Raw genomic sequence first — 118,010 nt, forward strand, 5'->3', positions numbered from 1 at the left:
CCAACACTGACACTGTACCCTATCTTCTTGCTTGACTTGTTCACGGTGTTCGAGCCTACAAACAAAATCTTTTGCTCGCAAAAATGATTGGACCAAGTTTTCCTTTTTCCATAGAAAAGAATTTCTTCTCCACTAGTGATGTGATCATATGATTAGACTTCGATTTATCATTAACTTCCACACCCTATTGTTTATGATCACAAATACCCCTCATGGGTTCAATCGGAGGGTTAAATGTCTATCATGAGGAGATTCTTCCCTTGCCATAAATGATCAGAGGTGACAATTGTACAACCAGTCTTAGCAAGATCCAAGCATAATTCACAACCGAGACTAGAAGAAGCGTTAGTCACCATCACTGCGACACCATGGCTTTAAATACATCTGACCGTCATCCGTCATTTCTTTGATTCTTCCTTTGTTAAAGTTTTAATTAGAGAAGTAACTTTGTATAGTACTCCAGAGGTTGGCCTGTTGTAGACTCAATATATGCCAGATGAACTCCGAAGCATCGATAGGGTAGTGGTTTCTTCAATCTCAGCCATCTCCTCCTCAACCGTGTCATCAAAAGCTTTTGTTAAAACAGAAACAATCAAAAACGAGAATGCAGAATGGAATTTTATCCCATTCCAAAACGAGGTCCGTTCTTGAGAACATTCCAAGATTCGTTCTAACAAGAATGTATAACAAACTGGGTTCTTGGTGTTCCTGAACACATGCTAAAAATGCATACCAAACACAACCTGCGTTTCCTATCACCCATGGTGAAGAGAAAAAACCTCTTAATCCACAAGATAATGATCCTTAGAATGGACTAAGAGGATAATTTAAATAAGGGGCAGAAATTAATGATGGCATTCATTATTCAATCAAATCACCTTGAAAGAAAAATATTCTCTCTTCACCTGGGTGGCTTAAAACTTCCTCCCTCGGAACCGGATCCTCTGTAGAGCAGCAGGGCCGTCCAGTGTTCCCCAGGCACGCAGCCCCAAACACCGCTCATGTGTTGGGCTGCATGCCCATGGCAGCAGGGCTGTCCGATGTGCCCCGAAAGCCCTGCCTCACCACAGAGGAGCCCTATCCCCCTCCCTCAGCTAAAATCCTTTTTTCTTTTCTTAAACCAACTCCGCCTCCCTACCTTCCCCTTCCCTTTCCTTGTAACTAGACTCAACCTTATGTTACAATGAAGCACAGATATCTAGATCGAACAAGTATTTAATTGCAATTTCAAGAACCTCCTGAAAACAATAACATCAAAATCTGAATCTGTAGTGAAATTTCGTATCTATTAGGCTCCAAACATAATTATCAAGGCTCCTAGGCCACCCAAGGCATTAGAGGGGGCCTAGATGCAAAGTGACACCAACAAGGCAACCAAAGTGCCTCGACGCCTAGGCCACGGCTTGACAACTACTCAGATCCAACATGTTTTATGCTCTACATAGGAAGTTATGCCTGAAGAAAACAGCAAGTGCTGATGGCAAATTTTGAAAATATTACCATGGGGGGGGGAGGAGAAAAGGCAAAACTGGATATCAAGTGATGGGATCATCTTACAATATTGGCAAGAAATTCACATTCTTACATAGGCAGTAGAAATGCGCTACAAACAGCACAAACATTTCATCCTGTGCTATCTGCAATGCCTCAGCATGTTATATACATGGGATTGGCGGCACCGAGAGGCTCTCCCAATTCCTGGAGAGATTTTCCTGAACTCTGAGTTGATACTTGATAGTGATTCCTTAATCATTTGCTAGGACTGACGCAGAGTTCCACGTTCCAAGAGTTCTGACAAAACGCTCCTCATCTTCTCAAGGGAAATGGGTTTCAGTAGCACACCTTTCATGCCAACTCTGAAACAGTTATCCTTTGTGGCCCTATCAGTATTCCCAGTAAGTGCCACAATCAGTGGCCTCTCATGACGTTTCGTGATCCTTTCATTTATTCGCATTGCAACTTCATAACCACTTGTCCCATGCATGCCAAGATCCATGAACACCACATTGTATTCAGGAGAAACAACCCGCAAACACTCGTCAGTGGAGCTTGTGACTGTAACATCACATCCGAGGTGCATGAGAAGGCCCTTCGTCACCATCCTGCTAACCCTGCATCACCACAAAGTAAAGAATTCCATCACCACTTGTATATGCTACAATACAAGGCTCCTGTTACAAACACAGATCATTCCACAAGATGACAGTATCTGCAGAATCAATTTGTGCATACCATCTGGATAAAAGATCTGCATGCTTTTGATTTATGATCTATAGAACTTTCAAGAATGCTTAGTCCTTTGGCTCCATGCTTGAAGCAGGAGGTTTAAAACCCCAAAAAGAAAGCACCCCTCTTCAAAGAAAGGTACCCTCATTGCAGTGCAAAAAAACTCAGAGTGAAGCTATTTCTGCGATGATGGCAGGCTGCTCTTTGGTCATTCTGACTGCTGGATTACAGGGTATTTTCTAGATTGGGGAATCAGTCAAATTAGTGGGCCCATAACAACCATTTGGCCTTCCATACACTGGACTTTTACCTTTATTTGAGCCGCCCGATTTTATTCAGAAAAAGAAAAACTTTTTCCACCATCTTTGAAACATATATCTTGGCACACAGGAAAGACTGTTTTGAAACTTTAGCACATGAGTAGGGGTTAATTACACTGCTTGTCCTCAGTTTGTGTGTCACATAGCTGCCATTTGGCAGAAAAAGCCACCACTGGAAGAATTGTTTCTGTTACTACTACTGGCAGAAACCTAAACATAAAACTTAATGCCAGTGGGGAATCTTCAAATAATTATAGCAGTCAAACCATTGCGAATGCTGGTTGGTTCTCCTCTAATTGACAAACAAAACAGAAATTTTGAAAGTAAATTAAACCAAGTCATCATTCTTAATCCACCATAAGAGATTGGTGAACTAAGAATAAATGAAACTAGTGAGTATTTTATGGGGGTCGGGTGTAGGGGAGGAAGGTGTGAACGAATATCTTATCAAAATCATCATATCGCACGGTAACAGAAACTGCAAGATAAGATGTAAGGGCAGACATGTTTCCTCTGTACTAGGAATTGGACATGAACGTCAAGGGAAACCCAAATAGGTGAAAAAATGATATGCCTTAAAAATCTATTAAACAGCATAATGAACACAAGTTAAAGCAACTTCACAGTGCACACAAATCAGAGTTAAAAGAACACTTTTGGATGACTCCAAAACATAAATTTGCATCAACTGTAGCTGCCATACTGACCCATTGTCATCTAAAATGAGAACTTTGAGTCCTGGAAAATTTGCTTGCACACGATTCAGAGGTACAACACGGTGGTCTGGCTCATTTGAACGCCCTGCGATTCCAAGTTTTACAATGAATGAAGCAGTACAACCCTTGCCAAGACCTTCACTTTCAATCCATATATGCCCCTCCATGAGGTTTACAAATCTGCTTGTGTAATATGAAAAAGAATAAAATAAAATAAAAAGAAAAAATGATGAAAACATTCTGGACAAATTACCAGAAGCTATTACCAGATAAGTGTATTAATGAAAAACATTGCAATGCCAACTTAATGCTAGAGACTTCTGTAAATAGTGATAGTGATCTCTTTTAAGAATCACCGAATTATCCAGAATACAAGTTAAAGCTGCAAGGCAAGGGAATCAACAAATAACAAACCTCTTACAAATTGCAAGCCCAAGTCCAGAGCCATCAGAATTTCTATTTGCTACTGATTGATTTTGTGCAAATTTGTTAAATAATTTTGGAATTTCTTGGGGGTTAATTCCTAACCCTGAATCTTTTACCTGCATGATTAAGATAGTATCTATATGATCAACTTCATCACTCAAGGAGTAGAAATTGTATGTAAGAATTTAAATGTGTGCACAAACATTATCAACCCACCTGTACTCGCAAATAAAAGTGACTATCACTTGGTACTGGGAAAAAGTCAGGTGCTCGAGCATCTAGTAAAGGTTCTGATTTGGCAATACCAGCAGCAATTGAAATACTGCCCTCTTTTGAGAACTTTACAGCATTACCAACAATATTTAAAATGGTTTGCATAAGACGTTTTTCATCACCAATGGCATACTCTGGCAAATCCAAAGCAAATGATATTGACACTGATAACTTCTTAACAGATGCAATGGGCTTGATCAATTGAACAACCTGCATTGACAAACAGGCATGATACCATATCAAACAAAATTCACCAGCAATTGCAACTGAACAACCTATTCTAACTAAATATCCACAAGGCATAGTCATCTTTTACCAAACAATATTACCAAGGATCATAAAACCTACCTCCTTGAATACTGCATGAAGGTTGAATGTCACAAGGTCAAGTTCAAGACTTCCATCTTCAAGCCTTGAAAGATCTAAAACGTCATTAATGAGTGTTGCTAACAGGCTACTGCTCTTTAGGATTGTTTCTACCATCAGGCGTTGTTCCGGTTTAAGTTCAGTTTCCTGTAGCAAGGAAGAAAGTGCAATGATTGCATGCATTGGTGTTCTCATCTCATGGTTCATAACTGCCAGGAAATCATTGCGAGCACGAATGGCTGTTTCAGCCTCTCTCCTTGCCAAATCCAGTGCTACATTTTGCTCCATAAGCAGATCCCTTGCTCTCATAGATTCTTCTAGAATTGCAGCATGAGAAAGGGCAACAGCCACCTGGACCCACAAGTTTAATAGTAATTATTGTATGAATAAACACCTTTCAACCTGGCGGCCAATTAAGAAACAAAGTACTATCCATTGCAATTAAAGGGAAGCCAACGAAAACTTGGTTTACATGGAGCACAACATAGATGAGCCATCCACAAACGGCATAGATGTCCATCATTAACAGACCTAAAACTTGACATAAAATTTTGCAGTTTTAACAAATATCATATTCTAACCCCCCCCCCCCAAAAAAAAATATATATATATATATAAATGAAATTTGGTTTAGGATTATTCCAATATTTATAAAAGATTAGTATAGTATTTGTGAAATTCAACATATGTAGATTTTCAAAGAAAATTTCAACATATTTAGTCAGTATATAGGAATCAAGTTGGAGTCCCAGCAATCACAAGTTAGATTGGAGCCATCAGGAATTATTTATTCCCTTTCTCATCAGTTCTCCCATTTGTATTAAAGTCTAAGAGCATATCTGAGAAAAAAAATCAAACATGACTGACACTGTTTTAGAAGTTAAAATGAAGTTAACTCTGTTACTCAATAAGTCATAGAGCGTTCAATAGAAGCAGCAGTAATCTATAGCACTATTTCAAATTAAGAAGAATTTTAGGAGGGGAAAAATTAAAAGGCAAAACAAAAGAGAAACTTCTGCAAAAAAATCAAGACTTGTATTTCCAGTCACATTCAATTTTGGGGAGCCCCAGACCTCAAGATTGTTTTTATCATCTATGGAAGAAAAGCTAACCACAAAAGATTGTTGTCTGGATAATAATTTATTTTAGGAATCAAGAGATATCCCCGGCGCACAGAAAAATACTAAATAGTGATATCAATCAAACGAGCAAACCATAGATTAAGAAATACTTAACATTTTAAATTACTCCCTACTCCTAATGAATTTGAAACCTCAGTTCAAGAATAGGGATAAATTGTCCATATAATAGCTCTTACACTTCAAAGACCATCCTGAGACAAGACTAGCACTTAATATTTGAAAAGACTGTACCTATAGTATCTGAGCATTGAGCAAATAGAACAGCATACCATGATAAAAAATAAAAAAAAAGTTCTTAGCAATCAGATTTTGGTACACAAAGCAAACTGCCTCAGTGAAACATAGAATTGCAAATATTCAGCTAAAAAGTGAAAGCACTACAGAAAAAAAGACACAGAGCATGATCAATATATGAAAGACAACTCAGATGTAATTTTTGGCATCAATGCATTTAATTGACTAACATGAGTGCACATAAAGGAAAGGGAACATTACAATGCAATTTTAAAATCTTCAATTCTACTGGTAAATCACAAAAGATGGAGGAATCAATTCAAACCTGATCAGCAACCACTTGCACAAGTTCCAACTCGTGCCCGCGCCAATGCCTTGCACTGTCCGAGGGAAGCATCAAAACCATCAATGCATATCGTTTTGTGGAAAGCTCTGGCCAATCATAAATTTGGAAATTTGACAGGTGTAAAAGTGGAACACGAACAGCAACCACCTCCCCAGGCATATATTTTTCAGCAATATGACGAAGTCTTGCCACAGGGGAATTTGGTGGTATTTTTACTGCGCGGTCACTACTAAAAACTTGATTAATCACAGGAAGATGAATAGGTACTGTAAATCCAACAGGGTTTTGGTGGCGTAAAGTGTATGAAAGTTGAAGCTCCAAACCAGTACGGGTAGGCATCCATAATGCACACTCCTCCAGTGCCAATGTTCTACCCAACTCAATGAGAGTTGTTTTCAGAATAGTATGCCTATCGAGAGTGCTTCTAATCTCATGAGTAAGCATTCTAACATGCCTGCCTGTTTCTTCTTGTGTACGAATCAGGCCCATCTCACGATCAAGTTGTGCAGCCTTATTTTTCAAAAACAACTCCCTTGTTTTCACACTCAATAAGTCGGGAATAATGTGCACAAGCATAAGGGCCGTTACACAAGAAACAAAAGCAGTCAAAACTTTTGCCGTGGTTATTACAACTTCCACAGTCCTTGAATGTGTACTGAAAGTCCATAAGTTAATAAGGTGTGTCGCACCACAGAGAACTATAAAAGCCCCAAATTGCACAAGCACCCATCTATAAGGGAAAAGTGCAGATTTCTTTACGAAGTAGATAAGCTCAAGGGGAATAGAAAAATAAGCAAGTGCAATGAAGAAGTCTGAAATGTACTGGTATTTCATCAATAGTTCATCAGCTGGCCATTGTGGCTCAATGCAGTTGCAAGACTCCATCTTAAGAACCACCTAACCTAAACCACAACCTCCTTTCAAGAATTATAGAGACCTGCACAAATAAGAGAGGAGATTTGTAAATAGATATCAATTGCTTGCTGCAATAAATAAATACAAAATGAAACTAAAAATGACCAAGGAGGAAAAAGTATAGTTGCTACAATAGACTGATCTCAGACAGAGGCCAAGTAGGACAATGGAAATAATTCAGATGGAAAATTATCTTGCCTGGTTGAGTAAGTTAGACCAACAAAACTAAACAGTAATTCTTCTTTCAATACTAGATAACTTTTGGGAGGGCCTTCTTCCAAAATTGCCGCACATCCAAGTGCCACTGATCTATGATTTGTAAAGCAACTTTCCCCCTCTCACTAGGCCACCCATGTCATGTCCACCATCAGTTGACACTTGATTGGGAAAATCTGTGTCTCTTGTATAACCATACTCAACTTGTAACATGTTTTAATAGATTTCCCAACTTTCAAGTTGAAGTTCCCTTTATGTTGTTTCTTTCATATGTTTTTCTTGTGTTTCTTTACAAACAAATGTTGTAACATGCCTATCTATATTGAGTTTTCCTTACCACTGACTTGCTTTTCAACCTAGATAATATAAATTAAGACAAAGAAAACAAAGTTCCCTCCATACTCAAAACCAAACAGCCTTTTAACTTTTTTGAAACTTGGAATGTTCTTCAATAAGTCAAATACATATAATATACTGCAGTCTCCATTCTGGATTTCAAGAGGTTGTGTCAAACACGGAATCTGTATCCATGTCTCATGTCTCTAAGAATAGGAAACTCTCTTATTTCCAACCCCCCCCCCACCAAACCCATGGAGCTATGCCCTTTTTTCAGATGGAATAAAGGACAATTTCTATTCAATAAAAAATATTATCACACAGCATAGGTGGGTCTGGGTTGCCACTGACTACAAGCAGGCCTGCAGCAACTAGAACAGCAATATACTTAGAGACATACTAAGAATTAAGTACGTTCAGCACCTACCCTAAGGCCACAATTCAGTAAACCAGAAAGGTTCTGCCAATTTTGGTGGATATCCAAAAACATGATGCCGATTGCCGGATGGGTTACGAACATATGTTTATACTCCCTTCCAATTATATACATTCCCCCCTCCCCCCAACACCCAAACCGAATTGTGGTTCTTTAAAATAAACCTCGACCAGCCACTTGTTGGCAGAAAGGCTATCAAAATACCACACCAGGTAGAAGCTGTTTACCCTATTTTGCATTTCCATAATTCTCATTGAACTTGTTATCAAGTACAATAGTTCTATCCTGCATTAGACACTTAATGATGAATTACAGTCTACATGTCCAAGTCCTGGCACATCGAAACCTATCCAGGTGAAAGTATTGGCCACAGTCTAAGCATTAATTCATGAGAGCAGCTAAATACATATGACAGAATACTAGAGAACTTTGATATTCGATGGTGATAGCTTGAACAGTCAGTAGTTCAGAATAACTGTTCAGTGCCCGCTTTGAGCTGCAACTCATACAAGAGGAAGACCAGCAGATCAATAGTTCATGCTGGTAAGAATGCAACTATGGTTTTATGTGCTCTTCAATGAGGAAAGAAAGAAAGAAAATGAAAATTACTCTCCAAGCCAACTGACACATAGAATTAACCAAAATGAAGAGTCTGGTTCAATTAGAAAGTCCGAATTTTGAAAAAGTAACAATCAACTAATGGTATGTCAATCCCAAAAAAAAAGCTTAAAGAAGGGGGAAAAAATCTCCTATTTATGGAGAAAACATTTGTGAAGGAAAACAAGAACAACTATACATACAATGAATGGCTATTCATAGCAAATCCCACCCCAAACCATCAAATGCTTTTCCACCCTTGCTTCCCTCACTTCCGAACTGAAGCAATAACTATTAATGAACTTAAAATAACTCTAACCCAGTTCCTAAGATCTTCTTAAAACCCTAGAAATCCAATAAGCTACCAAGCAAAAGCACTAGAAAGCTCTCTGGAATCTCCGCAGGTCAAAATGAAAATCCTTGCAGAAAAAAAAAAAAAAATCAAAAACTGAATTACTAACTCACCTGAATCTCCTGGTTCCGGTTCTGATCAAACAGGTCGATGATCAGAACCAGCTCTTGCTAGCTAACCACCATTCCCGTGAATCGCGACAACCTCTTCACCAAATTTATTTTTTTTCATAGAATATCACATATATGGGGAAAAGAATCAATCAAAACTCATCTACATTACTTTTGCTCTGAAAGAGGGCTTTTTAAATCAGGAAAAAGCGAAGATTTTTAATTTGCACTGGGGCCAGGCCTCTGGGTGCATGTACCGGCTTCCCCAAACAGAAGACTGATAGTGATAGCCGTGGGACCCACCGTCGTCCTTACTGTACAAAAGTACAAAACTTCACTTGTGGGTGCCCAAAAAAAATCTTATCACGAACCCTCTCCCATGAGGGTGAGCTCGTGGGGATAGTGGACCCGGCTCACCTGCCCCTTGCATGGTTCTTATCCGACATCTGTTATGTAAATTGACATAAATGCCCTTATCTTGCATAGCTGTCAAGCACACATTGTATGTGCAGCATAGAGCTGAGGTCGGAGATCGGTCTTCGCCGATTCCAGTTTAGTTGAAATCAGTCAAAAATGGTTCAGAAATCGACCGAAATCAACCTGAACTCAAATCGTTCCTGGAATTGACAGATTCGGATTGACACTTGACAGTAATTCGGATTAGGCTGAACCCGATATCGATTCTATCGATTCGAGGGAAAAAGGTCACAGAGGGGAGCAGTTCTCTATCGGGGTGCCTAGGGAAATTTTTTTCCTATACGGTTCCTGATCGGTGCGGTTCCCTAGTTCCTTTCAAAAGAGGAGGGTGGACCCCATTTGGGCAGACTTTTTGGTCAGATGCCTCGGGTGAGTTCTACCCCCTCTTATGAGAGGAACTAGGGAACTGCACCGGTCAGGGAACCGTAGACAATAATTGTCCAGAGGCCATCATGTGCGACAGTCAATGAGAGTGCACTGGCATTTCGGGCCGGGGCGATAATTTTGCCCCCCATTGTGTCTAGGCATGGTTGGCGCCCCACAAAGAACATTTTCCCTATTTATATTTTGATGGATCGTTATTAGGGAAAAGTTTTCATACATGGTCGTGTAAACCGTGTATGTGAGAGACTGGGAGTTTCAAGACATTAATTAATGGGTGAGGATTTATGACTTTTTCAACTTATTGTGAGAGACTCTTTCACGTACATAGTTTACACAAGTCGTGTATGAAAACTTTACCCTTATTATTATTACAAAGGTTTGTTATTATTTCAATGTCACAAAACATCCATTGTACCACGTGAAGAGATGATATGTCTATTTTGACAATTGAATAAAGAGAGCATGATCTAGATTAGAAACCTGTCAAATTCCAGAGTATAATTCAATCAAACATCCCTTTTTTGTATTTGCACATATCTTCTATATGTTCATGCATATGTACAAATTACACTAGAGTTTTTTTTTTTTTAATTTGAATTGCCTATCCCACTCGTCTAGGGAGAATGCATAGTAATGCCAAGAGTACCAGCACACATGTATGGACATGCACAGAATGTGTCAATACAAAAAGGGTTATTTGATTAAGAATACTATAAAATTTGATATGTGGCTAATCTAGATCATGCCTGCTCTATCCAACAATTGAAATAGACATACCAGTTGGCAAAATATATTCTTTGTGACATTTGGAAAAATGACAAACTAACCTTTGTGACAATAATAATTCACCTTAATAAAAATAGTAATATTTAGTAGATATTTTTAAATACTTTTTCATATGTAATGTATCTATTTCTTGTGTTTTATGGAGATGAGACCCAGATATGAAGGTGAGCACTTTGTGATTGGGTTTGGGATACGGCAGGTTATTTCCCCCCCCCCCCCCCACCTTTCATTTTTCAAGTTATTTTTCTAATAAAATTTTAGGGGTTGCCCCGGGTCCTCGATAATATTCAGGTACAAAAATAAAAAATAAATGTATTTGTTTATACATTATGAATTAATTGAGTTATTTTTAGCTTATTTACCTAGGAAAAAAAATTATCCTTAAGCATTTTTTTAGCAAAAAGTTTAATTCTTAAAAAAAATTTGTGATTGACTATGCTTTTATATAAATTTATGTCATTTAAAAAAAAAAAGGTTTTTGTCTGTACCATGAAAAATGATTTGATAAACTTTTAGCTTTAATTAATGTTTTCATAAAAGTTTATAATTATGATGGGATAGGGTTCCCTCTGGCACCATAATACTAATTCTGGCGAAGGAGGAGGCTCCCCAAATTGAATCGTCAAATAGGGGCTATTTAGGACATTTCACTATTTAATGCGAACAACAAGATGTGAGAGGGCATGCAAAAGTGATCCACACAGTCACACACTATCAATGTACGGAGACTTTTCCCCAATTATGATATACTGTGTAATTATCAGTGTTGGTTTAATAGTTCTTTAACTTTATTTAGTAATTAATTGTGAAACTACTTTCTTGCTTAATATATAATGATTAGATGAGGTTGTAGTGTAGAAGAGATACAAGTAGACACTTGGATGGATTTACCCAGCCCAATTGAGCTCACAAAACTCAAACCTAATCAAGTTAAAAGGTGGGTTGAATTGGGCTAATCCGTCAAATGTACATCTATAAAGGATGAGGGTATGGAAAATAATGATGTAATTAAGGATTATAATACAATTAAGATTCATGGTCCATATGCAAAGCCAAAAACCAATATTATAACCACTATTTTGAAATATTTAATAATGTCTATAGATATAGTAGATGGTCATTCATTGTTAATATAAAACGGAAAGTAATTTATTTGTTATGTTATTTTTTAATGTGTATGCTTATCTTTCCCATTAGGGTTATCAATGAATATATAATTACTTTGTTGGTCTCGCTTCAGTTCATGATTAAAGAGCTATCTAACCCATATTATAATGTCTATTTATTTTTTTTAATTAAAATGTCTACTTATAACTTATGGAGTGCAATTCGTAGTTTTATACGAGTTGTAAACGAAAGTCTAATTTTTTTCATAACAAATAATCCATGTGCAAGACACATGACTTAATATGTTGTATTAAGAAAATACGAGAGCGGGGTTCGACATGCCATTACCCAAAGTCACACCCTTCAATAGTTACTACATTGCTATGTAGGTGGGATTAAAATTTTGTGTATTGATGAACCCCTGGGTACTCTGGTCATATGTCAAGTATCAATTTAATCCAAATTTGTTTAGTGGTAAAATAATATATTGAAAAAGCTAGGAACTGCACAATGGGTGCATCATGCATGGACATGGATAGGAGAGTAAGCCCTAAATATATGAGGTTCATTGAATATTATAATGAAACCTGACATGTTGTCAATAGACACTATTTTCTAAATATCCAACTGTTATAATTTTCAAATCACTTTTCCATGTGGTGTTTTACTTATGGATGAGGGCACGTTGGAATATTTCTCCCATTAAATATAATAAGGACATGTACTTATGGTGCATTTTCATGAGTTAGTTCCTATGATAGAGCCATCCAATTGGAATCTTTTGATATGATTTTTTTTTTGGTAAACAATTGTTTCATATGAATGAACAAGGGTTAAAGGCTACTTGAGGATGAGATGTGACAATTTGTGAAGAATTCAGCAAAATTTATCTTGGCAAAAATTGGGCTAAATACGAATCAGTTTGAATATTCATGAGAATAAAAACAAAGTTATACGTGTTTTTAGGTTCCAAAAATAATATGTGAAATGAATAATTCAGCGTAAAAATTAAAAAAATCCAAAAGAGCCATACAGTGCACCTAATAATTAAAGAGATAAAAATTCAGTCAAAAAAATTATAATCTTTTATATAATCCTAAGCAAATTATTATTGTCACAATGATTTGTTATTTTTTCAAATGTTACAAGACTTTTACTCAACAAAGCAATAAAAATTAAACATATAATATTTTTTTAGAGACACTGATTGCAAGAGAGAGAGATAATTCATTTGAACACTGCATTTCTATTTGTATAGAAGTGAAGCACATCTTCTGAACAGACATATTTGTCCATTTTGTATTTAAACCGTTAGATCGATTGTCACACGATCTAACGATCCAAATTAAATAGAGATGAAGTTGTTCATAACAGTCACATCATATCAAACGTGACTATAGGATTTTTTAATCCAATGGATCTGATCACGTTAAAAATAAACGTATCAGATCAGATCGCTTGCATCGCGATGCAAGCGTGCGTACGCATCTACTGCCCACGTCATGCATGCGCGCTCAGACGGCTATGTCGTCCTCGCATATACATCGTAAAATGTCTCCCTTTTCTGGTTTAACTTAAGAGATAAATAAGATAATGTAATAAATACCATTTATAACTATTGTAGTTTTCCAATGCGGGACTAAAGCACTTTACCAAAATCATATAACATTTAATTAATCTCTCATCTTATTACAATCTATTTAACACCTATTACAGTGGCCATTTCATTATACTTATGCCAAGCTTTTAATATTTTGAATAATCAATTTATGACTTTGACCGTATCTCTTTTTTTTTTTATGCGATATTCTCAGGGTCACAGTGAGTTGTTAACATACTTATGTTAACCATATAAACCATACTATAATTATGATAATGATATCATTGTACGATACATCAATTTTTCATTGCCAATTGTCTATTCTATATGACAAAAAAAGGAGCCTTGTTGTAAGTTCCAATGAAGGTAACTGTAGTATGATAGGTAATAGGCTCACTGTAAATCAATTATAGTTTACTCCAATCAATATCTTTTTTTTTAAGTACGCATATAAAATCAAATCTCAACCTTTCTTTTACCAAATTATTCCGGAATCAGAATTTGCTAACTATGAGTCCTGGTCAATATCATAGTTATTTCTAAAATATCTCATAGGTAGGGACCATTGATTTTGATAGCAACAGCCTATCATCGACAACTAACCTACTATAACTAAGTAAATGTGGTAACCTTTTTAAAACCAACCCAAAGAAGCCATCAAGTCCAACTAAGTATGGGTTTTTTTTTGGGTAAATTATATATAACCCTCTGGTTTTTAAACGAAACTCAGATCACCCGCCCCCTGATTTTTGAAAAAACTCAAATCAACCCTTGACTTAGACCCCAATATATATATATATTTTAATGCAAATATTTATTTTTTTGAATGTGAAAATTGCATTATACGTTGTTATTGAATAATGATTAATATATATATATATATATATTAATGCAAATATTGTTTGTTTTGAATGTGAAAATTGCATTATATGTTGTTATTGAATAATGATTAATGTATCATGATTGGTGAAAAAGCTGTAAACTTTTTCATATCCTACCTACCATCTAATGATATTATACTTTAGGAGAACATTTTCTCATCCTCTCACAAATGATGTTTGGAGAACTCTTTTAAGGGAGAATGTTTTATATGCCGCAGCGTAGGCTGTGCCGAGGCACATGGGCCTGCCTCTCAGGGGGGCAGGGTGGTCATTGCACGCACCCCCATAAGCCTAGGTGCAGCCTACGTTGCAACACAGAGAACAACGCCTGCTCTTTTAATTATATCTCCTTCTCCTTGAAAGCTAAAAGCTTATTACGTTCAACATCCCAAAAAAAGAAAAAAAAACTTAGTGTATTTTGTAATGTTTATACAAGTGCAAAGAAATAAGAAACAAAAACAACCACATAATATGCGACTTATGTAATTTGTAATTTGGCTTCTAGAATTATGGAGTACAAAAACAATAATTTATCAACAAAGTAGTTTAAAAGAAACCTCAAATGATTTCCATGTCTATAATTTATGGTTTGAATAAAAGGTTATTTGATATTTTATCCAATTTACAATTATCTAGATCCATTGATATATTTGTTGCAGTGACAATTCGATCAATGACTATCACCATATCAACCGCGATCGTCTACGACACATTTGCCCGTAGCGGCCTATGTGGTGTAGACTGAGTCGCACGTGCAATGATTGCCTTACCCTCGCTCGGGCAAGGCGTTTGGGCAGGGGTAAGGCGGTCTTTGCATGCGCGGCCCAGTATGTGCCGCACAGGCCGCTATGGGCAGTGCGCCGTAAAGGGTCTGGATCCGTTTATGAAACAACTTTACTACCTTTCAAGGTTTGGATCGTGTCAGTTGATAGAGGTGTTGTACAATTTATGTTATTGCAAGTAGATCATCAACTGGGTTTGGTTGCAACAAACCATTTGTTTCCTTATTTAGTTATTGCCAATGAAGCCAACAACAACAACAAATACAGTCTTATCCCAACTTAATGGGGTCTGCTACATGGATCCAAACAAAACAAAGAAGGAAAAAGGGAGGTCTAAATAAAGAAGGCGGGCTAAGATGAGAAATGCAAAAATAGAAAATAACAAATGAAAGATGGAAAGTAAAAAAAAATAAAAAATTGGAAGATTTAAGTAAGAGGAACTAGTCACAACCCAGTATGTCAAGAGAATCTCAATTAAATGGGGTCTGCTACATGGATCCTTGTCCTCTAATAGACTTTATCCGAGGTCAAACTTGATACAAGACCTAGGCTATACAAGTCTTTCCTCACAACTTCATTTGTGGTTATTTTAGACCTTCCCCTAGATTTTTGAACCTTTCAAGATTATATCACTCTTCTTTACAGGGGCGTGATATGATATCGGTTGAAGGGGTTATGAAACTCATTCAATCTTACGTGAGACAAATAGGAGGACCCTTTTTTTTCCAGTATTTGTTGATTCACACTTTAACCAGATAATCTAAACTCGATTTCGCATCCGTCGCTGAGGCTTGCTGGGGTTGGGCTTTCCCCATAGGCCATACCAACCAAGCCCACGCGTTAGCTCGGCTTCCTCCATAGGCCATACCAAGCCCCTGCAGTGTAAATATACGAAACAAATAAAGAGGAGAGGAAAAGAAAACAAGAAACAAAGAAATTCTCCGAAAATCTATTCCTCTCCGAGTCTTGATTAATCTTCATCTGCTTCGTTGTTCCTCTTTTTCCTTGTTGATCTCTCATATCTAATAAAAAGCAATTACGATGCGCTTCTGATTGATTGATGTCTCAGTCTCACTACAACAAGAAGCGCCCGAACTGTAATAGCAGCAGCAGCAACAACGGCGGCGGCGGTGATTGTGGTGGCCATTTATCAACCATGAAGAAAGCCAAGTCGCAGCATCTGACTTGCTCTCTCGAGAAGAACGTCCTTCATCTGCAACAGAAGCCGAATCAGAATCAGAATCATTTCATCAACGAAATCGATGATTCACCGATGATTGTTGATGAGGATCTCAAGGCTGATGCTTCCGATGTCCCTCCCATGGCTCTTGGTGTCGGCTGTAGCGGTACCCCTACCGGTGTTGCTGCCAATTTATCCAGAAAGAAGGCCACGCCGCCTCAACCTGCAAAGAAACTCGTTATCAAGCTCGTCAAAGGTACGCCATTAAAATTTCACTTTCAGCTTCTCAGGGTTAATTTTTTTGTAAAGGTTTCTTCTTTCTTACTTTGTCTATCTGAAAAAGGAAAAAAAAAAATGTTTGTTTTGCATCTTGGAGAACCATTGTACTTTGCTCGCTTGGGTATTTGCATAATCTTGTGGTAAGAAATTAAGAATCAGGGTAGATGATTATGGTTAGACTGGAGGGGTGGAGCTAAGAATTGATTGGGTACTTGCATCTGACCTTCTTCTTTTGTTCTTTGTTGCTTTTCCCTTTTTTTTTTTTTTGCCGGGGGGGGGGGGGGAGGAGGGAATAAGCAACTAGAATTTTCATTCACAATCAATGTAAGCCTAGGATTTTGAGCATTCGGGAATTCGGGGCTTTTATTGGTTAATGTCCCTCGGCTCTGTAGACCATATTTTCACTTTATATCAGGTCTTCAGTTTTTTCATAATACCACTGATTAAATGGTCAGGGAAGCATACGGGTCATATCAGGAATCTACTGAATGCTCTATTTCTACAGTTGGTACGCTGGAACTGAGAAATTCTATATCACTCAGCCTCAATGCAGTTTAAAAGCTGATAGGGGTGGTCTAATGGAACTTTCATTACATTCTTACCAGCAAAGAGGAAGGGGCAGAGAATGTGAATCAGTTATTTTGGTTTTAGAGTTTTCCAGTATCATGAATTTCTTCATATGTATGTCCATTCGCTGGTAGCAATCATCTTCTTGGTTCTGCCTGCCTCAGACATTTGTTAGTTGTTATCCGTTTGTGATGGGCACGACCATTTGAGAAGTGATTTTCCCTCTAAACTCATCAAAGAAGGTTCAAACAATAAGTATCCTTCTACTCTAAATCCTACATTTTATGTCGAGTACTTATTGTCACATGCACGGTTTCTTCATTTTTTTTGGGGGGGGGGGTTGTTGTTGTGGACCTCTAGGTTCCTATTAGTCACTCATGGAGAATGATTCTACTCCTCAAACTAGCCAAGTGATAATGAAGCAGGTCCAGCTTCCATGTTGAATATGATACCCATAATGAACCCTATACTCATATTACAAAGTGCATTTCAAACGTTATTAGGTGCTGTTTACCAAAATAATATTTATGGTTCGAGTATAATAATAATTTGGCATTTAAGGTTGTATTATAATCTTAACAATGTATTATGATATGGTGCTACATTAGTGAGAAGTGTTATCTCTTTTGGGTTGTTGAATTAGATTATATAGTGTAATTTTTTTATTCAATTAGAAGGAAAATATCTGAGACCATGTGGATGATGATATGAATGCCTATGGTAATAGTTTCGACCAGAAGTGTAGAAGTTGGAAGAGATTATAAATTATGTTTATGATTAATGGATATTTGTAGGTAGGATCAACACTGTTAATCTAGTTTTAAATGAGGAACTACTAAAGAATTCTAGGTTCTTCAAACAAAACAGAATCTTGAATACTGATTTGAATTCAAAAACAGTTTCCAACCCTAGATTTCAAGATGTGTTTTGACATATAAAGAGAGTTTGGGGCTTGTGCCAAGTATGACCTCAGATAGAGCCTATTAAAGGGCAAGGATCCACGCTGTTGACACCAGGTAGCTGAGATTTTCCTGATTTTCTGGGCTTGCCTCTTTCCTCTTACTCTCATTTTTCATTTTTCCATCTATCACTTTTCTTATCTCATTTCTTCTTTTTTAGTCGTCATTCCTCTGTTTTCCCTACTTTGTTTTGTAAGGATCCACGTAGCCGACCCCATTTAGTTGGGATAAGGCTGAGTTGTTGTCGTAATAATCTGAGATCAGCAAACATATTTTGACACCTGATAAGGAAGGCCAATTATATTTTTCAATAGAAGAAATTGATATGACAAATTAAAAAAAAAAAAAAAGGGAATGGAAGAGAAAAGAGGAAAATCAAATACCATTTACTGTGAGCTTTTGCTCAAGTTTGGACCATAAATCCTTAGGACAGAAGTGACCATTTGATGTATGAGAGCAAGGAATAGTTTGCATGATTACAAGCCCAACTCAGTACCATTAGGGTACGCATATTAGAAAGTTTTAGAAAGAGGATGAAAACCCATATTTGGAAACGCGTTGTGGAGAATTGAAGAAGAAAAGAGAAGAGGACAAGGTACTGTTTCCCATGCATGATGATGGGCCTTGTCCATCAAGCCTCAATAGTAGAGAACCATTCTCTAAATCATAAACCATATCATAAACAGACTCAAATATCTGAATTGCATGCATATTGGTAGGCTATAATGTTGTCTTCCCATTTCTTGATGTTGGCGACATCAGTAGCTGTAGTGGGCTGAAACTCCTCATAAAAATACAACTCCTGCCACAGAGAATGTAACTCGGAATAATACTGTGACAGAGTCAACTCCTTTTGTTTCAGTTTATGAACCTTCTCGCAGAGTTCGAAAACCTGAGCATCATTCCCAACCTGGGAGTAAGTGTCTTGGGCAGCCTTCCATATCTTAGCAGCAGAATCCAATAGAAGGTTGCCTCGAGAAATCTGGGGCTGCATAGAATTAATAAGAAATGCCATAACCAGGGAATTTTCATACTCCATTTATCAACAGCCGAACCTGCAGTAGTAGGCCTCTTGGTATCTCCAGTAAGGTACCCGTAACAACCACGGGATTTGATAGATAGGCAGTAAGAACGGGACCACATCATATAATTAGTACCGTCGAGCTTGATAAAACACAGTAGGAAGGATGGAAAATTTCCCGGAGGCAAGCCTTCCATCCCAGTGGATGCAGTAGAGATATCAGAGGTGTTTGGCATGGTGATAGCCACGAGAGAGAACCAAAAGAAAAAATAACAGCGCCTGATATAGTTCCCGGAGAAAATCGACTTTTAGGGTATGGACCCTATAAAACCAATGAAGCAGGGGTTGGTCCCTGGGAAGAAGTAGCAAAGTAGGTTTGTACCTGAGTGGAATCGACAAGTAGTGATGGTCTTGTGATGAAACAAAAAATCAATGAGATATCCTGGGTCAAAATCGAGAAGTAGGGTTTCTCCCTAGAAAAACCGGTAACAAGGTTGGCCCTGAAAAACTGATAATCAGCCGTGATGAAGAAAAAGCAGGGATTGGCCCTGAAAAACCCACATACATGTTTGCCCTATAGATCGAGAAAAGAAAGCACAAGAGAAACTTGTGAAAAATTGGTCAAACCTCTCAAATCATGGGCAAAATCTTGTGTAGATCTAGATCTTGAGAGGCATCTTCAAGAGGAGAGAAAAGGCTCTCGGTGGACTAGGAGAGAACCACCTGTTGGATATGTATGTCCATCAAACCCGGTTCATTCCAGTTCAATCCGGTTTGTTATTTATTGAACCTTTTATACATTTTGGTTTAATATGATCACATGCAATATAAACTTTTTGAGCAATGTATGTCCTTAAGTTATACTTAAAATTGGTAGTCACGACTAGGGTTTGGGCTAGACACCCTTATCATATGGTCTTCGCATTGGGTATGCCTATACATGTTGATGTCAGGGTACGAATGCGAGTACACGCATGGGTGTGTATTGGCGAAGAATTTTATTTTGTCGATTCCCTTGTGTATTACTGCCAGATGTAGGTTTGGGATAGACATGCGTCACCGAGACCCAGTACCTGAGAGGGCCTTGTCACTGCATGATGTGAACGTATTCTTTGGTTCATCAATGACTGCGGTTCAAGAGAACTAAAGCTGGTGTTCTGGGAATGTGCAAACATTGTGTGAGTGAAAGAGTCACTCAACATGGTCTCCACTGCTCGATTGAGGAACATCAAGGGGAGTTAGTCTATGGATGGTCGGATAAGAAACATGATCTTGTACCGTTTCGAAAATGTTTTGCAAAACTTACTTTCACATAAAATGATATATTATATTTGATTAAATTATTTAATCGTGTCTTGCGGATTTCGATCACGTACATAGACGCTCTGATATGGACATGTACTATGGAATGGGGTTTGGCAGTACTTGCGTACATGCCATAGATTCCATAACGATGATGTTGATTAGTGGAGGGTTGGTGCATAATGGTTTATTATTATACAAGGGTATTCTGGGATTTGCTAATTAATATTTAATTTTATTTAATTTTAAATGGGTATGATGCAATTAATTAAAGCCCATTAAAGATTTAATTAATTAATTATTTTATTTCACTTTTTGATTCTGCGCCTTCACTAATTAGAAGCCTATTAGCAAAGCCCAATAGTGTTTTAAGTCAAACAAGAGGAGAGAGAGTGTCAGACTCTCACAAGGAATGATGGAGGGGCTCTCATCTATATAAACTCACAAGGGGAGGGGGGGAGGGGGACGACCAGCATAGCTTGGTCGAATTTTCCCTCCCCCTCTTGGAATTCATCTCTCTCCTCTCTCTTTTCCCTTGCTCCCTTGCTCCCTTGCTCTCTTGAGTGGTGAAGCATGTTAGGGTTTTGAAAAACCCTAGTTTTGGCTGGATTGGATCTAGTTCTTGGAGAAGAAATTCTGGTTTGGCTTGGAGATCTTCTATTGCATCAAGGAGATTCAAGTTAGGGTTTTCTTGAAGTGCTCGTTAGAAGAAGGACCATTATCTAGAGGAGGAGCAACACTTGAGGCTCTACAAATTAGCAGATCTTGATGTATTTTATCATTCATTAAGGTTTTAATGATTTGGTATTCATGGGATGCGAAAGAAAACCCGAATTGATTTCTTTCCGCTGCGCATTCGGTTATGGGATTGTTCCCTCTTTCAATGGGATGGAAAAGAGATGATTTCTTCTTTTTTTGTGAAACCCTAATTTTATTGGGACAAGAAAAGAGAAGGGTTTGACAAAAAAATTTGTACCAAACCCCATAATTCTTCTTATTGGTTTCCCATGGTCAACCATGGAGATGATCCCATGGCTTCCCAACTCCACCGAGAGCAAGGAGAAGGATGGTGGTGGTGGGAGATGCAAGCTGAGATGAGAGAGACTCGATTTTTGGTGGTGGAGGCGCAGAAATCGAGAAAGGGAGAGAGAGAGAGTTGCGGTTAGGGTTTCAGATCAGATCTTCTGCTCTGATACCATGTTGGTTTGGTGAATATGACTTGTGTCTAATGGGACACAAGCCAGCTTTATTTATAATATGGAGGAGAACAATCTAGAACGAGTACAAGACAAAATACCCCTATATGACAATTCTACCCTTGTACCCATATTACAACAGAGAGGATAGGACAGAGACAAGAAAAAGTTGACATGGGGCAGAAGTGTAGCCATGGCAAATTTGGTACTGGAAAATATGGCATGGAATATGTTTGGGTTTGATTGGTTTTAACTTTTAAGAGGTAGCCGTAGGTTTAAAATTTTAGGGAACATATAAAATTTCATATAGTTATATATATTAATACATACATTAATACAGTTGCACATATAACTAAGAAAAAATTCATGTAATATGGATAATTTTGTTTTTTAATACATGTTCCAAATGTCAGGCATAGAACATGAATACTTTTCTGTACCTTTTGATCTGAAACAAAAGATGATAGGTTTTTTATTCCCCTGGGTATAAATTTGTATGCAAAATTGAAGGTTTGCTTGATGGCCCGAGTATATGCCACCTTGAACTAGCAGCTCCCTTGGCACTCAAACCTTGTGTTGCCCACATTATCATCTATCAGTGTGGTAACTGTCAGCTTCAGAGATCAAAGCTTTCACAAAAAATTCAAGTTTGGCAATTCTAGGGCAACTTCAGTTCAACCATTGAAGATACACGGGTAAAAACCCCAGCATGGTGGACCATATAATGGAGATAGGACCTGAAACTTGACACTTGGCTGATCCAAGGAGGAACTATCCATCTAATGGTTGGTGTTGCTGGATAGATCCTCCAGTAGTGGTCTTTTCCCCATATATTAATGCATATATCATTATTTTGCATACATAACTATAGAAAAACTGTAATATTCATATAATACAGAAAGTATGTGGAGATTTTCTCATCTGGTCAAACATATGTGACATCTTAGCTTTTTGGCCAATGTCTCCTTCCATTGGAAACCTAGGTCTGATAACTCCTTGTTTAAACAGGCTGTTGTCAGTATGCGTATGGTGGTTGGGGATAGCTACCCTCTATAATTGTGGTGGGTCTAATCTGGTTGCCATCTTGATTTGAGTGACATCTCACGCACGCGCATGTACGCATGCACCCGCACGCCCCCCCCCCCCCCCACATACACACAACTAATCCTATTTCCCAATAAATGGGATTGCTACATGGATCCTTTTTCAAGCTATACTCATTATAGTCCTAAGCTATACATGTGTTTCCCCATCACTTCTCCTAGAGTCATTTTAGGTCTACTAATGATTCTTTTAGCTCCTTCAATCTGAATCAAATCACCTCTCCTTACTGGAGCATTCAAAGGCCTCCGTTGCACATGTCCATTCCACCTCAAACAACTTTCTTTTAACTTATCCTGTATCAGAGCTACTATTAAATTAGTTTTTTCATTCCTTATTTTATCTTTTCTAGTTTTACCCCTCATCCATCTCAACATCCTCATTTCAGCTACACTAAGTTTGTTTATATGTTATTTGTTCACTGCTTAACATTCTGCTCCATACATTATTGCTGGTCGTATAACTTTCCTATAAAATTTTCCTCTTTAAGTTTTAAAGGAATATGTCGATGACACAACACTCTGTACATAATTGCAGCTCCTTATATATATAGAATGCTACCTGGTTGCGGGGCTCCTGCACCCAGACACAGGAGTGCACGAAAGTGCCGCCCTGCTCCCCATGAAATCAGAAATCATATCTATGTTGATGCCCCTTTGTGTGCTCTCACTGGGCCCGGCGCTGGTGCAGGTGCTACATGACCAGACAGCGGCCCTATGTATATATATTCTGTATTTTGTATTAGGGTTTTGGGGGTGGTTGTTAGACTGCTTCTTGTTGTATCCTATCTTTTCTTAATAAAATTTGTTATTTAGTTAAATAAAAGGGTAAAAAGTACGTCTTAGACGTGTTTTTCACACTTAGGCATATAATACAAATACTGTTCAGCCTCTTCGGATTTGAAATGAAAATGCATGTAACATATACAGCCAAAAGGGACTAAGGATTGATCAGGCCAGTAAAGAGGGATCCCCCTCCTACCCTCCAGGATGAGCATTCCCTTTTTCAGCTTATCCTTATGGACCTTACCTCTGTTGCATAAAGAAGGATCAGAGATGAGAATGTCTTCAATGAGGTCTGTTTTCTTCCCTTTTCTCTTGTATATCCCATAAGTTTCCCAAATTCCAACTCCTGGAGCTCGCATGCAATACCAAGCATGTGTGTGCAGAATGACAAACCATTTTAGTTTCCAATTCTGCAGGCCTAATTGTCAAGTCATAAGCATCCTGTACATTGGGTATATTATTAACCTCTTCTTTTGCTGCATCTTATTTGTTGACCCCTTATTCATAGCTGCGGAGAGCTATCCACGTCAGTTGATTTAAATTAATTGGTAATTATGATATAAATTGAATAAAAAAGTTCCTCTAGGTTCTCTATATCCTTTGCACTCTGAAGGACTTTAAGTTTCAGGTAATAATAGAATGTTGTTTGAAATGTTCTTAAGTGGCCTGACTTGTTCTTTATATTTTCTTTTGGTGCCATGAAGCTAAACCAATACTTCCTACCAATTTTGAGGAGGATACATGGACAATGTTGAAGTCAGCTATTAGTGCTATCTTTTTGAAGCAACCGAATCCTTGCGACTCTGAGAAGCTTTATCAGGTAGTTTGATGTCGACAAGCTGCAGTACAAGCAGTACAGGAGCAGGGATAAGACGAACCAGGTCCATACCTAGGCCCACGGTTCTTGAACTGGACTTTGGTTCAGGCCAGACCTAGCCCATGGTCTGGGTGTTTCCTGGTTCACCCAAAACCAGAATTGTGGGGTTACTTTCGTAGTACTACTATTTGTGGGCCTGGTTCTTCTTACTCCTGCGGCTGTACTGCTTGTGGTGCAGCTTGTCTGCATCTTAGTTTTCGTCTTATTATGTTGTTCTTGGATGTAATGTCATGCTGTTTCAACTCATGAACATGTAAATGATTCAATTATCTTGCCCATAGGCTGTTTATGAACTCTGCTTGCACAAGATGGGAGGAAATCTTTATCAACGAATTGAGAAGGAATGTGAAGCACACATTTCTGCAGCCCTACAATCATTGGTTGGCCAGAGCCCAGATCTGGTGGTTTTCTTGTCTCTTGTAGAGAAATGTTGGCAGGATCTTTGTGACCAGATGTTGATGATCCGTGGTATAGCCCTTTATCTTGACAGAACATATGTGAAACAAAACCCAAATGTGCGTTCTTTGTGGGATATGGGGTTGCAGTTGTTCCGCAAACATCTTTCCTTGTCTCCAGAAGTTGAGCACAAAACAGTCACTGGCCTTCTAAGATTGATTGAAAAGGAAAGGTATGTTTTGGTTCTTTTTAGACTCATGAGATTTACTTGCAATATGAGAAAGAAAACTCTGTTATAGTATAGAAACCATTTTTAGGGTTAATTTGGTCTTCAACCATCATAATGCAACCTTTTCTCAGCTGTGTTCTTTTTTTGTTTTTTTGAGGGGGGGGGTGTTGGGGTTCATGGTTTTAAATATTGGTATCAGATCATTTGCATTGTCTGATCTATATCAGTATTGGACGTAACCAAAGCATTCTCATACATGCAATGATCGGCTGCTCTATTTTGTGTGTGAAGCCTTTTCTCCTTGGATCAGCTAGTCCTTTTATGGATCTTCTGATGCAGAACCATCCTGATCGGATGACTGGCTCCAGTCCAAATTATGATACTGATCCTTAAATCCTTTGGTTGGCTACCTAAAAAGAGAGAAATTCCCGGACTTTGAAGATCCAAAGTCCATGGCGTATCAGCTGGTAATTTATTAATTTATTTAAGACTGGTTCCAGGCTTCTAACACCAAAGTTTGTAACAATTTTACATGCATTAAGTACATATTAACTAGTGGTCGATAATTCTTCTGTCAGCTTGGAAATTGGAAAATAAGGAGCAACATACTTCTGTACTGATGCCCAAGAGACATTTGTCTATGGTTTAGTTCTGCTCATGGCAACTAAGGCCAGTTTGTTTATTGTACAATATTTTTATTATATATTTTTTTGGAACTGGTCTCTTATATTATAATATTAATTACAATATAATACTACTAATAATAATGAGTTTGTGACATATGCCTTCTAAAGATATTACTAATTGTATGCACATGACTAGTGCCTCAGTGTTGGCACAGCATATGTTTTGACCTGACAACCTAAAAGGCTTTATAAACTCAGGGATTGTGATACACCTCTGTCTGGTGTGCCAAGCTACAGGGATGAACTTGATATGAAAGACGTAAAGTAAAATAAAATAAAATAAAATAATTATAGCTGTTGTGCTATCAGTCAAACAGGGAGGCGTACTTGGTTCACTCAAGTAAGGAGGCGTATGAGTTAGTTGAAGTTATGGCCTGGGGAAGATTAGTATTGGTGGTGGGGGAATGGATGGGTTATCCTGGTTTACATTTTGTAGGCATTGTCTGATCCCCTATAATTCAACCCCCTCCAAAAAAAGGTGGTACTTGGAAGGGTTTTTTCCCCCCTTTCTCCTTGAACATTCTTGGCTGAGGGTGTTCATATTGAATATAATTTGGGAATTAGGGTTTCGATTATGGAATATTGAGGAACTAGGTCGTTTAAATTTAGTTTGATTTCTCTCAGTGGGGTTGTTGGAAGCATAAGCGGCTGTGTATAGAAAGCTGGTATTTCCAGGAATGGTAGTGATGTTGAAGTGAAGGTATTGAGAGTTGGAAGAGATGAGGGTAGGGTCGATTTTGGAGGGATCCCAGAGAAACCAGAATCTGCCATTATGGTGATGGGAGAAGTTGGTAATGAGAGACCAGCCGGGAGCAATAGATGCAGCAATACAGAGAGCATTTGGTTCTTGAAACGGTTTTTAATCAGGAAGCAAAAAGTGGAACAAAAGAGCTTGATGCGTGAACGAATCTCAGCATGCTTTGAAGGGGAGTTGAGGCCCTTTGTATTCCTAATAAGGCCTTGGTTCATTGAGAACTGAGATAAGATGGCAGTGTAAGTCCATTGAGATGACAGAGGGTATTGAGACGAGACTCGAGAGAGGGATACACTACGGTGTCGACGCACGTAGGATCGGGTGAGGGAGGGGGAAGGAAGAAGGGTTGAAGAAGGGGGAATAAGCTGGGTGGAAGGGGAGGAGGCAGAATGGTCAAGGAGACCGGGTGAAGAAGATGAAGTGTGATGGGAGCCAAGAGGCGGGTCATGGGTCAAGGAGTTCATGACCGAGAGCATGGTGGACCGAGGTCTAGATGAGGAATGGTTCAAACCCGAGTTGGTTTGAGAGGTTAATAAGGGAGAAACGGGACCAGAACCAAGAGGGGTTGGTGGGCTTGGGGCAGAGGGCCCAACGAAGAGGGGGGAAGTTGGGAATCATGCGATTATTAGGCACATGAGTGAGGGAATTTGAAAAGTCGAGAGAAGATGAGGTGGGACCTAGGCGGAGAGAAGAAGGCGGAAGGGATAGAATAGAGGGGAGAGTTTTTAGAAGGGGGTTGACTTGGGGGGAGAAAGTGGAAGGGTCGGGAGTCAAGGGTAAAGGGGTAGAAGAAGATCTTCTCGCAAATGGCAGAGAAGAGGGGCAGATTTCAAGAGCAGGGGATCGCAATGGAGAGCGACGGCTCGAGGAACTGAGGGGAAACAGGGGATTGTGATCTAGGGAGCAGGGGACAACCTCGGGGGGAGCAACAGAGCCATCAACGTCAGGAGATTGCAGGCAGTCAAAGGGGTTGCAACTACTGGGTATTTTAGTGCCATGGACCATTGGAAGAGACCAATGGTTACTGGAGTGACCTATCGGGGAACCTAAGGCAGGCTTCTCTCGGATGCGATGTCGAGTGTGACAGCGAGTTTTGGGGCGGCTAAGAGATTTGGTGTTAGGTGAGTGGAAGGTTGCAATGGAGGAGGGTATCTGGTGGAGCGATGGGCTAGGGGTTTGGCACTGGTTGAAATGATGGAGGGAGGGCCAATGGAAAGAGGTTCATCAGGGAGAGCAACGACTTCATTCACAGTGGCGGTGGGGTTAGTCTGACAAAGGGTTGAGTCATGGCCAAAGGTTTTGCAGACTTGGCAGTGAGGCGGTGACCATTCGTAGGATATTTCTTGGATGTAGTGATCTTCAGTTTTGAAGACTTTAATGGAAGATGAGAGGGCTTCATTTGCAGAGACTTCTACACAAATACGGGCATAGGCAAGCCTGTCTTTCCTGCTGGTTTTGGCGTCGGAGTGGAGAGGAGTACCAAGAACCGATCCTACAAGAGTGAGACCTTCAGTGCACCAGTGATGGAGAGGGAGTCCAGGTAAAGAGACCCATAAAGGGATGGAGGTATGGTCAACTCTTTGAAGTTGAAAATGACAGGACCATTGTCGAAGGAAGATCGGCTTTTGACCAACCAGCCATAGACCTCCTCCTTATCCTAAATATCAGAGAACTTAAAGATAAAGAAACAATTTCCTAACAGGTATGTCTCTAGGGACCCTTGACTTTTCCATTGTTTGGTGAGGGAGAGTTTGACGATGTGGAATGGAAGTTTGCTTCCAATAAAGTGACCAATGGGGGATTTTTCCCAAAGAGATGTTTTGTCATTGAGCAGTCCAGAAGGGCATTGCGCTACCTTGGAACCCTCAACAATTAAGGGGGAGACGAAGTGCAGAGGTAGACCCTCTGAAGAGGGTAGAGGGGTTTGGCTAAAAAGAGAGTTCTATACGGGACAAGGAGAAGGAGAGAGGGCGGGGGGGGGGGGAGGGGAGCGAGAGGTAGTACGGGAGGGATAGGAACGCTTAGGTGGGTGGGAAGGAGAGGCCAGGCCAGAGGGGCCGGCCATGGAGGCCGGAGCAAACAGGGAAGGGTTAGAGACTTAGAGCAACAGGGAAGGTCTCCCTTTGGAATGATCTTCGCTCCATTGTTAGCCAAACCGGTTGATGCAGATTCATCACCGAAATAGGCTTGTTTTATTAGGAATAAGTCTGGGGTTAGTTTCCATACATGTTGGGCCTTTGATCCCATGGGTTTTCTATGTAATTAGTTTGGAATGCCTTGTCCCCCATGCCAGGTCATTCTTCTGGTAGAGGAGACAAGACTGTCTGGACTCCTTCCTCTTTTGGGCTCTTCAGCACCAAAGCAGCTTGGAACCATATCCATTTGCATGGCACTGTATCTCTATGGCATAATCTTGTATGGTTTAAACACCACATGCCTCGCCACAGTTTTACAGTTTTGCGAGCCTTCTCCAACTGCCGTCCAATGCAGTCATTTCTCGTCCACCACCAAATTGCTGGCTCTCTGTCTTGCTGCCTTTGCTTGAATCCCATGGAAACAATTGACCATCTCTTCTTTGCTTGCCCCCTCTCCTTGTCCATTTGGAAAGGGGTGCTAGCTAGATAGATGCTGGCCCCGCCCTAGACGGATTTTGCCCTTTCAAATAGAATGGATCTAGATGTACATGACTTTTGCCGGGTCATCTATTTGCAACACTGTGGGAAAGCTCGCCTTTGCTGCCAGCATCAACCAGATTTGGATGGAGCGCAATATCAGAAAGTGGTCTTCCTGACTGAGACCTCTTCAGCTTATTTGGGATTCCATTTCCTTTGACATCAAAAGCAAGCTAGCTTCGGTTGCATTTGTCGGGACACCGCAAGGAACAGGCATATTGTTGCTTCTTGGGGTCTCCCCTACTCTTTCTTACACCCCTTTTCCCCTTGAAGATGGGGGCTTTTCTTTGGTTTGTTGTATTTTATATTTTTTCTTCTTCCCCGTTGATCGGGGCCCCTTGTTCTTTCTCTCTTTGGTAATGAATTATTTATTCACCCAAAAAACAAAATTTTGTTTGATTATCTTAAAACTTATGGTGGGATTTTGTCATGTCCACAGTTGTGGAACTAGGTATTATGATGGAATTACCTCTCACAAATGTGGAGATGACAACTTCAACTTTCTACCATAGCTATTACAGTACCCTGTTTAGTCCAATTTTGTAAAGGCAAGATTCTATTGCTAATCCAAGAGAAACTTGGTAACTATTCTTACTTTTTTCTCCCCACCCCCTGTGAAAAAAAGAAGAAAAAAAACCTTTTGTCACCGAGGGAATACTGTATAAACTCCTAACTAAAAGTAAAACTCTAAAATCCCATCAAAAAAAAAAAATAAAAAAAATAAGAAAGTAAAACTTTAAAAAGACAGAAACAATGACATGAATAATCGTTTCTATTTACTGGTCATAAGTCTCCCAAAGCACATTTGACTTGTGAGACTTGGGTTCTTTAGAAAGATCGGCTACCTTTCTGATGAAATTGTGAACCACGTTAAGCCAAACGAGCAAGTGTTGAACTCTGAAACTAATGCTTAGGGAAAGTGATGTAAAGGCCAAAATGGGACTTGACCCCCCCTCTAGAAAAAAGCTTGGTAAATGAGACTGAAAAGAAACCCTTTTTTTTGTGTGTGAAAAGTTTTTGTACACCAGCGGGTGTAGACAACCGCCCCTCCCTTTTTTTTTTTTTTGCCCTTTTCAGATGGACTTGAAGCCAGCTTTGGAGCTAAATAGAATCAAAACCAATATATAGGCAACTTCTAGAAAGGTAGTAACTTAAATTTTGAGTTGAAATCATAACTAACTACCAAAAATGGTTGGATGATCATTGTGTTCCTTTTCCGTATCCAAGTTTTTCTGTTGGGCCCTTTGGTTCTGACTTGCATCATTGAGCCAATGTTTGAAGCATTAGTGAAAGAGCGTAGGGCGTACCCAATGCATGTGGCTCTCGCCACTGCGGGGTCTGGGGAGGGTCATAATGTATGCAGACTTACCCTGCTTTCACAGAGAGGCTGTTTCCAGACTTGAAAGAGAGTAGAAGCGCTGAAAATAGAAGAAAGTAGCAGACTGTACTTAGCTCTTACTCTGCTGGTGCCCGGTGATGCCTAGCACCTTAGGTCTAATTATTGTTCGTAGGTTAGGCATAACAATGTTGAAATTATGGAATCTGCTGGCTATAAAACCTATGCTGCCAAAACCTCATCTGGGCTAACAATGATAATTTTTTAGGTAATGGGATCGTGATTCAGTCCTTGCAACAGAATCAGAAACCTCAATAGACAGGATCGCAGGGAGGTGAGAACACAACTGAAGTCAGTTTAAGCATGGTTTGTTCCTTGTGATCAGCAACCAAACACCTTCAGGAATCCACCAACACAATAGCAAACTACCAACACAAATTAAGAACAAATAGGTGGATAAATTCAGGAAAAAAAATCGCAGGAACAAAGGAAAAGTAAGTAAGAGATAATAGGGAGATGACCAAGGATTCTTACCAAAGCTTAGGTTACCATCTCACTAGGCTCCACTGCATCTCACAGCTATTGGCATAAACCAGAAATTTCATTCAACATTTTTAAATTTCTCAAAATTCTTACAGGCAACCCTTTTATAGAGCGGTTTGGAGGGTTCTTGACTCTCATTGGGACTTTCTCCTATACTCTTTTACTATCTATTGAACTGCTCATTTTCAAGGACTTATACAACCATCAATGAACTGACTTACATTTTCAAGGACTTGCACAACCATCAATGAACCGACTTATTGACTGAAATAATATCTTCTAAGACTTTAGATAATAGTTGTAACTAACTAGATGATGCTTCTCAAATTCCACACGCATGCATAAATTTCTTTTGTCCCTTCTTTGACTAGACTCGGACTGGATTAATTAGGACTGGTTTTGGGTGAGATGTGAACCAGAAAAACATCTGATCTGGTTGGTTTGGCTTGAACCTTGAACCAACTGAACCTGGTTCAGTTAAACTAGAACAGGTTCATTCTTCATTCAAGGAACTGCAGGCTTAAGGTAGAGGCATGGTTCCTCCCTTCTTGCGATGATGGTACTGCTTGGAGTAGAACTTATCTACATCATTAGGTGTCTTATTTTAGCTCTTACTTTGCAGTGAACTGGTTAGGAGTTGATTTGCTTATATAAAAGGGTGTACCCAGTGCACAAGGTTCATGCCACTGCGGGTTCTGGAGGGGGTCATAATGTACGCAGCCTTACCCCGCTTTGCAGGGAGGCTGTTTCTTGGAGTTGATTTGCTTTTATATAGTGATAAATTTCTTGTGGACCATTGCTTGGTGTGATGTTTAGAGCTTGGTCTGCCAGTGTGAAGAGTGGGTTCGCGTCTGGGGCACTCACCTTGTGCAAAAATTTCATTGGTTTGTCCCAGTCCAACCCTCTTGCGAACCTGCAAAGGGGTCTTGCAATTGGTTTACAGTCTCTTTTTGTTAGTGATAATATCTTTGTAAGAAAATTCATCTTGTATAGTTGACTAGTTTATGCTGGTCATGTTCTTTCTATGATTCCTTAAAGTGATAGGATTTGAAAATTAGTCTTTTTGGCTTTGTTGATTGATTGCTTGCATGAACCTTAGTATTTTGGCATGTTTATGGCAGCTCTCTAAACGTGGTTGGATAAGCCATAACTTTATTGCTCAATCCCTCTGTGAATGGTTAATACTTTGAAAGTTGATTTCATCTTCTAATGTGCTGCATTCTTTGTTTGATCTATCAGATTAGGTGAAGCTATTGACAGGACGCTCCTAAACCATCTTTTGAAGATGTTTACTGCTCTAGGAATTTACTCAGAAAGCTTTGAAAAGCCATTTCTCGAGTGCACATCTGAATTTTATGCTTCTGAGGGTGTGAAGTACATGCAGCAATCAGATGTTCCGGATTACTTGAAGCATGTGGAGGTGCTTTATTTTGATTCTCCTCTGACTATATATGACTCTTGATTTAGTATTTCTCATTATAAGTTCCCAGATTTTGCACATTATCTTGCAATTGTCTCTGATTGTAAAGGCTCTAGTTGTTCTTGGACACCAAGTTGCACTATATGTTCTTAAGTTTGAAAGGATTGAGATTATACATTCTTGCAGTCAAGGTTGCATGAAGAACATGAAAGGTGCATGCTCTACTTAGACGCAAGTACAAGAAAGCCACTGGTGGCAACTGCAGAAAAGCAACTTCTTGAACGACATACTTCTGCAATTCTTGATAAGGTTTCGATCCTGAATTAACTTTCCGTTTTAAATGGTCCCCTGCTTTTCTGGTTCTTTCCATATATGATAAAACCTTTTTTGGTGAATGGATGTTGTTTTCTTATCTTGTCAGGGATTCACAATGTTAATGGATGGAAATCGAATTGATGACCTTCGGAGGATGTACACACTATTTTCAAGGGTCAATGCCCTTGAATTACTACGACAAGCCCTTAGTTCTTACATCCGGGGTGCTGGGCAGGGCATTGTTATTGATGAAGAGAAAGACAAAGATCTGGTTCCTTGTATTTTAGAGTTTAAGGCTTCTCTCGATACAATCTGGGAAGAAAGCTTCTCAAGGAACGAGTCATTTTCGAACACCATAAAGGATGCATTTGAGCATCTCATTAATCTCCGCCAGGTTGGTATGCATACTCTTTTTCATCCAGTAGTAGCAAAAGTAGTAAATGAAAAATAAGAAAGAACACAATTAAGTGGCAGTGAACTACTGAGAATGACTTTTTTTTAGTGAATAAATAATTCAATACTGAGAATGACTTAATTATATCTACAAAAGGAACTACGAAAGTGACATAATTATGTTGGTGAAGACTTGTTCCCAGACACATAAATAAGCTTCAAAGACTCATACTACCTAGAGCATCGTCAATATTACCGGAGATAATAGAGAAATTACCTTGTATTATACATTTATGCAAGAAGTCTTGTAAACAAGATTGAAACTTGAAATAAGGTACTGACTGCAGAATTTTGCTCTGGAGAACTGGGCTTCCTGGGAGTTGCTAATTTATGTTTAAATTGATACATATTTTTTAATGGGAGAGGGTTCTTTACACTGCCTGAGTGCAGTTTTGGGTGAATAAATGAACCTTCTTCGGAATCTGGCAAAAGTGGCAGGGGCTATTATGTCATAGCACCCCTTCACATGAACAGTGATAACTGTATGTGAGGGGGTGTGCAATTTCATTTTTGAGCTGGCATTGTACATAACCTTTTCCCTTTTTTAATTTATTTTATTAAATTGTTTTTCTATGTATGACTGCTGAAAAAAAATTTAATAGAAAGAAGAAAAGATTTTGATATACATTGTTGTGTGCCCTTCCTAACAGCTTGAGCTTTTGGGATAAATGGTTGTAACATGGTATCAGAGTCAGAAGGTCAGGTGTTCGATCCCTGGTATGTGCCAGGGGTTTATGTTGTGTGTTGTTGTGCCCCTATGCCTTATACCCTTGGTGCCACGTGATGGCACCATCATATGATGGTGTCACGTGTAGAGCTGTGTGTGTGTGTGGGCCTGCATGTAGGGGGTGTTCATAACTTCATATATATTGTTGAATTGTGGAAATCCTGAAAAACACAACTAAGATGAGACATAACTTCATATACATTGTTCTGTGCATGTAGTGCGTGTTGTGTGCCCTAATTTGACCAAGCTGAACTACCCTGTTCATAGCAGATCCTGGTTATTTGGCTTCTAGTTAGATCCCTTCTAATCTAGAACTACATTACCCATAGTTTAAAAACTCATCGAAATTTCGCTAATTTTGACATGTTTGAGACAAAACAGGAGGCAAAGCCCAGAATCAGCACTGTTTCTCCAAAATTTCACTCACTTCAGTCTAAAAAATGCGCTGTTTTGTCAAAATTTTGGCGGTTTACCCCCCGAAATGGCCAAGCAAAATTCATGGAAGCAATACACTGTTTCGGCGAATTTCGCTAATTTCTGTCTGACCGAAATGGCCTACCGAAATGAGATTTTGAACTATGGCCCTTCCTAACAGCTCGAGCTTTTGGGATAAGAGGTTGTAAAAGATATAAAAAAATTCTTGGAAGCAAAAAGCAGATCTAAGAGTTACCACAACCTGGAAATACTCTGCTTTTTGCTCTTGAGAATGGTGGCCTCTTAAGGTTTAGTGGCAGTGTTTTTTCTGAGAGAGAGATTTAAGATGTTAAACAGTGTACCGTGAGGCGGGAGTTTATGTTAAGTCGTGAGATAGTCTTGGAAAAGGGAACCATACGATAGTCTTGGAACTGGGAACCATATGTTAGAGTTTGGAAAGAGAAAGATGTCCCAATTGGTAATGCCACTGAAGAGTAGAAGACACACTAGAAGCAGTAGAAGCGACACTGATAAAATAGTAAAAATCATCCTTCTCACGCTCGCCACCAATCATCTTCCTTGTCTGGAAATCCTGAAAAACACAACTAGGATAAAAGGTGATTGAGCAATTTAATGATTTAGTCAGTTTACAACAACTAGGATAAAAGGTGATTGAACAATTTAATGATTTCTCACACCCTCTACCATACGATGGATTGATGGAAATTTGGCCCTTGGTGCGTGGCTGTCCCTGGGGAGGGCTGCTTCCCATCCAAAACAGTCTCTTTGACCATAGCAGCCTTCCATGTGGCTCAAGAAGGGTGGACCTGAAAGGCATTTATGTCATAGATTGAGATCTTTCCTTCTACAACAACAACAACAACAACAACAATTCAGCATAATCCCAACTAAATGGGGTAGACTACATGGATCCTTGCCCTCCAATTAGCTCTATTCGAGGTCATATTTGATACAAGGCCTAAGTTATGCATGTCTCGCCTCACCACTTCTCGTAGGGCCATTTTAGGTCTGCCCTTGTAATGTAGTCCTAGATTGGTAGGAGACCAACTAGGAGCCAATCAACCAGGATCTGTTATGAACAGGTGAATCAGCTAGGTCAAAATAGGGTTAGGGTTTGATGTATGGGTTATGTCAAGTTGATGTAGGGGAGTCTATCAGTTGAGGTCCTGAGATGTTTTGATGGATGGAAGTGTGTAAACTTGAATGGGCAGCAACTTAGGTTTAGGGTTTCGGGTTTTGGAAAAGAGAAAAAGAAGGGAATCTAGGGTTTAGAGTGGGAGGATGGAGCTAGGGTTTGGATCGAGGGCTATAGGGGTAGAGAGGGAAATTCGGTTTTGGTTTGGTGTAGTTTTGATGGTTGGATTGGTCTGTGCAGGTTTTAGGTTATGGGAAAATTAAAAAACAAAAGGGGGAATTTAGGGTTTTGGGCTGTGAAAGGATTAGAAGAAGAATTGTTGGGGTGGGGGATTATTCAAACTCATTGTTGTTGCAGAATTTCCTTGGCAGCAGCTTGTTTGATTGAGAAACTTGAATAAAAATTGAATCTTTAACTAGAACTTGAAGGAGATCTTCAAAGAACTTGAAGGAGAGCTTCAAAAGAACCACCCAGTCTTCACACCGTAAGGTGTCGATTGGATCAAACACCATTCCCACCAACGAACCACTTGGGCTTCCCACTGCAGGTGTCAATCGGATCAAATACCGATCCTACAAGCCTTGGTTAAACACAAGACAAAAATCTTCAATGGAGAAGAAGAGCAGCAAAAGCTTTTCATTAATATCAAAATTCGTGTTCAATACTTGCCCCCCCTTACAACCTTATATAAAAGACTCAAAATTAGACTCATACACTAAAAAGGGCCTTACCTAATCCTTAACCTATTAGGTAACTTAAACTGATTTGAAAACTGAAATAGACTCAAAACAAAGTCCTAATCCAGCTCAACTAAACACTTAAAAGAAAAACTACTAAAATCACTTAAATTGAACCACTGGTTCAAACCAGTTTTGGACTGATTCAATTTAAAACACTAAAACATGAAAATAAACTAAGAATAAAGACTTATCCTGTATGCAACCTAATTACCCATACTTTAGGTCCACCAAAGTGACCTATTACATAGAAAACCCATGGGATCAAAGGCCTAACATTTATATATCCCAACTTTAGACTTATTAGTTCCTTCCATCAAAGTCAAATCACTCCTCTATATTGGAGCATCCAAAGGCCTCGGTTGAACATGGCCATGGCACCTTAAACGACTTTCTCGTATCTTATCATGTATCGGAGCTACTCCCAAATTAGCTCTAATATGATCATTCCTTTCTTTTCCTTCCATCCTCATCTCCGCTACAATGAGTTTATCAACATAATGCTTAATTGCCCAACATTCTGAACCATACATCATAGCCAGTCGTATAATTGTCCTATAAAATTTTCCTTTAAGTTTTAAAGGAATACGTCGATCACACAACACTCCGGACACCTCTCCACTTCATCCATCTTATGTTAATTCTCTGTGAAACATCTTGCTTCTAGTAACAATTGTTCGGTTTATTTGATGGATATAAAAAGATCCACACGAATCAGGTTTTTTAAGGAACGTATCTAGAGATAATTGGATTTGGTTTGACAATGTGTGGTTGCTAAGCAAGGATCGGTTCTTTTAGCAAGGTACAAAATGTATAGTCGTATTCGATATGGTTCCACAAGATCTATTTTCGTAACTCCAACTTGACGTTAATCCCCGCTTTTGCCTCATCTACCAAAACAAAATTATCAGAAAAAAGCGTACACCAAGGAACCTCATCTTGAATGTCTCTGGTTAAATCATCCATGAATGCAAACAAATAAGGGCTTCAAGTTGATCCTTGATGTAACCCAATTGTAATTGGGAATTCACTACCTTGACTTATGGACCCCCCCCAGTTCTTACACTAGTTACTACACCATCATACATATCTGTAATTATGTCAACATATTTACTTGAAACTCTTCTCTTCTCTAGTACTTGCCAGATTAACTCTCTAGGGACTCTATCATAAGCTTTTTCTAGGTCAATAAAGACCATATGGATATCCTTCTTGCAATCTCTATCTTTCCATGAGTCTGCTAAAAATGTCAACACACATTTAATCAATAACATCCTAATTTAGCCCGTCTTACCTCATAAAAAGCGAATATAAAACAAAAGAAGTAAATAGCTTATGTCGTGGATCTTCTAGGCATAAAACCAAATTGGTTCTCCGTAATAGTAGTTTCTTGTTTCAGGTAGGTTTCAATAACCCTCTCCCATAATTTCATAGTATGTGAAGCTCTAAATATCACCTTTATTGTTTTAAATCAGAACCACAATGCTTCTCCTCCGTTCATCTTGCATTTTCCTTGTGGTCATAATCTTATTAAACAACTTGGCTAGACCACAATTCTTAAGCTTTTCCACACTTCTATTGAGACTTTATCTAGGCCTAGTGCTTTGCCTGCTTTTATCCTCCTTAAAGCTTCTTTACTTTAGACATCCTAATCTTTCATACATATCTACGACATCATGTGTCTTGATGGGTAATACAGTCTTCTGGAACTCTATTATTCGAATTGTCTTCTTTAGTAGGTTGAAGAAATAATCTTTCCATCTCTCCTTAATGTCCTCATCCCTTATTAGTACTTTACCATATTCACTTTGAATGCATCTAACATGGTCAAGATCTTTACTCTTCCTTGCCATTATTTTAACCATCTTATAAATAGCTTTTCCCCTTCCTTTGTGCTGAGATTGTCATAAATATTTTCATATTTCTTCGGCCTTGCTTTTCCCACAATCTTCTTAGCTTCATTCCTAGAAAATTTATACCTTTCTAGATCCTCTACATCCTTAGTCCTTTTCCATGTCTTAAAACTAGCTTTCTTAGTCTTAGTGGCTGCTTGAACCTCATCATCCCACCACCAAGTCTCTCTAGAGGAATGACGTTTTCCTTTTGATTCCCCTAGGACCATCTTTAGCAACCTTCTTAATACAAGTAGTCATTTCGTTCCACATCGTTTTAATGTCTCCCTCAAAGTCCCACTTTCCTGGTTTGACCACTTTATCAATAATTGATTTCAAGGTTTCTGCTTTTAAGCTCTACCACCTTATCCTAGGGCAAATAAGCTCACATTTCTTACAATTCTGCGTATTGAGGCACATATACATGACCACTAATCTATGTTGTGTGGTTAGGCTCTCCCTTGGTATAATTTTCCAGTCCGTACAATAGGGGTGTCAATTGGTCTGGTTCCTTAATGGTTCCAGCCCTAAGAGGTCAGGACCAAAACCGGGCCAATAAGCCAATTGGTTCCAAACTTGAGATCCAGGACCATTAACTAATGGGTGGGTCGGTTCAGGTTCCTAAACGGTTCCAAGCAGTCCAAATTTAAAAAAAAAAAAAATCTCTAACACATGCTATTTATATTCAATAATATTACACTAAGATATTAATTTTATTCACATGAGATATGCAACCCACTATCATTTTTTTCTTCTCAAATCACAGAACTAGTCCATATTACCTCTTGTTTTGTAATCAATTAATAAGTAGGAACACCACCACCCTCATAAGTTATGATTATTTTTAGGTATGTTCTTAAGTTAGCATTCCCAAATAGACCTTTAAATTAACAGCCAAATCTTTGGTAAAATAGCATATGAGACTAGTGGTACCAGTCAAAATAAAAGACTAAAAAAATAAAGGGTTTGACCTTAACTCTCATGACCTTAAGTCATAAGAATAATATAATATATAGGGTTAAAATGTGAATTTGTTTCGGTTCCAATGGTTCCTAATTGGTCTATCGGTTCTGGTACCGTTGGGAGACCAATAACTTAATTGGTAGATCCAGAACTAGACTAATAATTTATCGGTAGATCCAGGATCGGACCAATAAGCTATTGGGTGGGTTGGGTCGGGTCCGATTCTTGGTTCTGACCCAAAATTGACACCCTTACCTTACATAACAATCTATCAGATCTTCTAGTTAGGAAGAAATCTATTTGGCTACTACGATGCCCACTTTTGATGGTAACTAGATGCTCTCCTCTCTTTTCAAAGTCAGTGTTTACAATGGATAAATCATAAGCCATAGGAAAAATCTAAAACTGAGATCCCCTCCTCATTCCTCTCACCAAAACCAAATCCTCCATGTACACCTACGACCTCTCCTAACATGTCCATTCAAATCACCCTCTATAATAATCTTTTTTCCTTGACTTAACACCTTGCACTAATTCATCCATTCCCAAAATTGTAACTTACTACTTTCATCTAATCCTACTCGGGGTGCATAAGCACTAATTATATTGGAAACCTCTTTCTCCAACACAAGCTTGATGGGTATAATCCTATCTCCATCTTTTAACATCCACCACATCATTCCTTAAATATTTATCCACTACTATGCCCATTCCACTTCTATTACTTTTATCCCCCATATACCAAAGTTTTAAGTCGTCTAGAAAATCAAAACCTATTTACCTAGTAGCCATTCAAAACCATATTTTTTTAATTGCCTCGGGCCTTTAAAAAAATCCCACAGGAATTTCCTGTTTACTGACTGCGTTTGGATCTCAGACAACCAGAACCAGTAGCCTCTGCTGTACCTATAGCTGGTTTTAGCAGCAGAATTTAGTATAGTAGGCTCCTAGATATCTGCAACTGGTACTTGTCTCTTGCAACAAAACCAATTACTCTCTTTGCTCCCTGATAAAGTTTGTGAAATGATCTTGGCCAGGTAAAGGTGCTGGGACCATGAACGTTCCGGGTGAAGAGAATGTTTCAGAATCAATTGATGACCCTAAGGCCCTTCGTTTCCTTCCCCATTCATTTTGTATGTAGTTCACCCTTTAATCTGTCCTTGACCCCTGGAGAAGTATTTTAAAAAAAATTCCATCTTTTTTCGTTCGAACTGTTGAAGGGCTGTAGCTTGGTCTGATGGTAAAAAACTCAGGCAGCCATTAAGATGCAAGTTTGAGTCTTGAGGGTGTCCACTTTGTGCAAAAGTGCCAAAGGCTAGGACTGTTCTTGTGCACCACTCCTGGGACCTGCGAAATATTGACTTGCACTGGGTTGCAGCCGAGAATGATTTGAGTTGTTGCTTTCATCCTTCAGGAGTACTCCTTTGAACATGATGAAGTTTAATGTATTATTCTGAGGGATGAACCATTGAAAATGACTCATTCAACTTGCTTAAGATAATTCAAATGCCATGCCGTTTTAGATTTGCTGTTATTGTTTGGAATACCTTGGCAGTATATTGATCTTCATGATATACGATGTTGTTTAAAGTTTAAACAGAAATTTGATATTTCGTTTGGCAATAAGCTTGGTTTTCGTAGGATGTCTTGGAATGTTTCTGATCATGAGGCTTTTACTGCAATTAATTATTTCTTCCTTCCATTATTTCCCATTCATATTAATTTCTGTGTGCTTCTCAAATTTTAATAAACTTGAATTAAATGAAGCTGTGTTGCTTTTATTAGAATCGTCCTGCGGAGCTTATCGCAAAATTTCTGGATGAAAAGCTTCGTGCTGGTAATAAGGGTACATCGGAAGAGGAGCTGGAGAATATGCTTGACAAAGTCCTGGTTTTATTCAGATTTATACAAGTAAGTCATTCTGATACTAAATGAAACCAGGAAGCTTCTGCAGTCAGTAGGATTTTTTTTATTCTTTTATATTCTAATGAGGCTTTGCTGCTCCTTTTCTACTTTTTGTGTCAGTGCATCTCGTCAAAATATTATCCACTCTTGGATACTGATTGGCTTGTCTGACGTTTGACCTCCTTGTAATTAAGGGTAAAGATGTTTTTGAAGCATTCTATAAGAAGGATCTCGCGAAAAGGTTGCTTTTAGGAAAGACTGCCTCTATTGATGCAGAGAAATCAATGATTTCTAAGGTATAGACAGAATGCTGATTATTGATTATATTTTCTTATAGATTTTGTAGGATTGATGATCTTATGAGGAAGTTTTTGTTTATAATTTCAGCTGAAGACAGAATGTGGAAGCCAGTTTACAAATAAACTTGAAGGAATGTTTAAGGTAAGTAATTGTGTTGTTTTTTACTTCTTTTTTTGAGGAGTTGCAAGTAACTGCCACTTGAGCTATTTGTTGCAAAATTCGGGGTCTTTTGGTGCAGTTGATGGGATTTTCTTTTTGTGAGTATATTTAGAAGAGAAGACTTACTCTTTCGTGAAACCTATACTGTTCAAAAAATTATAGGTCACTGAAAGCTTGACAAAGAAGAAAAAAATCTTGGTTTACCTCTGCAGTTGGGAGCCTCATATATTGAATGCACCATTAACCCTTTCTTCAGCTTAATTTAGTATGCCTCAAGGTTTTGTTAATTGAAGCTCATGATGCATATGCATTACTGCAGTCAAGATCATATGAAGCAACCTGTTTCATTTGATGGGCACATTTGGCATATCATTCTCCTGTGTGGATAACACCTTGAAATTGTAAGGATTTACAGTCAGATATGGAGACGGGAAGACAGCTAAAGCTTGTATGGTTTTGCTACTTTTAGCTCCTAGACTTTTTTTATTTGATGATGTATTTAATCATTCTTTGTGGAATGTGAGACTCGGGTGAAGAGACAATTGTGTTGCATATCCATCTAGTGTAAATCAAAATTATGCAATTGCTGCTATCAGCAATGGTAGGCGATTCATAGAAATGTCAATGTTTAACACCAAAATTTCGGTCTGCTATTTCGTTTTGCCAATATTTTTGTCGAAACATTACTATGCTTTTACATTGAAAGCATAATTTCGGACAATGTAGGTTAAAATTTCGACCTATTTTGTTCATTTTGTTAATTTCGACAGAGAAGAGGGGGAAGCCTCATTTTTTTGTGTGGACATAATTAAAGATATGTATGATGGTGCGTGGTGACTAGTGTGAGAATCGTGGGAGGTCAAGGTAGTGATTTCCTCATTACAATTGAATTATACAAAGGATCAGGTTGGAGCCCTTAACTATTTGTGCTTATCATGGATGAATTTAATCAGGAACATTGAAGATGCGTTGCCTTGGTGTATGCTTTTTGTTGAAGATATTGTTTTGGTAGATGAGACAAAAGCAGGGAGTAATGGTAAGTTGGAGTTATGGAGGTCAACTTTGGAATCAAGAAGTTTTAAGATAAGTAGAACGAAGACGGAGTATATGGTGTGTAACTTTAGCTACACTAAAACGGATAACGAAATGGTGAAAATTGAGGAGAGAGAGACCGCGAAGTGATTATTTTAGATATCTGGGGTCAAATCATAAACACAGAAGGTGACATAGAGGATGATGTGTCACAGTGAATTAAAGTGGGATGGATGAAGTGCAAAGGTTTGTTTGGAGTGTTGTTTGATCGACATATCCCTTTAAAGCTTAAAGAAAAATTCTTTAGGACAGTTGTATGACCGGCTATGATCTATGGGGTTGAATGTTGGGCTGTTATGAAGTGTCATATAGATAAATTAAGTGTGGCAGGGATGAGGATGTTGCGATGAATGTGCGGCAAAACTAGGAAAGATAAAGTAAGGAATGACCATATTAGAGCTGATTGGGGAGTTGCCCCGATATAGGATAAGCTTCGTGAAAGTTGTTTGAGGTGGCATGGCCATGTTCAATGGAGGCCTTCGGATGCACTAGTATGGAGGAGTGATTTGATTCAGATTGAAGGATATAAAAGAGCTAGGGGCAGGCCTAAAATGACTCTAGGAGAAGTAGTGAGGAAATACATGCATAGTTTAGGCCTGGTCTCTAGTATGAGTGTTTGACATCAAATAGAGATGATTAGAGGGCATCCATGTAGCCGACCCCATTTGGTAGGATATTGCTGAGTTGTTGCTGATGTTGTCGTGCCCTTTTCTTTTACTATTATATTTATTATTTCGTCTTTGCAAGGATCCATGTGGCCGACCGCATCTAGTTGGGATAAGGCTGAGTTGTTGTTATTGATTGGGCCTATAAGCGATCCAAATCGGGTTTGTGAAACCCCAAATCGCATCAAGTATTTGGGGTTTTCGCTGGTCCACTTTGTCAATGAGTTAATGATATAAAATATTTCCATGAAGGGGTTGTGTTTTCGGTGGTGATTTTAACACAGCTTTTAGAACTTTATTTGAGTTAGTAGGCTCAAATGTGGAGAAAGTTGGAGAGAGCTTATGTGGGAATATTAATTCTTGTGAAGATGAGTGCTCGTTTTCATTTTAATGTCATTTTGCATAGGGCGGGCCTTGACGCAATGGTATAATTGCTCTAATGCAACCTAGTGGTCGTGGGTTCCAACTTTCAACAAGGAAACAACCTCTCCACAAAAAGTGGGGGTATGACTGCGTACATATGCCCCTCCGGCCTCCCCAGACCCTGCAGTATGGGGAGCCTTGTGCACTGGGTATGCTCTTTTTATGAGAAAGTGAGTTTTGGGTTCATGGACTTGTTCATGTGTGGGGTTTTGTTTTAGTTTAACATAACATTACCTTCTTATAAAGTAAAAGAAAAATGGTGATATTTCTGTTCTGTAATTGGGTGCCGTTTAAATCCGATAATTAACTATTTGTCCCTACCGATCTAGGTGAACAGGGAGGGTAAGGCCTCCATACCCTTATGGCTTTATCCTCCCCATTGAGCTAGTCAGCATGGTTCGAAAACTCATCTCGACCAAGTCAAGATTCTCGAGACCTCGAGATCTCAGCGAGACAGTGCTTTTTTTTTTGTGTGTGTTTTGAAATGAAATTCCGGTGAGCAAATGGCCTTAGTTGGCTCCGAAACTTTAAGGGAAGATTGTTTTAGGTTTAATAAACATATTTAATTCTTCGAAATTGAAAAAAAAAAAACCACCCAATTTGGTGTTTTGGATTTGCACCCTTGGTTGGCAGTAAAGGCCGAACCCTTAATGTAATATTGCTTATTCTACACATTGTTTGAATGATATGAGACATAATTGGCAAGTAAAACAAGTAAATTATGCAATAATGGATGAAGACACATAATAATGTGAAGTGTTTACTATGCATATTACATAGACACCCAACCCAAGGACAATGAATAATACAGAAGGCATAGACACCTTACTACCCTAGTCTTCCATGTTTCAACTCCCAAGTCCCAACAATACAATATTATGATTCTATGAGTACTGAGGAGGTCGAGATTCTCAAACTATTTGAGATTTCTCCGAGATTCTCGAAATATTCGAGATTTTTCCGAGATTCTCAAAATATTCGAAATTCCGGTCAAGTTATTTGAAACTGTGCATGTTATGTTTCTCGTATGTCATCTCGTCTCGAGGAGCTCGAGATATTCAAGATCTCGCTGAGATTTCGGCGAGTTTTTGAACTATGCTAGTCAGTACATCACCTTTACTAATTCAGAATCGATCTCGAACCAAGGAAGAATCAGTGGGAGATCAATCACAACAAAAGCGTAATATGGGTCAAACATAAATCGATAACAGAAATTTTTTTAACTCTCTCTCTCTCTCTCTTGCTCTCTTTTTTATTTTTTACTCATGAAACAAGAAAGGATATGACCAAGGCTTCGTCACCTGGCCTGCGGGAATGGAATCACCGCCATGCCCAACCTACCGAATCACCACAATAGGGTTTGATTGGAATCATCACCAATCAGGCTCTTTGAATAACCACCAAAAAGGCTTTAACTATATCACCGGAGTCCAAACTCCAAAGGGACAATATCACCACTGTACCAGCAAGGCTGAAGCTAAAACTCACTTTTTTTCCGATTGTTAGAGGATCTAAGCCGCTTCTCCTTTATTCATAACTTCTTAAGAACCAACAAAATAGGAAACCTCTAGTATGGTAGGAGGATCCCTTACAACTTAAGTGTTCCTTCAAAATAGAAACCTAGAACATTACAAAATAGAAACTATGGCTGCGTTGTGGCATATCTATCCAATCCTACAAAATAGAAAGTAAGAAGCCATAAAGTCAAACCCACAATCTCCATAGTAACTGGAATATCTTTAACTGAATATTCCCCACTCAAATCTCCTCTAGATCTTCTAGAATATCCTGCAAATCTCCTTTAAATCTTCTAGGATATCCTCCAAGTCTCCTCCCTATGATCTGCATTAGTTCTCCCTGGCTCAGAAAAAACTCGTCATCAAGTTTTGAGAAGTTGAGGAATCAGATCCGTATGATCAACCTTCAGTCGGAACTAGAACTCAGCAACCATCGACTTCGTCTGCCATTCCTCCATAGCTCTAATACCAAATAATGCAGAATCAATCTCGAACCAGGGAAGAACTAGTAGGAGATCAATCACAACATGATCGCAATATGAGACAAACATAAATCGATATCGGAAATGTTTTTCAACTCTATTTTTTTACATATGAAAGAAGAAACAAGAAAGGATATAACCAAGACTTCACCACATGGCCTGCGGAAATGGAATCTCCGCCATACCCAACCTACTAAATCACCACAGTAGGGTCTGATTGGAATCACCACCAATCAGGCTCTTGGGATCCCAACCAAGAAGGCTGGAACTGCATCCCCACTGTCCAAAAGGACAGCATTACCACTGCACCAACAAGGCTGAAGCCAAAGCTCACTTTTTTTTTTTCAATCGTTAGAGGATCTAAGCCCCTCCTCCTTTATTTATAACTTCATAGAAACTAACAAAATATGAAACCTCTAGTGTAGAAGGAGGATCCCTTACAATTTAAGTCTTCCTTCAAAATGGACACTATGGCTCCGTTGTGGCATATTTATCCAATCTTACAAAATAGAAAGTAAGAAGCCATAAAGTGAAAACCAGAATCCCCATAATAGCTGGAATATCTTTTAACAGAATATTCGTCACTAAAATCTCCTATAGATCTTCTATATTATCCTCCAAATTTCCACTAAATCTTCTAGAAAATCCTCCAAATCTCCTTCCTATGATCTGCATCATTTACCCTTACCCTTCCCACCCCTCTCTTTTTTCCAATATAAGAAATCTTATTTCTTACCTTCCAAACTAGGGTCGGGTAAGGCAGGTGAAAGGATACCCATTGCCAGCAAGACAATCCCTAGGGCTATGAGTCTGAAACTTTTGAGAGGATCTTGTAAGAATTAGTGCTACTATTAGGAGTTTAAATCTTTCAGTTCTTCTACTCTTTCGTCTTATTGATTGAGAGTGATGAATATGGATCCAGATTCATATAACTAGTGCAAATTTTCATCAGGTCTCTCTTTGATGTATCCCAGCTATGTCTAAAGATGTCGAGTGGAAGCCATCAGGGGTCAGAACTATCACCTTTGGAATCAGAGATTTCCTTTCTCATTTATTCTGCAAAAGGTCTCTCAAGTTGATGCTTTGATGATTAGAAATATAACCAAATTCGAGGCTCTACGGTCTATGGAATGGTTCTAGTGAAGATCTTCAAACCAATTTAGTAGAAGAAGCAATATTGTCTCTACTTCTAACATCATCTACAGATCGACAATTTGGATAAGGAATTTCTTTGTCTCCTATGGAACTACTGGGTGATGTTGGTGCCTTCTTTGCACCAATGAATATGGGACTTTTGCTTCCTGCAGATTTTATCGAAGAGAGAATCTTTTCAATAGTTTTTCATCATCTAAATCATTTTGACAGTTGGTTACTTGTAGTTGTCAGAAACTGAAAGAAGCAGAATCTTGGAAAGAATAAGAATCATTCGGTGAAGAAAAAAGATCATGCTTGTATTGTCGCCAATATGAAGTGGAGATGATGAAAATCCTAATTAGCAATTAAATTATCTAGCATGTTTTATCAGGTGTATAACTGTCCCATTACCATGGTAACTTCACCCAGAAGATCCTGGAATCAGGACAAGAGTTTCATATTAGCTATTTGCATAAAATTGTGTTTGCCACTGAATGTAGATGATGTCAACATTGTTGCACCCATTCTGGATGCATGGTGACTGCAGTGTAATGTTGATACTTTTGCAGGATATTGAATTATCCAAAGAGATTAATGAGTCCTTCAAACAATCATCCCAGGCAAGGACAAAACTCCCATCGGGTATTGAGATGAGTGTCCATGTCTTAACAACAGGGTGAGTCTTAGATGATCGAAGTTATTGTATACTTCCATACCATGTTCTGATCGTAATTTGGAGTTCGGACAATTGCAGGTACTGGCCTACATATCCACCAATGGATATTAGGCTTCCGCACGAGCTAAATGTCTATCAGGTTAGGAGAAGTTGGTTGTTATAGCACCTGCTTGTTATTCCTTCAACAGACTTTCTTTGTAGGCATTTTCTTTTTGGGGTATATAATCATCCATCACTCCCCCCTCCTTCCCTCTTCTTGGTACCTCAGGATATTTTCAAGGAGTTCTATTTGAGCAAGTACAGTGGGAGGCGCTTAATGTGGCAAAATTCACTTGGTCATTGTGTCCTGAAGGCAGAGTTCCCGAGAGGTAAAAAAGAGCTGGCAGTATCACTATTTCAGGTAGGTTTACACTCTGCTTTTCCGCTTATTATGTCATTTCCTTTTTGCTGTGTTATGTCACTAACGGACTTACAAGTCTTAGCTTCTCTCTCTCTCTCCTCTAATAGTTTTTCTCTTTTTGCATGGGTTTGATCAATGGTGCACCAGACTGTCGTTTTGATGCTGTTTAACGATACCCAAAAGCTTAGCTTCCAAGATATCAAGGATTCTACAGGCATTGAGGATAAAGAGCTCAGAAGGACTCTGCAGTCACTTGCATGTGGAAAAGTTCGTGTACTTCAAAAGGTTGGTTGATGTTCGCTGATATGTTTCCTGCTTTCATTTCTTTCATTAAATATTACTAGATTTATTGGTGTTGACAGATCCCCAAAGGCAGAGATGTGGAGGATAATGACTCATTTGTGTTCAACGAAGAATTTAGTGCCCCACTCTACCGCATAAAGGTAAATCTTTAATTAGTTTGTTGAAAACAGTACTAGATGGTGGTGCTTGAATGCTTAATACTGGATTCCAACGTCACCTTGAGGAAACAGGTAAATGCAATACAAATGAAGGAAACAGTGGAGGAGAATACAAGTACTACCGAAAGAGTATTCCAGGACCGTCAATATCAGGTTCTCTCCATCATTTGGTCTTCCTCAATCCAATTTTTATGTAAACCTAATGTAGTTACAATCTGAATCGCTGCACCGGATGATTGACCTTATCTAGGTTTATGGTGGATTTCTTGCAGGTTGATGCAGCCATCGTCCGAATAATGAAGACAAGGAAAGTGCTGAGCCACACCCTCTTGATAACTGAGCTCTTCCAGCAGGTAACCGTTATTTGTGACTAGCTTCCTTTTATTGCCTTATCTTTTATGTAGTTTTTACTTCTTCCTGTTAATGGTTATTTGAAGCCACTGATATCTGGGAGACTGCCAAATTTCTCTGTATTTTGGTTGACCAGCTCAAGTTTCCAATAAAGCCTGCTGACTTGAAGAAAAGGATAGAAAGCCTCATTGACAGGGAATACCTGGAGCGGGACAAGGGTAATCCACAAATATACAACTATCTGGCCTGATCCATATCGTCTCCTTATGGTTAGTCCTTGTCCTTGTAAATGGAAACAGGAAACTGCAGCCCTCTCTACAGCAATCCTCATTCCTCAGTGAGGCGCACAATGTAGCGATCCTTTGGCACATCCATTCGATCACATAACAGAATGTACAGGAAACTGTAGGATCCTCCTCCCCCCTTTGTGTGTGTTCACCATTGTAAAGTATGTTTTCTCTTCAAATCCTCATAATTTATTCTTGGTATCGTGGATTTCACCACCTTGAGGTGGGAAGAAAAGATCGAATCATCATGATGATGCATCTCTAATAATGCAACCATATAAACTTAAGTGCATTATCATGTCCGATGTACATTTAACTTCAGTGGTAATTGGTGGTCGCATAAGCTTGCACCTGTGTTCAGGCAAGCTCAAAATTTGCAGTGTAACTGTCGTTTTCTGCATTCAATGTTCATATATCGAGGCATTTATGTACTGTGGAAGCTAGATCGGCGGCACTTTAGGGGGCCAGTAACACTTTGTTGATTATTTTTGCCTAATGAGAGTTTTTGTAGGCTATCAAACTTAGACATGTCAGCATCATTATCCATTCATTTGTTTGAGTTTCAACTTTCAATCACAAACTGCTAGATCAGGGTAAGGCCACATGAATCTTAGGCAACCCTTAAATTTGAGAAAAGTCCCATACGTGGATGGCTATATAGTTGAGATTAGCTTCTAAAATTGAAACATGCTCTATATAATAGTTTGAAAACTTGCATTATGGTCAGATCAAAATGACCAAAACATTAAGGTTATTCGTCAAGGTTGTCCACTAGGCGTATATCTTTTTATTTTTGTGATGAGGGGCTTATTTCGTCGTCTTCATGTTTATAGGGGTTTGGATTTGTTTAGAGGTATAAAAATTAGTTGTCATGCTACCAAAATAACCTAATTGCTCTTTATTTATGATACATTATTATTTTGTCATGTTTTTGATGATGATGTGAGACCATCTGCTCAAATTTTGATTTATTTCAAGCTCTGTCCGGCCAACAGGTCAATTTTGATAAGAGTAGAGTGTTCTTTAGTAAGAGAACTCTCGATAGTTATACGAAGATTATCTTTCAAATATTGGGAGTTTCCCATGTGGATGATGGTTATATGGACCTTGGCAATCCCTTGCTTGCCAAGGTCAAGAAGTCTGTCATTTGGCCTTCGGTTGTGAATTGAATTCGACGGAAAATTTGTCTATGGAAAGCACATCTTCTGTCTCAAGCTGGAAGGACAATGATTGTTAAGTCCATCCTTTCCTCAATACCTACTTATGGGATGTTTCTATTTTATTTCCCCCATAACATATCAGTTTATTAATTTAAAAAATTTTTGAATAAAAATGAAAAAATAAAATAACAGTCGTGTCACCTAAGTGACATATATAAGTTATGATTCATAATAGGGAAATATTTCTTTTCATTGTGGGTGAAGATGATATCTCTTATGATCACATATCAGTCATATGGAGATTGATCTCACATCGATTACAAAAGAGATTTGATGTAGATTGATGTGATCTTGATTTTTTTCACCTTTCAATTTACTGGGATGAGTTCTTTCAGGTTCGTATATTCTCAATCTTAACCGTAATGTCATTCCTACAATTCCAAAAATCTCATCAAACCACCAAAAGATCTCTATTCATGTGAAATGTGATGGAAAACCTGGGAATCGTTATCCCCTCCAATTTGCTGCCCCCTCCAATTCCTCACATGGGAGCGGAAATGATCACCCTATCCCCTACCCGAAAACACTGCCCAAGGTGGAGTCCACTCCCCCCTATTAGAGGAATTGGCGGAATTGGAGGTGCACACGAATTGGAGGTGATAATTATTCAAAACTTGGTCGCATACTTCATAGTATAGTACATATGTGATATGTCCGCATTCTTGACTGCTTCTTAGAACAATATTTTTATTTTGGAAAAAAGAACTCTGTCCGGCAGTGTGGCCTACACCAGCACTCCCATGACTCTGTCTCTCTCCTTCCCATATGAAAAGATAGCTCTGCCCCCTTTGTTTTAAGGAGGAGAGTGATAGACACATGGGAGTGCTAGCGTAGGCCACACTCCCGGATAGAAAACTCCTTCCCTTTTATTTTTTACAGTCAACACCATTTAAATAATTTTGGGTTAATTTCACAGACACCCCCTGTAGGTATATAAAATATCACGGACATACCAAACTTTGGAAAAATATCAACCTTCCCCCTAACATTAAGCACAGTTAGCACCCAAAGTTGAAATGTCCATTTTAACCCCCAAGTAGTTATTTAAATAAATTAATTAAAGAATGGAATCCCATCCTCCCATCTTCTTCAACTTTCTTTTTTTTTTTTTTAATTCTTAAAATATAATTGTAGAAAATCAGACAGCAACTCCGGCATTAGTTAACCCACCGGCGATAAAGTCAAATACGCGAGATCGGTGGTTCTTAGCATTTGTTTGAGTTGTGTTCATTAGAGAGAGAGAGAGAGAGAGAGAGAGAGAGAGAGAGAGAGAGAGAGAGAGAGAGAGAGAGGGGGGGGGAGTGGAGAACCCCCCGGAGTTTGGAGATGGCTTTCGGTAGAGGTCTTTCAATTCCTAAAGAGAAAAGGAAAGATTTCCTGATTCAGGGATTCTGGAAACCAGTGACACCGGCGGAGCCCATTCCGATGAGGCTACAATCGATCTCGGCAGAGAGGCAAGGGAATCAGACAGGCAGGACGAATTGGCTGGAACAATGGGATTCCCTGCTGAGTTCTGTCAAGAGACTCCCTCTGCAAATGGGGCATTGTTCTCCTAGTTTGGGCTGCACTTGGACTGGTGTGGAGGGTGCGCACTGTACATCATAGCCCTCAACACCGCTAACACCGTTGGTATGTACGCCGTTGTATTCCTCGCCAACAGCCACGTCAGCCCCATGAGTTGGCAGTCCCTGCTAAACATCTTCCTCGCTCTCTCATCACTGTTGTTGTCGCTACTCCTCCTTTCTCCCCCTGCTGTCCCATTCTTCCCATCTTCCTTCAGTTGTTCCCAATGAAGAAAAGTGGAGCAAAAAAAAAGGGCAATTTCATCATTCTATATATGGTATCAACCACCAACGTATAGCGTAGTCCAAAAAAGTCTTATGCTATATGAAACAGAAAAAGGAAACAAACACAGAATACTCTGCTCATTTGCCATTGCCATTTGCCAGATGAAAACGAAAGCAAAGGTTGCAGATTGCCCACAGACAGAGAGGAACACAAACAGAATTTACCAATTTCATCACAACAAAAGGAAAACACAGAAAGAGTGGAGACTAGACTGTAGAATACATATAGAGCAATTACTTTTTTCGGCCATTTCATAATTGTTCTTGCTCCACCCACCAGAAACTTTGTTCTGTTCTTCCCATCGGCAAGAATTCAAAATTTAAAAATAAAAAATGAATAAGTGGAGAGAGAGAGAGAGAATCCTTTCATCATATTTTGATTTTTAATACTATATTTGAATGATAAACACCGACTAAAACAAGTAGTAATTTTGTAGAAAATTGCAACGAATCAAGTTGATAAAAACAGCGGAAGTAATCCTTATCGGAAATCCTCTTGTGGGGAAATGTCTGTGTGTGTGTGTGAGAGAGAGAGAGAGATTACTAACCCTCTAGAGGGCTCCAAGTCACCTAGTGAAGCCGAATAGGAGGAGTTTTTGCAATTCCGCTCCAAGTTCCTAACGACGGCAGTGGGCGTGGCGTTATGGTGCAAAGAAATTAAACGCAGCGAGATAGCTCAAGGAGGTGATTTGATGAAGCCGAATCCCGCAAAAACAAAGGATTGCGTCGCATGTCGCGTTGGGCTGTGGAATGTGGATGTTGCGACTGAGAAGCGACATTTGCTGCGAATTCACAGACTTCTGCGAATCGTCCGACATCATAGGCCCATCCGATGATGATGCCGGAGCTGGTGTCGAAACTTGCAATGCCAACTTAGCATGCGCCGCAAACAGCCATGCCACTAGAACGGGACAACAATGGCTATTGTCAAGAGACTCCCTTTGCAAATGGGGCAGCTGCACCCTTGAGGGTATTATGGTAAATTCACCCTGCTATAAGGGTAATTTCATCATTATAAAAGAATTAACAACAACTTAACTGCAGGACCTAACGGAGTGGGACTAAGTTGAAATAAAAACATAAAGTAAAGGCAGTCTATGATATTTTTCCAAAGTTTGGTATGTCCGTGATATTTCATATACTTACAGGGGATGTCCGTGAAATTAACCCAATAATTTTTTTCTTTTACATTTAACACCTATTTAATTTTTATTTTACAGTCAACACCATTCTACTTGGTTCTTTGTCGGTTTTGTCCCACTACAATTTCGAAAATTGGCGGGGTTGTAGCAAAGCCGCAACATCTCATTACTTATTAATTCTCCTGTGATTCACCACCGTCTGTCGCCTGTGTATTTCCCGCCATCTTCTCTTGTGAGTCTCGAATCTCAACTCCATGGTTTTCCTCCACCAGATTTCTTCCCGTAAGAGACCGCCGACTACTGCCGGCGACGCTGCTCTTGGCGTCGCCTACGTCGCTCCGCCCAAAACCTCCTCTTCCTCTGCCAACAAAATTATCAACGCCGTCACCGCCAAAAGAAGAAGCAAAGCCAGCGGCAAAGAGAGAGAAAACGAAGATTTTATCCTCATCGAGAAGATGATTTCACTACTTGCCGACACAGGTGTCACTCTCCACAACCCCGGTGGACCTCCATGCCTTCCCACCGACCTTCACAAGCTCCGTCGTCTCCTCGACCAACGCTTCTCCTCCGACTCATCTCTCCTAACCGATTTTCTCTCTGGCTTCAACTCCTACACCTGCAATCCCGAAAATCTCCGAAGGTCAGTTACTAGAACTATCATATTATTTCCATCTCGCACTTCGACTTCCCGCTTAAGTCATTATTTGGTTGTATCTAGGGTTCTTATATCTGCATCTCGTGATGGTTCGTCTCGAAGCGAGAGCCTCGTTCGAGTTCTCTTACTGGTGGCGCCATTACAGTTGAAGCTCCAGCAAATGCTGCTCGAGAAGCTTCCGGAATATTTCGATGTGGACATTAGTTGTGCTGCCTCACTTGAGGATGATGTGCCCAGGCTTGTTCTCAATCAATTCCGGTGGCTTGATTTCCTTGTCGATTCAGAAGCTTTTACTGATAAGTTGCTGGAAGTGCTTTCAATCTGTCCTCTGCAGCTTAAGAAAGAGATCATTGGCTCTTTGCCAGAGATTGTTGGAGACCAGAATAACAAAAAGTTGGTTGCTGCTCTTGAACAGATGCTGCAGGAGGATTCTGCAGTCGTTGTTCCTGTGCTTGATTCCTTCTCCAATCTGCATTTGGATGATCAGTTGCAAGAACAGGTATCTTCTGCTAATTCACATAAATATGCGTATTTTTTTAAATTAAGTGTTTCAAACGAATTCAATTCATCTATATTAATGGATTGTACTTTATTCTATTTTGAAGGTGATTACTATATCACTGTCTTGCATTAGGAGCATAGATGCAGAACACATGCCATATCTACTTAGATTCTTGATGCTTTCAGCAACACCAGGCAATGTTAGGCGGATAATCTCGCAGATCCGTGAACAGTTAAAATTTGTAGGTGTGCCTGATTCTCGTTCTGCTCTTGGCAAGAAACTTAAGGGAAAAGCACCTGTGGACAATACAGAGGGTTTGATTCTTGAGGCCCTGAGATCAAGTCTCCGTTTCAAGAATGTAATTACCTAAACATTTGTTCGGTTTAAATTGTTTTGTGCTTTTGTCATGTTTCAAATGTTGGTAATGCTTTGGTTGCAGTTACTATGTCAAGAAATCCTGAAAGAACTGAAATGCTTTGATAAAGCAAAAGATCACAAAGTCATTGATGTCTGGCTGCTTATGCTTATATACACCGGTGGTGGTTCCCTGCAAAAGAGTGTTGTGAAGATTATCAAAACAAAAATTATTGAAGGTTGTTTCAAGGAGGCTCTGTTTGATCAGTGCATTGATGGTCACATGGATTTAGTACAGGTATGCCTTTTATCACATCCTTGAGGAGCTAAAACTTAAAAGTGAAAGCTCACCCACAAATCTTAAAGAGTGCATTGAGATATTGTTACTGTTGGATCGTCACCTTTTTCTGGGAGTTGTGCCTTCTTTTCATATTCTCATTTTGTTATAATATTTGAGAAATTAGCACTGCATTCCTCTGCATTCAGGATTACTTTCCCTCTTTCCTCTCTTGGTGTGAATATCTATTGGCATGCAAAGAACAAATAGTGAGGGAGTATGGCATTCATATGTATACATCTCTCTTTGAAGAGTTCACGGACAACTATTCAAGACAAGAAGTAAGCCCACCTAATTAGTTAATTAATGAAAATTTTTAGTTTACCTACTTTGATTTCTCAGATATGCAGTCTGTGCATTAATGGAACATAATATTTTTTACAGATCCTAGGTGCTTTAGTTACCCATGTTGGTTCTGGCATTGGCTATGAAGTGAGTTCTGCTCTGGACACCATGGTTCTGCTGGCCGCAAAATATGCAGAAGAACTGATTCCACTTTCATCTTATATAAATGGTATTTAATCTGCAATTTTATTAAGTCAACTTAGTGCAATTCTTTTATTGATTTACTCATGTCTTTCTTTTTTCGCTCAGGGATATTGGATTACTTGGAGGGGTTTAATATTGAAAAACTGCACAAGGTTTATTCTCTTCTTTATGTTAGTCTTTCGGTAAATTTATGCTTTTGTGTTGCCATTTTATTGTCACTTAAAAAGTGCAGGTCTACGAGGTCTTCAGCTATTTGGTACTGTCAGCTAGATCTTCTGCAGATTCTGGCTCTTCCATTGTAAATGAACTTTTGATGATTATTCGCAAGCAGGTAATAGAATAAATTTGGTTTTGAGGAAAAACCTTACCCACCATCTTGAGTGTTCTCTTCCAAAGTAAGCACCTTTTCCTTCTATCAATTTTCTTATAGTAATGGCATCTTTTTTGCTTGTGTTTGCTCCTATTTTACAGGTCAGTAATCCTGATTTGAAGTATAAGAAGATGGGACTAATTGGAACTCTGAAGATAGTTTCCTGTCTTGGGAATGCAGATAACTCTAATTGTCCATCATCTCAGGTAGGACTTGAGATCAGTTTAGGATGTTCATAGCACTCTTCTTAACTGGTTGAACTTTGGTTGAAACATGTTACGAATGAAACACGAAGAAATATGGAAGTATTAATTTAAGTAGCTGTGCAACATTAAACCAGTGGTTTTAAAGCCCAAGCCCATGAGAAAGAAAGAAATGAACAACACCTGATCCTTGTGATCAAACCAGAGAAAGAAAAGAACAACACCTGCTTAGGAGAAAACAAGGAGGAGAAGATAATAAAACTCCAATCAAATATGCAGATAGGCAGTAATAGATAAGCAACCAAAGTCCAGCAACAATAACAACCATAAAATGAACTGCAGATCACCACAAGTAAGCCCTACCTTAAGAGCAAAGAAAACCTCCAAATGAAATTGTACCGCATGAGCTTTAAGTGACCAGAATAGTGGAAAATTTGATAACTCAAAACCCTTCAACCCGATCACTCTTAAAATCTGTGCAAATGTCTTTCCAATAGTAGAATATGTCCCTAAAATATGACGGAGATCCAATGCCCAGATAGGGTACAATGGGCTGTTTCAGAAAGTAGCAGGTTAGGTTCCTAAAATTTATGAACTCCAAGAAAATCCAATCCACCGACCTGATCAGAACCAACTTGTGGTCTAATCACCTTCTTAGTATAGAGAGACGGCTCGTTCTTCGAGCCCTGCTTCTCCCGGAAGGTTAGGATCAAGGGCTCCCCAGGGACTGACCGTATGGTTTATAGCCAAGTGGTAAGGCATCGGTTTTTGGTACCGGCATGCAAAGGTTCGAATCCTAAATCCCCTAAGTTGCAACACAATCTGAAGAATAAGAATAGAGTAGCTGCAGGTAGCAGTATCACAGAGAAGAAAAACCAGATATAAGGAATATTAAATATATCAATGACCAGCAAGCAGATCAGGTTGAAACCCTGGTCCAGTGTCAATTATATAGTCACTAATAGATTTTTATAATTGCAAGAAGATCCAAGGGCTAGATACCACTGTGTAACCTTTTCATAGAGAGACTAGGAATGAGTCAAACCAGCAACTGCAGGGATCTTAATGATCAAAAAAATTTTAAGTAAACTTCACTCCCAGTCTAGACAGCCAGCAAGAAAGAGTTTTAAAGGCAGAAATCTGACCAGCAGCTCCTGTGACAGTAAATAATTAAGAACTCAGACCTGAGTTGAGAATCTTAAACTATAAAGAAGTCCTGGTTGCAGCAGGACATTAGATCATAGAGGAGGAAAGAAACTCCAATTGCAGGAGCAGAGCACAGCAACAGGTTACACAGGAACAATAACCCAACAATGGAGTAACCAACGCACGATCTGCAGCAGGAACAGCAGTAACAAAAACACGATCAGTCATTGTCAAAAAATACAAAACCCTAGTTTTTATTTTTCCAACTAGGGTCTAAAGCATCGTCCCCACGATCAGTCTTCGTAAAAAAAATACAAAACCCTAGTTTTTATTTTTCCAACTAGGGCCTAAAGCATCGTCCCCCCCCAAAACACACACACTCACACACTCTTTTTTCTTCTTCATAGCTCTAATACCATGTGACAAAACTAGAGAAAGTAAGGAACAACACCTGCATAGGAGAAAACAAGAAGAAGGAGATAAGAAGTTGTAGGAGAGGAGAACTCAAAACCATGATTGGCGAATATAAAAGAATACCCCAACCAATAGGTGGCATCTATATATATATATTAGTTGTGGGAGAGGAGAACTCTAACCCATGATTGGAGAATAGAATAGAATACCCCAACCAATGGCAGCATATATATATAAACCTTGGTGGTGTAATTACAAGTATGCCCCTATTAAATAAAGACCTACAGTTGACAATAAGAAATAACACTTTAACAATTCTTTTGCATATGGTTTTAACTTGAGGTAGTAATTCATATTATGCTTTCTGTTATATATATATGAGAGAGAGAGAGAGAGAGAGAGATGGATTGATTATTTTGCATATGCTTTAGAATTGAAGTAATAATTTTGTATTTTTTTTCCTATTGTACATATTCTCTTTGTTTTATGGGCTTTTTTACATTTTGCATGTGGAAAAATAATATGAAAAGGTTAGTGATTCAAACAAGATGATTCTTTGTAGAAATGCTGGCGTAATTAATTAAAATTGAACAGTATATGTAATTTTATCATTTATTTGTAGTTGTATATATATTAATTGAACTATGCGTACAAATATTAGTGGGCGAGCCTTGGTGCGACGGTTAAGTTGCGCTATTGCAACCTGTTGGTTGTGGGTTCAAAACTTGGAAACAGCCTCTTCTGTGAAGCAGGGGGTAAGGCTGTGTACAATTGACCCTCCCAGACCCTGCAGTAGCAGGAGCCTTGTGCACTGGGATGCTCTTTTTTTAATACTTGCATATAAATATTATTAATTTGATACCTAGGCAATACCTAGTTGTTGACTAGTCAACGACTCACCTAGGCAAGGAAAAAGGAATAGTTATTACTACCACCTTAGGTACAGTTCCTCATAGTCACTCGTTTAATATTGAAGAGTAGATTTCTACTTACGAGTTCATCTCATATTTGTTAGTTCTAGAATCTGGAAGTGTTATATCATTGCAGTATTGCATGTCTTCTTCAGAAAACCAATTTTGAGGATGCCCTGGAACTCCTGAAAGCATCCATGGACTCCTGCAAATCACTGCCCTTGCCACTGATCCTGTTTTATGATGAGCTGATTGCACTACTGGAAAGTACACCTCTTCAGCCAGAAGTTATGGAATGGTGATATATTCTTAATAACCTCAACAAACCCTCAGTGAAAAGTTTCATTTCAATTTAACAGAAAAATATACTCTTCTTATTAGCCTTCTTTATGCTTTTATCTTCAAAAATTTTGGTGGCATTTGTTCAATTGGGTTAATGGTAAACTACATATTTTAGGATAGGCAAACATGTTGGAGCATTTGAGTCCATGTTTTTATCTGATCTTGAGGGAGGGCAATTGCCTGTGAAGGATTCATATTGTGGTTTGGAAGGCAAGTGTGAAAACTTGAAATTAAAAATTCTGCCTACTTATTATTACCTTTTGTCACTCTAAAAGTTGTCAAAGTATATAATTAGCAAGAAATGTATCCTCTTGTCTTTTCACAGGAGAATTATGGATGAACTTAGATGGTGATCTATCTCCAATTTGTTTAAACATCTTGCCGCTAGTCTCCTCTTCCATCCAGTATGTTTTGCTTAGGCTCTTCCTTGTGAAATTGTTTTTCTAAAGCTAGCTTGTTCATAAAAAAATGGACAACTCAGGAAGAACTTTTTTTTTTTGGGTGCAGGTCTGCATCATGTATACAAATTCTTCCTGCTAACTTTCTCTTACTATCTGTTGTAAGAAATAAGTATATTTTGCCTGTATCACTTGGGAAACATGCACAAATTGTGAAACACATTTAAAATTTATTATTAATTGTTGCCTCAATTTCGATGAAAAGGTTGAGAGATTGACAAATCAGGGATCTCTTGGAGGGATTGATGCACTTCTTGGCTGCCCTTTTGTACTTCCTTCACCTAAGGTGGCTATTAATTGCTCTCATCCTTTCTTTCTTTTTATTTACTCTGTACCACTGAATGTTTCGACTTTTAGAGTTTATCATTACCAGAGTATTTATTTGAAATCTTGTGCACTGTGATGTAGAAATTGAACATTTTACAAATAACAACTTGAACTATAAGTCTATACTGTCTTGCATCTTCCAAACTTGGTTGTGTCATGAGGTTGTTGACTATGCTTTATGTAGTGATTGCATAGAACAACACACAGTATCAGTCAAAATTGAGGGATAAGTACTGCAACTGAAGTGATGCAGAACCTTTTTTTTTGGGGGGGAGGGGGGAAATTAATTAACACTTCATTGACGTAGAACTAGTACAATCCTCCAAGAGGGGAAATAGCACAAAGAGCGGACCCAGAATAAAAATGCATTTAGTTCTCACCCATAAATGTAAACTCAGTCACAAAGGATACCATTCCGACAACATAGCCTGGGCCTGACCGCCCTGTGCTTTGCTAGTTCGTCAGCTGTCTCATTATCACTTGTTGGCCTTCATTGAAGTTGGCATCCATCTCTGAAGCTAGAAGGGAGCCTGAGCATGTGGCCAACGCTCTTCTGAAGATTTCCTCATCCAGGACCTTTATTCTTCTGTCCTATTGGTGAATTGATAAAAGGGAAAAAGGGGAAGTGAAAAGTGTCAGATTGTGGAAAAAATGGATTTTGTTTTATGAGACTTGTGATCTCTTATTCTCTTCACTGAATCTTTACCTCTCTTTCATAGAAATTTTTACCATTTCTTGAATATTTGGTTGGAAAAAAAAATCCTTCAAAGAGTGTCATTAAAGTATGTGGCCCAAGTAATGATCAGTTTGAAAAGATATAAAATAATTTCTTGGCAACATAATTGTTTTGAGGAAGTCGATTACATTTTTTTTCCCCTGAACCAAACAGAATCTTACATTTGAGGTCTGCCACTCTGCTAACCACTTAGCTTAGGATTGTAGACAATTTATTATGTTAAGTGGTTCGTGTATGAACTTGTATGGTCATTCTTGTCATCTTTTGCACAGGATGCTTGTAGAAAAGTTACACACGAGTTTGTCATCTAACATGTTTTTGGTCTGTGAATGTTAGTATTTTGGTGGACCTGGATGGCAGTCGCTGACAGGAAAGCAGAAGCAGGCAGTGTGCCTATCTCTTTACTATGCCACTAGTTGGATTAGGGAGCTGGTGCGTGTGAAATTTGACTTTGCTTCATTATATAAATGGAGTGTGTCTTTTCTTCTTTTCCATTCTTACTATGCTATGGTTTCTAACACTTTGAATGTGGGATGTAGCTTAATGCCTTCTCTTCACAAGTTGCTGGTAGAGTCAATAGCACAAGTCAGACTACAAGAGAGGAAATAATTGCAAAATTATTGAAGCGCTTGAGGAACCTGGTGTGAGTGTTTCATTACTCAGCCCCCTAATCATTTGTGAAGAATCAATTTCTAGGGAACTGCAAGCATGCTTTAGAACCTCTTTGGGATGGGATAAGTTTTCTCGCTGTTCTAACAGAAGTGGAGCGAATAGTTATTCAATTTTCTCATCCATGTTGATAGTAAAATCTTGGCTCGAGTTACAAATTTCTAGTCAGAATCCTTAAAATTTAATCACTAATGAATGCATACCAACATGTTTGTAAGCTTAAAGTGCTAGTGCATAGATGACATTTACATGATAAACTACATCAGATCTTGTTCTGTAGACATGTATTATTTGCTTTTGCTTATCTGTAATAAGTTGTTGTGCCTTGATTTCTATTATTACAATTTTGCAGCTCAAGACTGGATAAAAAATAGTAATATGATTGAATTCATAGATATACTTTATGTTATATTTTTTGTTTGGTCTAACCAATTCAGATTTATAGATTTTGTGTTGCCCCATAACCTTGGATAGAGCCTATTGGAGGGCAAGGATCCATGTAGCAGATCCCATTTAGCTGAGATTATCTTGACATGCTAGCTGTACCCCTTTCCTCTTACTTTCATCTTTTTTCTTCTTTTTTTTTCACTTTTCTTCTGTTTTCCATGTTTCATTTGTCATTTTCCAATTTTCATGTCTCATCACACTTCCCATCCCTCTTTTCTCCATATCTTCATTCCCTTTCAGTGTTCCCTACTTTGTTTTGTTTGAATACATGTAGCCGACCCCATTAAGTTGGGATAAGGCTGAGTGTTGTTGTTGTTGTGTTGCCCCATAACCCATTTAGTGGCTGTAGACCTGTAGTGTGATGAATAATGGGCCTCAGCATTCAGGTCCATTTCTAAGAGAAGTCACCTTTGTGATGGAGTTCAAACGACTTGATCTTCCATAACAAGCGAAGCAATACTGCAATAGTAATAATCAGGTGTTTCCCTGTGTATTGAAAAAAAGAACCTGGAATTTAAATTAAAATGGTATTGATGCGGAGCTTGGGACGTTATTATAAAGAAAAAGAAAGAAATAATCTAAGTTGGTGTATTTTTTCTTCACACTTTTTTGCTTTGCATTGGTATATACTCTAATACTTGCATGTTAAAATGGGCCATTATCCAGTGTTAGTCTTGCTTATGCGGGATCTTCGGAGGGGTGAGTTTGGGATCCTAACCTTTGGCATTTTTTGCATAGAGTGGCCGCCCCCTTAATACGAATCATTCATATAATTAGTCTTGATATTATTTCATCTTGTTGAGCTTTCATGTTTATCATGTTTATGTATAGTACTGATGGAAAGAGACTAATTCATGCAGTTTTCTCGAAAGTTTGTTGAATACCTCCCTCAAGTCATACCCTGTAAATCTACCTGAACTGCACCTTTCTGTGGAGCATCCTGAATCGTCTTTCTTAAACAAGCGTAACCATCAACAGAATATGGAAAAGAAAGTGTGTGAGAGAGATTCATCAAATGACAAGAAAAAACAAAAAAAGAAAATGAAGGCAACCGAGAATTCTGATCCTAATGGAAAGCTTAGGCAGCCTACGATTCTTGATGTCTTGAGAAAATCTGGAGCTGTAACTACTCAGCAAGTCCAGAGCGAGGGTTCATCAAGTCTCTCACATACGGAGAAGGCATCTCAACGTGGAGAATGTACCAATGAAACTAATGAGCCAGCAGTTGTAGAGATTTCTGCAGTTGCGAAGGTTCTGAATGTGCAGAGATTCAAATTCAGGCCTTTACTGGTTGACTGTTTGTCCATCTTATCCTTTGCAAAGGTATATAAATCACACTTGACTACTACGAATAAACTGCATATTCCTATGAAATAATTTGTTCTGTGTTTTATAAGGCTTCAATCTAAATATCCCTCAACAGTTATGATTGCATCTATGTTGCTGCTTCTTGAAAAGTCTTTTTATGTTGAACTACTATGAATAACCTATGTTGGAAAGCCAGAACTTCATTTTATTTAGCAGAAGTATGAAGCATGCTCATGAGGGCGGGCCTTGGTGCAACAGTAAGGTTGCTCCATTGCAACCTAGTAGTCGTGGGTTCTAGTCAGGAAACGGCCTCTCTGCAAAGCAAGGGTATACACTATGACCCTCTCCAGACCTTGCAGTGACGGGAGCCTCGTGCACTGGGTGCACCTTTTTTTATGAAGCATGCTCATACAAAGTATCAATGAGTTGAAGAGGATAGTGGGTAGCTCAAAGGCTTGTTGGGGCCGTAGTTGTCACGGTGCCTTGGCGATCCAAGGGGTTGGAGGGCGCCTGGATGCAAGGCTACACCAACAAAGCGCCCGCCTAAGCGATGCCTTGACAACTATGACTTGGGACTTCGGCTTTTTGAGTCCCCCCTATAATAATAGGATGGATAACTAGCCAGTTTCAAGAGAGTCGGGTTAAAGGGGCTAATCAACATAATATTTTCACCAAATTATTGCTCAAGTATTTCTGACACCATCCATTTTTTTGGCACATCTACACCATTGAGACATTATTGTGCACAGAAAACAAATCTTTATAGTAACCTTCCCAAATCAACTAAACTCAAGCCTTGTTCCAACTAAATGGGGTTGGCTACATGGATCCTTTTTTTCCAATCAGCTCTATTTGAAGCCATACTTGTTACTAGTCCTAAGCTATACATTTAGTTGGTTACCTTCTGCAAAAGATCATTTAATTGAAAAAAAAAATTAATTATATATTTTGTAGCAGTGTGAAAGTTGAAAATCTACTTGACTTTCCTAATGTTTTATTAAATATTCTGGTAAATTTTCAATGTTATGAGATATCTTAATGGGATAAGGCCCAACAGCAACTAGGTTCAATATCCCACCCACAACAAAAGTGTAGGACTCATAACCAGCTGGCTAAACACCATGAATAATATCCAATCTAGGGTTCAGATTAACCCCAAATTTAGACCAGATGTGGGTAACTAACAGCCAACAGGACTTCAATCCCTCAAAGTAGGATGAAGATCCAACGGTTGCATTCCAAGTTATTTACCAGGGAATGAAAATAGAAACTACCTTTCAGAATTAGAAACAACAGTATACCAAATTACATGGCATAGTAACACAAGAACATGGACTGATTCATCACGCCATGAACAGAGCACCATATGCAAAAATTAGTTCAATCCAATGGCTAGATGCTTCAAATCAGCAGTACAGAAAATATAAACTTAGGCTCAGCTTTAGTAATCACCAATATACATCAATCCACAGGAAGAATGTTTCAATCCTCCAGTCGAGGGATAGGTAGAACCAGCAGTAAACAACGTCAAGAAAACACTCCAATCTGATGGACAGGTGAGGTATAACAATACCTTGATGCCGCAGGCTAGACAATGCAGAAAACAGTAAGCCGCAGCATTGTTTCTCAAGCCCACAGATCAAAGTAGCAATGGAAAATGTAACAGAACAGAAAACAATCTTTTAAGTTTTAACAGTAACAAATTCAGATCAGAGATCACTGTTGATAGTAGGATGCACAGAACTGATGGATGAAAGAGAAAACTGAACAAAAGAAGAAGATATGGTAGAGCCTCTCACCCCAACCTTGCTAGCTTCAACCAGCACCACCAGTAGTGATTTTAATTTCTTTGTGATCCATTACATAGCTTTTCCACTTTGTGATTCTAATTTCTTTGTGATCCATTACATAGCTTTTCCACTTTCTGATTCTAATTTCTTTTAGATTAGGAATGTTTGTCTTAACTTCCAAGGCCAAAAGTAGTGACTGTTCAAGATAGTGCAATCTAATGAGGGATTTGAAAGTTACTTTACTAGTAGATTACAGCTCATGAGCCTGTAGAAAGGTTTTACAGGGATTTAGGACGGTCCTAACAGAATCACAAAGAGCTGGCTTTCAACCTGAAGCTCTAAACATACCCTAAATTTGAGCAATCTAAACCCTTTTTATCACCACTCGACTTCTTCTTGCCTTAAAACTGATCCTGTATTCTGGGCTTAGATGAGAACCATTCGGAACTAAAGTAATGCAGTGGAACTGCTGCCCAACACTGGCTCAATGCTCTTGATGTCCAGCAAAAGCGGGCCATTTGAATGTTGCAAGAGTAACAAAAATGGTGCTGTATCCAAGGTTTAAAGTATCGGTATCGGGTTTCATATTGATTGGGCGATTTTAAGAGACGTATTGTATTGTTTCGTATTGGAGATACGTATCGATCAGTGCAGAAGCATGGAAATACACTTTTGGACACAAAAAACAATATAAACAAGTAATATATGTCATATATCATGCATATACACTAAGAATTGTGAATAATGTATAACCAGACAAGTGCAACACTTTGAAATTGTTATAAAAGATGAGATTTCTTACATGCAAAGTCACTATATTGCCATGAAGAATGTCGGGGTGGATCAAACTCAGGTCTGTAAGGGTCTTCAAGAATAAGAGTGACTAGGGTGATGTTGTGTATTGACCGAGCATAAGTACAATACTGATCCTTAAGGAAGCCATTTTCGGTTTTTGGTGAAAAATGGTGGATTTGAGTTCAAATCTTTGCAAATGTATACAAAGCATGCATTTAATAGTTAATTGAACCTATTCTCCTTGAATCATAGCCAAAAAAAAGAACTAAAATGCAATGTTTGAAGCAAAAGATCAAGTTTTTTGAAAAAAAACTACCTTTCTCTTCAAGTGTTGAGTATGTCTTGTATTCCAAGGATTCGAGTGCAATGTGGATCCGACCCGACCCAACATATTTTGTGGCACCACCCGAAGGGAGAAAAAGTTGAGACGCCCCCGAGAAAAAAATTTGGGGGTTCTGGTTCATGTTTGGTGTAAAATGTGAAAAAGGCATGTGTATCGATACGTATCGATATGTATCAACCGATACATTTAAAAACCCAAACAAACGGTAATATTAGTACATATCGACCGTATCGTATCATATCGTATTGACACGTATCGGTCGATATATCAATACACTCGATACAATCCTTTTAAAAAAAAGAAGAAAAAAGAGACTTATCGGTCTGTATCGTATCAATACCGACCGATATCAATACGTATTGGTCGATATGATACGGACCGATACTTTAATCCATGGCTGTATCTATGCTAACTGTGTTTCTAGCATCAAATAGTTGGCAGGCAACAGTTAGCATCCTATCGTTTGCATCACTCCAATCAATCCTCAAAACATACATCAATGTGGACGGACTATTTGGGATCCCATTCCGTGAATCCCATTTTACCATCTCCTTCTAGCTTAAGCACATATATATTAATCTCTTATTATTGGAACCTCAGTTATTTATGTTTTTTCCTGTACTTTTGAATCCTTTGTATATTGCATAGATGATGTCACTTGTGTAAATGAATCTTATAAAGATACTTATTCTTGCTGATGTTTGAAAAAGAAAGAAGACATGCAGTCAGAATTCAATGACTGTTAGACTGAGCTAGCTAAAGCACCTTCTCACAAGCCACTGATGCACCAGCCCCCACCCACCCCACCCCCCCCCCAAAAAAAAAAATAGAAGAATGAAACAAGTTGAAGTTTGAAGTTATATAAAATTTATGATTTTTGTGACTGAACTATGTGCAAAATAAATAAGATGTCTACACTTTGGCAAGAATTCCAATGAGGCTAAGAAGACTAAAATGTCACTGATATTCACTTATGAACTGCTGCATCGCATAATTTGGTTGGTTGTGCAGATACTGCAATATACTCTGTTGAAATATTTAAGGGAATTTTAATCTTGTTTGCTAGAATGTAATTAATCTATTCAGCACATTTGCTGAAGCAATCTAATGTTTCTCTCTAAGTGCAGAGCCAAGATTCTTGCTGTGCAGATCCTGCAGCTGAGGTAAACTGTTTGATTTTATGCAGAATTGTGAAGAAAATCTTTTATCTTAACAGATGTGCTCTTCTAATTTCTTGAGATTGATGGTTGATTTCTGTACTAGTTACCCCTGCATCTGTACCTTCTACATGATCTTCACTACAAGCTGGATTATTTGACAACTCCAAGCAAGCAATTTCAACTTGGAGGCTTGAGGGCCCCAGCTGGTCTGAGCAGGATTACAGGAAGTGAGTTTGTGAGCAAGATTAGAGCACTATTTCCAAGTCTCAGGAAACATTTTGATGCTGCACTTTCCATCCTTAAGAAAGGTGAGTTTATGGCCTGGTTGTTCCAAAGTTTATAAAGTTCATAAACTGAAGTGTTGGGATAAATTTTGTTCCCCTGCCATTCTGGAAGGTGGAGTTAGTTTTTGGATGTATATAGACTACATAAGTTATATAGAAGAAGCATTGTAAGTATTATGAGAACTACTGAAACATTATGTCAATGTCGCACATTTAGGATGGAATATAAGGAGATGATAAAATTATGCATCATGATGCTCTTAGAACTCAATATATTTTGGGTATTTCAGTAATTTGGAAAATATTTGTGGCTGTATGAAAATTTTTTTTTATATGTTTTGCATGATTCATCTGAAAAGGTTGTGGAGATGTAAGAGTTGTAGCTTATCACTTTTGCAGAAGTGTGTCTCTTCTAAAGAGACATATTTTGCGTCTTTTAGAGGGATAAAAACTACTTGTACAAAGCAGAGGATTTCCCCAGCCATTTCCTGTGCTAGTAGTTTGAAGAACTCCACTTTGATATTTCTTTCACTTGTTCAAGTTTTAGAGGCAGATAACAATGATAGGTTTTTATTACCCCAAAAAAAAATGATGGGTTGTTTGCCTTCTACCAATTTTCTTGAGAATGCAATCCTTTCTATGAGTCTTTGGATTGTTGAATGCAGGAAAGTCAAAAGTGGTTGCCATTTTAATTAGATTTTATTGCATGAGAAGCCATGATGAACTTTTATTTTTAAGTGATCATATGACTGAAAATGTGACCATTAACAACTGCCTAAAACATTATAGCTAAAGTTAATCACTTAAAAGGACATGAAAATCCAATTTTTTGCTATTATGCAACAACAGTATATGATAAGCACATGCATTGTGCTTCTATGTCAAGAAGTTATATTCAAAATAACAAAAACTTGATTTATTTTTATCTCCTCCCCCACCCCCACCCCCCAAAAAAAAATAAAAAATTTGTGTGAATCTTGTTTTTTATTCATTTAACTATTATAAAAAAAACTAAGTATTTTAATTGCTGAAGTAGGTTAAGATTGTAATTAACCAATGGAATCCATGCATTGCTCTTTATTGTTGATTTTTTTAAAATAATTAAATTAAAATTTTAAAAGAAAGAGAAAAACCTGCCTGAAGTTGTTCAGGCCACTGTTTCAACATAAATGAATCAAGTTTATATGTGGAATGAGGATTCTCCTTCTTTCTTTCTTTTTTTTTTGGGGGGGGGGGGTTACCCTCATTTTCTAGCTTATTCCCTCTAAAATCTGAAAAGTAATTGAGTTAATAATGGGTTAAAAATCATTTTAAGTGTTTTCATATATTTTCACATGATTCAGTAATCAGTAGATGATAATTTAAAGCTACACAAACAAACAAGAAAATAAGAAGGGAATCAAACTTACCCTTCCTGAGTAAGCCCGACCTTCACTTGCACTCAAAATGAATGTTCCAGACTTGAACTGCTCTTGTTGCTGACCAATAACCAACCCCCACCAAAAGAAAAGATTGAAAACATGTTTCAGCCCAAATTGGGACGGATGCTTAGGTTTTTTCACATTACTCTTTTAACATTTTATTTTCTTGCAAGACAAATTTATTGATGATGGTAGAAATCCTTTGATGCCTACAATATACAAAAGGAAACCTCATCACTCAGTATTTCTGCCACACACTCCAATTATTTTGTTAAACTTCTATTGTTAACCCAGTGTGCAGACCGTGCACAATGGAAGAGGGGATATATTTTGGCTGAAGTTTGGTTGTTTCTGCATTACATTTTAGCATTTTGTTTGAGGTCCATTGGAAATTTTTTGACACATCATCTACCACACGTAGTGCAACTGCACTGGTGTAATTGTACCAATGCTCAGAAAATAAGTCAAATTTTGATTCCACAGTTGCATGAACCCTGGTTCATGATGTTATAGGAGCCGAAACTTGCCAAGAACATTGGAGTACACAGTCTACTTCTGCTGGGAACCCAGATATACCTGATTTGGAGGTTTCAAATTCCTCAGTTGCTGGTTCAGTCTTTAGGGAAATCCTTTGCTGCTTTAGTAAGGTAAGAAATGTGGAAGCTCTCACTCTCTCACGTTCGCTTCTAAGGCTCAGCCAAAATGTATCCAATGCTGGTGAGATGGGAACCTTTGTGTGTGTGTGTGTTTTTGCTTAAAAATAATTATTTGTTTCTGTTTTGCTGATTGCAGATCCTAAACCTTCCTGATATTCAGACAGAGAAAGCGGTCCTCTCTGATCTTCTTGGGGCCTTCCAGCCTGTTGAAGTACCAGATTGTCTTCTTTCAAGCATCCAACCAATCCCTTCACCTGGGAATATAGATTACTTGTACTGTGGGGCTTATTCTTTCCTTGAAGATGTTCTAGATAGTGGTAGTATAATTTTCTCTCTGCTTTGGTACATGCATGCGGTGGCTAATTGATTGTTTCAGAGGTTTCTTACAACATTTGTTTCATGCAGATCTTTCATGCTCATTTTCAATTGCATCAGAAGTTTTAGTTACCCTAGAATCAATTGTGACCTCAGTCCAGACATTACTTGGTAAGTTGCTGGAAGGGAAGGGGAAACAGACACATGTACAATTTGTCCAGGGAGTCCTGCCTGCCTTTAGCAAGAGACTAGGAGGCTCTGCTCAAAAGCTGCTAATGCATCAGCAGGAATATGACAATCTTGATGGCTGGAGAAACAAAGTGAGATAATCTACATTATGATTTCTATCCTTTCTTCCAAAGCCTAAGTCTAACTTCAAAGGCTCCTATTTTCTTTTTCTTAGGATGTTGCTCACAATCAAGCCATTTACTTTTCTTTTTTTTTTTTTTTTTATTCTTATTTACCTGACTTTTTCAGGGAGAAATAATTCAGAAAATACTGCAAATCTACTTGAAAAATAGTGAGTCCACTTCTGAAACACTGGATGAAATTGCCTGCTCCATCTTGCCTCAGGTAGATTACTTTTCATGGACCCTGATGGTTTTTTTTTTTTTTTGGGGGGGGGGGGGGGGGGGTGGGGGAGGGGAGTAAAAGCTTTTCTGATGCAGTTTGATGGTTCAATAATGCAACCAATTTAAATTTCTTCTATGGACACACCAAAAGATATTGATAAAGGAATTAAGAGTTCTGTTTCTGTTTCAGGTGCCTTCCAACAAGGCTAAAACCACTCAAGATAATGTTCACAGTTTTCCCACACTCTGCCCCGCAACATTTGTCATATGGTACAGGGTATTGGTAAGGCTTTTCGTAGTCTGCCCTGCCCATTACAGCATCATTCTTTTAATTTGTTTTATGTTCTCATGGAGATGATTGTTGCATATGCAGCATGAAGAGAATCTTGCTGTTCTACACAAGCTGGTGCGCCCTGGAATCTATATTTAAATCTTTCTAAAATTATATGCTAGGGAAAGACCACTTTATTTATTTCTTGTCCTTCACATTTAGGTGAAAGAAGTTGTTTTGCTGGAAAAACACAGAGCTGATGTTCAACTTGAAACAGTAAAGGGGCTGTTGATGAGATTGCACCAATCTGTGAATGTGGTTGTATCATTGGTCAACGTATGCAGAACTCATGACAAGGTCTCTTAGAGGGTTTTTTTTTTTTTTTTTGGGGGGGGGGGGGGGGAGGAGAGGGGGAGGGGGGGAGGGATCTTATTATTGTTATTATCATTTGGTAATGCCTTACTTTTTGCAGCACAAAGTGTAATTTTAAGATAAAGAAAAAGATAATGCTGACGTCTTGAAAACTGGTCCAGGTAACGGTCCATGCCATGGCAGTTAAGTATGGTGGGAAGTTTGTTGATTCTTTCCTCAAAGGTAGATGCTTAATGCTCTGAATGCTGGTATGCCTACAATTGTTTTGTGCACTGATTTTTTTTCTCCAGTTTTTGATTTCCTGCAGACTCATTTTCAAGCCCACAACGACACTATAATCCAACTGGTGAGAGAGGATAAGCCAAGTTTCTGCTGGTCAGGTGGTGCTTATGTCTTTCAAAGAGTTGAATTCTGATCCATTTATTGGTATCTGATTTCAATCAGGTTAAAGAACTTCAGAAGGCAACAAGAACAATACAAACCCTTTGTTCTGAGGCCAAGGTTAGTGTTGCGTCCTATAAACTTGGCTCAAAACCAAAATTTCCACACTTCACTTGGATATGGTCATTTTCTCCGTAGGGCTTAAAACAAACAACAATCACAACCAAAATTCCAGCTACTAAAAGGTCCTTGGAGCGCTTCTTGTTTCAAGTCAAGGCTCTCCTCCATAACACATCAAACGGATGCTCTTTTTGGATGGGTATGTCAGTCATACCTGTATTCAATATGCTCCTTTAGTTAACAATCTTGTCTTGCATTTGATGTCTGAAACTTTAAGGCACCATAGTAACATAACTGATGCTACTCCTGCTATGCTCATCACACATCCACTTTGGCAGGCAATCTAAAACACAAGGACTTGTCGGGTCAGGTTGTGAGCTCCCAGTTATTTGCAGATGAAGATGATGATAATGATGAAGACGAACCAGAGCATATGGAAGCTGATGTTGACAATCAAGCTTCCAACAGCGAAGGGGATGGAGAGGCTGAATCAAGTGCATAGTTATGATAGTTGAAACCCAAACTGGTGAGTTCCACCAGCTAAAATGAATTAATTAGGAGCTTGATACCCCCTTTCAAAATAATACATTAAAAGTTTTACTTTGCTCTGACTAGCAAATCATGGTTGCTTGCTTAACACCTGCTTTGACACTTGCAGGAGTGAAGAATGGATTAGCTGATATCATTCATGGACTTTGAACTCACATATTATGCTACAAGAAGAAAGAAAGAGCACATTTCTTTGAGAAGGAAGCATAACAAGACACAAGATCAGGATTCCAGAAAACATCAATGTAAGTAGCCAAATAGGTATCACTCATACACAATTTTTAGATTAAAAAGAGGAATGAAGCCCAACTCGAGTTCAGACAATCTTGATCAATCCTCTTTTCACCAATTCACAAGAAGAAAAACAAATTTCTTTGATAAGGAACTAGGAAGCATTAACACAAAGCTCAAGAGTCCACAAAACATCGATAAATGTAAGTAGCGTATTACTGGTACCCAACAATCCAAAAAGGGAATGAAACAAACTTTGTTCAGACAACCTTGACATTGGTGGAAGTCGCAGCATCAACAGCATTTGGATCGGGATCGGGATTGGGGTTGGGAATGAGAGGAGCACGAATTGAGTTACTGGTATTCTCTTCATCAGGATCGTAATCGGGATTCAGAGATCGATCAATGGCTTCTCGTCCCCTTTCGAGGCAGGGCTTGCAGGCCATTTCGATGGTAATCCAGCCAAGAACCAGTCCAGCAATGGCGATCAATGCAGTGGTGATGGCGGCCATTATTCTCGTTGTTCTCTGTTTACGAGACTTTGGCTCTGGAGAGCTGCGTCCCTCACTCCCTCCCCTTCTCCCTCGTTTTTTTTTGGGTTAAGTCTCTTGTTCCTTGCTCCCTGAAATTTTTTTTCGTCAGATTACATCTAAAGGAACACCCAGGATAGACCTAGGTCGTCAGATCATATAAAAGGGCATCCAAGGGCATTTAAAACCGATACGTGTGGGGTGGACCTAGCTAGGTCGTCAGATCATATGAAAAAGGCATTTATTACTTATACATGGGTTTACTATGATACATGGCCATGGGGTTGACACCGTGGAAATTGGAAAGATTGTCGGTTGTATTTGGGAAAATTACAAGATTACTCAAATTTGAGTTTTAGTTTACTAAACTACTCATCCAATCTTTCTTTTAACTAAAGTATTCAAAACAGTGTCTGTTATGGATTTTCATCAAGGTTCATTGCCCATGTGCCCGGTGCATCACACTTTGAGCATCAGATTCAAGTGGCGTTTTATATTTTTTCAAGTATTGGGTGGATGGTTGAATTTTTAAGTGCATCGCATTTAAGAAGATAAATGTCTGCATGTTATACGTTACCTTTTGATTCGGGCAATTTTGCCCCAATTGTCTGCACATCTCCCCCTTTGTTGTACCTTGTCACCTCGTCCATCCATTGACGACACCTTCTCCTTCATCGCTGTCATCAGCGCCTGACACGCCAGCCATAGTGGGGCACCATCATCTTAATGCTCTTCTCCCTAAAATCCCTTGCCATCACTTCCTCCTATAATATCTTCACGAGTTGGTGTTGTCAAGGTTACTTTTGCAGCACACTCTCTCTGATTGAATCTGATGCTCAAAGCCGGATTTGCAGAGGAAAACATTTGAAGTGCAATGTTGTATTTATAGAGATGGTCAATATTACTTCGTTACTAACACATACAGGGGTAAAACTGTTCAAAAGCCTTTTTTGGAAAACCAGGGGCAAAATTGTTGGATATTGGCCAATCCGTGTTGATATGTCTGTCTTTGAGATGGCCAATACTCAGTCCAATACCGTGCACTAAATCCTTGAAGAATGTTGCTTGACTGCGTGGCCCTGTAGCCGGATCATAGCCTCAAATTCCCAGATTATGCCTGCAACTAGGGAGTGTTTTTCTCCCCTTAAAATTATCGTTTCTCCCCTTTCCCTAATTATCACATTCATTCATTTTCTTAAAAAGTAAGGACTTAGTTTACCTTAAGCCACAGGGAGGTATCTTCATCAATAATCATCATTAGACTTGAATGATCAAGGGTGTTAGGATAGTGGAGGGCATTTTCATATAAAGACAGTAACTATGACTTAGATTTGTGGGTGAACCTGAAAACTTTCTCTACTAAGTAATTTGAGGGCAAAATATGAGATGGTTAAGTTTTCCTTCACCCTTCAATGGTGATGTAACCTCATAATTAGAGTTGTGTCATCTTTACACTCCTACCCTTATTTATGAGGTCAAAAATTATTCATCGCTAATGCAATCTGATGGTACTTTAGTAGAGGGTGAAGGAATTTCAACTGTAATGTGAAATTGCTTTTGCTTTTCATCATTTTAAATTAAAACAAACAAATTTTATTTTATTTTTGGATAAATAAATAAACAAAGTTTTAAGAATCTGTTTACAAGGGAAATAAAGGTAAAAGAGGTGAAATCAAATACTTACAAAAAGTAAAAAAAATTTATACTTTTTTTAGTATCACATGATAGTATAATTAAAACATATTATTTTGGGAAAGTAAAATTTTTTATTTTTAAATTTCATTTTTATTGTACAATCCAATTCATTTAATTTAAAAATATAATAATTTTTTATCTAAAAAATAAGAAAGAGATCGCTGCCTGGCCGCCTGGGCTTCTAGAGTCCACGGGCAAGCTTCTTTTCACCCTGGAGGCCTGGACGGGATTTCAGTCTATGAATGGGGCAGACCGACAGTGCGATACTTTTCTAACAGAACGCGTGTCACACCATAAGAGCGTGAGAGCGTCTTCTTGTAGTCACGCTTCTGGCCCCACATTCTCCACGGGAACATTAAAAACGTTTTAAGAAGAAAGCGACATATAACGCTTCCCAAGCACCAACAACTGATTAAATAGTTTTACGAATCTGAATTAACTGAACTAACCAACCGTCGACGACACACAGATTTCCCGGCGAAAATAGAAAGCTCTACTTTTGGAGTTTCTTTTGCGCCGTGAGAATCGACCAAGTGACCAATGTGAGTTCCTGTTTCATCGTTGAGCTCTTTATAGTTAGTAATTAATTGAGTAATGTAGAAAGTGAGAGTTTTCTTTAGATGATTTCTTCGTATTTATGTAAGATTCGACCAAGAAATATATCCTGTTCCAAAACAAATCATTATCTGTATAATCCTATCTTATTCCCTGCTTTTACGTGATTGAGCTCTGTTACATTGGATCTCCTTTCTACAAAGCAAATGAGGTTTCAATGAGAGTGCAGTTCAAGTTCGGGATGTTTGACAGGGCCAGAACCCATTTCAAGTGTCAATGTTTCTTTGCATCTGTTGGGTCCTTGAGTATCAGAACTGCGTAGCAGTACCTGATTTATATTGGATCAGAGGGTACAAGTATTGGACTTATCTGAGTTTGTTATGTTATTACTCTAATGTAATTTCTACAACTAGCAGGAATTCAGAGTTCACCTTCAGCTGTGGAGTTTGAGTTCTGATGAAGCATGGGAATTCCCTCAAGTAGTAGGAGTTCAATCCAACAGCTCTTGTCAAACATTTTTCTAAAATCGTTAGTTAGTAATCCTAAAGAGACGGGAGCTTCAACTCCCACTACACAAACAGATGCTTAAAATCATTTGGTGGGTCATAACAATATCAAGTTTTGATTTCCAAAACATCTCTTTAATGGAATTCCCAGTTCTAGCACTTTTTAGCGGTATAATTCTAGCTGAAAATTATTGTTGCACCTTTCTATTACCATGCTTCTACATCATTGATGCTCCCTTGGCAAATGTATTTGAATTGTATTTTCTACCCTTCTGGTTCCCTTCCTGGGTGGTAAAGTTATATCAATTTAAGTCCCCTTATCGGTCATTTTGTTTATTAGACCTTGTCATCAAGATGCCTTCTTCAAATGGCAAAACATTTGGAAAGTTTCAGAGAGTTTTTCCCCCTTAAGAGATATGATAGACTTCAAATTGGTATTTGGTTACCTGCCAAGAAAATTTTTAGCTGTTGGACATAAGAAAATTGGGCATATTTGATAGAGATCTTCTTTGTGAATTGGTTGGCTTATGGGGCACAATCATTTGCTTTATATTTTTGGTTGTGATTCTCATTAGGTGACTTTCTTCCTACAAATTGGTGTGCCAATCCCCACCCCTCCATCCCTCTTACTGGTAAGAGAAATTTAAGCAATTTAAAGTTCAAGAAAAAAAAAAAAAGGAAGACAAACTAAAATGTAAAAATTGGAAACCGGTGCGGACGCAACATTGATACCAAATTTACATTAATATTTAAGTATTTGGCACACGTGCAACTCCGACACTGAAGCATCTAGATAACATATCACGACTTCAAAAAGGAAACAAGAAGAATCTCCAACTCAGGAAAATCATTAAGCCAAAAAACTAGGGCCACCCATCCTCCTCTACTACAACCACCTCAATAATAGTGGTTAAGAGACCTCTTTACTATCCTTCTATCAACCTCTTATACAATGTAGCTTCCTCTTGTCTTTGCACCTTTACCCATGCTAGAGCTACTGTGAATTTAGCCCCCTTAGACTTATCCTTCTGAAATACAGGACAGCAAGGTTTAAGATGGTTGTTTTAACCTTCATTATCAACTCATAAAGCTCTTCTGACTGAACAGGGGTCATGTCCCAGTCATCCAAGCGAAATATTCAATATCATGCGGACCTCGGCACAACGGTAAGGTTTCTCTATTGCAACCTAGTGGTCGTGGTTCAAATCAAGGAAACAGCCTCTCCACAAAAGCGGAGGTAAGGCTGCGTATATATGCCCCTCCTCAAACCCCCCAGTACCAGGAGCCTCATGCACTGGCTACGCCCTTTTTATGCTTTTGTCCCACTAAGAGAACAAGACCAAGGTTCTTACTGATTTAAGCACATCCTTCGCTGTGTTGAAATCTCATTTTTCTTCTGCTTAACTTCACTCATTTTCCTCTCCTCAGGTGAAAAACCCCCTCTCCAGCTTCAGACTCCTGAAATTTTTTATTGATGCTGATTTGCAACTTGAACATTTGCTTTTATTAGCAAAATTTAAATATGCGATCAACTCTTTTTTTTTGTTTTTGTGGGTGGGGGGAGGGGCGGCTGGGGATCATCTCATCTGTTGGTTCAATCACACCATCAGTACTGAACCCCATCAGTAAGGCCCACAAGTCAATCAATTTGGATCAAACTGTCTCCTACATTACCAGTGTCATATACTCTGTATTACATGGACTGGATAATGGGAAACCAAATTGATCTGGTTGCTATGCTGTTATCTTTATCTCTCCATAGAATACAAATAATGATAGGCTTAACAATGTCCACTTAGTTTGCTTTGTCTAAGCAAACCATCTAGCAGAGCCCATAAGTTGTTGGACCAGCATAGCCAATAATGGTAAACGATTGCATCAAGTAGACTTTTAGTTGTAGTATTTGAATTGTAACCATTCTGACATTTTCCTGGACCTATTAGTCACTTTCTATAATATGACCTTAGTTGCAGCATTTGGATCAAAGAACAAGATGTCATCTGTTGGATAAATGATTAAGATGTTATACTTGCCGGACCCAGTAAAATTTGTGCTATGTTAAAATTATACTGTTAAAAGACATGTATTTTGAACTTCAAGAAGGTGAAACTTAATGGTTCATTAAATCGTAACGGTATATTGCAATCAGTTGTAAAGCTTTCTGTAAGTCACTCAATTAGTTGGAGTGTCATTGCAGATTGGTGCTCTAACAACCTGAGACAAGGTGGTAATGGCACTGTTAGGGTGTTGTGTTCCAGTTTTTCTATCAATTAACAAGCCTCTGGAGAAGCGACTTGAAATCCAAAAGTGCTTGCCCACCATGCCTTGTACTCAGATAAAGAAAAAGAGCTTCAAAGCTTTGGCGACTGGTTTAGATGGTGCCCCTGGGAATTCTACCTTCTCAACAGCATCAATTACTGAGGTTTGCTACTGGTTTATCACCCTATTTGCTGTTAGTCTAGGTTAGATTTTTCGTGAAGAGTTTTGGTTTGGTGATCAATTTTTGGTATTGCAGTCCATTGCTTCTCTGATAAATGGAGTGGACTTATCTGAAGAGGAAGCCGAAGCTTTTCTTAATTATGTATTGAATGAAGCAAATGACACATTGATCAGTGCCTTTCTTGTTCTCTTGAGGGCCAAAGGAGAGACATTTCAAGAAGTAAGTGTTTAATGTTTGGTCATTGACTCATTTCTTACACTGCCTGCTGATGACATTCCTCATGCAACAGAAGACAAATTTATGAAACTGTATTCTTTGTTTATTTAAGCTGATTTAAGGGAGCTGTAAACTCCACAATTTGGGAAACCTTCCCCCCCCCCCCCCAACTCACAAAAAAATTTAATATTTTTGGGCTACCCTCTCACTTCAAAGAAAGGCGTATTAACATTTTTTTTATGTGCAGATTGTAGGATTAGCAAGGGCCATGATCAACTGCTGTAGGAGGGTCGAAGGGATAGGTGATGTGGTTGACATTGTTGGAACAGGTGGTGATGGGGCAAATACAGTTAACATCTCAACAGGGGCATCTATTCTAGCTGCAGCTTCTGGTGCAAAAGTTGCAAAGGTGCTTCATGTTCATATTACAACTAAAACCAGAACAGTTGAAGTATGGAATGCAGTTGATTGTAACCATGCTTATAACAAGTCATGCTCTTGTCCATTAAGCAATATCTATGTAATTCTTATGGCTATACATCAGAACAGCGTTTTTTAAGGATGGGAGCATTATAGAAGGAAAAAAAAAAAGGGGGGGGGGATGCCTAAACTTATAGAGACTATGAATTTCATTAGAAACATCTAAACATGATATTTTGTTTTACTAAATTGTTAGAGGGTTTCTGCCTTCATAGCATGGTATCTCTCCTTTCTCATTTTTCCTGTTGTAAGTATAAAAGCCTCTGTCTTTTAAGTGCATCTTTAAAATTAAATAACATAGATACTAGTTCTGTAATTCTCTTCCTTCTCCTTCATTCTTCATCTTAACAACTCCCACATGGACTGCACCAGCACAGACAAGGATTATATGGTAACTCAGGTTTAATTTGGTCTTAACTTAATTCCAGCCTCAGCCCACCCTAATGAATCTGAAGATTACACAATGATGTCATCATGTTGTTGATTGTGGCATAGAGGGGACAAGAGGATAATGGGACTAAGGGCTGTGATGAGAAGCTCGTATTTTAATATTTTTAGACAAGCTCAAGTATTTGTAAACATAAAGTGTGCGGTAAACAATGATTATTCTTCCAGAATTTCTGAAGTGGTGTTTCTGAATCTACAACATCATTTTAGTCTATGTTTCTCGGGAATAACCTAAAAACAGAACTGTTCTTGAATGAGTTTCACTTTTTCTGACAACAACCATTATGCCCCACACACTGTCACTTAAATTATATATTATGTTTTCTCCTCCATTAATATGACTGATGCAGGTTTGGTGACAGCGCTGGCATTGGAGTGTCAGATGGGCAGAAATAGTTGATTGAGTTCATTCACATCCAAGGATGATGATGGAGGTATTTGATGGAGGGAGAGAAATGGAGTTCTTTTCTACATTTCTTTATCCTCAAAGGAGAGTTAGCGGACTCTGGGTTCTAAAAATAAATTAATACAAGTGTATTTTGTCTATTAAAATTTGAGGCTACGCTATCCACCAGTAGATGAATTTGTTTAAGAAATTATAATTTTTTTTTATAATTGAAGTGCAGGGAAATTAAGGTAAGAAAAGATAATCTTCAGTATTATAGGTATTGTTCCTCATTGGTTTTGCGAGTGTTATTTGACAAAGAAGAGTCACCCAAACATCCAACTGACAATGAAGAACTGTTTTTATGGCACCATGCTCGAAATTATTTAACATGTTTATAAATTTGTGAAACTTTTTTATGCTAACTGAATCAACTTTATAAGGTCCAATACAGTTTAAAGGTTAAAAAAAAATAAATGGATGTATCATTTTTGAGATATTTTGAATTGAAACAATGCACCTCCCATTAAGTGAAATTTTAAGCTATCTTGGAAGTAGGCTACACAGAAAAACAAGTATGACAATCAGTCTATGTCTGTCTTGCAGCAAGGAAACAGATCCAGTTCTTCTTCTTGTGGAAGTGCTGATGTACTGGAAGCACTGGGAGTGGCCATTGACTTGAACCCTGAGGTTTGCTGAATTGAATTCTGTGAATTAGTTTCTGTTTTTCCAAAGTGTAGATTAATGGACTTTTGTGGAACCCTTCCTCTCTTTAAGATTGCAGAGGGATAAATTGTGTTAATATAGCAATGACACTGTAGAATATATGGTTAAAGCATTACAATAGTCAAGAGAGGATGATGATGGTTAGAGCATTCTAATACAGGATAATAGGCTTCTCTTCTAAGCTTCTTCAAGCAAGAAGCAGTTTTTCACATGCCAGAAGAGGAGTGCGACTCCCATGCACTCTCATATTCATTGTGATGTGTTTTCTGGGTTCATTTGCTTACCCTTCAGGTTTTTGCAAATTACATTCTCTTAAAGAGTTTGTGAACACTTTGTTGGGTTTTGACACACCAAATGGAGGGCTGGTAACAACAGAAGTTCATGAGGCAGTGCTATTTGATGCCATAAGTAGTAGAATATAGAAACCGGTTAAAAAGACACAGAACCAAATGCAACTTCAACATCTATCAAGATCTAAGTTAAAGTCGTCGTTATATATTACAAATTTGTTTGGTTTATGGATAAACTAATAAATAAAGTCATTTAATGTCAAGGTATGAATTGTGATGGCTTTTTTGTAGGCTAATAAGGACAGTCAATGTTTGTCAAGCACCATTGCTTAGGAATAGAGATCTTAGTTGCTGAAGATGTGCATCCTTTTCTTTCCATTTCTAAAAGATGACAGATGTATTGTGTTCACTATTTTATCTGTAAGCAAGAGGGGGAGAAAAGGATCTTCTTCACTTTTTCTTATCATTACGCAGTTACTACAATACTATACTGTTTCATTGCTTCCCCCTCCCCCCGGGTGGTTTTCTGCAAGGAGCCATGCAAACATACAGGAGCAATTAAAAGAAAAAATTCTCATTAATAAACAAAAAAAGGACTACCATTATAGCCTATAGGTATTGCAACATGGGCTAACTTTATTCCTTATCTCTTGTTTTGTCCCCTTTGTTCCTTCCAGGATTCTTTAAACAACCCCCCTCCCAAACTCTTTTTTTTTTTACTTCAATGAGGATTTGATAGCCTTTGGAATGAATCATTAGGAAGCACACATTTCTAAAACAAACAGAGGTCTACTTCAGGTTGAACTACAAAATGAAAAACATATGCCAAAATAGAAGAAAAGTGTATTAGTTCTCAATGGAATCACTTGGGTTTCCACGTTTAAAAAGGTCAAATTAAGTTGTGCTAGTTATTCTCTTCTTCCTTAACAAAAGTGCATAAGCTGCATCATCTTAAGAAAATTTTGAGTATTCACAACTGGGACCTTGTTACTGAAAACTTTCATGAATCAAGTATAACTGTCTAGAGCAACTTCTGGAGGCTTGAAAAAAATATTATTTATAGTGTGGCATGTGAATAGGGTTACACAGAGCTATTACAACTCATCTTAATATTTTTATTAGTTTCTGTCCTAATATCTTAATATTGTTATTAGTTTCTGTCATAATAGGGATTTCTTTCATGAATCACATTGTTTAAAATCAGTACGGTAAACAATGAGGTTTCACTTGAGAAAGTGTTTAGTTTCTGAAATGTTGCTGAAAATATGGAATGGTCTCTTTACACCATTGAAGGCTATGACTTCATACTCCAAAGTCCAAACTCAAATAGAAATGATACAGCTTTGCTACGTAATGCTAAAATTTTATACATCCATCTTGAATTTTTTTAATACATTGTCATATTTTCCCTTATTTTTAACTTCATTTTCTATGGATTGGAATAGGGGCTGAAGAGGTGCATACAAGAAGTAGGGATTGGTTTTATGATGTCCCCAAAATACCACCCAGCAATGAAAGTCATTGCTCCTGTAAGGAAAAAACTTGAAGTGAAGACTGTGTTCAATATCTTGGGTCCTATGTTGAATCCAGCACGGGTTCCTTTCACAGTTGTTGGTGTGTATAACGAAAATATAGTAAGTTCAGTTCCTTCGCTATGTTATGTTGCAGTAATTTATTTATTTCTTTATGGGGCTAGTTGTGTGTGTTGTAGGCGCATCAATTTTGTGCATAAGAGACCCACACTCATAGTGTCCTTTTCTTCTTAAAAACTGGCTGTGGCAGTTGGACATTGCCAACTTGATTTTTTTTTTTCTTTCTTCCTTTTTTCTTGAGACAAGAAGTTATGTCCATGCAAAACACATACTTCATTGGGATCATTTCCCTTCATTTACTTATATTTGGATAGAGGAAGTTTTGGCTGATACTAAGAATCAAAATTTAATTTTAGGGGCAAAGAACGCTACCTGGTCGTGTGGCCTGCGCCCAGACACAGAAGCGCGTGAAAGTACCACGCTGCCCCCATGGAAAGGCGGAAATCCTTCCCAAGGAGATGCTTGCACGCACGCTCCCATTGGCCAGTGCGAGCGTGCAGGCTCTAAAAGCCCAGGCAGCAATCTCTTTCCCTTAATTTATTTGCTTCTTTTCTGAAGATGGCCACTAAATACTAATGAATTATACTTCTATTTCTTTTTTGGGTTTGACATGATTTTATTGAATGTCTTCTCCCATGTAATCAAATTGAAATAGAACAATGCTGTGGGGATTGTTTTTTCTTTTTTATTTATTGGAATTGTGGGAGCTGAAGTACTAGCGATTTCCCTTAGTTCTCAAAATTTCTCGAGATGGATTCATCTATTTCATAACTGTGAAAACAGTTACATTGCTTTCATTCTTGTGGTCTTTATTATTCAAGGATTTTGAAAAATACTGCCACTGGTAGCAACTATTTGATGACTTTGCATACATGCCTAAATAAATCCATGATAACTACTTTTTTTAGATGTAGTTTCCTACCTTTCTGTGAAAGTCCGTTTAAATATGGAGAAAACAAAAACTCAGGTAAAATATTTCCTTAACATACGGGTTTTTTTTTTTTTTTAATGTTGCATTCTTGGCAAAAACTGGTTGTTTCTGAGATCCAGCATTTAAAAAAAAGTGCTGAAGTTGGGCTCAGACCAGCTAATTTACCTGGCTTTTTTTCTCTGTAATCTCAGCTCAGGTTAATCCCATGTAGGTTGGCCAGAGCATCTTTAATCCGTCCAATGTTTTCTATAAATAGACTACTTGTAGGAGTTACCTATAAAGCCCTTAGGGCGAAAACTCTAAGAGAGAGCAGGGCCACAGAGCTCTGCTAGTGAAAAGACTTGGTATGTGGGCTTACTCTTTCTATGTCTTCTCTCCTCTGTAGATAGCTTATTGGTATTTAAACATTCTAGCTGGAGCCACTGAAGAGGCTATTCTAATTGCCTGATTCTGTCGAAATATGCCCTCCTTTCTATTGTTTATACATGTGTTTTTTACTTTTCCTTTTTTTTAATGTATTTGACAGGGTTTTAAGTATCAATCTGTATCATACTATATCGACCAATTCATATCGGTATCGGCAGGTATCAATACGATACTTAAAAAATTAAAACAATTGTATCTTCCTTGTATCGAACGATACAGGTCGATACGGGACCAATACGGGTAAGATACACTCAATATGACTCCTTTAAACCTGCAAAACAGAAACCATGAGTGAGATATGAAATTGAGAGCAACCAAAGGCCTTAGAAACTTGTTTTTCTCTTCGATCCGAGTTGGGGGAAATCATCTAGCATAAAAAAACGACCCTAATCTTCATCAATTCAACAAGTTTGGGGATTTACAGTGCTCAAATCACGGATCAAAACGGATTTGGGCAAAAAATATGTAAAGTTGCAGATCTCATTTCTTTCTCAATTTTTTTTATTTAATTATATATTTTTTGGTTATGCATCACTAGATTAGGTAAAAACAACTTAAATCCTTGCAAAAATTTATATATATTTACATATTGCATAATAAGGTATTTTATGCTTCAAAAGTTGTATTTTGCATGTATCCTAAGCACATCCATGTGTTTCTTGACCATTTTCATGCACATACTTGGGGTATCTTGTGTCTCTTCAATATGATACATCTCTTAAAATCACCCTTCTGATACGATACCCGATACCGATACTTTAAACCTTGGTATTTGATACAAGTTTCTTGATCTCTTTATGAGCGTCTTGTAGTGTGACTATACAACTTTAATAGCCTGACTTTTATTTCCTCTATTCAGATTGATGTAATGATGCAATAGAGACCAGGACCATCCTGAACTAATATCCATGAAGGTCAAGGCCTCAAAGTATGAGGAGAACCCCCATGCATTGGAAGCTTGCATTATGTCTACATAATCATGATTCCTAATAATGCTTTAGAATTTTTTCTTTTCCTCTCATTCTGAAAGAGCAGGTTCTGGCTCACAGTGTTGTCTATGTCTTATGCATTTAGAACTCCTTGTGTGTTCCCTCATACATTCGCCTTGCAAAACATTGGTGGAGAACAAGCAGATACAGTTTCGTACGTTTAATTGGTTCTATGCTGTGTTCTCTTGACAGCTTGTGTGGCCAAAATTGTATCAACACAAGCTCAGTCATTTTTATTAGAATTCAACCCTCCCTACCTATCCTTTGCTTACTTCCTGGTTCTCTTTCTAATTAATTTATGATGGATATATGTTCTGTCATGGTTTATTCTTTTATACTTGAATGAAATGATATATCTCTTTGGAGCTTGCAAATTTCTCTTCTTTTGTAGCTTTGGACAGGCTTGAAATATACATTTCTTGCAACTCATTGCTAACCTGTTCAATTGCTTTTGGTCCCTTCACTAATAATATTGCATTTAAGAACATTTATTCTTTATTCTTGGACAGGTCACGAAAATGGCTAAAGCACTACAAAGGTTTGGAGTAAAAAGAGCATTAGTTGTTCATTCAGAGGGTTTAGATGAAATTAGTCCTCTTGGTAAATCCATTTCTTTTTATATTTAGGCTTGGGCCTAATTAGATTATCTCCATTCCTTGCTGTGACAATGAACTCTGCTCTGATCTTTCCAAAGCTATTTCCTTTATTGTCACATCTTTGGTATGTTTTTCTTCAAATTGATGGCTTGTACTGTGTTGATAGGACCTGGACTAGTGGTGGATGTTACTCCTGAAAAGATCGAGAACTTTCCATTTGATCCATGTACCCACCATCTTGTCAACTCTTTCGCCATCTCTGCGTCTGTATGCAGGCTTGTGCACACATGTGTGCGTGCATGTGCATATTTGTATCCATGCAGATGTTTTATTTTTGTATTTATCTGAATCTACTGTACTAACAGTTGTGTCTTGTAATCAATCTACTGTACAGTGGAGTTTGGTATTCTTCGCTGCAGCCTAGAAAGTTTGCGGGGGGGAGGCCCGGAGTATAATGCAAAGGTACTAAGGTGTGCACTATCTGGTCAGAGAGGCCCTATTGCAGATGCATTTGTAAGTTTCAATCCCTGCTTTGTGAACTACTTGCTCCTTGGTACTTGTTTAGTAAGGTAATTCATCACCAATCTAACAAAAGAAAAGGAATACTGAGCATGTTCAGCTTTCTTAGGCTGAGCCCTATTTTTCAGCCAGGTGATGAGATGACATGGCAAATTCAGACAATTCTTCTGACAGGCATTCCAGGTTGGCCATATCTACAGTGCTTATGGCCATGTCAACCTTATCCCACATAGACTTCCCTCTACACAAGAGTCAATAGAATCTTTTTAGTTTCTCAAAAAGGGCTAGAAAAGATAGTTCTGTGCACGTAGTAGATAATTGTTGGGCTGGAAATTGCTGCAGACATGGTGAATTGGTGAATACATGTAACCTTTCAAACAGCCGTCCGAGCTGTCCACGTATAGATGTTTGAGCCTTCCAGTATTCTCTGGATTGGATTTCCAGAACATAGTTGTCAAGGCGCCTAGGCAATCCAAGATGTTGGAGGGCCGCCTAAGCGCATGGGCGACAAGGCGCCACCTAGTCACCCTAGTATTTTGTATGTCTCTGTTATATCTAGTAGGCAATAATATAATTATGCTTACAACATTCCAACAACAATACAGATTGAATCTATGCATTAATTTGCCATTATATTTAGCTACATCATTACAGCATTACAGCAACAACATTATTTAGAGGAAAGAAGAAAAAAAACAATAGATATTTTTTGGACAAGAGATTGCTGCTTGGTCCTGTAGGCCCTGCACCAGCGTGGGGGCCAATGAGAGCATGCGCAAGGGCATCAATATGGATGGAATTTTTATTTCAGGAAGGGCTGGGAGGTAACTCCTGTGTCTGGGCGCAGGGGGCCACATAACCAAGCAGCGTTCTTTTTCCTTTATTTTTTTTAGGTATTAAATGATCCCATGCTTCTCACCTATACACAAACTTGTGCACAAGTCAATAAAAATGTTAGAAACGATATTATTTAGAGGGGAAAAAAATCAACCGCCTAGGGACCTAGGCGTCCCAAGGAACCCGCCTGGTTAAGTTAGAATAAGGCAGGCGACTGCCCAGCCCTTGGAAATTCACCCGATACCTATGCGACGCCTTGACAACTATGTTCCACAATCCAAATAACTTACCCTATCTAACAGAACTGTCACATCACCAAGTCCTTGTGTTTTCCAATGATTGTATATTAGGTGTTATTTAATATTGCCCAATGAATCAATCACTAAATTGTATTTTATCCTTTTAATTATTTTTTAGTATTACTTGTATTGATGGATCAGTCATTTAATCTGAATGATTCTCTCCGAAAAATCAATAAGGTTCTAAATGCTGCAGCAGCCCTCCTGGTCAGCGGGTGTGTGACCAGTTTAGCTGAAGGTGTTGTTGTGGCTCGTGAAACACATCTCTCAGGGAATGCCCTCAAATTACTCGAATCTTGGATAGATATCTCTAACGTAAGTAATGATTGCTTCTGGATCTTTGAGTTAGTTAATAGACTGATGATCATCTTCTAACTCTTAAGGTCCTCTCCATTCCTCTTTGCTTTTGTCTGGTGGTTACAGAAAGTGAAAGAAGGTGCAATCACAGTTGCTTGATTTTTGGCCAAATGAGTTGGTTATTGTATCCCATTGTTCAGTATCGCTTTCTCAAGCTACATCTTTCACTGAGAGAGTATGCATTTAAGCTGCCGGATGATTGCATCCATTTTCTTTTCATATTGATCACTTGCATACCGTAAGCTGCGAATGATTTGCAGGTAAACATTTGTGAAGGATGGGGATGTAAAAAATACCATAGTAATGACTATAACTTATAAACTATCTTTTTTTTTTCATATTAATAGATTTGTTCAGTAATATTGTTGTTGGCCAAGTTTCACTCTTTTTTTTCTGGACTGTTAAAATTACAATATTTTCGACATTTATACTCTATAACAGAACCTCCTTCTGACCCTTGTTTATGTTAATTTTCCTATCCAAAAATAAGGATGATATTTAATTGGCTTTCAGTGAATGACATCAATAGAAGATCATATATGCCATCTCCACTTTGCTTACCTCTGGGTTCACCGTTCACCTTCTTGACCTGCGTTGAAGCCTTAAACCTTTTAGGTTTCCTTACAGCACTTTTCGCATCCAGGTGAGACCCATTTAAAGGAAAATTTTCAGGTAAATCAGTTATAAGAAGATTTAATTTTAAGTGGTTTTTGTAGAAAAATACACAACCTATGATCTGAATTGAATCATTCATTAACTTTTTGCTTTTGCTGGTGAAGATCAATAACCAGCATCTCAAAACGCGGAATTGGGGATCGAATCGGTCCCTGCCAATTATCGGCAAGAATCAATCCCAAGAACTCTAGAATTGGCCCTCAAATTTGAAAACTAAGCGGTACTCCTTTAATATTTTCCCCCCCTCGAAGAAATCTTTTTGAAAGTACATTTTATCGAGCAAACAAACATTCCAGCTAACATTTGAAAACCAAGGGCATAAAAATACAGCACACTTCATCAGATACTTACAATGTCAAAATTATATCTTGTCTAAGATCTCATTTTCACACGAATATATAATCTCTTTAAGCTTAATTCACCAATCCTTCTCTAGACATTTTTGCCCAATCAATTTGGACATCATCCTTGAACCATATGAAAATATAAGCAGTACTAAGTTTGGTGTGTAACATGTCAACAAAAGTCCGCAGGAAGTTATGTAGTCGTAGGCACATCTCTTGATAGTTCTGTAATAGATTCATATAACTTGTTGACTTCGGCATAAATCACTATCAAGAACTCATAATATTGGAATTCACCCAATATGTGGGCATTTGATTATAATAGTGGACAATAATGTCCAGTGAACTGATAAGCAAATCCGCACACAAGGTGACGATTAGAAAAGGAGGGGTGGACCCTGTGACTGATATGGTCAAGTGCTCACTTGCTGGACACTGTTACGGGTTCAAGTCCTGGAAACAGGGGCAAGGCTGCGTACATTTGACCCTCCCCAGACCCTGCTAAACGCGGGAGCCTTGTGCACTGGGTACAGCCTTTTTACCAAGCAGTAACATAGGGTGACTCAGCTAATGTAATAGATTGAATGAGGAATTCTTCAGAATAGCCTTGAGGCTATACTCACTATATCAGGCCCACCAGGCATCTAGCTTCCTAAATGAATTCCCCAGTTCCAATAGAAGCCAAGAAATGCAAATGAGATGGCTGATGAACCAGCAAAACAGGATTGTGTTCTGTCCTATGATATATCATGGGAATGATGTCCCTCTGAGTGTGTTTAAGATTTCATGGGTGATGGTTGTTTGTATACTTACTCTGGTTTTAGCCCTTTGCTACTTTCACTTTCGGAGTTTGTAACTAAATTATTGATCTATATAAATATAACTTTAATTATCCCAAAAAGTGAAAATCCCATACGTATATACATTCATTCATTCATGCATCCATACATGCATATGCAAACATAACATTTTTCACTGATTTGTGCACATATAGATAATGGTATCAACTTAGCCCTTTTCATGACGGTTCTACCATGTTCCCAACAGCATTTTGTAAGTTAGAAAGCAAATGATGATTGAGTAAACAATGTAAGATCAAACCAACTCAGAGTTACTGAGTCATATCATTCATTATTCTAAAACAAGTTTAGTCAAGATGACTACTAAAAATGTAAAATCCTTAATTTATACAGTTTTACAGCTCTGCAAATTTGGGATTACAAAACATTGAAGAAGAAGCAAAACAGGGGGAAGCAAAAGATCTAAGCGAACAGAACCTGTGAGCTTGATGGTGTCAAGTCACGGAAGGCTTCTGGTGCATCTAATACTTGCCACTGGACAGAGAAGTTCTGCTTCTTTCCAGAACTGCAGCTAAAGCTCAGCCACCGGATGTGACCCACTGCAACATAAAGGTTGCGACCTACAACATAGATCCTGCAGTTACTGGAGTTCACAGAGAGAGGCTTGCATATCTGCTCTGGTACAGGGGGACCTGTGACTGTGTCCCAGGAATCCGTTTCCACATCATAAACCTTCAGCTTCATTCTCTCATGCTCAGAAACCACAAACAAATGGCCATCAACCACCACACTGGAACCTGTCCAGCCTTCTCTAAGCCCAACAGCCATATTCTCCCAATTGTTAGATACAGGGTCATATACCTGACCTCTAGGAGAGAACAAGAAAGGCCAGATCCAGCCTTCAGTCACTAGAAGCTTTCCATTTAGAACAGCAGCATCATAGGATGCCATGTTGGTGCGCATGTTTGCAATGGGACGCCAATTCCCTTTGGCAGGGTCAAGAACCTCAGCTGAGTCAAGCTCAAAGAGATCTGTGCTGTTCCCTCCAGCAGCATAAATCAACCCATCAATCACTCCACTTGTAAAGAAAGACCTCGCAGTAAGCATCTGGTTCATCACAGTCCAACGGTTTCTGTGCATTTCATATTTTAGGACAAGGTCGAGTGGGCAATCAATATCAGAGACCATGCCCCCACAGACAAAGAGGATACCCTCATGGGGAATGGACACACATCTACATCCATGAGGACATACACGGTCCTTGCAAGGCATGGCAGGGATGGTGTGCCAAGAGTAGCTGGCAAGGTCTAAGACCTGCCACTGGATCCTTCCTGTGCATTTGTGGAAGGCTAAGATGAAGAGCCAGGGGTTTTTGAAACCTAGCTCCTTCCTTCGGGTGAAGAACCGCTCTTTATTACCTAACAGCATATGCCATCGCTTGCACACAGCTCTGCAGGCCGGGTGGCTCTCAACTGGCAGGCGGAGGAGGCAGTTGAGGGCAATATCATCAGGAAGGCCAGGAATAAGAGATACGCCACCCAGTGAGAGCGCCATTTCTGAAGATGCAGACAGGAAAGAAGGTGATTGGATTAAAGCCAGTCTAAATTTGGGCGATAATGTCATTTGGGAATCTCCTAGCCTATGTACTGGAGATTGTTGGGATGAAACTCGGACACGCTGCATCTTTCTCTCTTGAGAAAAATTCTAGACCCTTTCAGCACTTGGAGAGGTCTTCACCAAACAACATATATGTGTTGTTTCTTATGTGATTGAAAACCTGCATCTAATAATACCAATCCACAGATTTCATCACCCAACCATAGTAAAAAATCTGTGTCCAACTACCCAATTCTTCATGTTTGCAGTCGTTTGGCTTCCTGTCAGGAAAACAAGTCCTATACCAAATGTATTTTCACAAATAAAAGTTCTTTCTCCTCCACAGCCTCTTTATCCCACTACCAATGACTCAGAAACACAAAGCACAAATCGCATAAGATACATAATAAATATTCATAAGTCAAATACATACATAGAAAAGAAAATGCCTCAAAGGTTTTTATGATACTCTGCTTCTAACATTTAGGGTTGTGAAAATTAATATACAAGACCAAAACATTTGCAGCTCCTATCCTCTGTAACTGTTCTTCAGAAACTTACAAACACTGGGACAGAGAAAAATTATTCCAAAATCCTCTTAACGTACATCTTACCAACATCCACAGTTTCTGTTGTCTAACAAACAGCAACGGGATAATACTGTCTCCTCTGCATTAACCTAAAACGAATATTAAAGCAATCAGTTAAACGTTCTGCACTTCAGGTTTTCTCTTTCAATTGCCAAAAGCATATAAACTGAAAAAACAACCACAAACAGCTTCTTTTCCTTTCTAGCCACCCTAAATACCAGCCCAAGCTCCATCAAAATTACAAACCAAAAAGCTCTGCCCAAAAAAGAAAATGAAGAAAAGGAGAACCCAAAGGCAGCAACTTTTTCATCTTTTTAATGCTACGAACACGGAATCAACTCCTTAGAACATCCACAACAGAATAACAAAAGGACCCAATTCACGAAACGACATAAAGATGGAAATTCTCTTCTTTATATAAAGCTAGAACTCCAAAACAACAGTACCCAGAAGCTCTATCTTCCAATAATTTTAGAAATTTACAGAAAATGATAAATCACATAAGAATCACTTACAAAGAAGAACAATAACTGAAGAGAGTGCAATTCCTTGTTCTGCCAAAAATTATTCAACCTTCAAGAACAAAGCGTTAATAAGCTAAGCTGGTCATGTCAACTTAACAGAAACCCCAAGTGATTCTCTCTCGTAAGAGGAGAATCAAATGAGCACTTCTTCTCCTTTCCCCTCTTTATATAGACACTGTCTGTCATAATCTCTGAAGAATAAAATTTCGGAAGCTTTCTGCGATGGCTTTGATGAAAAGCAGAGGATGAGACCACGAGGAATCTGAGCTCATCCCGCTACAAGCAAGCCTATCGTACTTAAGCTACTCCTTAGCCCTTGTATCACAGAGATTGTTCGATCAATGGGATCCACTTTAGATGATTTTTTACTTCTTTGATAAAAATTTCAGTTTGGTTGAACAGTTTGAGCCATTTGATTTTTATGATCATGGAATGGAGCCATGTTTTTATCTATGGGAAGTTTGTTAGGTGGAGCCCACAAGATGGATGCTTGGGATTGGCAAGAATACTGCCTCCTTGCGGAGTTGTTAAGTAATAAAGTTTTAAATAAATTTTACCAAAAAGATAATAAATAAATTTTCATGTCACACGTGTCGATTATTTTTATAAGGGTCATAAGCTCTAACTTTAATTTATTAAAATTTCGGTTTAGCACCATTGACAGAGATAATCTTTTTCACCAGCAAACCCAAAAAGATAATCAACTGAAAAGCGTATACCAACAAACTTTGGTATTGAATGGGATTGAGTTCTCTGTCCTGCTGATAGTGTATGCTAGTACCTCCATGTATTTAACTCTCTCCTCTCATAATAAAAGATAGTTATGTCATTTCACAAGGAGGTTTGAATATTTTTTTCTCCTAACTGTACATTATGAATAAAAAAAAAATCACAATCAAGCCATTTGATTAAACAAACTTAAAAGACAATGACTCTATATTTGCCATGTCGGAGTTCAACTAGAGTTTGGAAACACAAGTAAAGGCAGAATTAGGGTCCTCTATTCATCCAACGGTTGGATTGACCAAGTCAATATGTAGGTTTAATCAAACAATTCAAACTAATCAACATTCAAATTTAGTAAAATTCGTCTTCTCTTCCTTATCAGCTATTTTAATCTATTATCAAAAAAAAATCATACACTTAAAAATCTAACATCTTTCTTAGCAACAAATAAAAAAAGACTCTAACATCTTATTCACATTTGTTACAAGGGTCCAAAAATTATTTGAAAAGGTCAATATTTTTGGGATTTGTTTTTGACAATCGGAATGTTGAGGGTGGGAAACATCAAGGGAAATAGCTCCCCTATATAGTGTTTCATAAGTTAAGATCTTTGGCACATACGAGTGAGGTGCCAACACTTGTCCCACTTATTGTCATTTAAATGATAAAAAGAATATTTATAAAAGCAGAAGGAACAGATGTTGACACCTAATCCATACGTGCTAGGGATCCAAAATCGCGTTTCATGGTCATGAAATTTGTCTCACCTAAACAAAATTTCTGATTGGTTGTTCTCTATGTTAAAATTTAGTTTTTGTTTTCATAATTGATTTTGGGTTTTGAAAACCAGGTTGGTTTCAATTTAAACAAAAAGAAAAACAGTTCTATTTGATTTTGGTTTTCAGTTTCATTCATTTTTTGACACCCTATTATATAATTTATTTATTTTTTTTGTAAAAACCCTTAATATATAACTAATATGTATAAAATGGTACCAAGGTTACATCTTGGATTATGAGAAGACAAGGAAATAGTGTTTTTTCCCTTCTCTCTCATCCCTTTTGATGACCGGACATGAAAACGGCTTATACCAGTAATTAGGGCCTTTTTCGGATGCACACCACATTTTGGGCATACCAAAAGGGAAAGTAACTTCTGGTAGACTTTCCATTAAAAAAAATGGCAGCAGATCACTGTTTGGCCATGCACGGGCCAATGAGAGCACACATAAGGCTATCAACATAGGTTGGATTTTTACTTTTTTGAAGGGTAGAACAGTCATTTCGTGTGATCCATATCCTACATCCGAGTTCAAAATCTATCTTCATAACTAACCATTAAGCCCTAACTAAGCTTCTCTATTTATTAGAATATGTTGATGAATGAAATAGTAACTACATATATTTTAGAAAGTACAACACATATATGAAATTTTATGAACTGATAGAATTCAATGTCCCCTTTTCACATGTCAAGCTTCAAGCCAAATAGAGTCTGCAAAGTGGTGGAATAAAACTTTGAAAAAGAAATGAAAGAAATAAGAATGAATGTTCAATTACAAAAAAATAAGAATGAATGCCAACAGAGACTGACTATGGAGGAAGACCAGCTTACTGATCAATATACTGTTTCAGTCAAAACATCCAAAGATAAATCAGTTTATAGGTAAATTTCAAATGGAGAGCAACAAAACAAACCAAAACCTAATCCATCGACACACCCTTTAACATTCAACATTGAGCATTTCCCATTTATCATTATAAAGAAAGCAAAAAAAAGTGCACGACAAAGGTAGAAAAAAATTGTTCTTAATTCAGTAAGCCCAAACTCAACCCCAACCCCAAGGTTATCCACAAATAACCATTTCAAGTTCAAAATTGAATACACTAATTGTTCTTAACTTAGTAAGGCCACTCTCAACCCCAACCCCAAGGTAATTAACAAATGATCATTTTAATTTCAAAATTAAATACACTAGATTCTAGGAAAGAGATCCAATGGTCAACACCTAGGCTAGAAAGTAGAAACCAGTTCCGCATTTCTTGTAAAAAAGGCATATCCAGTGCACAAGGCTCCCACTATTACAGGGTCTGAGAAGGGTCATAATGCACGCAGCCTTACCCCTGTTTTCACAGAGAGGCTGTTTCCAGACTCGAACCCATGACCACTTTATCACAATGGAGCAACCTTTACCATTGCACCAAGGCCCACCCTCTTCAACATTTCTTATCAACAATATAATTAACAATCTAAGCAACATCTCCTAGTCACAAATCTAACTACCAAAATCATACATACCTCACTTCGCAAATCCATTTCAAATCCTTATTTTACCATTCAAATTCAACTGAGAAATGATTTAATTAGAAACTATATGGAATGGCAATTTTATTCTTTATTTTAAGAAGTTCATTCGTAGGAGGAATCTCAAACAAGTCTGAGGTAATTAAGAAAACACAAGGAAGTTTAGCAAGTATGATTCCAGAATCCTGCACAAAGTAGTTCTACTACATAAATATTACTACATCTAAAAGCAACAAAGACACGTAAGCCGGTCTCTTTGAAATTATGAATAAAACACTCGATTTAAACACCATTATATCTTAAATATGATTATTTAAATCTTGGCATACAAAAATAATATTGACAAAAAAAAATCATTCTTATGTTAGGGTACTTTGAAAAATAAGTAAATCAAGTAATAAATTAATCAAAAGACCAATATCCTATACAAAAAGTTAATGGAAAGGGTCTTTTCTCAGCACAATCATGCAGATACCAAATCCAAGATTATGATAAAAGATGATTACAACATTGAGACACTTGGATGAACCATCAAAGAATACTGCTGCTTCAAAATTCCAACAAAATGAATGACTTTGAATTTAGGAGTGCTAAGTCTTCCTAAATTGACATGAAAAATTGCACTTCCCACTGAATCAGATCCTGAATAAAATCCCAAAACATTAAACATACACACTCATGTAGTCAAAAACTTATTCAGCATTGCTACTTTATGTTTCCTAGCACCATAATAAAAGCCTAAACAACAAAATGTTCTGTCCCACATATTGGAAGTGATTTATTTGTGAATTGTCAGCATATAGAAAGCTCCTAAGTTGATCAATGCTTCAAAGAAATATCATCAGTTGCAGAAATTGTAATGCTTTGCAAATTGCTGCTACATATAATATCAATGTACATGAACCGGAGATGCAGTAACCAGCACTGAAAGCTTCCTATTTACAACCATAACTTTGATACAAACCAAAAGTTCTACCACATGCGACGAACTTTCATATCTTGACCGGTACAGTCTCTGGCCCAATGATCAGGCTTGTTGCACTTGTAACAAGTGCCTGATGAAGCAGACATTCCTCCAGCTCCAGCAGGAGAATCAGATGAAGGCTTGGGGCAGTCCCTAGCCCAGTGGCCGTCCTGCCCACATTTGAAACAGGTTGAAATACTCCATCCATTATGGTTTTTGCTGCTTGCATCATTAAAGCTACTGCAGACCTGTGAAGCACTCATTGGGAGCCCAACTGCTGAAGTTTGTTCACTGCACCATTTGAAGAAACCACAAGAACTTCCCTACATGGTGAAGAAAAGACGTAAACCCCACAGGCTGATGTATTGTCACATGCAAAGAAAATGTAAGGAACTCCAAATTGTTTCCCATTAGCACATAAATGACAATTATTGACCACATATTCAATAACGTATAAAATTAAGATAGGCTGAAAGTGTCAGAGTTTCATTAAGCACTTACAGACAAGGGTCTGTTTTTCTCAAGCAACATAAAGAACAGCTACATGTTCCCTACAAGCTTCTATCATGTGAAAAGAGCCTTTGACATCACTTTGACACATGAAACAGGAGCAAGGATTGAAGTGACTTTTGCAGTCTGACAAGGCAACATCCAAAATAGGAAAATATAGTACTCATATTATTATAATCAATGACATTGTCCAAGACCTAACCCTAATATTTGGGGTTAGATTCATGACATTTCCTAACATCTCTAAGTGGTCATATTTCCCAATCAATAGCATAATATAACAATGAAACTTGGCCTCAGTCCACTGTTCAATCGTTTAACATGGTAACCAATAACCATGAGCTCAAGGGTTCAACCTTAGTTCACCCATAAAGATAAGAAATTAAAACATCAAAACCAAAAAGTAAACCTAAATAATCAAAGTAAAACAGAAAAGGATTTTTAATACTCATTCTGTTTTACGTTTATCATAAAGAAGAAAGGATGGAACCTTAATAGGAAGAGAACATAAAAAGACAGGAAACTAATAACTAGAGGAAAAAGAACAATCAAAGGAATTTGTTTTGGAATTGACAATTGTTTGATGCTCTGAAGAGGAGGCCATACATGCTTGGTAGTGTACAAGGGAGGGTGTTAAGATTTTATCATTAACTGCCAGCATATTTTAATGAAATGGCCATGCACATTTAAATTAAGAGTACGATGTTGTGTTGGTTATATTAAGAAGAGTCCAAATATCAGTGCCCAAGTGACCTCTGATTGTCAACACTGCAAAACCCAAAAGCGAAAAGAGTCCAGATAACATAGTAGGTTAGGCTCATGTTGAAAACCATACAAGGAAAAAATGACATGCTTCTTTTATCTCTACAAGGGGGATATGGATCACAATAAAGGAATCGTAGGAAACGAACTGAAAGTTGAGTTCGCAAGCTTCATCAAGGATGCTAACTTATTGGTTTGGCCTTCAGAAATCCTATTTACACTTGGTCCAGCAACGATAGCGCCACTGCATCAGGTGGCAGATAAGGTGCTGGCAGTTTGTCTTTCCTGTCTTGAGTTAAAAACTCTTTGCATGCATGTAATTGTTTGTTAAAAATTATAAAAATAAGATACGTGTCATATCTCCTCACATAATTGTGCTCCAACCAGTCAGTTTGAACAGCCAAGTGATTAACTGTTTGGAGCAGACAGTTTTTTACCAGTCAATTATTTTTGAAGAAATCCTGGCCCTTTGCATGATAAACCATCTAAGCCTGGCAATCTATGATCTGAATAGTCCAACTGCCAGGTCTGACAGTTCATGAAAACAATGACTGGAGGAGTGACAAACATGCCTCCAAACATTATGGAATTATCAACTATAGCAGGGGTCAACGATGAGCCTAAACATTTTTGCATTTGTTATGAAATCTAAGGCCGTGTTTGATATGCTTTCTATGTCAATTTTGCATTCTCAGATGATAAAAACAACTTTTTTATCATCCTAGAATGCAAAATCGACCTAGAATGCATACCAAACGCTGCCTTAAACAAGATGATCCCCTTTTGTATGTGGTTTTCTGATGAAATTGATCTGATTTAATACTCTAGAGAGATGACAAGTTCTGTGTTGGCAACATGGAACAATGGTATAGAATCAAAAGGTTTCAAAGTCAATCAGTTCGTAGCATAATTGGAGCAATTACTCCCTCCCTAATAATGATTGGACCAGATAACAAGAATGGTCACTTTGGGTTTACTTTTGTCATTAATATTAGCCATTTGTGCATTTCTACACCTAAATATACATCTATTAGTGAACATGCACAGACACACACAATTGCGCATATGCTATATACCTGATTAGCAGGACAACGGTAGAACTGCTGGCCCACATTTTTTCCTGTCTTCGCCGTCAAAACTAAGCAAGAGCCTGCACCACAAGGACACTGAAGATCTGGATATGAAGAGTTTGATGGTTGAATCTGGGCTCCATTGAAAACGGGAGTTCCTGAGGAGTTATCACACCACTCAAAGAAACCACAGCCTCCATTTTCCTGAACATCATTTAATCAGTAAAAGACAAAGATCAACCAGGGAACAATTTAAATAGAAAAAAAAAAAAAGGGACAATTTTATGAAAAAGCAACCTGTGGATTACAATGTTCGTATAAAAGAAACATAAAGAAGAATGAAGCAGACACAACCCGTCCTTTGATGTAAAACGATAAACCAAGCACTTAATAGACAGAAAATATTCAGATCATAGTAGACTAGTAGTGACAGATGCTGGTTAAATTAATTTATTTGAAATAGTTTCCAAGATACATGAAAATTTAAACACGTATATGATAGCTCGGCACCCGTTTATCTAAGGAGAAAATCCGATCAAAAAGAAGAAGAAAATCTAACAATAGACTTCATCAAATATCAAGTTCAAGTTCAGTGAATGGGTTATAATTAAAAGGGAAACTGAGCGCATAAGGAACTTAAAACCTGCCGAACAGGACATTTGTAAAACTTGCGACCACGATTTTTCTCAGTGTTGGCAGTGAGAACCAAACAAGTGCCCAATCCACATGGGCACGGTTTCTCCACCACAGAGGGATCATGATTCTCACGATCCGCTCCTCCTCCTCCTAGGGCACCACAGTCGCGAGCCCAGTGACCCAATTTGCCGCATTTGAAGCAGGAGCCACCGCTGCTAGCAGCTCCACCATCAATGACCGAGTTTCCGGCCTTTGCAGCCCCTTGTGATCTGCTGCGAAGAGGAGTGGAATTTTTGGACTGTTGCTGCTGCCATTGGAGGCTATTGCTGCCTTTAAGAGCGGCAATGTAAGCTCCTTCTTCTTGTTTCTTCTGGAAGGCAGAGGCTTGTGACGCTTGTCCGTCGATCTTTCTACGCTTCCGTGACAGAGCATCTGCCTCAGCTGCTTCCACCAGAGATAAGAACGTGCCGTCGTCGTCGTCGTCGTCATCGTCCACGAAGACTTTGTCTCTTCCATTAAGCATTTCTGATTCTCTTAAGCCTTCTTTGGTTCTTCTCCCCTCTTCTGTTGCCCTTACAAACTTCGGTGTTTCGACCACAAAAAAAAAAATAAACTTGTGTGTTTCTATAATTTTTTCACATTTGGAGCCTTTTCTGTTTTCTGTCTCCCGCCTTTATCTCATTGGGTCCCACTTTTGTCCATAATGCCAATCTATTGTTATTGGATTTAGCCATGTGTCGAAACAGATTTTCGATTAACGGAATCTTTTGGTCCCGGTTACCCAATACGGATTACCGTGCCACCAAATTCCACTCCTGGCCTTGACCGGACCTTTATCCCCTGTAATTCCCTATCCCGTCCAATTTCCGTAATGCCCCTAACAATGGTGATGCAATGATCGTTCCATCCCTACCCAAACACACTGTCTAGATGAGGTCCATCCCCCATCTTATTACAAACACTAGGGAATTGGATCGGGCAAGGACTTGCGGGGAGATAATTTTTCATCTTAAGTCCATTTGCCACTAACTTGAGATTTTCCCGGTAAAAAATTATTTGAATTTTTTGGGAAAAATATAAAACATATTGAAATTTTTATTGAATGGTTTTTATATGAATAATTATACCACTCTCTTTTTGCAACATTATGATTGTTTTCTTAATTAAATCTTTAATTGTGGGTTTTTTTTTGGATAACAATCTTTAATTGCGGGTTAACCTGTGTAATTTTATCTACCTCATTATTACTATGATTTAAATGCATTTCATCGTTCTTTATGAAATGGCTTTGTTATTCCAAGCTTTGATTTTTATGTATCAAACTTTCTATTATTTACAGAGTAAGAATTGTAATTATGAAATGCCTTCTTGTGATTTTGTATATCACCTTAGCACAGTTTAAATGCATGTAATTGATCATTTGTAATAAAATGATAAAAATATATATATTCTTTAAATTAAGTTAAATAATGAATGTGTTGAGAATAAAATGTGTATAATGGGTTTTTTATGCACTTATCTATGGTATAAGTAAGTCATTCATTTTGACAAGTTTAAACCATCCCTACGCTTATACTACGTTAGTCTAAATAATTAATTATGGACCAAGTTTTCCTCCACCTATAGAGGACGGTTCACCACCATCCTACGGTTTGCAAACCCCTCCTAGGGTTTAGTGTGTTCCAAAATTCCATCTCGATAGCCTCTTCCGCCCTACGGTGAATGGGAACCGTGAGTGGGGAAAACTCGGTCCATTAATTATTATTGAATACATAGATTGCCACCAAACTTATATTACAAGGAAAAATCTATACATTATCGTAATACTCTTTTACTTAGGTAATTGCATTTAGTTTCTAACCAAAAAAGGTAATTGCATCTATTATATGTGGAGACAAAAAACTTAGTTAACTTCAAAACCTTCAATATTACAACTGATCTATGACCACCCTCTATCATTAACGAGCCCTTTGGATCCTCCGATAGAATGCTGGGGGGAGCTCAGATACAAGTGTATTTCAATTGCTGAAAGGTACGCACCTATTATGTTCACCATTCCTATGGATGTTGGCTTCAAGTGGTGACCTCAATGGTCGTCTTCTCCTATTAGGAGTTTGACTTCTGGCAAGAGTCACAAGGTATGGACTCCCTTACACCGCAGGGAATGGGATATTTTCTCTTTATGCGTGTGGGATCGAGCCATACTTTTAGCTAGGTATGGATGATATGATTCAAAATGACTTTCTATCTCGCCTTTGGGCATTTAAGCATGAATTACTTGAGTGGGTAATAGTTTTTGAGAAAGTGAACACCACTCGGTCATGCAACGCACGCCACCCATGCTCCCAAACACAGGGGTGCGTGTAATTACCATCACAACCCGTGGAAAGATGGTCATTACCATCTTTCCAGACGTGCTGCAGTCATTATGCGCTCGCAAACCTAAAGGTCATGCAACCCAAAGATGTTTAGTAAAATCACGAGAAAGAAACAAATGATAATCCATCTAAAAAATAAATAAAACAAATAACACTAAAGTTGTGTTTGGAATGCATTCTAGGTTGATTTTGTATTTTTAGACGATCAAAACAACTATTTTATCAGCCAAGAATACAAAATTGACTCATAATGCATAGCAAACGCTGTCTAAGAATATCAACCTGCAAGTGGCGAGATGATTTAGCCTTGGTTAGAACCCCTCCTACTAATAACTTCCACAAAAACATTACAAACTTCAGATAAATCTTGAGAGACCACACCATTTTCCTAGCACGATAGATATCCGGGCTTATAGAGGCACAAACATGGTTTTTAATCAACAGATTAGCTCCTATTTTAGTTAGCATTTTTTTCATTTCTTGTAAAAAGGACAAATCCAAAGATTAGAAAAATGAATGTTTACTCAACATAGTTTTTAAAAAGCATTAATAACATAACATGGAAAGACAGAGTTGATCAAAAGCGCATCCAAGTCCCATCAATAATTAGATCACTAACTTTAGACAAATAAGGAACTAAGGTCACTGAGTTAGGAATCAAAGACCCCCCCCCCACTTGCGAATACACCAGATAGAGGAAATAAGGCAAAATCAATACTATGCCACATGGGAGACTCATGCACTAAGGAAGTATAAGGATAATATTTTGAGTTTAAAAGAGAAACACCCAAAGTGTCCTGATTGGTAAGAAATCTTCAAACTAATTTAATTTTTGAAAAACACCCCTCAATTTTGAAATTTTTTTGCATGCTTCATGGGGTTCTTAAAAGTTAACACATGCTCCCATTCCATTAGTTTAGGATTAACAATGTTAAAATCTAAAGATAAAGTGACAAAAACAGCCTTACAAGAAAAAAAATGCAAATCATCTTTCCCAAAGTGACAAAAATGCTCTTGTAACTAAAAAAAACCTGCAACTCATCTTCCCCAAATCATTGAGGGTTTGAAAAAAAAATGGATGAAAGATAAATGAGGAAACGTGAAAGGCTGGTTTGGTAAGATGTTCATAGGCAACTTGCAACTCATCTTTCCTTTTTTCAAACCTAAACAATTTGGGGAAATTAGGGGAAGATGAGTTGCAATTTTTTTTTGCTTCTTATTACGGCATTTTTGTCCGTTTATCCCTTGATTTTAACGTTGTTTGTCTAAACTAAAGGAACGGATGCATGTGTTAACTTTTAAGAACCTCAAGAGGGATGCAGAATTTTCCACAATTGAGCCGTGTTTTTATAATTACGTGATACCTCAGGGAGCTCCGTGAAAAAAACCCTTACTATAAAGACTCAATGGATTACGGAAGACTGACACTGACAGAGACTTCGAGAAACCCAAACCACAAGGGGAGAAGAAGAATAGTTAAGAAGAGAATTGATGTAGATCAAACGCTTCTGCTTTGCCTTGCTACAGCTTTGAAACGTCAAAACCAACGAAAGTTATCAGAAGCTTGCAGCCTATCTTCTCCCGTAGTTGTTCGGTATCTATTTGGAGTTCAAAAGGAATCGAAGCTCAGTCTGTCTGCAAAGTCGATCACGAACTGTATTTGGAGCTTTTAGGTTAATGTAAGTTATTATCTGCTCTTCTCATGAATCACATTCAATCCTTTTGCTATTAATTCCGCTCATACTTAGTGATGATCCCCTAATCTGATATTGCGGTCTATGGTTTATTTAGTCCCTGTTCGGTGTTCCGGTCAAGTTCCATTGCTTCGTTTGTATAGTATCAGGTATACATATTCAAGGAGTTTGTTTGTGTTTTTTAATTTATGAGTCTTGGTGATTCTTAATACAGTTTACTCTTAGGTAGTTCAACAGCTGAGATGCATAATTCTTCAACTGGATCGACTTCCAAGCCGAAAGCTAGCTTGTCAGTGAGTTCTGACGTGTCTTTCAAGCGCAAGCGAGGAGTATTTCAGAAAGATTGTAAGATAGGACTTAGTTACTTGTTTTAATAATGATTACTTTTTCCTTTTTTGTCCTTTCAACCCCTCACCGTCGAGTTACTAACATTTGCTTTCTTTGCTGATGTTGCTACAGTGCAGCACATGATGTATGGTTTTGGAGATGATCCCAACGTAAGAATAACATTATTCTTTAATTTCAGTCTTTTAAGTTATATTGTTGACGTATTTATTTATGGTTTATTCAGCCATCCTAAGTTCAGCAGTTAGTTTGGTTTGAATGTTTAGTGTTCAAGTGGAAACTAGTGTTGGTTTAGTCTCTCTCCTGGTTTCCAGATGAGTCCATGATGCTGTATTTGGGAGTGGTGATCTTCTATGTTTCTTTTGATAGAAAAAGAAATGGGAGAATGTTCTCTGTGCCGCTGCAGCCTGCGCCCAGGCACATGGGCCTGCCACTCAGGGGGGCAGGGTGGTCATTGTGCCCACCCCCATGTGCCTGGGCGCAGCCTGCGCTGCGGCACAGAGAACAGTGGCCCGAAAGAAATATATTCGAAGATCAGAAAATATTTACAATATTAACCTTTGAGGTATTGTTTAACTTATCCTCAATGGCTTTGAGAGCTAATTTCCGAAGTATCTCAACCAGAAGTTCATCATTACGTAAACTAAAAAACTGGGAGCAATGTTCTAGGGGATTGTGATATTGTTAGAGGGGTGAAGATACTTGTGCAAGTCTATGTTGCAGCAGCAAACTTCTTGAAGGTTGATCTTAGTTTGTCTGGCTGCTTTCCATCCCTCTAGGAGCCCTATAAGTTCAGCCTCCGCCTTGTCTGAAGTAGGATGAGAACCTGCAGAAGTTAGATTATTTTGGCCATGTATCAAAATGGAAAAAGCCCAACCGGTTAAGTTTAGCTTCGGGTCAGAAATGCTTGCGCATATTAAAACAGACCAGTGTACATTAAGGTTAGAAGCATATTGAGAAAGGGTATAATTAGATAGAGATGTTAATCCATGAAAAGGAGAAGGAGATAAGTCGGTGAGGGGAATATTCAGGTCACAGAGCCATGTAGTTACAGACCGGAGAACCAAGGTAGGATCGGCCTTCGGCCTTCGCCAAGCCATGAACCACATTGTTTCTTACATGCCAAAAGAAATAACAAGTAATTATAAAAACTGAAAAAAACCAAAGAGAAGATTGTTTGTCTAATGCTCTGGAGTGAAATAGAGAGACACAGACACATAGTCGAGCTAGAGAGGGGCTAGAGAGAAGCTCTGTTCTCAGTCCGAGAGGGCCAGATGCCCAGATATGCTTAGTCCAATCACATGAAAGAAAAAGATGCCACAAGGACTCATCACAAGAACCACATAAAACACATGCAGTATCGATCGCCGCCCATTTCGAGAGCTTAGCTTTGATAGGTAGCCCTGCATTTAAGACATGCCAAAAGAATATTTTAAACTTCGGATGTATCTTAAGTATCTAGAAAAAGCGCCACCATCTAGCAAAGTTGGGCTTAGGGCGTGAATTGGAAATGAATTTAACAGCCAGTTGGGTGGAAACCTCTCCTGAATTAGAAAGGGTGCATCTCCATTGATCATCACTATCTAAAATTGGGATCTTTAAAATTTCATCAATAAATATAGAAGGAAATAATTGAGAGAGTAAATCAATGTTCCAATAAAAAGAAGAAGTCAGATTCCCTACCAATTGGATGGACGGAGAGGAGATCAGAGAAGTAGAGAACATGGTAGAGAGCAACCAGGTATTGTTGGTATCCAAGGGTCATACCAACAGTTCGTATTTATACCAAAGCCAATTTTCCTCTAGACCAAAGACTTGAGGGTTGGTAGCATAGTGCATATACTGTTCCAGGTCCAGGTACCTTTCCTTTTAAAAGTTTTTTGGGTCAAAGATGAAGTATGGGGATAATACCTTGCTTTAAGCACCTTTGCCCATGGGGATCACTCCTCATTTAGGAGTGGTCATCCCAGTTTTAGGATCAAAGCTTGGTTGTGGGTCAGGGGTCTCATTATAGCCTATTTTTATATATTGTTTATTTGTTCTTGTTAAACCTTTGCATAGATTTTACTAGATTAAACTAAGACCAGCTCTTTCTGGTTTTTCCCTCTCTGGTTTAATTGAATCAGATTTCATACCGTGGCCTATCAAAATGCGGATACTCATAAGCGTATTTTAATAGGGAAAATTTCTTCTCTAAGATGGAGCAACTGGTCTAATGCAATCCTTGTTTCTGAACCCCTAAATTTGGATCTCTGTGGGCCCACTAGTGACAAACAAGTCAAATCGAATGAGTAGTGGCAGCTTTGTAAATATTCAGAACAGTTTAGAACGTTTTTGGAAATTGGAAGAAGTAAATATGAATTCGGCAAATCAGTAAATAAAACTTAGAGAAAAGGACGAATCTGGAGTTTTAAAACAAGGACGGGGATGATCAGGAATAAGTTTAGAAAGTAGGTGGTTTGTGCAAATTATAAGAATTGTCTTTAAGGGTAAATATCAAATCTTAAGCTGACCCCATTTAGTTGGGATAAGTCTGAGTTGAGTTGGTAAATATCAAAACTTAAAGTCTTCTTCTTCCTTGTTAAACAGAACCCAACAGAAGAACCAGAATTAGTTCGAATGATAGACTCTCTCATATGTTTTTCAATTGGACTGAAACTTTAGGGGTGGAATCCCCCAGCCCTATGAGCAAAACCAGTCCAGCAAATATTATTTTGATGGGGCTGGAATGGTGCGATGAGCAGTTGCCCAGAACAGACTATCAACCATATGTAGGATTATTCTGGCTTTGAAACTTAAGATAATCACTAGAATTCAAGATAACTAGACAAATAAATCTCAGATATGAAATTTGGGGGCAACCCCATCAGTATATATTCAGATATGGAGGTGTTATGCTAGCTGAAAGTTGTCGTGACAACTGGGTACTGCCCAGTTGCAGAACAGGTTAGACTAGGGTCTTGAAATCTAAAAGGAACAACTAGATTAGTGAAGAACACAGACAAGGGTAATAAAGAAGTAGTAGAACAGAACCTGAGAATATGGGGTTGAATAGGGAATGGAGAAGAGGAAGGAACTTTGTAATATCAACCAATAGTCAAACCACAGTAGTAATCTATTCATTCCAATCTCAAAAGTACTCTCCATGGACCTGCTTACATATATAACGGAAAAATGAAAAAAAGTGGCCTAATCAAACTCACTGACTAAAGTAGAGTTTTTTTTGGGGTGATATACTGAAGTAGAGTTTGAACTTTGAATAAACTCCACAATTCTATCTTACGAGCAGATAGTTAGTAAAGTTGTTTGTTTTGTTTTTAAGTTTTGCACGCCTCTATGGTTAGAATCCTGTGTGTTTTCTCTGTATCCCATTTTTTCAAAGTTTTATAATGCATAGTAACTTTTTGTGTGTAGAAAAAAAGTTTTGGGATTGTGCAATTGCATATCTTTTTCTATGCAAACACATGAGAAAAATACATTACCTTTATTTCGAATTATGGAGTCAAGGTCATCCCTGTTATCATTGCAATGCAGCTGTTAGAGTTCCTTAACTAATGTCTTTATGTATTCTTGTTAGAGCTCTTCCCTTTTCTTCAAACCTGCCAATTTCTTTTTCCCTTTCCATAATCCCCTACAGAAAAAAAAAATGGTAATTGGATTTTCACCTTTTTTCGAAAGGAAATGAAAGGCCGTGATGGAGATATTTTTAGTTTCCTTCGGCATCACCCATATTTGAGTGAAGCAGAAAATAAAGTGAAAACAAAACTGCTTGAAAGACTTCATGGTCTAGAAATATATGGTATGAGTGCTCTTCTGCATGTTCACACATTACATATTGTTGGACAGCTGCAGTCGGCGAGCCAAGTCGTACATTACCAAGGGCAATGATTCAAATGAGGCTTCTTATAAAGTTTCAATTGGGAGTGTCTCTCTCTCCCCCCCTCTCTCTCTCAAACTTAAATACCACTTTAAAGAAAGAAATATACTAGTGACATAGGAACCTTTGTGAGAATGTTAATTGTATTAGTGTATCATAAATACTAAAATACCACAAAGATTTCATCTCTGTTTTTGTTTGAAAGTGATGTGTGTATGTCCTGCATAGCACTATCTCTGCTTCTGTAAATTGTTTTGACCATTAATGCGTTGTTCTGACAATTTATTCTTAATGGTATCCGTCAAGGTTGCCCCCTCTCTCCATATCTCTTCACCTTGGCCCTTGAAGTCTTACCCAAAAGTATCCAATCTCGCACGGACAGGCATCTTATTATCCCTTTTCTCAAATGTAAGGCCTTAAACCTCTCCCATCTTTCCTTTGCCGATGACCTAATGCTCTTCTTCAAAGTTGACTCTCCTTCAGTTTAGTCTACCTTGACCTGTTTCAGGGAGTTTGAGGGCATGTTGGGGCTTTGTATCAATCTTTCAAAGTCCCTCCTTTTCCTGTCGGGGGTTTTGATGATCTCAAGTCTACCTTGAAAGAGTTGTCTGGGAATCTTCCTGTCAACTACCTGGGGTTGCCTTTGATCCCCTCTAGATTGACTGCGCACCGCTGTACCCCTATGCTTGATCTTATGCGCAAGAGACTCCAGCTATGGAAAGACAAGTTATTATCCTTTGTGAGCTATCTTGAGTTGATCAGACCGATTCTTCAGTCTACATATCTCTACTGGTCAGGCATCTTTGGTATTCCTCAGGCTGTTATTGCAAAGCTTGAAGCTCTCATGTGCTCTTTTCTTTGGAAGGGTTCAGAGTGCTCTAGATACCTTCATGCCATCATCCACTAGACTATGGTTACCCTGGGCATCCTTCTTCATTCAGTTGGTGACAGAACTATTTATAGATTGGGCTCCCATAGACTTGCATGGTCTCAAATATCATTCGCAGTGCTTCTTGGGACCCCCCTCCCATTCCCCCCCGTTTGGGCCACTTATGGTCTACCCTCTTGGGTATCCCTAGGGAGACTTTCTGGTAGAGGCGATATGGTCGCTTGGTTCGCTTCCCTCTTCAGGCCTGTTAAGCTTGAAGTCTGCTTGGGACCTTCTCAAACCTAGAGGGTCGGTGGTCACTCAGCGCAATTTGGCTTGGTTTCTTAGACATATTCCTTATCACAACTTCACAGCTTGGAGAGCTTTTAGATACTGCCTGCCGATGCAGTCTTTTCTCATTTAGAGGTTCATCCCTGTGGCCCCTTCTTGCATCCTATGTTCATGGAACAAGAACTCGACGAGATCTCGCTAAAAATTTGGTTTTTTGAGAAGGTGAGACGAGATGCGTTACAATATCTCGGCGAGATCTTGGTCAAGATCTCAATCTTGGTTTGATCGAAATCTCGGTTCAATTAAGCATCTGGCCTAGTATAAATAGTGCAGATCTCGACCGAGATCAGTCGAGATCTCATTGGTCTCGACAGAGAATACATAGAATACCCAAATTGTATGATTTTGCTCCCATTTTCCTCCAAAAATTCGTCGGATTGCGTAGAGAAGCTGCATCCAGCATCAGTATGACTATGGCCATGAGAGCCGGTTCCAAATATAGTGGCTATAATCAGTTTAGGCAGCCACAGTCAGTACACTCTGCACATGAGTTCGTCGGAGCACCGAGTCAAGTTTTGTGGACGACATATTCACAGTCCCAACCCAGTCATACATGTCGATGGTATTTCAACAGTTTGGTGGTAGTAGCGAGTGGATCGATCTCATCGCAACAACCTCTTCCATACCCTAGGGTAGGGCACCTTCAGTTAGTTGATGACAACACTTATATGACTTCTATGGAAGATTATGTACGATTCTTCAGCAGCACTATGACATGGGAATCCTATGTGGCACATTCAGATGAATACTTGATTCGGCAGTATGGCTTGGGATGATAGATTTATATGTTAAGATTGGTATATTTTACACTTTTACATTTCTAATGCTTATTTAAGTTGTTTTATATTAATTGTATGCTTTGATTGCTTTTTATTACTAAATTATGTGTAGAATAGGGTCTATTAGTACATCGTAGCCTACCAAACTAGGGTCCGAAGTCAAACTCCTATTTGGACTTTGATTTTGGACAATCTGATAGTGCCATTGTGTTTAAATGGCCTAAAATAGGCTGTATACCAAGTTTCATGACCAAACTTGGTCAAAAACCCACCAAAACCAGCTACCAAGTTCCAAAAATAAAAAATAAAAAATGCACCAACTCGCTGAGATCTCGGTCCAACTCGGTTTTATGGCTGGGCGAAACCAGTACTGAAACCGAGTTCTCGAACCATGCCTATGTTGGAATGGGATTGAGGATGTAGATCAGCTCTTCTTCAGCTGCCCATTCTCTTCTAGCATTTGGTCTTGGATCCTTGCTCGTTGTTGGTAGACATGAATTTTTGGAGGTTCCTCAGTTTGTAATCGAGTGGGCAAGCTTGCTTTCAGCGCCACCATCCATCATATTTGGATGGAGCACAACCTTAGAAGATGAACTTCCAACTCCAGATCGTTCCATCAGATTTGGGACTACATCTCCTTTGACATTAGAAGCAAATTATCTGCGATGCCTCTTAGATTTATAGGCTCTCCTAAGAACAGAGTCAACAGACATTGTATCTTCGTGGAATCTCCCCCCTAGCTCCTTTGAGGGTGTGCTGTATTTGTCCTTTTTCTTCTCTTCTTGTTTTTTTGTTTCCTCTTTGGGGCCCCGTTTTATTTGGTAATAAATTTTTTATTCACCCAAAAAAAAATAAAATTATTTGCTTCATTATTTTACAATGGTTGTAGTCTAAGATACTAAAGGTGTTTTGACCTCTCTTATACTAATTTTTATTATTAATAAGCCTGTCTGTTAACTTTTTGTTCTCTTCTGCAGCCGCTTCCAGAAACTGTTGCACTTCTAGAGGACATCGTTGTCGAATACGTCACAGATCTGGTAAACAAGGCTGATCTCTATTTTTTATTGACAGCTAATGCTTGGATTTGTCCTTGTAATCATGGCTTTCATCTGTGATGCTAACATATTTGCAGGTGCATAAAGCCCAAGATATTGCAACAAAAAGGGGGAAGCTTTTGACTGAGGATTTCCTATTTCTAATCCGCAAGGTACCTTGTGGTTCCTATGATTCTCTTTTAGTATGCACTATGCAGAATTTTCTTCCTGTGGTGGATGGTTGTGTTTTTTTCTAGCTGTGGTTTTGTGTAGATTGTTAAGTCATTGATCTTCACTCTCAGAAATCCATACTTGACTATGCAACGCCTTGCATGGGGTGATAAACACCATTTGTCCTCTTGTCCAATGTTTCTTCCATGCTTGTTTCCCCATGCTAGGTCAACAAATTTCAATAGAAATTTATGGAATAGTTCTTCTAGAGATGTTAACTACTTTTATGGTGCTTTTGCTGATACTTGATTGATGATTTGATTATTGGATCTATTAGATTTTGTCTTTTGATGTTTCAAAATTTGCAACATGCTAACACCATCTAACTATATGATGCTACAGGATTTGCCAAAACTTCATCGGTGTACGGAACTTCTGTCTATGAATGAGGAGCTAAAACAAGCAAGGAAGGCTTTTGAAGTAGACGAAGAGAAGCTGGCAGCAGATTGAAATGGGTGTACTCTGAAATCTGAATGTGTACCCTGAAATCTGGATTGCTTCTTTTTCTTGTGCTGCTGCACTTGATTTGGGCCTCTGAAATGTATGATTGCTTTGTAAATTATAGTTTTCTGTTTCTATAAATCTATAGGTTATGTCTGTTATAGAATTTTTTTCCCTGTTTCAATTATAACTGCAACTGCTAAGTTTCTCGAGGCCTTAAATGGATATCTCTGTAACTAAGTAAGTAATCTCTCAAAAGGTCATCAGATCTTTATGCAGCTATTTTCATATATGTCATTATATCACTTGGTGACATATATTACATTTTCATTCATAATTCAAAATAAACCTACTTTGCTTTGTCTGCAATCTTCTAGGTGATTTACTTCATCAATAACATGTTTTGAGGGGCCTCGCCCCCATTGGGAGGGGGGTGGGATTAATTTTACTTCTCTTTATTGTAACACATTTCAAAGTCTTCTGCGCTTATTTTTGTTAACAAACGTCAATAGGCTATTTTTTGAAGTCTTTCTAAAACAAAGAAGAGAAAAGATGATCCGTTAACTAAATGAGCTTAAATTCCAAGTAGTATGGGAACAATCATCAACAATTGAAACAAAGTAGCGATAGCCAAATAAAGATGTAGTGGAAGCGGGTCCCCAAATATGAATATGCACCATATGAAAAGGAATAGTAGATTTATTGCCATGATAGGGATAAGAATAACAACAATGTTCGGCAAACATACATGGTTCACACTGAAAAACATGGGAAGAAGGAAACAAGTATGGCAACTGCTTTTTCATTACAACAAAAGAAGGATGGCCTAAAAGTTGATGCCAAAGCATCATAGAATCAACAATACTGCTGTCACCACGTCCACACACACAAGACTGAGCAGTAGGCAAAAAGGATGTTCTGGGTTCAGGGTTCAAGAAGGTAGAGCCCTTTCTTCCCATGTCCACTGCCAATAATACTCTTCGTAACCAAATCCTGAAAAAGACAATGAGAAGAAGAAGGTGACACAACAATTCAAGGATTTGGTTAGGTGGCTCATAGATAAGAGGTTAGTGGCAAAATTAGGAACATGAAGAACACAGTCAAAAGAAATAGAAGAAGTGACATGAACACTACCATTACCTGAAATAGAAGAAAGGGAACCATCAATGACCCTAACCTTATCCCTACCAGAGCAAACAGGATATGAATCATACTATTGAGACATACCAATGATATGACTGGTGGCGCCAGAGTCAATAACCCAAGAAGAGGCCGTGGAAGGAGAAATGTATATGCTTGCTAGTTTGAAGCCGACGAGGCTGACATTGTAGGTGTAAAAGAAGAGCTACCCAGCTGTGACAGAACCCTGCGAAATGCTGTAATATCCTCTCGAGTGAGGGAATTGTGTTCTGCTTGTAATCCAGATGGGTACCCCACAGGCTCGGTCTCAACTGTCATAGTGTGGGTTCTAGCTCCCCCTCTCCTTCCACCACGTATACCAGGGGGATGGCCATGAAGCACCCAACACCTCTCTCTAGTGTGCCCAAATTTCCCACAGTGGTTACATCTGAGTCTATCTCCGTCATCCCCACGGGTGGCCTTAAGCCTCTTCCTCCACCTGTCCAGTCTCTGTGGGAGCTAGAGGTATGTGCAGATCACTTAAGGAAGGTATAATCTCCATGTCCACTCTTCTAGTTTCCTCACTTTGCAAGCCGCTACATACTTCATCTAGAGAGGGAAGAGGTAATTGACCCAAATTTGCACCCGAATTGGTTCATATTCTGGGTTCATCCCACCAAGTATAATCAAGACATGTTCCTTCTCAAGTGTTCTATATACCTTTGCTTCATCCTCGGGGTTGGACAATTGGAGGTCCCTAATTGATCATACTCCTCCCAAAGGCCAATAGTAGTGTTAAAAGTATTCAGAAATGGTCCCATCTCCTTCCTTCATTGAGATGACTTTTTGAAGGAGTTGGTAGATCTTTGCCGAATCATCCACTCGGTTAAAAGTCTTAGAGATACTATCCCAAATATCCTTGGCAGTCTCTTTTCTCATAAATCTTCTCCCAATCTCAAGTTTCATAGAGAAAATCAACCATGTCATAACAATGGAGTTCTCAGTCTCCTTTTTTTGATACGTTGGATCACTTGAGTTAGGGGCCTGAATGGTGCCTGTAATGTACCCTAGCTTCCTCCTACTCCAAAGGGAAAATTTCACAGAATGGGCCCGGTCCAAGTAGTTGGTGTTGTCCAACTTCACAATGGAAATCTGAGTGTTGGGATTCTCAGAAGCAATATGAGTAGGATGAGAATAGGTCAACGGACCTTAGACATAATGTAGGAACACAATTACAAAGTGTGGATGGTGCCCAAGCCAAATGGGGAGTACACACTCTACCCAAATACTCCTTCCCAAAACAAATTTCCAGCAGGAAGAACAAACCCATAACTCAAAGACATCCTACTCAAATACGTTCTTCAATGTGTAGAATTATCTCACAACCCGAGAGGGCCAAATAACATAGCTCACCAACACAAGGCTGCCAAAAGCATCACACACAACATTTCAAGAACAAAAACACCAGAAAACAGTGTTGGCATCGATGTTGGGGATTGTATCGGTCTGGTGATTTTAAGAGTCGTAGCGTATTGTATCGTAACGTATCAGAGATACGTATTAAACACTACAAATACACATAGAAATGGTCAAGATACACATGGAAATACACTTTTGGAACAAAAAACAATATAAATAAGCAATATATAACAAGTATCATGCATAAACACTAAAATGGAGAATAATGTATAACCAAACAAGTGCATTAAAATTGAAATTGTTATAAAGATGAGGTTTCTTACATGTTGTAATCCTCTATAGCCATGAAGAGTATTGGATGATGCAAAGGATGACGTTGTAACACTCCTTGATTTGTTTTTGAATGCAACATAAAATGCAAGATTTTAGACTCTTGGTTGAGAGTTTTCCTTCATTTTTCTGTTAGAATAGGAGCTGTATCAAGTCTGTGAGTGAAAGGGTTTCTTTTTATGGAATGTATCGATAGTATCGGTATGTATCGAACCGTATCGGCCGATACGTATCGATACATATTGATATGTATTAAACCACCCACAGAACTCTTTATTGGACATATCAATGGTATTGATATGTGTTGAGATGGGCTACTTTACCCGATAGGGGTAACTTAGTCCTTATTGTTTTAGTTATTTTATTAGTTGTTTTATGCTTTATTTCTATTTCTGTTCTTTCCCCTCTATCTGATCTCTATTTTGGGATTCCTAGTTGTAGTAGGAATTCCTAATAGGGATAGGACTTGGGGGGGCACTCCTACTTTGATTATGATTTGAGATTAATATAAATAAGGGGCTGGGTGATCGATTAGATCATTCAAGCACTCAATTCCTAAGGCTGTTAACATGGTATCAAAGCCAACTCTGATCTAAGAGCAGCTTTTCAGGTTTTCTGGTTCTTCCCCCTCTCGGTTTCTGTTTTTTTCTTTTTTTCTTTTCTCTCCACCACTCTCGGCCTCTTTCTCTCCATCAGGGCAGCAACTATGAGGTGATCTAATGCAAATTTAGCTGCTGCCCTCCATGTCACCTCATTGAAGATCGAAGAACTGTGGTGTGACCTAAATCTGCCGGCAGGATATTTTCCATCCTTGGAGATCGAGCTATCCTTTCAACTGAAGTTTGATTTCTGTTTTTTTGGAGAGTGGTTCCTGCTCTTATTGGTCTACACCAGTCCCTGTTTGAAGACTGCAGAATTGGTTTAGATCCAGTCCCTGTTTGAAGACTGCAGAATTGATTCAACTCTGCAATTTTTCTGCAATTAGGTTTTTGTTCCTAAATTTGTCAAAATTTAGGGTTTTTTATTGGCTCATCAGATGGAGCTAATTTTTGGAGGATATCTTCCCTACTATTAGAGGGAAACTCAACCTAAGTTTCAGCCCATTCTGACAGTTGGAAATTCTGCAATTTCAACACCCATCATTCACACTCGATTTAAGGTTTTTGAAGATCTGATTTTTCTGCCTGGCTGAATTATGGGTGACTCAGAGATGACTACTGCTACTTTTGGAGATGGTCATACTAGGAATGACTTTCTTCCTATGTTGCTACAATTAAACTTGATGGTACGAACTATTTAATTTGGGTCAGATCATTATCCTTAACCATAGCTGGTAAGGGACTTACTGGCCATCTTACTGGCACCACCAAACAGCCTACTGAAGATGGTGCTGCCCGTACTAAATGGGCTGCCAATGATGCTATGGTGATGTCATTTTGTTTTGAACTCTATGACCACTGATCTTTCCAGTCAATATCTCCTCCTTGACACTGCTACTCAGATATGGACTGCTGTCAAGGGAACTTATGGTCGATCAGGAAGTGGTGCTCAAGTTTATGAAATCTGGAAGACACTCTAAAATACTACTCAGAAGTAGATGTCTGTCACTAAATACTATGCTGCCCTCAAGTGTTTATGGCAGCAATTGGATCATTATGCTCAGTTTCACCCTACTACTACTGCTGACATTACTGCTTATCATTCTTATGTTGATCAGTTTCGAGTCTATGATTTCTAGGGGTGTAAATGAATAGCCGAAATCCGTTTCCGTATCCGTGTCCGTATTTGTTTAGCACTATTTGAATCCGTCCGAAAGCTAAACGGATGCGGATATGGATAGGCTATAGCTATCCGAAAAGCTGTATTTACATGTAAATGGATAGAATATCCGATCCGTATCCGTGTTCGTATCCGTTTAGCACTATCCGAATCCGTCCAATGGCTAATCGGATGCGGATGCGGATATAGCACTATCCGAGCCGAATCCGATCAGTTTACAACCCTAATATTATTGATTTCCTGGCTGGACTCAATGATGACTATGACCCTATTCGGGTGCAAGTCTTTGATCAGGTTCCTTTTCCCACTTTAGAGGAAACTTTTTCTTATGTTCACAGTGAAGAGACACGAAGGGCTGCCATGATGATTACTCCCAAAGCTGAGAGATCAGCCTTACAGATTGCTAGCTCCACTCCTGTTACTTCTTCTGACAGTGTTGTTGCTACTACTACTACTACCAAAGAGCCTGTTAAGTGTGAGCATTGTCACAAACCTTATCACACTAAGGCTCAGTGTTGGAAATTACATGGGAAGCCAGCTGATTTTGAGGCCAAACATGGTCGTGCTAAGTCTAAAAACAAAGCCAATCACACTGAAAATGTAGCTCCAACTCCCACTGCTGACATCGGTTTCTCCCAGGAAGAACTCCAGGCTCTACGTCGTATGCTGAACTCATCCGCTGCCTCTACTACGTCTGCTGCCAATTCAGGTTCCTTCTTTGCCCGTACAGGTATTTCCTTTGCTGGTCATTATGCATCAGTAGTTTCCACTCCATGGATCATAGACTCCGGTGCTACTGATCACATGACAGGTTCTTTCAGCCTTTTTAATACCTACTCTCCTGCTTCTGGTAAGGATAAAGTCAAAATTGTTGATGGGTCCCTCTCCTCCATCTCAGGGAAAGGATCCATTGGTTGTTCTCCTTCCCTTACCCTATCCTCTGTGTTGCATATTCCCAAATTTACAACTAATCTTGTTTCCATTAGCAGCATCACTAAATCCCTGAATTGTAAAGTGATTTTTTTTCCCACTCACTGTGTTTTTCAGGAACTGGACTCGGGGAAGACAATTGGATCGGGTAAAGTGCATGGCGGATTGTACCTGTTTGATGGCGATCCTACACCTACCTAGGCTTTACCTTTGGCATCTTTCTCTTCTGAATTACATAAATGACACTTTAGGCTAGGCCATCCCCCTTTAGGTACTTTATCACATTTATTTCCAGCATTAGTTAAAGACTGTAATAAGGAAGACTTTTTTTGTGAGCCTTGTGTCTTGGCTAAACTGACACGTTCAACTTATCCTTTTTCTAATAAGAGATACTATTCCTTATTTCATGTTGTTCATATTGATGTGTGGGGTCCTAGTAGGAAAACTTCCCTGTCTGGACATCGGTGGTATGTCACTTTTATTGACTGCTATTCTAGGTTCACTTGGGTCTACCTTATGCACACAAAAAATGCAGTTTTTTCATGTTTTCAGCACTTTCATCAATTGGTTAAGACCCAATTTAATGCCAGTCTTCAAATCTTGAGGAGTGACAATGGGAAAGAGTATATGGAAGGTCAATTCCAAACATACCTTGCTGCCCATGGAATCCTTCATCAGACCAGCTGTGTCGACACTCCAACCCAAAGTGGTGTGGCTGAGAGAAAGAACCGCCACCTCTTGGAGGTGGCTAGGGCTCTTATGTTTGCTCGCAATGTCCCTTCCCTTTATTGGGGGGATGCTGTTCTTACTGCATCCTATTTAATTAATAGGCTGTCTAGTCGGGTTCTTCTTTCCAAGGCCCCTATTGAGCTATTACTTAGCTCTTCTTCCTTTATAGTCCCACCTAAGGTGTTTGGCTGCGTTTGTTATGACAGGGATACAAAGTCCCCTGGTAAACTTGACCCACGTAGTCTCCGCTGCATTTTCTTAGGTTACTCTGCTACACCGAAGGGGTACAAATGTTATTACCCTCCTTCACGTAGGACTTTTGTCAGCATGAATGTTGTCTTTTATGAAAGTGTTCCATTTTATATGTCCCCACCTCTTCAGGGGGAGAGTGTTAGTGAAGATGTGCTAACTATTGACTCTCCACCTCCACTTCAGTCTGTTTACCACGATCTGAACTAGTTCGGCCTGCCCCTAGTACTCCCCCTGAGTCAGGGGGAGAGGTTCCTATACAGGGGGAGACTATTTCTATTCAGGGGGAGCACTCTACCCCTGTCCAGACTCCTATCCAGAGGACTATTAGTGAATTTCAGAGGAGGATTGATGACAGTACTGTGAAGACCTATGCAAGGAAACATAAGCAGGTTCAATCAACTGTTGCTTCAGTACCCATCTGTTAGAACCACTTCCTCTAAAAGGCCGACCTCGTAGGAAAGGGAGGAAACAATATGTATATCAAACTGGAGCTCTAACACGGCGGACTGTCCAAAAGGGGACATGGGTGGATAAATAATTTCAACACTTGCCCGCTCCTAGGGGGATTCGATACCGTGACCCTTGCTTGCTCTGAGACCATGTTGGAACCGCTTCCTCTGAAAGGCCGACCTTATAGGAAAGGGAGGAAACAATATGTATATCAAACAGGAGCTCTAGCATGGCGGACTATCCAAAGGGGGATGCGGGTGGATAAATAATTTCAACACCTGCCCGCTCCCAGGGGGACTTGATACCGTGACCCCTGCCTGCTCTGATACCATGTTGGAACCGCTTCCTCTAAAAGGCCGACCTTATAGGAAAGGGAGGAAACAATATGTATATCAAACAGGAGCTCTAGCACGACGGACTATCTAAAGGGGGAGTATATCAAACGAGAGCTCTAACACGGTGGACTATCCAAAAGGGGACATGGGTGGATAAATAATTTCAACACTTGCCCGCTCCTAGGGGGATTCGATATCGTGACCCCTGCCTGCTCTGATACCATGTTAGAACCACTTCCTCTAAAAGGCCGACCTTGTAGAAAAGGGAGGAAATAATATGTATATCAAACAGGAGCTCTAACACGGCGGACTATCCAAAAGGGGACATGGGTGGATAAATAATTTCAACATTTGCCCGCTCCTAGGGGGATTCGA

At 38.6% G+C, this 118,010-nt stretch overlaps 8 protein-coding genes and 1 pseudogene across 16 annotated transcripts; 4 read left to right on the forward strand and 5 right to left on the reverse strand.

Moving 5' to 3' along the window:
• Positions 1-1,456: 1,456 nt before the first annotated feature.
• On the reverse strand, positions 1,457-9,112 carry LOC122651142 (ethylene receptor-like). Of its 2 annotated transcripts, none has more exons than XM_043844465.1 (7): positions 9,015-9,112; positions 6,044-6,986; positions 4,310-4,678; positions 3,905-4,171; positions 3,677-3,804; positions 3,254-3,442; positions 1,457-2,111 (listed from the first exon to the last, which is right to left on the reverse strand). In XM_043844465.1, the coding sequence occupies exons 2-7, from the start codon at positions 6,932-6,934 to the stop codon at positions 1,757-1,759; spliced, it is 2,199 nt and encodes a 732-aa protein (XP_043700400.1). In that variant the 5' UTR covers positions 6,935-6,986; positions 9,015-9,112; the 3' UTR covers positions 1,457-1,756. The 2 variants fall into 2 exon arrangements, with proteins under 2 accessions (XP_043700400.1, XP_043700399.1); XM_043844464.1 differs by having other exon boundaries at positions 6,029-6,986.
• Positions 9,113-15,948: 6,836 nt separating this feature from the next.
• LOC122651631 (cullin-4-like) lies at positions 15,949-49,067 on the forward strand. Its single transcript, XM_043845100.1, has 17 exons — positions 15,949-16,464; positions 24,123-24,238; positions 24,577-24,923; positions 32,151-32,331; positions 32,518-32,640; positions 32,753-33,040; positions 40,774-40,899; positions 41,088-41,189; positions 41,281-41,334; positions 47,235-47,341; positions 47,420-47,480; positions 47,610-47,741; positions 47,889-48,026; positions 48,104-48,184; positions 48,275-48,355; positions 48,475-48,555; positions 48,690-49,067. The coding sequence occupies exons 1-17, from the start codon at positions 16,089-16,091 to the stop codon at positions 48,801-48,803; spliced, it is 2,508 nt and encodes an 835-aa protein (XP_043701035.1). The 5' UTR covers positions 15,949-16,088; the 3' UTR covers positions 48,804-49,067.
• A 2,545-nt stretch (positions 49,068-51,612) lies between these two features.
• On the reverse strand, positions 51,613-53,137 carry LOC122651132 (annotated as a pseudogene).
• A 107-nt stretch (positions 53,138-53,244) lies between these two features.
• On the forward strand, positions 53,245-72,055 carry LOC122652532 (Fanconi anemia group D2 protein homolog). Of its 2 annotated transcripts, none has more exons than XM_043846302.1 (33): positions 53,245-53,689; positions 53,768-54,203; positions 54,310-54,564; positions 54,646-54,858; positions 55,047-55,178; positions 55,282-55,411; positions 55,492-55,538; positions 55,619-55,717; positions 55,858-55,962; positions 58,586-58,728; positions 58,888-58,982; positions 59,098-59,176; positions 59,280-59,331; positions 59,436-59,516; positions 60,630-60,725; positions 60,833-60,936; positions 62,270-62,732; positions 66,773-66,808; positions 66,909-67,113; positions 69,024-69,157; positions 69,303-69,483; positions 69,572-69,801; positions 69,959-70,054; positions 70,244-70,336; positions 70,427-70,459; positions 70,547-70,681; positions 70,858-70,918; positions 70,987-71,042; positions 71,141-71,197; positions 71,276-71,396; positions 71,536-71,698; positions 71,856-71,878; positions 71,935-72,055. In XM_043846302.1, coding segments are annotated over exons 1-32 (4,518 nt in total). In that variant the 5' UTR covers positions 53,245-53,303; the 3' UTR covers positions 71,857-71,878; positions 71,935-72,055. The 2 variants fall into 2 exon arrangements, with proteins under 2 accessions (XP_043702237.1, XP_043702238.1); XM_043846303.1 differs by having other exon boundaries at positions 54,439-54,564.
• On the reverse strand, positions 72,033-72,512 carry LOC122652533. The gene has a single exon (XM_043846304.1). It carries the CDS (start codon positions 72,487-72,489, stop codon positions 72,238-72,240), a length of 252 nt encoding a protein of 83 aa, XP_043702239.1. The 5' UTR covers positions 72,490-72,512; the 3' UTR covers positions 72,033-72,237.
• Positions 72,513-74,637: 2,125 nt separating this feature from the next.
• Positions 74,638-87,153, forward strand: LOC122649450 (anthranilate phosphoribosyltransferase, chloroplastic-like). 3 transcript variants are annotated; one of them, XM_043842618.1, is made up of 11 exons: positions 74,638-74,744; positions 77,461-77,685; positions 77,779-77,922; positions 78,167-78,328; positions 79,838-79,921; positions 81,693-81,881; positions 84,695-84,785; positions 84,948-85,007; positions 85,176-85,294; positions 86,578-86,751; positions 86,860-87,153. In XM_043842618.1, exons 2-11 carry the CDS (start codon positions 77,494-77,496, stop codon positions 86,890-86,892), a joined length of 1,248 nt encoding a protein of 415 aa, XP_043698553.1. In that variant the 5' UTR covers positions 74,638-74,744; positions 77,461-77,493; the 3' UTR covers positions 86,893-87,153. The 3 variants fall into 3 exon arrangements, with proteins under 3 accessions (XP_043698553.1, XP_043698552.1, XP_043698554.1); XM_043842617.1 differs by lacking the exon at positions 74,638-74,744 and adding an exon at positions 75,089-75,107; XM_043842619.1 differs by lacking the exon at positions 74,638-74,744 and adding an exon at positions 75,089-75,107 and having other exon boundaries at positions 86,617-86,751.
• Positions 87,154-88,902: 1,749 nt separating this feature from the next.
• Positions 88,903-91,394, reverse strand: LOC122652569 (F-box/kelch-repeat protein At1g30090-like). The gene is made up of 2 exons (XM_043846353.1): positions 91,314-91,394; positions 88,903-90,887 (listed from the first exon to the last, which is right to left on the reverse strand). The coding sequence occupies exon 2, from the start codon at positions 90,293-90,295 to the stop codon at positions 89,075-89,077; it is 1,221 nt and encodes a 406-aa protein (XP_043702288.1). The 5' UTR covers positions 90,296-90,887; positions 91,314-91,394; the 3' UTR covers positions 88,903-89,074.
• A 3,689-nt stretch (positions 91,395-95,083) lies between these two features.
• Positions 95,084-98,877, reverse strand: LOC122653280 (cold shock domain-containing protein 3-like). Of its 2 annotated transcripts, XR_006331728.1 has the most exons (4): positions 98,302-98,877; positions 97,665-97,862; positions 95,247-95,639; positions 95,084-95,216 (listed from the first exon to the last, which is right to left on the reverse strand). XR_006331728.1 is itself a non-coding variant. In XM_043847255.1 (3 exons), the coding sequence occupies exons 1-3, from the start codon at positions 98,815-98,817 to the stop codon at positions 95,325-95,327; spliced, it is 1,029 nt and encodes a 342-aa protein (XP_043703190.1). In that variant the 5' UTR covers positions 98,818-98,877; the 3' UTR covers positions 95,084-95,324. The 2 variants fall into 2 exon arrangements, 1 of the variants encoding a protein (XP_043703190.1); XM_043847255.1 differs by having other exon boundaries at positions 95,084-95,639.
• A 3,315-nt stretch (positions 98,878-102,192) lies between these two features.
• LOC122649865 (transcription initiation factor TFIID subunit 13-like) lies at positions 102,193-110,458 on the forward strand. Of its 4 annotated transcripts, none has more exons than XM_043843118.1 (6): positions 102,193-102,348; positions 102,572-102,711; positions 102,826-102,863; positions 109,564-109,623; positions 109,719-109,793; positions 110,194-110,458. In XM_043843118.1, the coding sequence occupies exons 2-6, from the start codon at positions 102,609-102,611 to the stop codon at positions 110,299-110,301; spliced, it is 384 nt and encodes a 127-aa protein (XP_043699053.1). In that variant the 5' UTR covers positions 102,193-102,348; positions 102,572-102,608; the 3' UTR covers positions 110,302-110,458. The 4 variants fall into 4 exon arrangements, with proteins under 4 accessions (XP_043699053.1, XP_043699052.1, XP_043699051.1 ...); XM_043843117.1 differs by having other exon boundaries at positions 102,194-102,351; positions 102,581-102,711; XM_043843116.1 differs by having other exon boundaries at positions 102,194-102,345; positions 102,581-102,711.
• Positions 110,459-118,010: the final 7,552 nt, after the last annotated feature.

The sequence above is a fragment of the Telopea speciosissima genome, chromosome 2 (assembly GCF_018873765.1).
Source record: "Telopea speciosissima isolate NSW1024214 ecotype Mountain lineage chromosome 2, Tspe_v1, whole genome shotgun sequence".
Taxonomy (NCBI): domain Eukaryota; kingdom Viridiplantae; phylum Streptophyta; class Magnoliopsida; order Proteales; family Proteaceae; genus Telopea; species Telopea speciosissima.

What these genes read in the sequence shown, in the direction of transcription:
- LOC122653280 (XM_043847255.1), bottom strand. Translation starts at nt 98,817, where the DNA reads ATGCTTAATGGAAGAGACAAAGTCTTCGTGGACGATGACGACGACGAC. An exon ending in ACAAATGTCCTGTTCGGCAG is followed by an intron (nt 97,863 to 98,301) that starts GTTTTAAGTTCC and finishes AATGATGTTCAG; the next exon opens with GAAAATGGAGGCTGTGGTTT. An exon ending in ACCGTTGTCCTGCTAATCAG is followed by an intron (nt 95,640 to 97,664) that starts GTATATAGCATA and finishes TTCACCATGTAG; the next exon opens with GGAAGTTCTTGTGGTTTCTT.
- LOC122651631 (XM_043845100.1), top strand. Translation starts at nt 16,089, where the DNA reads ATGTCTCAGTCTCACTACAACAAGAAGCGCCCGAACTGTAATAGCAGC. An exon ending in TCCAGGACCGTCAATATCAG is followed by an intron (nt 48,356 to 48,474) that starts GTTCTCTCCATC and finishes GATTTCTTGCAG; the next exon opens with GTTGATGCAGCCATCGTCCG. An exon ending in TAACTGAGCTCTTCCAGCAG is followed by an intron (nt 48,556 to 48,689) that starts GTAACCGTTATT and finishes TTGGTTGACCAG; the next exon opens with CTCAAGTTTCCAATAAAGCC.
- LOC122652569 (XM_043846353.1), bottom strand. Translation starts at nt 90,295, where the DNA reads ATGCAGCGTGTCCGAGTTTCATCCCAACAATCTCCAGTACATAGGCTA.
- LOC122649450 (XM_043842618.1), top strand. Translation starts at nt 77,494, where the DNA reads ATGGCACTGTTAGGGTGTTGTGTTCCAGTTTTTCTATCAATTAACAAG. An exon ending in CTGGTGCAAAAGTTGCAAAG is followed by an intron (nt 78,329 to 79,837) that starts GTGCTTCATGTT and finishes TCTGTCTTGCAG; the next exon opens with CAAGGAAACAGATCCAGTTC. An exon ending in CTTGGATAGATATCTCTAAC is followed by an intron (nt 86,752 to 86,859) that starts GTAAGTAATGAT and finishes TGGTGGTTACAG; the next exon opens with AAAGTGAAAGAAGGTGCAAT.
- LOC122649865 (XM_043843118.1), top strand. Translation starts at nt 102,609, where the DNA reads ATGCATAATTCTTCAACTGGATCGACTTCCAAGCCGAAAGCTAGCTTG. An exon ending in AGGAGTATTTCAGAAAGATT is followed by an intron (nt 102,712 to 102,825) that starts GTAAGATAGGAC and finishes ATGTTGCTACAG; the next exon opens with TGCAGCACATGATGTATGGT. An exon ending in GTTTTGGAGATGATCCCAAC is followed by an intron (nt 102,864 to 109,563) that starts GTAAGAATAACA and finishes TCTCTTCTGCAG; the next exon opens with CCGCTTCCAGAAACTGTTGC.
- LOC122651142 (XM_043844464.1), bottom strand. Translation starts at nt 6,934, where the DNA reads ATGGAGTCTTGCAACTGCATTGAGCCACAATGGCCAGCTGATGAACTA. An exon ending in TGCAAGTGGTTGCTGATCAG is followed by an intron (nt 4,679 to 6,028) that starts GTTTGAATTGAT and finishes TTGTGGGTCCAG; the next exon opens with GTGGCTGTTGCCCTTTCTCA. An exon ending in ACTTTTATTTGCGAGTACAG is followed by an intron (nt 3,805 to 3,904) that starts GTGGGTTGATAA and finishes TTAATCATGCAG; the next exon opens with GTAAAAGATTCAGGGTTAGG.
- LOC122652533 (XM_043846304.1), bottom strand. Translation starts at nt 72,489, where the DNA reads ATGGCCGCCATCACCACTGCATTGATCGCCATTGCTGGACTGGTTCTT.
- LOC122652532 (XM_043846302.1), top strand. Translation starts at nt 53,304, where the DNA reads ATGGTTTTCCTCCACCAGATTTCTTCCCGTAAGAGACCGCCGACTACT. An exon ending in CCATCTTATCCTTTGCAAAG is followed by an intron (nt 62,733 to 66,772) that starts GTATATAAATCA and finishes CTCTAAGTGCAG; the next exon opens with AGCCAAGATTCTTGCTGTGC. An exon ending in CGGATGCTCTTTTTGGATGG is followed by an intron (nt 71,397 to 71,535) that starts GTATGTCAGTCA and finishes CCACTTTGGCAG; the next exon opens with GCAATCTAAAACACAAGGAC.